This window comes from Mobula hypostoma, chromosome 3 (genome assembly GCF_963921235.1).
Source record: "Mobula hypostoma chromosome 3, sMobHyp1.1, whole genome shotgun sequence".
Classification (NCBI taxonomy): domain Eukaryota; kingdom Metazoa; phylum Chordata; class Chondrichthyes; order Myliobatiformes; family Myliobatidae; genus Mobula; species Mobula hypostoma.
Genome location: NC_086099.1, coordinates 19,029,370 through 19,143,730, shown reverse-complemented (window position 1 = coordinate 19,143,730; position 114,361 = coordinate 19,029,370). Strand labels below are relative to the sequence as shown.

The 114,361-nt window shown below is 42.0% G+C and overlaps 1 protein-coding gene across 2 annotated transcripts; it reads right to left on the bottom strand.

Annotated features, from left to right (window-relative positions):
* Positions 1–29,424: 29,424 nt before the first annotated feature.
* dcaf12 (DDB1 and CUL4 associated factor 12) lies at positions 29,425–111,624 on the bottom strand. Of its 2 annotated transcripts, XM_063042059.1 has the most exons (10): positions 111,493–111,617; positions 111,269–111,392; positions 80,614–80,868; positions 66,986–67,198; positions 66,032–66,092; positions 50,017–50,210; positions 48,596–48,661; positions 46,543–46,705; positions 43,609–43,793; positions 29,425–30,134 (listed from the first exon to the last, which is right to left on the bottom strand). In XM_063042059.1, the coding sequence occupies exons 2-10, from the start codon at positions 111,323–111,325 to the stop codon at positions 29,976–29,978; spliced, it is 1,353 nt and encodes a 450-aa protein (XP_062898129.1). In that variant the 5' UTR covers positions 111,326–111,392; positions 111,493–111,617; the 3' UTR covers positions 29,425–29,975. The 2 variants fall into 2 exon arrangements, with proteins under 2 accessions (XP_062898129.1, XP_062898128.1); XM_063042058.1 differs by having other exon boundaries at positions 111,269–111,624.
* Between the last annotated feature and the right edge of the window lie 2,737 nt (positions 111,625–114,361).

The window sequence follows — 114,361 nt, the reverse complement described above, 5'->3', positions numbered from 1 at the left end:
TGTTCCTGAATCACTGAGTGTGTGCCTTCAAGCCTCTGTACCTCCATCCCAATGGTAACAATGAGGAGGGCATGTCCTGGGTGACAGGGATCCTGTCTGAGGCACCACTCCTTGAAGATGTCTTGAATACTATGGCAGCATCTATAATCAACACAATATTTCAGTTCAGTAAATTTATTAACAAAATAGCTTTTGCATTTTTCAGTTTTGAGGAGGACTTCATAGAATGCATCTGGGATAGCTTTCTTCAACTATATATTAGTGAACCTACAAGGGAAAATGCTCTGTCAGATCTGGTGTTGTGCAATGGTGAGACAGGTGAAATTAACAATCTTGTAGTTGGGGATCTTCTTGGAAAGAATGATCACAGTATGACTGAATTTCTCGTACAAATAGGAGGCGGCTGCAATAGTTATAAAACCAAAGTCTTACATCTAAAACAACAGGAATTCTGCAGATGCTGGAAATTCAAGCAACACACATCAAAGTTGCTGGTGAACGCAGCAGGCCAGGCAGCATCTCTAGGAAGAGGTACAGTCGACGTTTCGGGCTGAGACCCTTCGAAGGGTCTCGGCCTGAAACGTCAACTGTACCTCTTCCTAGAGATGCTGACTGGCCTAATGTGTTCACCAGCAACTTTGATGTGTGTCTTACATCTAAAACGAGGAGATTACAACGGCATAAGGGAGGAGCTGGCTAATGTAGATTTTGAATACAGGCTATGTGGAGGGACAGTGAAGGACTTTCAAAGAGATTTTTCCTCGTGCTTAACAAATATGTATTCAATATAAAAAACAAAGTCAGTAGGGTGGGGAGAGCCAGCCTTAGATAACTAAGGAAACAAAAGAAGGCATACAAAGTTACCGAGTAGTGGGAAACTGGAAGATAGGGAAAACTTTAAAAAGAAAGGAAACACTAAGCAATTAATAAGGAAAGGCAAGATAGAATACGAGAGTAAACTAGCTCAAAATATAAAACCAATAAAAGGTTTTTGTAATTATATGAAGTGTAAAAGGGCGGCTAAAATGAACCCACATAGGGATCTTGAAAGATGAAAAGGGGACATTAATATTAGGTAACATAGCCTTGTGTCAGTCTTCACACAAGAGACACATCTAACATGCCAAAAAGAGATGTTATGAATGCAATGGGAGATGAAGACCTCAATACAGTCACTGACACTAAAGAGATAGTGCTGAGCATTCAGGTGGACAAGGCCCCCAGTCCTGATGGGATGCTTCCCAGGCTACTGAAAGAAATAGTGTAAGTAATCACTTATCAAAATTCTCTGGACTCTGGGCAGGTCCCGGCAGATTGGAAGACAGCAAATGTCACACCACAGTTTAAAAAAGGGATGTTGGCAAAAGGTGTGCAACTATAGGCCAGTTAGCTTAATGTCACCTACAATCACAACCTTATGTTTCTTGTAATAGTCTGTAATATCTCTACAAATTTGCTGCACTAAATCCTAGGGAGATTTGGGTAGCCTAACATAATCCCATTAACGTGGTCATACCTTTCTTACTTCTTAGTCGTTCTCATAAAACCTCACTAACGAGCTCTCCAGCCTGTGCAGTTTTCCCCGACTAGTAATGCCACTCCTCCCTATTTAATCCTTCCTGCTCTACCACGTCTAAATCACCAGAACTCCAGAAAACTGAGTTGCCGGTCCTGCCCCTCCTGCAATCAAGTCTCTATGGTTACAATATCATAATTCCATGTGCTGATCCATGCCCCAAGCTCATGCACCTTTTCAACAATACTCCTTTCATTGAAACATACGCTCAGAACATTAGTCCCACCACACCTAATCTTTTGATTCCTCTTTCTCCACAACCACTCCAGTATCTGTTCTAGTGCTCTGGTTCTCATCCCCCTGCAGCTCTAGTTTAAAACCTTGTTGTGCAGCACTAGCTCCCGATAGTGCATCTACATTTAGCTCAGGTGCAAACCATCCCTTCTGTACAGGGCTCACCTTCCTTGGAAGAATGCTAAGTTATCCAAAAATCTGAAGCCCTCTCTCCTGCACCAATTCCTTAGCCACATGTTAAACTGTATGATCTTTCTATTTCTGGTCTCACTAACACATGGCATGGGTAGAAATCCTGAGATCACAACCCTGGAGGTGCCATCTTTAACTTAGCACCAAACTCCCTAAACTCACACTGTAGGACCTTGTCATCGCTACTACTCATGTCATTGGTACTGACGTGGACCACTACCTCTGGCTGCTCACCTCCCACTTAACAATACTGTGGACTCGATCTGAGATGTTCCTGACCCTGGCACCTGGGAAGCAGCATACCTGGGAATATCATTCTCATCCACAGAATCTTCTTTCTGTTCTCCTAACCAATGAATCTTTTATCTTTACACTCACCTCCTCTCCCCCTCTTCCTTTCTGAGACACAGAGCCAGGCTCAGTGCCAGAGACCTGCCAGCTGTGACTTTCCTCTGGTTGGTCCTATTGTTGAGGGGAACAGCCACAGGGGTACTCTGTACTCACTGCCTATCTCCTTCCCCCTTCTGACAGTTGCCTGTGTCCTGCTCCTTGGTGTAACTACCTCTCTATATATCCTATCTATGAACCCCTCAGCCTCCAGAATGATCTGGAGTTCATCCAGTTCCAGCTCCAACTCCTGAACATGGTCTATTAGGAGCTGCAACTGGGTGAACTTCTTGCAGGTGTAGTCGTCAGAGACATTGGAGGTCTCCTTGCCTTCCCACAAGAGGAGTTTTCCACCATCCTGTCTGGCATCCCCACTGCTCTAACTGCAATAAGAAAGAAAGGAAGGATAAATAATAAAAAAAATCTACCAAAAGCCTATGCCTGAATGAGCCAAATCCTCAACTCCCCACTCTATCAACTATGCACAAAGCTACCAAAAAACAGAATTTGGGATACAATTGGATTAGTCAACTGTGCAAGACAACGAGGTATTGCTAATGGCATGTGTACGGTTTATCAAAAATGGAAAGATTATAAGGGATTCTCTTTAGTAAAAAGTTAAAAACAAATATCAACAGAATCATTTTACGGTGAGCTCAAAATGTATATTGAGGATAAAAGTATTCTGATTTCTTGTGCAACAGATGGAGCACTGTATATTCTGAGTCAGTGACCTTTTACAAGCATGACTTGTGAAATATCTGCTATCAACAAAATTAAAGCTCATCCATTAAATAGCAGAATATTTTGTCAGTTCTGCTAAGATAATGATGAAGACTTTGAATGCTTGCTTCTTCACATTGAAGTGTTATGGCTGTCAAAACACTGCTGCTTAAAACGTTTATTTGGTCTTTTTGACGCTAGCTGAATTTTTGCTCAAAGTTGACAAGAGCTTGGGAAACAAGATTGAACTTCTATGTGGAGATGTGGCATACCTAGCCGAACTGTATGACAAATGAAAATCCTAAATATGAACCGGCAGGGTGAGAATTTCAATTTAATCCAGGCAAAAAGTGCAGTGTCTACATTTGTCAGAAAATTAGAACTATACAAGCAAAATATTGAGAGAAGAACGTTCTCACAATTTCCCTACATGGAAAATATGGTACTCTCTTTCACAGACAGTGATTTGCATGAGTACTGCTTACACCTGCAGTCACTGAAGAAAGATTTAAAGAATCGAATCAAGGATTTGAACTATCGGGAAATTCAGGACTGAGTAACCCATTTCTTTTGAAGGTGGAAGAACAGGAAGAGAGGTTGCAAGAAGATATTATTAAAATTCAGAATGATAAAGAAGCAAAAAATTTTTACAAAATTGTTGGCTTTTGGGCTATGTGGCTACACTGTCATAAGTAGTTTCCTGGTCTTTGGAGAAGAGTCAAACTGCTCTTCATTGCATTTCCATCCTTGTTGAAAGAGGCTTCAGTACATTGAACCACATACTAACAAAAAGAGAAACTGCTTGGATATTATTACACATGGGGGACTTGAGGCTTTTGTTGTCACAACTTGAACCAGCTATTTCAACTCTTGCTAAAGATCATCAAGCTCAAGGATCACATTGATATCGAAGCTACTGTACAGCACACAGGTTCTGAGTAAGCTAGGTTTATGGACAAATAAAAATTTGAGGCAGAATAATTTTTCTCATATTAGCATATGGTAGACATGTTTTTATACTGGAAAGTATATTGTGCCTAAGAGGGCCATTGGTCCAAGAGCCCAATGGCTGCAGGGCACATCCAAGGAGCCATTTCAGCAATGAGATGGTTGTAGGCCATGGCTGCAGAGTCAGTTTAGCACTATGGCAAGGAAACCTCAGAGTAGTGAGCTGAATACGGGTGGTCCTTCGCCCTTGGCGCCTTGGTCTTTTTAATCTGCTTAATGCTCAAACCTGCCAAACGTTGGTTCGTTTTTCACTCTCAGGCCTGGGCCCCGCTGTTTCGATCTGGTCCCGGGTCTGCCCCAACAATGGCCACTGCAGCCATACCTGAACTCTTGACAGTCCAGTTTGCTGAATCGTTCAGGATACTGCAAAAACAACAGGTCATACAGATGGCTCAAAAGCACAACTCCCAAAGGAGATTACAGGCTGTGGATTGCAGTGATCATAGTCCACTGAAATCCGCAGCCTGTAATTTCCCTTTGGGAGTTGTCATTTCAACACTACTCCATTTGATATCAACCACAAAATAATAATTTTTATTGATAACAAAATCTTACTAATGTAAATTGTAAAATGGTGCAACCCACCCTTCCCATACTAATTGCTATTCCTTAAATCTCACCATTTTGACATTTGAAATCAGCCAGCAATCTTCTCCCTTGACTCTGCATTTTTGATTTTATTGGTCTATTATGAATTATATTATCACTTATGAAAATCTACTTCCATTACTGGTATTTACTCCCTTACCTTCTCAAAATAGTCAAATTAGGTGCTGCAAAATTTTCCTCCTTTTTGAAATGTATGCCAATTATTCATTATATTTCTTTGTACTAGGAGTATTTATGTGCTTAATTTTTAATTTTGAACAATTTTGAATGTTAATAACAGAAATTCATACATATTTGATACCTGATAAGGTTTGGGGGCATTATTTAACTCAATGTCGAAGCAGTCTTGTAGATGGATAGCCATTTATAATTGAAGAGGCCGACTGCTGCACAACACCTCAATCAATCTGAATTTTATTTTCTAAATCAGCAGTAAAGAATAAATTTGTGTATGGCATCTGTTCAGCCACACAAACAATCAGAGAATCATAGTAATTTACAGCACATTACAGGCCCTTCAGCCCACAATGTTGTGCTGACTATGCAACTTACTCCAGAAACTGCCTAGAATTACCCTACCGCTGAGCCCTCTATTTTTCTAAGCTCCATGTGCCCATCTAAGAGCATCTTAAAAGACCCTATTGTAGCTGCCTCTGCCACTGTTGCTGGCAGTGCATTCCACACACCCACCACTCTATGTAAAAGCTTACAGTGCCATGCAAAAGTTTGGGCACCCCGGTCAAAATTTCTGTTACTGTGAATAGTTAAGTGAGTTGAAGATGAACTGATCTCCAAAAGTGATAAAGTTAAAGATGAAACATTCTTTTCAACATTTTAAGCAACATTAGTGTATTATTTTTGTTTCGTACAATTTTAGAGTGAAAAAAAGGAAAGGAGTACCATGCAAAAGTTTGGACACCCCAAGAGATTTGAGCTCTCAGATAACTTTTACCAAGGTCTCAGACCTTAATTAGCTTGTTAGGGATATGGCATGTTCACAGTCATCATTAGGAAAGGCCAGGTGATGCAAATTTCAAAGCTTTATAAGTACCCTGACTCCTCAAACCTTGTCCCAACAATCAGCAGCCATGGGCTCCTCTAAGCAGCTGCCTAGCACTCTGAAAATTAATATAAATTATGCCCCCAAAGCAGCATAAGGCTATAAGAAGATAGCAAAGTGTTTTCAGGTAGCCGTTTCCTCAGTTCGTAATGTAATTAAGAAATGGCAGTTACAGGAATCGTGGAGGTCAAGTTGAGGCCTCGAAGACCAGGAAAACTTTGAGAGAACTGCTCATAAGATTGCTAGAAAGGCAAATCAAAACCCCCATTTGACTGCAAAAGACCTTCAGGAAGATTTAGCAGACTCTGGAGTGATGGTGCACTGTTCTACCGTGCAGCGACACCTGCACAAATATGGCCTTGGAAGAGTCATCAGAAGAAAATCCTTTCCTGCATCCTCACCACAAAATTCAGTGTCAGAAGTTTGCAAAGGAGCATCTAAACAAGCCTGATGCATTTTGGAAACAAGTCCTGTGGACTGATGAAGTTAAAATAGAACCTTTGGGCTGCAATGAGCAAAGGTATGTTTGGAGAAAAAAGGGTGCAGAATTTCATGAAAGGAACACCTCTCCAACTGTGAAGCACGGGGGTGGATCGATCATGCTTTGGGCTTGTGTTGCAGCCAGTGGCACGGGGAACATTTCACTGGTAGAGGGAAGAATGAATTCAATTAAATACCAGCAAATTCTGGAAACAAACATCACACCGTCTGTAAAAAAGCTGAAGATGAAAAGAGGATGGCTTCTACAACAGGATAATAATCCTAAACACACCTCCAAAATCCACAAGAGGGGCAAGCTGAAGGTTTTGCCATGGCCCTCACAGTCCCCCGACCTAAACGTCATCGAAAATCTGTGGATAGAACTCAAAATAGCAGTGCATGCAAGACAGCCCAAGAATCTCACAGAACTAGAAGCCTTTTGAAAGGAAGAATTGGTGAAAATCCCCCAAACAAGAATTGAAAGGCTCTTAGCTGGCTACAGAAAGCGTTTACAAGCTGTGATACTTGCCAAAGGGGGTGTTACTGAGTACTGACCATGCAGGGTGCCCAAACTTTTGCTTTGGGCCCTTTTCCTTTTTTGTTATTTTGAAACCATAATATGATAAGTTTTAATCTACAATTTGAGAGAGAGAAGGGAAAATTGGAAGTGCATTACAGTTGAACAAAGAGGACTATGGAGCCATGAGGGAGGAGCTGGCCAAGGTTGACTGGAAAGATACCCTAGCAGGGATGACAGTGGAACAACAATGGCAGGTATTTCTGGGATAATAAAGAAGGTGCAGGATCAGTTCATTCCAAAAAGGAAGAAATATTCTAAGGGGAGTAAGGGGCAACCGTGGCAGACAAGGAAAGTCAAGGACAGTATAAAAATAAAAGAGAAGTAGTATAACATAGCAAAAGTGAGCGGGAAGCCAGAGGATTGGGAAACTTTTAAAGAGCAGCAGAAGATAACTAAAAAGGCAATACAAGGAGAAAAGATGAGGTACGAAGGAAAGCTGGCCAAGAATATAAAGGAGGATAGTAAAAGCTTCTGTAGGTATGTGAAGAGGAAAAAAATAGTTAAGACCAAAGTTGGGCCCTTGAAGACAGAAACGGGTGAATTTATTACGGGGAACAAAGAAATGGCAGATGAGTTGAACAGGTACTTTGGATCTGTCTTCACTAGGGAAGACACAAAAAATCTCCCAGATGTAATAGTGGCCAGAGGACCTAGGGTAATGGAGGAACTGAAGGAAATTCACATTAGGCAGAAATTGGTGTTGAATAGACTGATGGGACTGAAGGCTGATAAATCCCCAGGGCCTGATGGTCTGCATCCCAGGGTACTTAAGGAGGTGGCTCTAGAAATCGTGGACGCATTGGTAATCATTTTCCAATGTTCTATAGATTCAGGATCAGTTCCTGTGGATTGGAGGTAGCTAATGTTATCCCACTTTTTAAGAAAGGAGAGAGAGAGAGAAAACAGGGAATTATAGACCAGTTAGCCTGACATCAGTGGTGGGGAAGATGCTGGAGTCAATTATAAAAGATGAAATAGCAGCACATTTGGATAGCAGTAACAGGATCGGTCCAAGTCAGCATGGATTTACGAAGGGGAAATCATGCTTGACTAATCTTCTGGAATTTTTTTGAGGATGTAACTATGAAAATGGACAAGGGACAGCCAGTGAATGTAGTGTACCTGGACTTTCAGAAAGCCTTTGATAAGGTCCCACATAGGAGATTAGTGGGCAAAATTGGAGCACATGGTATTAGGGAAGTGGATAGAAAATTGGTTGGCAGACAGGAAACAAAGTGTAGGGGTTAATGGGTCCCTTTCAGAATGGCAGGCAGTGACTAGTGGGGTACCACAAGGCTCGGTGCTGGGACCGCAGCTATTTACAATATACATTAATGATTTAAATTAAGGGACGAAAAGTAACATCAGCAAATTTGCGGATGACACAAAGCTGCGTGGCAGTGTGAAATGTGAGGAGGATGTTATGAGAATGCAGGGTGACTTGGACAGGTTGGGTGAGTGGGCAGATACATGGCAGATGCAGTTTAATGTGGATAAATGTGAGGTTATCCACTTTGGTGGCAAGAACAGGAAGGCAGATTACTATCTGAATGGTGTCAAGTTAGGAAGAGGGGAAGTACAATGAGATCTAGGTGTCCCTGTTCATCAGTCATTGAAAGTAAGCATGCAGGTACAGCAGGCAGTGAAGAAAGCTAATGGCATTTTGGCCTTCATAACAAGGGGGGTTGAGTATAGGAGCAAAGAGGTCCTTCTGCAGCTGTACAGGGTCCTGGTGAGACCACGCCTGGAGTATTGTGTGCAGTTTTGGTCTCCAAATTCTTGCTATTGGGGGAGTGCAGCATAGGTTCACGAGGTTAATTCCCGGGATGGCGGGACTGTCATATGTTGAAAGATTGGAGCGACTGGGCTTGTATACACTGGTATTTAGAAGGATGAGAGGGGATCTGATTGAAACATATAAGATTATTAAGGGATTGGACACGCTAGAGGCAGGAAAAATGTTCCCGATGTTGGGAGAGTCCAGAACCAGAGGCCACAGTTTAAGAATAAGAGGTAGGCCATTTGGAATGGAGTTGAGGAAAAACTTTTTCACCCAGAGAGTTGTGGATCTGTGGAATGCTCTGCCTCAGATGGCAGTGGAGGGAGAGGCCAATTCTCTGGATGCTTTCAAGAAAGAGTTAGATAGAGCTCTTAAAGATAGTGGAGTCAAGGGATATGGGGAGAAGGCAGGAACAGGGTACTGATTGTGTATGATTAGCCGTAATCACAGTGAATGGTGGTGCTAGCTCGAAGGGCCGAATAGCCTACTCCTGCGTCTGTTGTCTATTGAAACTGTAAAAGCTGGAAATAAAAAAGTAATCTTGCTTAAAATATTAAAGAAATGTGTCATCTTTAACTTCATGCCTTTTGGAAATCAGGTCATCTTTTACTCGCTTAGCTATTCACAGTAACAGAAATTTTGACCAGATGTGTCCAAACTTTTGCATGCCACTGTACCTCTGACATCCCCTTAGTACCTACTTCCAAGCACCTTAGAACTACAGTATTCCCACTTATGTTAGCCACTTCAGCCCTGGGGAAAAGCCTCTGGCTATCCACATGATCAACGCCTCTCATCATCTTATACACCTCTATCAGTTCACCCCTCATCCTCTGTTGCTCCAAGGAGAAAAGGCCAAGTTTACTCGACCTATTTTCATAAGGCATGCGCTCCAATCCAGGCAACATTCTTTTAAATCTCCTCTGCACTCTCTCTATTGTATCCACTTCCTTCCCGTAGTGAGGTGACCAGAACTGAACACGGTACTCCAAGAGGGGTCTAACTAAGGTCTTATATAGCTTTAACATTATCTCACGGCTCTTGAATTCAATCCCACGGTTGATGAAGGCCATCACACCACATGCCTTCTTAACAACACTGTCAACCTGCACAGGAGCTTTGAGTGTCCTATGGACACAGACCTCAATATCTCACTAATCCTTCACACGGCCAATAATCTTACCATTAATATATACTGTCTTCAAATTTGACCTACCAAATGAACCTCTTCAGACTTACAGTATCTGGGTTGAACTCATCTGCCACTTCTCAGCCCGGTTCTGCAACCTATCAATATCCTGCTGTAACCTCTGACAACCCTCCAGACAATCCACAACACCACCAACTTACTAACCCACCCTTCTACTTCCTCATCCAGGTCATTTATATATTTTTTTAAAAATCACTAAGAGCAGGGATCCCAGAACAGATTCCTGTGGAACATCACTGGTCACCGACCTCCATGCAGAATACAAACCACCTACAACCACCCTTTGCCTTATAGATCCAGAAAGCAAGGTCTCCTTGGATCCCATGCCTCATTACTTTCTGAATGACCCTCACATGGGGAACCTTATCAAATGCCTTACTGAAATCCATAGACACTACATCCACTGTCTACCTTCATCAATGTGTTCTGTTACATTGTCAAAGAATTCAATCAGACTCATAAGGCACGACCTGCCCTTTACAAAGCTGTGCTGACTACCTCTATTCAGATTGTGTCTCTCCAAATGCTCATATATCCTGCCTCTCAGGATCTTCAACAACTTGCTCACCACTGGTCTATAATTTCCTGGGTTTTCTCTACTCACTTTCTTGAACAAGGGAATGACATTTGCAACCTTCCAATCTTCTGGTACTTCTCGCATCCCTACTGATGATGCTAGAAGCTCGGCAATCTCCTCCCACACTTCCCACAATAGCCTTGGGTATATCTCTTTCGATCCCGGTGACCTACCTAACTTAATACCTGCAAGTCATCCCCACAATTGTCAAGGTCATTTTCACTGGTGAATACTGAAGCAAAGTATTCATTAAGTATCTCCACTATCCCCTCCAGTTCCATATACATGTTTCCGCTATTGCACCTGATTGGTCCTATTCCCACAAGGCTCATCCTCGTGATCTTCACATACTTATAGAATGCCTTGGAGTTTTCCTTAATCCTGCTTGTTAAGGCCTTCTCATGGCCCCTTCTAACTCTCTGAATTTCACTCGAGCTCCTTCCTGGCACCCTTGTAATTTCTAGAACTCTAACAGTATCTAGTTTCTCGAACCTTTAGTAAGCTTTTGTTTCCTTCTTAACTAGATTTTCTACGTCCTTCGTACACCATGGCTCTTTTACCCTACCATCCTTTCCCTGCCTCAATAGAACATACCTACGCAGAAGGCCCTGCAAATGTTTCCTGAACATTTGCCACATTTCTGCTGTGCATTTTCCTGAGAACATCTCCCAATTTATCTTCCCAAGTTCCTGCCTAATAACAAATTTCCCCCTACCGTAATTAAATGTTTTACCAAATTGTCTGCTCCTATCCCTCTCCAGCGCTAATGGTAAAGGAGATAGAGTTCTGATCACTACCTCCAAAATACTCTCCAACCGAGAGGCCCACCACCTGACCTGGTTCATTTCCCAATACCAGATCAAGTACAGCCTCTACTCTAGTTGGCTTATCTACATATTGCATCAGGAAACCTTCATGAACACACCTAACAAACTCCACCCCATCTAAAACCCTTGCTCTAAGGAGAAGCCAGTCAATATACAGCTTGGATACATACATGGAATTATGATGTAGTGGCCATCACAGAGACCTGGCTGGCACCAGGGCAGGAATGGATTCTCAATATTCCTGGATTTCAGTGCTTTAAAAGGGATAGAGAGAGGGAAAAAGGGGAGGAGGGGTGGCATTACTGGTCAGGGATACTATTACAGCTACAGAAAGGGTGGGTACTGTAGCAGGATCCTCTTTATAGTCAGTATGGGTGGAAGTCAGGAACAGGAAGGGAGCAGTTATTCTATTGGGGGTATTCTATAGGCCCCCTAGTAGCAGCAGAGATACCAAGGAGCAGATTGGGAGGCAGATTTTGGAAAGGTGCAAAAATAACAGGATTGTTATCATGGGTGACTTTAACTTCCCTAATATTGATTGGCACCTGATTAGTTCCAAGGGTTTAGATGGGGCAGAGTTTGTTAAGTGTGTCCAGGACGGATTCCTGTCACAGTATGTTGACAGGCCGACTGGGAGAATGCCATACTAGATCTAGAACTAGGTAACGAACCGGGTCAGGTCACAGATCTCTCAGTGGGTGAGCATCTGGGGGACAGTGACCACCACTCCCTGGCCTTTAGCATTATCATGGAAAAGGATAGAATCAGAGAGGACAGGAACATTTTTAATTGGGGAAGGGCAAATTATGAGGCTATAAGGCTAGAACTTGCGGGTGTGAATTGGGATGATGTTTTTGCAGGGAAATGTACTATGGACATGTGGTCAATGTTTAGAGATCTCTTGCAGGATGTTAGGGATAAATTTGTCCCGGTGAGGTGGAAAATCTAGTCAGGTGGAAGGCGGCAGAATACATGAGGTTTAGGAAGCAAGGATCAGATGCGTCTATTGAGGAATATAGGGAAGCAAGGGGCTGAGAAGAGCAAGAAGGGGGCATGAGAAGGCCTTGGCGAGTAGGGTAAAGGAAAACCCCAAGGCATTCTTCAATTATGTGAAGAAAAAAAGGATGACCGTAGCGAAGGTAGGACCGATTAAAGATAAAGGTGGGAAGATGTGCCTGGAGGCTGTGGAAGTGAGTGAGGTCCTCAATGAATACTTCTCTTCGGTATTCATCAATGAGAGGGAACTTGATGACGGTGAGGACAACATGAGTGAAGTTGATATCTGGAGCACGTTGATATTAAGGGAGAGGAGGTTTTGGAGTTGTTAAAATACATTACGACGGATAAGTCCCCGGGGTCTGACGGAATATTCCCCAGGCTGCTCCACAAGGCGAGGGAAGAGATTGCTGAGGCTCTGGCTAGGATCTTTATGTCCTCATTGTCCACAGGAATGATACCGGAGGATTGGAGGGAGGCGAATGTTGGCCCCTTGTTCAAAAAAGGTAGTAGGGATAGTCCGGGTAATTATAGACCAGTGAGCCTTACGTCCGTGGTGGGAAAGCTGTTGGAAAAGATTCTTAGAGATAGGATCTATCGGCATTTAGAGAATCATGGTCTGATCAGGGACAGTCAGCATAGCTTTGTGAAGGGCAGATCGTGTCTAACAAGCCTGATAGACTTCTTTGAGGAGGTGACCAGGCATATAGATGAGGGTAGTGCGGTGGATGTGATCTATATGGATTTTAGTAAGGCATTTGACAAGGTTCCACACGGTAGGCGTATTCAGAAAGTTAGAAGGCATGGGATCCAGGGAAGTTTGGCCAGGTGGATTCAGAATTGGCTTGCCTGCAGAAGGCAGAGGGTCGTGGTGGAGGGAGTACATTCAGATTGAAGGATTGTGACTAGTGGTGTCCCACAAGGATCTGTTCTGGGACCTCTCCTTTTCTTGATTTTTATTAACGACCTGGATGTGGGGGTAAAAGGGTGGGTTGGCAAGTTTGCAGATGACACAAAGGTTGGTGGTGTTGTAGATAGTGTAAAGGATTGTCGAAGATTGCAGAGAGACATTGATAAGATGCAGAAGTGGGCTGAGAAGTGGCAGATGGAGTTCAACCCGGAAAAGTGTGAAGTGGTACACTTTGGAAGGACAAACTCCAAGGCAGAGTACAAAGTAAATGGCAGGATACTTGGTAGCGTGGAGGAGCAAAGGGATCTGGGGGTAGATGTCCACAGATCCCTGAAAGTTGCCTCACAGGTAGATGGGGTAGTTAAGAAAGCTTATGGGGTGTTAGCTTTCATAAGTCGAGGGATAGAGTTTAAGAGTCGCGATGTAATGATGCAGCTCTATAAAACTCTGGTTAGGCCACACTGGAGTACTGTGTCTAGTTCTGGTCGCCTCACTATAGGAAGGATGTGGAAGCATTGGAGAGGATACAGAGGAGATTTACCAGGATGCTGCCTGGTTCAGAGAGTATGCATTATGATCAGAGATTAAGGGAGCTAGGGCTTTACTCTTTGGAGAGGAGGAGGATGAGAGGAGACATGATAGAGGTGTACAAGATATTAAGAGAAATAGATGGAGTGGACAGCCAGCACCTCTTCCCCAGGGCACCACTGCTCAATACAAAAGGACATGGCTTTAAGGTAAGGGGTGGGAAGTTCAAGGGGGATATTAGAGGAAGGTTTTTTTTTTACTCAGAGAGTGGTTGGTGCGTGGAATGCCTGAGTCAGTGGTGGAGGCAGATACACTGGTGAAGTTTAAGAGACGACTAGACAAGTACATGGAGGAATTTAAGGTGGGGGGTTATATGGGAGGCAGGGTTTGAGGGTCGGCACAACATTGTGGGCTGAAGGGCCTGTAATGTGCTGTACTATTCTATGCTCTGTAATATTAGGAAAGTTAAAATCACCCATCATGACAACCATATTATTATTGCACCATTCCAGAATCTGCCTCCCTATTTGTTCTTCGATGTCTGTTACTATGGGGGGGGGGAATTATTGCCCCCTTACTGTTTCTGACTTCCACTCACAATGACGCAGTACACAATCCCTCCATGACTTCCTCCTTTTCTGAAGCTATGATAGTATCCCTGATTAGCAATGCCGCTCCCAGCCTCTTTTGCCTCCCTGTACCTTTTGAAACATCTAATAGGGAGGCAGATTCTGGAATGGTGCGATAATAATATGGTTGTTGTGATGGGTGATTTTAACTTTCCTGGTATTATAGAACATAGAATAGTAAAGCACATTCAGCAGCCATTCTTGCCCCTGAGATGTTGTAATGGTCACAATGTCATAGTACCACATATTGATCCATGCTCCAAGCTCATTCCCCTTGTTTATGGTACTGCTTGCATTAAAATAGACACATCTCAAACTGTGTCCGGCTGAGTGCATCTTTGTTCTATCATCTGCTTATTCTTCCTCACAAACTCCCTACAAGCTGTCCCTACTTGTGCGCCAACCGCCCCACCTTCACTTTGGTTTGCACCCCGCTGCATTATCTAGTTTAATCCCTCCCCAACAGCATCAGCAAAACTCCCTACCAGGATATTGTTTCCCTCTCCAGTTCGGGTGCAACCTGTCCCACTCGTACAGGTCACTCCTTCCCCAGAAAATATTCCAATGATTCAAGAACGTGAAACCCTGCTCCCTGCAGCATCTTCTCAGCCACTCATTCATCTGGGCTGTCTTTCTGTTATTGGTCTAGCTGCTGCTGCCCTGCCTGGAAAGGTCATCCCCCTGAGCAGTATCCAAAAGAGTATACCTGTTGCTGAGGGGAATGGCCACAGGGGAACTTTGCACTGACTTCTTTCTCCCTTTACCTCTCTCAGTGTTCACCCATCTACTCCTCAAATTCTGCCCTCTGGGTGTAACCACCTGCTCAAAAGTCTTATCTGTCAAATGCTCTGCCTCCCAGATGATCCTAAATTCATCCAACTCCAGCTCCTTAATGCAGTCTTTTATGAGCTGGAGTTGGTTGCACTTCCAACAGGTGTAGTCATCAGGGAGACTATCAGGTTCCATGAATTCCCACTTTCTACAGAAGTTGCATTCCACTGCCATATCTGCCATCCTGCCTGCACTGTACAATGGGCAACCAAGCCTAATTTTTCTAGCCTGTGTCTTTGGCCTCAGCCTCTTCTCGTAGAAGCCTCTTGAGTCAAAGTCTGACGCTCCCACTCTCACCACTGGCCCACTTCCAACAATGGCTGCCCTGCTTCTCCCTTCTGTATTTTTACTTCAAAGTGCTTTGTCCCACTGCTGATTGGTTCCCTGGAATGTCCAAACACCCACAAAGCTCTCCTTTCACTCAAGCTTCGCCGACCTGCAAGTAACCTCCTCAAAGTGCTCTGTTCCCGCTGCTGATTGGGCCTCCGGAATGTGCAAAAACAAGTCAGGGGTTGTTTAAATTCTTGGCCAAGCTTTTACCTGATAAGGTCCAACTGAGGATAGGTGAGGGAGGAATTATTTTAAATAATAATCTTATGGTATAAAATAGATAAAAGATAAATAAACAGTTATGTAAAATATAATTTGGAGCCTCCATTGCAAAGATAATCAATCTACTTTAAGAAAAATAGTAATAAGAACATATTAAGATTAACTATAATAAACTAATTGCTATTTGGAGTAGGTTCCTAAACGCATTTGTATTTGGAATGTCTCCTATATATTCCATTAAATTAATTCTAGGAAAATATAATATTGTGTTTAATTTGCGATGGTGCTCTATTTAATGCATCAATCTATTTGTGAAGGGATGGTGGACAAAGACATAGTGAAAGTCATATTTTCCACTTCAATCTTAATAAAGGTGTATTTTACATAATTTAAAAAAATCTTCTCAAATCTACAAGTTAATCACAGTGCAGCAATAATTTGAAAAGCACGTTTTCCCCTTAGCCAACTGAAGTATTATTGGACTAAAGAAACATATTTTAGTGATGAAAATGAAACAGTTAATAATTTCACTCTGGTGTGCTGACTAGTTTAAATCTGTATAAATCTGAGTTATATATACAGTTTAAATAGTTTGACATGGACAAGTGGGCTGAAGGACCATTTTCCGTGCTGTACTTTTCTATGACTATGACTAATTCTGAAAGTCCCCAGCAATTATTCAATTACTTTCCAAAACGGCAGTGGTTTGTAATTTATATTTTATGGCATATACACAATCTTTATTTTAACCAGGATGATTGTTTACCATCTCACAATTCTTTCTAAGTGCCAAGAAGTATTGATTTTCAAGAATTCTCTGGCAACTTTGAAAGATCAGAGTGGGAGTAGAAAATTACATCAGGACAAAAGCATTAAAAACAGAAAACTGGGAGAACATTACAGTGTCTTATTTAATCACGTGAAAGAGCAGTGGAAGTAAACTATCACCAGAAACAGATGGTGGCAGTGTTGGTTTACAAAAGCAGAGCAACCTTGCTGAGGATGAATGAAAATAGTGATGCCTAGGACTTGCGTGCCCGGATGATAACCAAGTATCATTTGCTGGACTTTCATAAGCCTCATTTCCTCTGGAGATCTTTCCTACACTTTGTGCTTCCAGCTTTCAACCTCACAGAGATCCATCATTTCAGCCTTTCTTTCCACTTGACAGGTGGTCTTTTTTCCTTTTTATTCATTTCACACTTATATTTACAACTCCTAAAGCACCTTCCACAAAATTAATACATTACTACCCTGTAAATGCACTTTTCCTCTAGAATGCACTCGTCTGTACTCGCTGGAATTTAGAAGGATGGGGGGGGGGGGAATCTCATTGAAGCATTTTCAATGCTGGAAGGCCTAGACAGTAGATGTGGAAAGGATGTTTTCCATGGTGGGGGAGTCTAGGACAAGAGGGAACAGCCTCAGGATAGAGGGGCGTCCATTTAAACAGATGCAGAGAAATTTCTTTAGCCAGAGGGTGGTGAATTTGTGGAATTTGTTAACACAGACAGCTGTGGAGGCCAGGTCATTGGGGGTATTTAAAAACAGAGATCGATAGGTTCTTGATTGGACATGGCATCAATGGTTACAGGGAGAAGGCCGGGGGAATGGGGTTGAGGAAGGGAATAAAAGAATCAGCCATGATTAAATGGCGGAGCAGACTCAATGGGCTAAATAGCCTAATTCTGCTCCTATGTCTCATGGTCTTATATAATGGCCAGTACTTCTCTCCCTCCATTGGTATGTCTGACAGCCCTCAACACCTTCCTTACACAGAGATTCAACCAATAGAACACTGTCCTCCACCCAAATATAATTTTCTCTCGACTCCACTCACTTCCTTCATATAAAAGCTGCTGCAATGGGAGCCTCTACAGGTCTGAAATTTCCCAAATTTTTCTGTGGGCTATCTGGATAATTCTTTACTCCAGTTCAATGCAATTCTCCAATATTGTACAAGATGATAAGTCATAGAGAGGACAGCCAGAGCAGCAATGGCTAATATGAGAGTGCATAATTTTATAGTGATTGGAAGAAAGTATGGAGGGGGCTGGTGATGTCAGAGGCAGGTTCCCCCCCCCCCCCCACATGTGATGAGTGCATTCCATGCACTGCTGGGGTGGTGCTAAAGATAAATGTTTTAGGGACATTTAACAGACTTATAGATATGTACATGGATGAATGAAAAAAATGGAGAGCTACATGAGAGAGGTGGGTTAGACTGATCTTGGAATAGGTTAAAAGGTTGGCAAAATATTATGTGTTGAAAGGCCTGTACCATGCTGTACTGTTCTATGTTCTATTTCATTTCAGTATATTCATGTTTTTATTGGTGCCACCTCCACCTTGCATGCTAAACCAGAAAAAATCAACAATATTACCTTCAATTTCCAATCACCTTTTCTTGTAATCAGAATCAGGTTTAACATCACTGGCATATGTCGTGAAACTTTGCGGCAGCAGTACAATGCAATACATGATAAATACAAACATGAAAAAATTGAATTAAAAGTATACATGTATATTAAATTGTTAAGTTAAAATAAATCATGCAAAAAAAAAAGAAAAAAAAGTAATCAGGTACTGTTCACGGGTTCAATGTCCATTTAGAAATCAGATGGTAGAGGGGAAGAAGCTGTTCCTGAATCTCTGACTATAAAATGGTATATGGCCAATTATTCCTTTCAAATCTACTGTCGTTTTGTAAATATATTGTAAAGCAATTTAGCTACTTGTTTTGTTAAACACCATATTATATTTCCCTTTCAATAAGGACTCGAGGATTCTTCGAGTTTACTACACTAACGTAGTCATCATCACTTTCTTCACAGTGCAATTCTATTCCTCACATTGAGATACCTTTGCACCACGATCAGCAGAGTCATCATTAGTGTTTGCTCTCCACATTATACACTTTTGCCTTCAAACCTCATTTCCAAAAACTTATCCAACAGCACTGGAGAAGAGAAATTCTATTTAGTGGCTCAGTCTCTAGCATTTTTAGAACAATTCATCACAAAATATATCTTTCCCTTTCACTATTCTGCACAGCTTCCCATCATGGTAACCTAGCACACACTTCAATTACACCAGAATCTACCTCTTTTCACAGTGGCTTCCAAAGCAAGGATAAATCACCTTCCTTCCTACTGATATAGACCCCAAGCATTCTTTCCAGGGGAAACGGCAGTTTACTTGTACTTTATTAACTAAAATAATGCTACTGAAGCAGAAAGAATTGTACTGTGGATAAAGCTGATGCAAAATATTTAAAACCAATACAGATTGTGATCATTTCCCCATCCGTTTCAAGTTAAACAATATGTCAGTAAGCTGGCATGTTTCCCTAAGATATTAATAATTGCCTCAACACAATGTGTCTTGGTGGGAAGTATCCCCACAACTTCTTCAGTTCCAAGATTTTTACAACGACCTAGAGCACGCAGTCTGGTTTGTCAATTGTGATTTCAAGGCAGAAACTGGCAGGCTGAATAAACTAACAGGGTTTAGTAAATGCAACAGTAACAGTCTAATTCTAGGAAATTACACAATTTTACTAGCAACATAGCATTGTTTGCTAAATAAAAACAGACTTCCTGAAGCTGTCCCATTCCGAACACCGGCATCTGATTAACTAACTATCCACTGAGCTGGTTGCAGCACAGATTCTCGTCAAATTCCGTTCACATGTCAAGCCAATCTGAAGTCCACAGAGAGAAAAAAATCAAATTGGTTAATTGTTACCAAAATTCTGGACAATAATATTACTTTTGGCTAATTACTAAATCCAATTGGCTGGAAGCCAGCACATCTGATTGATGTTATGCACGCAAGACTATGATGCTTAAATAACTTAGCTGGCCCGGAATCCTGACCTGACCTGTCAACCCAGAGACACATTTGAATTCTATCCTGGCAGATAAAGAATTGGCCTTCAAGTAATTAAATAAACCTGGAATAAAAAAGCTAGTGTCAGTCAGAGACATCAGGAAACCACCATACAAGTCCATTCAAAAATGTCCTTCAGGGAAAGGATGTGGCTCTCCAGACACATCAGTATGGTAGACTCAAGTGCCCTCTAGAATGGAATGGTAAACAGTTCAAAAGCAAATTAAAGATGGGCAATAAAGGCCAGCCAAGTCCAAACTCACATGAATAAATATTAAGTAAAGTAATGTAGCAATTTATAGCATATCAATGTAATTAACAAAGCACAGAAATTGGTCTAAGGGCAAAACACCATTTTAATGCAATCTCACCAAGGTTATATACAAGATTGGTGGTACGTGATGCTTGACAGACCTGTGCAATTATGTGAACTAAAGGAAAAACTCCTTCAAGAATTCATCAGTACAAGAGGGACGGAAACTGGACCATACAGATTCTGCAGGTGCTGGAAATCCAGAGGAATGCACACAAAATGCTGGAGGAATGCCAGTCTGGCAGCATCTATGGAAATGAATAAATAGTCAATATTTCAGATCCAGACCCTTCATCAGGACAAGAAAGGAAAGGGAAATGCGCCAGAAGAAAAAGGTGGGAGGAGGAGAAGAAGGACTAGCTAGTAGATAATAGGTGAAGCCAGGTGGGTGGGAAAGGTCAAGGGCTGGAGAAGGAGCAATCTGATAGGAAAGGAGAGTGGACCATGGCTGAAAGGGAAGAAGAAGGGGCACCAGAGGGAGATGAAAAGCAGGTGAGAGGAGGCAAGAGGTCAGAGTGGAGAATAGGAGAGTGAAGGGAGATGGGAAAAATAAATTATTGGAATGAGAAATCAATGTTCATGCCATCAGGTTGGAGGCTACATGGAGAGAATATGAGGTGTTGCTCCTCCACTCCGAGGGTGGCCTCATAATGGCAAAAGAGGGAGCCATGGACTGACATGTCGGAAAGGGGATGGGGATAGGAATCAAAATGGTTAGCCATTGGGAAATTCCACTTTTGGTGGATGGAGCAGAGGTACACGACAAAGCAGTCCCCCAACTTACATCAGGTCTCACCAATGTAGAGGCGGCTGCATTGAGAGTACCAGATACAGTAGACAACCCCAACAGATTCACAGGTGAAGTTTTGCTTCATCATCTGCAACAGTTTTGTTAAGTCCTTATTGATAACTGATGGAAAGATGTCTAACAAAATACTAACAGTTCTGCATAACACAAAGTAGAATAGTTCTATTCAAAGTCAAGATAGCTTCAAACTGAGCAGGAAGAACAGGACCTTAAAACGATCCAAGGGATTTAGAAGAACATTTTGCAAGTACAAAAGCACCAAGAAAGCAACAACAGGTTTCAATTATCTTTAACATTTACTGTTTCCACCCGAATCACCTGATGATTCCAGGAACATCACTGAAGATATGTCCAGAAGCATCAATAGTACACAGCTTTTGGTCAGTTTAAAAGGCACAGAATTCCAAAATTACATTGAGAACTTCTTTAGTTAGTACGTAGTAATCACAAAAAGAGGGAGTGCAATTTGAGGGACTTTGTTGGGCAGATAAAAGGAATTAACAGTGAAAAAGTATCTGATCTTAATACCATATTTAACACTGATGGAGAATGTCTGAATAAATGCTCAAAAGTGGGATAGGCTGATTTTAAGAACATAGCAGTAATTTACTTATGGCTACTTAAAGGTATATCAATCTCAAAGCAATGCAAGCTACTTAATAATCAATGGATTCAGAGTAAAGATACTCCCACAAAATTGATAGGACTGACAAATCTAGAACATCTGAATGCCAAAGCACATATAGGTTAAGATATAGAAAAACAAAAGCTTATACCTGATAGAGAATTTAAGGCAACACATTGCCAAGCAGTAACTAGTCAGTTTAAATTATGTATAATAGTGTGAGACTACGCTATATTGCTATAAATCAGGGTGGGGCAGCCTCAGCACACAAAATACCAAGTCAACACTGAAGTACAGCAGAAAATATGAAGGCAAATGAAATATTTGTCTTTGTTCTATAAAAGTCAGTTTTAATGAAACCTTACACAGTACTATTGAGGTTGTAGTTGGTCGCTGTATCTGGGGAGGAATGTGCTTGCATTGGAAGCAGTGCAGAGAAGTTTCACTCGGTTGATCTCCTCGAGGAAGAGGTTGACACATGAGCAAAGGGTGAGAGAACTGGTCCTGAATTCACTGGATTATGGAAGAAATGAAACAACCAAGATTCTAATAGGGTTCAGCAGGGTGGGATGCCAATATATTTCCATTCATGGAGACGTCTAAAAGTTCCAGAATAAGGCACCACCCAATTTATCTTTAAAATTCTCCACTTGAGTGAAGGCAGAGTCATTGAGTGTCTTCAAGGCAGTTAATTCTGTTGCTTTTCCCAGTGACATGGTCAGATCAGTAAACACTTCACTTTTATTATAGAAGATAATTGTTGACTGATGCTTCTGTATAACATCAAGCAAAAGGTTGTTATCAGTGATGTTCCACAAGGCTCAAAGACTTGCTTCTTATAACATATTGATCAAATAAACCTAAAATGCAGGGAACATAATCAAAGAGGTTTGTATGTAGAGTAACATTGCTGCAACATTAATAAACAAAGCTTTTGTTGGTACAAAGACATATATAGACTAAGTTGGGCAGAAAAATGGCAAGTGGAATTTAAATGCAAGGCAAGGCATTTTAAAAAGAAGTAGATGGATACTGAGTGATAGGGAACCATGTTAACGGATGCTTAAATACAGAAAACCTACAGCACAATACAGGCCCTTCAGCCCATGAAGTTATGCCGAACATGTCCCCACCTGAGAAATTACTCGGCTTACCTATAGCCCTCTATTTTTCTAAGCTCCATGTACCTATCCAAAAGTCTCTTAAAAGGCCCTATCGTATCTGCCTCCACCACCGTTGCCAGTAGCCCATTCCATGCACTCACCACTCTCAGAGTAAAAAAAAAACTTACCCCTGACATCTCCTCTGTACCTACTCCCCAGCACCTTAAACCTGTGTCCTCTTGTGGCAACCATTTCAGCCCTGGAAAAAAGCTTCTGACTATCCACACAATCAATGCCTCATCATCTTATACACCTCTATCAGGTCACCTCTCATCCTCCATCACTCCAAAGAGAAAAGGCCGTGTTCACTCAACCTGTTTTCATAAGGCATGCTCCCCAATCCAGGCAACATACTTGTAAATCTCCTCTGCACCCTTTCTATGGCTTCCACATCCTTCCTATAGTGAGGCGACAGAACTGAGCACAGTACTCCAAGTGGGGTCTGACCAGGGTCCTATATAGCTGCAACATCACCTCTCGGATCTTAAATTCAATTCCATGATTAATGAAGGCCAATACACCGTATGACTTCTTAACCACAGAGTCAACCTGTGCAGCTGCTTTGAGTGTCTTATGGACTTGAACCCCAAGATCCCTCTGACCTTACACAACCAAGAGTCTTACCATTAATACTATATTCTGCCATCATATTTGACCTACCAAAATGAACCACCTCACACTTATCTGGGTTGAACTCCATCTGCCACTTCTCAGCCCAGTTTTGCATTCTATCAATGTCCCGCTATAACCTCTGACAGCCCTCCACACTATCCAGAACATCTACATCCTTTGTGTCATCTGCAAACTTACTGACCCATCCCTTCACTTTCTCATCCAGGTCATTTATAAAAATCACAAAGAGTAAGGGTCCCAGAACAGATCCCTGAGGCACACCACTAGTCACTGACCTCCATGCAGAATATGACCCGTCTACAACCACTCTTTGCCTTCTGTGGGCAAGCCAGTTCTGGATCCACAAAGCAATGTCCCCTTGGATCCCATGCCTCCTTACTTTCTCAATAAGCCTTGCATGGGGTACCTTGTCAAATGCCTTGCTGAAATCCATATACACTACATCTACTGCTCTACCTTCATCAATGTGTTTAGTCACATCCTCAAAAAATTCAATCAGGCTCGTAAGGCACGAGCTGTCCTTGACAAAGCCATGCTGACTATTCCTAATCATATTACACTTCTCCAAATGTTCATATATCCTGCCCCTCAGGATCTTCTCCATCAACTTACCAACCACTGAAGTAAGACTCACTGGTCTATAATTTCCTGGGCTATCTCTACTCCCTTTCTTGAATAAAGGAACAACATCTGCAACCCTCAATCCTCTGGAACCTCTCCCATCCCCATTGATGATTCAAAGATCATCACCAGAGGCTCAGCAATCTCCTCCCTCGCCTTCCACAGTAGCCTGGGGTACATCTCATCCGGTCCCAGCGACTTATCCAACTTGATGCTTTTCAAAAGCTCCAGCACATCCTCTTTCTTAATATCTACATGCTCAAGCTTTTCAGTCTGCTGCAAGTCTGCACTACAATCACCAAGATCCTTTTCCATAGTGAATACTGAAGTATTCATTAAGTACCTCCGCTATTTCCTCCAGTTCCATACACACTTTCCCACTGTCACACTTGATAGGTCCTATTCTTTCACATCTTATCCTCTTGCTCTTCACATACTTGTAGAATGCCTTGGGGTTTTCCTTAATCCTGCCCGCCAAGGCCGTATCATGGACCTTCTGGCTCTCCTAATTTCCTTTTTAAGCTCCTTCCCGTTAGCCTTATAATCTTCTAGATCTCTAACATTACCGAGCTCTCTGAACCTTTTGTAAGCATTTCTTTTCTTCTTGACTAGATTTATTACAGCCTTTGTACACCATGGTTCCTGTACCCTACCATAACTTCCCTGTCTCATTGGAACGTACCTATGCAGAACTCCACACAAATATCCCCTGAACATTTGCCACATTTCTTCCGTACTTTTCCCTGAGAACATCTGTTCCCAATTTAAATTTCCAATTTCCTAACTGGTAGCCTCATAATTCCCCTTACTCCAATTACACGCTTTTCTAACTTGTCTGTTCCTATCTCCAATGCTATTGTAAAGGAGATAGAACTATGATCACTATCTCCAAAATGCTGTCCCACTGAGATCTGACACCTGACCAGGTTCATTTCCCAACACCAAATCAAGTACAGTCTCTTCTCATGTAGGCTTATCTACATATTGTGTCAAGAAACCTGGACACACCTAACAAACTCCACCCCATCTAAACCCCTTGCTCTAGGGAGATGCCAAATGATATTTGGGAAATTAAAATCTCCCATCACGACATCTGTTATTATTACACCTTTCCAGGATCTATTTCCCTATCTGCTTCTCGATATCCCTGTTACTATCGGGCGGCCTATAAAAAACTCCAAGTTATTGACTCCTTCCTGTTCCTAACCTCCACCCACAGAGACTCCGTAGACAATCCCTCCATGGCGTCCACCTTTTCTGCAGCCATGACACTATCTCTGATCAACAGTGCCACACCCCACCTCTTTTGCCTCCCTCCCCCTCCTTTCTGAAACATCTAAAACCCAGCACTTGAAGTAACCATTCCTGTCCCTGAGCCATCCAAGTCTCTGTAATGGCCGCTACATCATAGCTCCAAGTACTGATCTACACCCTAAGCTCATCCACTTTGTTCACAATACTCCTTGCGTTAAAATAGACACACTTCAAACTGTCCATCTGAGCGCATCCCTTCTCTATCACCTGTCTATCCTCCCTCACACACCGTCTCCAAGCTTTCTCTATTTGTGAGCCAACTGCCTCTTCCCCAGTCTCTGCAGTTCAGTTCCTACCCAACAATTCTACAAACGTTTGTAGTTTAAACTCTCCCCAGTAGCCTTAGCAAACCTCCCCGCCAGGATATTGGTCCCTCTGGGACTCAAGTGCAACCCGTCCTCTCTGTACAGGTCACACCTGCCCCAAAAGAGGTCCCAATGATCCAGAAATCTGAATTCCTGCCCCCTGCTCCAAACCCTCAGCCACGCATTTATCCTCCACCTAATTCTATTCCTATACTCACTGTTGCATGGCACAGGCAGTAATCCCGAGATTACTACCTTTGCGGTCCTGCTTCTCAACTTCCTTCCTAACTCCCTGTAGTCTTTTTTCAGGATCTCTTCCCTTTTCCTACCTATGTCATTGGTACCAATATGTACCACAAGCTCTGGCTGTTCTCCCTCCCACTGCAGGATATCTTGGACGTGATCTGAAACATCCCAGGCCTTAGCACCTGAGAGGCAAACTACCATCCAGTTTCTTTCCTGCGTCCACAGAATCGCCTGTCTGACCCCCTAACTAAAAAGTCCCCTACCACTACCGCCTTCCTCTTCCTTACCATACGGCATTTTCTCCTTTATCAGCTGAAGCAAAGAATATAATAAATAACAATGATATTAAGTTTGAATAGCAAATGATTAGGCTATAGCTTAAGCAGATTTATGGTCAATGTTATAGGAAAGACACGATTGCACTACTGAAAAAAAAATGACAACCATGTTGCCAGAATTGGAAAATAGTAGCCAAGGTAAGAACGCACATGCTAGGAACACACACAAACTGCTAGAGGCCAGGCAGCACCTATTGAAAAGTGTACAGTTGACATTTCATGGCCAAGACCCTTCAGCAGGACTGGAGAAAAAAGATGGATTAGATTTAAAAGGTGGGGGAAGGGAGAGAGAAACAAGGTGATAGGTGAAAGCGGGTGGGGGGATGAAGTGAAGAGCTGGGAAGTTGATTGCTGAAAGCAATACAGGGCTGGAGAAGGAGGAATCTGATGGGAGAGGACAGAAGGCCAAGGAGGAAAGTAAAGTGGGGAGGAGCACCACAGAGTGGCAATGGCAGGCAAGGAGTTATGGTGAGATAGGGAAAAGGGGATGGGGAATGAAGGGGGGAGGGGAGCATTACTGAAGTTTGAGAGATCAATATTCATGTTATCAGGTCAGAGGCTACCCAGATGGAATATATGGTAGTGTTCCTCCAACCTGAGTGTGACCTTATCACAACAGTAGAGGAGGCCATGGACTGACATATCAGAATGGGAATAGAAAGTTGAATTAAAATGGGTGGCCACTGGAGGATCCTGTTTCTTCCAGCGGCTGTTCTGATTTAAGAGAGCAAATAATGGAATATAATTGAGAATAAAATTGCAAAAGGGTTGAAATAATGGGGAAAAATCCTTTGGTACATGGGCTTAAAAACCAAGAGCATTGATTTAAAATAATTGACAGTATTGAAAGGAGAGGCAAGGGAAGATTTTTTTATTCCACCCAAAGGAGAGAAGGGGTCTGGGTCCCACTACCTGAAAATGCAGTAGAGACAGAAGATCTTCATACATGTAGAAAAGTAGAAAACATTTCACATATAATTAAGTCGATCAGCTCTTTTTAAAATGTCACATACCCAATGGGCTAAGCAATTTCCTTGTCTCATCTCCTTGTCCTGTGATCCTCTAATAAGGAGCCAGGATCTTTGCAGCCAGACAACAGCAGACCCGGTGAATCTTTGTCTTTGGATTCCTTAATTTAGGAATGACCTCAAGACTATCTCAACAAACTTTTCACCAAATCTCCAACCAGAGCGAATGAAAGATGATGACACAAGTGCTTTCTTCCAGTCAAATACTGTTTAAAAACTGTTTACAATATCCTATGTTTCAGTGCCTTCTAATATTTAACACTACTGAGCTTTAAAAGTCAGAGCAAACTATACAGTCTTAAAGTTTGGATGAATCAGTCCACGTTTGCACACGATTGTGTCAGATTAGTTCTCCCCCAAGAAGACATGCAACTGAACATAAATAATATTTCTTGAGCTTGACTTAGACATGTTAGAACGTGGTTGAGGCAAGAAAAAAAAAAGGTGAAAAATCAGCCCGAATGAATAGCAGAGTGGACTGGTCTTACTCTGCTCCTGTATTTTATGGCCTTTATATTTATTTAATGATATAGCAAGGAGTAAAAAGATGTGACATAGGGTTAAAAGATGTGACATAGGGTTGAAAGATGTTGAATCCTTGTGGGTTAAATTAAGAAAATGACCCTGGGTTAAGTAAAAGGACCCCAATAGCAGTTATATACAGGCCCCCAACCAGTAGCTGGGATGTGGAATACAGATTATAATGGCAAATAGAAAAGGTGTGTCAAAAAGTATGAGTCATAGATTTCAACATGCAGGTCGATTGGGAAGAATCAGGTTGGTAATAGATCGCAAGAGAGTTAGTTTGTTGAATGCCTATGAGATGGCAGTTTAGAGCAGCTTATCACTGAGCCTACTAGGGGATCAGCTATACTGGATCGGAAGTGGTTAGGGAGCTTAAGGTAAAGGAGCCCTTAGGAGGCAGTGATCACAATATGATTGAGTTCAACTTGAAATTTGATAGGGAGAAAGTAAAGTCTGAGGAGGCAGTATTTCAGTGGAGTAAAGGAAGTTACAGAGGTACGAGAGAGAGGAGTTGGCCAAAGTAAATTGGAAGGAGCTCTTGGCAGGGATGACAGCAGAGTAGCAATGACTTGAGTTTTGGTGGAAAATGAGCAAGGAGCAGGATAGATGTATAAAAAAACCGAATAAATATTCAAATGGCAAAATGGTACAACCTTGACTGACAAGGGAAGCCAAAGCTAATGCAAAAACTAAAGAAAGGGCATACAACAAAGCAAAAATTAGTGGGAAGAGAGCATTGGGAAGCTTTTAAAAATGTACAGAAAACAACCAATAGAATCATCCAAAGGGAATAGATGAAATATGAAAGCAAGCTAGCAAATATCAAGGTGGATAGAAAAAGCTTTTTCCAAATATATATAACAAAATGAGATAAGAGTGGATATAGGACCGTTAGAAAATGAGGCCAAAGAAATAATAATGGGGGACAATGAGATAGCAGATAATCTAAAAGAGCATTTTGCATCAGTCTTCACTGTGAAAGACACTAGCCATGTGACAGATGTTGAAAGGTGTGAGGGAAGAGAAGTGAATGCAGTTGCTATGTCAAGGGAGGTGGTGCTCAAAAAGCTGAAAGACCAAAAGGTGCATGAATCACCCAGATCAGATGCTTTGGGTTCTGAAAGAGGTAGTGGCAGAGATTCTGGAGGCATTAATAATGATCTTTCAAGAATCATTGGACTCTAGGAAAATTACAAATGTCACTCCACTCTTTAAGAAAGAAGGGAGACGACATAAAGGAAATAATAGACCAGTTAGCCCGACCTCAGTGGTTGGGAAGATGTTGGAATCAATTGTTAAGGATGAGAGGTTATGGAGTACTTGGTCATACAGGAGAAGATTATACGAGATTAAGCATGGTTTCCTTAAGGGAATATCTTGCCTGACGAACCCATTGGATTTCTTTGAAGAAATTACATGTAGGATAAATAAAGGGGATGCAATGGATGTTGTATATTTGGATTTTCAGAAGGCCTTTGACAAGGTGCTACACATGAGGCTGCTTACCATGTTAAGAGCCCATGATATTACAGGAAAGTTACTAACACGACTCCTGTTATTTATTTATCAAGAATACTTTCAAATAAACTACTTCAGTGAAAAAAAAAGGCTTAATACATCTTATGATTCCATTATGAAATACGTAGTAGTGGTTTTATAAAACGACTGCTCGTTGTAAGCAAAATAGTCCAGATATTTTCTTGCAGATGTTAAACTTCTATCAAAGCATACTGTTCTCTCAAATTAAGAGAAAAGTTATTGAAATAGCTGTATTAACCAGCAGTAACGTGACATGGCCATTTTAATAGTTTCCTGGTTAGTGAAAATACCCTCGTCCCCAAGAGACCAAGTCATTTTTAACCATATGCTGTGCATTCAAAATACAGATGCAAAGCCCTGAATGCCTGATAGCTTGAAGTTACAATTTAAAAATGTACAAATTCCATTCATACAGCTTTATTAATAATTTATGAATCTTTGGGTATCATTAGACCTATACTTCAAAACATTCAACATTTTGTTACAAGTAGAATTACAAGTCCATCTGAAACATGGACTAAAAGTGTTAACATATTTTGATATATGTGAAGGTAATGCATCACTCCCGCACAGAATCAATTAAGTTTTTTTGTATTTAATTGACACAAAGTACCTTTACACACATTACACCCCTCCAAACTTTCACAGAAAATCTGGTAGTGGTCAAGCTTTAATTAATGGATCCTATCTCACTATCAGTAGTGAACCAGTTTAAATCTACATACATTTTCAGTAAGAAACTTGTATCAGGAAGGAAAGGGGAAAAACTGAAGCACCGACACAAATTAAAAAGAAATAAAAGACAGTCATATAGTTGAACAGAAAATATTGTGTATTTCACACAATATTTAAAACATTGGAAGGATTACTGAAATGTGAAAACCCAAGAAATAAAAAGTACAATTGATCAGCAAATACAGTACATGGCAAGAGGTTGTTAGCTCCATAGTCCTGCATAATTTCCATGAAGACCTGAAGGCAGGGGACCCCCTGCAACAAAAAGCTTTGTTCCAGAGGAGTCGTAACAATGTGTGTAGACCGCATTCGGGAAGTGGTCGATATCTGAAAAGTAATTCCTCCATGTATCATCGTGATTCTGTAATAATATAAAATAAATCCATTAGAAAAGCAAAATTAAAAGAGTAAAAATTTATCAGTCATTTACATTTACTGTCATTTACATCTTAACTAATGAAACAAAGGGCAAATTGAAAAGCAACACACATCAAAGTTGCTGGTGAACGCAGCAGGCCAGGCAGCATCTCTAGGAAGAGGTACAGTCGACGTTTTGGGCTGAGACCCTTCGTCAGGACTAACTGAAGGAAGAGCTAGTAAGAGATTTGAAAGTGGGAGGGGGAGGGGGAGATCCAAAATGATAGGAGAAGACAGGAGGGGGAGGGATGGAGCCAAGCGCTGGGCAGGTGATTGGCAAAAGGGATATGAGAGGATCATGGGACAGGAGGCCCAGGGAGAAAGACCGGGGGGGGGGGGGGAGAAACCCAGAGGATGGGCAAGGGGTATAGTCAGAGGGACAGAGGGAGAAAAAGGAGAGTGAGAGAAAGAATGTGTATATAAATAAATAACGGATGGGGTACAAGGGGGAGGTGGGGCATTAGCAGAAGTTAGAGAAGTCAATGTTCATGCCATCAGGTTGGAGGCTACCCAGACGGAATATAAGGTGTTGTTCCTCCAACCTGAATGTGGCTTCATCTTTACAGTAGAGGAGGCAGTGGATAGACATGTCAGAATGGGAATGGGATGTGGAATTAAAATGTGTGGCCACTGGGAGATCCTGCTTCCTCTGGCGGACGGAGCGTAGGTGTTCAGCAAAACCATCTCCCAGTCTGCGTCGGGTCTCGCCAATACATAGAAGGCCACATTGGGAGCACCGGACACAGTATATCACCCCAGCCAACTCACAGGTGAAGTGTCGCCTCACCTGGAAGGACCGTCTGGGACCCTGAATGGTGGTAAGGGAGGAAGTGTAAGGGCGTGTGCAGCACTTGTTCCGCTTATAAGGATAAGTGCCAGGAGGGAGATCAGTGGGGAGGGATGGGGGGTGGGGGGGGGAACGAATGGACAAGGGGTCGTGTAGGGAGCGATTCCTGCGGAAAGTGGGGGGGGGGGAGGGAAAGATGTGCTTAGTGGTGGGATCCCGTTGGAGGTGGCGGAAGTTACGGAGAATAATATGTTGGACCCAGAGGCTGGTGGGGTGGTAGGTGAGGACCAGGGGAACCCTATTCCAAGTGGGGTGACGGGAGGATGGAGTGAGAGCAGATGTGCGTGAAATGGGGGAGATGCGTTTGACAGCAGAGTTGATGGTGGAGGAAGGGAAGCCCATTGAAAAGGAAATGTTACTTTTATCCCTCTGGTTTTGCAAACCATCCCTGAACAAGGAAAACCCAGTTCAAATATGATCCCTGCTGAGTTTTGTGACTTTACCCAGCAAAAACAATACGACAAAAATGGCCACAGTGTTCCTCATTTTACAGGAGCAAACCATATTTAGCAAGAGTTCCCCTTGCTGATCATTGTTCAAAGTATGGATAGTATCGGACTGCAGTGATCCCATGCACATACAGAATCAGATTCATCACTGACGTATATTAGACTATAAGATGTAGGAACAGAATTTGGCCAATCAGCAAGTCAAGGTAAGATGTGGAATGTGGTGTTCTGCAGCAGCTGAAACTCACAAATGTACTATGTACCACGGTGACCACAAAAAAAATTAATGAGAGGTAACCCTTGCTAACAAAAGACACAGGGTGAAAGTTTAACAGAATATATCAAATGAAATTAACTTCAATAAAATGCATGCCCAGAACTCCTCATTAATGTGATGTACAAGAGGCCACACCAGGAGCACCGGGTACAATACATGACCCCAACAGACTCACAGGTGAAGTGTCGCCTCACCCAGAAGGACTGTTTGGGGCCCTGAATGGCAGTGAGTGAGGTGTAGCACTTGTTCTGCTTGCAAGGATAAGTGCCAGGAGGGAAATCAGTGGGGAGGAACACATGGACAAGGGAGTCGCATAGGGAGCAATCTCTGATGAAAGTGAAGGGAGGGAATGATGTGCTTGGTGGTGGGATCCTGTTGGAGATGGCAGAAGTTAAGGAGAATAATGTTCTGGATGCAGAGTCTTGTGGGTTGGTGGATGAGGACAAGAGAAACCCTATCCCTGGTGTGGTGGCGGGGGGATGGAGTGAGGGTAGATGTGTGTGAAATGGAAGATGCAGCTGAGAGAAAGCATTGGTGATGGAGTAAGGGAAGCCCCTTTTTTTGAAAAAGGAAGGTACTTAGTTGTTCTGGAATAAAACGCCTCATCTTAAGAACAGATGCAGAAAACTGAGAAAAGGGCATGGCATTTTCACAAGTGACAGAGTGGAAAGAGGTATAGTATAGCTGTGAGCATCTATGGTTTTCTAAAAGATATCAGTAGATAGACTGTCTCCAGAGATAGAGACAAAGACTGAGAAAGGGGAGAGGGGTGGACCAAGTAAATGAGGGCAGGGTGCAAGTTGGAGGCAGAGTTGACGAAATTGACAAGCTCCACATGGGTGCAGGAAGCAACATCAATACAGTCATTAATGTGGCATAGGAAGAGTTGGAGAGCAAAACCAGAGTATGCTTGGAACACAGACTAGCCAACAAAAAAGCAGGCATAGCTGGGACCTATGTGAGTGCTCAAAGCTACACCTTGGGCTTGAAGAAAGTGGGAGGAGCCAGAAGGGAAATTGTTGAGGGCAAGGACCAGTTCCACAAGATGGAAGAGAGTGGTAGTGGAGGGCAACTGGTTGGGTCTGTTATCCGGAAAGAAGCAGAGTTTTAAGGCCTTCCTGATGGGGGATAGAAATGTAAAGCAACTTGACATCCATAGTGAAAATGAAAATGAGACAATCAGGGCCAGAGAACTTAGTAATTGAAGAGATCAAGAGTGTGTGAAGTGTCACGGATGTAGGTAGGAAGGGACTCCGAGAACTATTGACAGGATAGGATATTATCTCCACAATATCTTTTAAAACTATTGACAGGATAAGTAAACAGTGGTTTTAATGAGACAAAAATTTCAATGAGACAAAAACAGCAATGCTTTGATTATGCTTGAATAACTCCTGTGAGCAATGACATCAACCTCCTCCAAAATGTCATCGAACAAATCATTTCAGAGAGCAAAGACGACACTAGTGCTTTATCCTTGGACAAAGTGCAACATTCTAAATGCTCAAAATAGAGCAGAAACATCTAAGTCATTGTGCACCTTGAATCTTTACAATGAGTATGTGGAGGCCAAATGAGAACAGGAGAGCACAACTATCCAACTCCCCTCCACAAACACCACCTGTAGTTGTCTCAATAACTCTTTATCCTCCCGAGAGCCCCCAAAAATTGAAGTGCCAATGATTGTACCCTAAGAGTTTAAACCCAGTTCTGCAGGAGAAAGTTTCTGGAAGAAAAGCAGATCAGTGGAGTTTAATGATCTTTTTAGTTCTAGATTGCTGAAATAAAAAGTAGGCATTCTCCTTACATGAACAGCTTGTGTTTTTTTAAAAAAAGAAACTTCTTTGCTCATTACCAATTTTTGAGCCTGCTTACCTGTTTATGAATTGTCTTTGACAAATACTAGTTTTTATGCTAAATTTTTTAAAAATAAATTTCAAGATTCCAGTACTTTTCTCCATTCCCTCCTTCCCATGGGCAGGGGATTTCATAATTCTGTTGCAAGATGGCACCACAGCAAAACGACTCTCTGCTGTCCCAGATTTCATCCAGCACATAGACAACTCTGGTGAACTTCATTGAACAGCAATTGTAATCACTTTCTCTCTTATTCCAAGCACTGTAATATCTTTTACAGCAGCCCCTTGCTCATTAGATAATTTATCACATCCCTGCAACTGAATGCAAGACATTTCCCTTCACAAAATGGCTACACAGATTGCTAATGGTTCAAAGTTTCATTTTATTACCAAAGCAGAATACAACTGAGATTTGTGTTCCCCAGAGAGCCATACTATACAGAAAACCACAGTAGTTGAAAGACAGACACCAACCCACTTTCGCCCGCTAGCTGTAATCCCCCAGACATGAAAAGAAAAACGAAAAACAAAAACTCAAACTCCAAACCCCTCAACCCCTCCCTCACACAAAAACTAACTGATTAGAATATCAAGCCCCCAGCCTGACAATCAGCAACAAGAATGAATGGGCGAGAATACAAAAAACTAAACTGAAAAAGGCAATATGAACTACAGTCCAATCCATAAATCTCAGAAGTTTGATAACATCTCCAAGAGCAATGGCGTTCAGCAGCCTCTCTGAGGGAAGCGGCGCAGCACGGCCCAGCAGCCACAGAGTGCTAGCTCACTCGATCAAACTACAGACCAAGTCACAAGCTCCAACAGTTTCAAAAACAAAATTAAAATAGAAGTTGGTGGAGACATAGAAAAATTGAAATGATTGACTATCTGGAAGCTGTCGCCTGAGGAACCATTAAGGAGCTAGTAGAAGGATGCTACTAGTTTAGCTGCCAGCAAATTAGAGTGAAAAGCTTAATGATTACATTCCATATCATATATTTGCAATGGATTGGATGCAGAAACATTTGCCCACTGCTATAATCCTCACTTCTCATTGCTTTCAGCTTCTCACTCATGCTCTCAGCTACAGTTTGCTCTTAGTTCCACAAAAAACTTTTCCTGTTAATTTGAAACTCTCTTCTTCTACTACTACTACAACATCTACATCGACTCAGGCCTAAGGGGCCGGCATCAGGCATGATGACGGACTCTCCACTTCTCCTCCTCCCCCAGTGTGTTCAGTTCATCTACATTTGCCGTGCCTCTGTTTTCTAGGAGTGTGTCCTCCCATGCTTGGGCTCCCATATGATGACTAGACTGGCAGGTAGCTCGGGGTGGCATAGAGAGTGCCCTGCTAGGTGCAGTCTTCTCACCTCAGTTTTAGTGGTGAGCATCAGTAGGTCGTCATAGAGCTTGACGTTTCTCATGTGCTGTTGCCAACTCATGTCAAGAGCCATCCAGAGCATTCTTGTATAGCAACCATCTAGAGACTTTCACACAGTCTTGGTGAGTGCCCACATCTCGCATCCGTACGTGAGAATGGACTATATGATGATCCTCTTTTTAAGCCCTCTGGTCAGGTTCGACTTCCAGATTTCCTCCATGTCGTTCATAGCCCTCCACGCCAGGGCCTTCCGTGTCTTTACGTCCTTCTCCGAACTCATCATTCTTGATCCGAGGTACTTGAAGTCAAACACTTTCTTAATGGTATCATTCTTTACGGTCTTGAGAGTACCTTCGTCGCAGTTAAATGCCATATACTCTTGTCTTTTTAGCGTTTTGGTGAAGACCAACTTTATTGCACTCAATTTCCACTTTTGTCAATAGCTGCTGTGCTTCCTCCATCTGAGGAAACTCTCTTCAACAGACTTAAATTTCAGCTTTTCACTGTTACAGGTTTCTTTACAAAACCTTTCCATAAGATTATGAGCTCTGATGTCACACTAAAGTGGATATAATTATCCAATTCCTATTCTGATCTATTCATCATAGCTTGCAGGAGTCATCACTAAAAGCCACGTGTCTCACACTGAAGACAGACTATTGATCCTGACCAAACCATATGGAAGTTTGCCATAGAGCACAGAAACAATCTAATCATACTTATCCATCCTGTCCATGATCCTATTATACTTCATTTTCCCAGACAACTGATGTACAGGAGGCTTCACCAGGGCCACTGGACACAGCAGATGATGTTTTGATGTAAATTTTACAAATAAAGCTCAGAGTCATAGAACACTACAACATAGAAGCAGGCCCTTCAGCCCATTTGGTCTGTGTCAACCCATTAATATGCCTTGTCCCATTGAGCTGTACCTCCATACTAATCCCATCCATGTACCTATCAAAATTTCTCTTAAATGTTGGAATTGACCCTCAATTTCCACAGGTGTTGGGGTGTATTGTTGAAACTGTACAATATGTTGGTGTGGCCTAATTTTGAGTATTGTGTCCACTTTTGGCCACCTACCTATTGGAAAGATGTAAATTAAGAGTGCTGAGCGAATTTACAAGGATGTTGCTGGGACTTGAGGACCTGAGTTTATAGAGAAAGGTTGAATAGGTAAGGACTTTCTTTCCTAGAATGAAGATTGAGGGGAAATTTGATAGAGGTGTATAAAATGGAGTGGAATAGATACAGTAAATACAAGCAGAATTGTTTCCACTGAGTTTGGATGAGTCTAGAACTAGAGATCATGGGTTAAGGGTGAAAGGTAAAATGTTTAAGGGAACATAAGAGGGAACTTCATTTAGAGGATGGTGAGTGTAGAGCAAGCTGTCAGCACAAGTGGTGGATGCAGGGTCAATTTCCACCAATGATGTCAGGCTCACTGGCCTATAATTTCCTGGCTTATTCTTGAAGACTTTCTTAAACAACAGAATACATTTAGGTATTCTCCAATCCTCTGGCACCTCACCTGCAGCTAAGGTGGTTTTAAATATCTGTTAGGGCCCCTGAAATTTCTGATTAGCCTCACACAGGGTACGAGGGAACATCTTGTCAGGCTCTGGGGATTTATCCACCTTAAATTGCCTCGGGACAACAAACACCTCCATCTCTATTCTGTACAGGGTCCATGACCTCACTTGCTGCACTGTCCCATATCTATAGACTCTGCGTCTATAACCCGAGTAAATACACATGCAAAAATTCCATTTAAGATCTCCCCATCTCTTTTGGCTCCATGCATAGATTACCACTCTGCTCTTCCATCGGACCAATTTTGGACCTTGCCATCTTTTTGCTCCTAATACATCTGTAGAATCCCTCAGGATTCTCCTTTACCTTGTCTGTTAGTGTAACCTCATGTCTTGTTTTAGCCCTCCTGGTTTCCTTAAGTGCCTTCTTCCATTTCTTATTCTCCTCAAATACCTCATTTGTTCCTGCCTTCCTATACCTGCTATGCACCTTTTTCTTAAGTAAGGCCTCAGTATCTCAAAAACCAATATTGCTCAAACATGTTATCCTTGTCTTTCATTCTGACAGGAACATGCAAACTCTGTACTCTGAAAATTTCACTCCTGAAAGCCTCCCACTTACCAAGCACACCTTTGCCAGAAAACAACCTGTCCCAATTCGCACTTACCAGATCCTTTCCAGTAACATCAAAATTGGACTTTCTTCACTTTAGGATCTCAACCCGAGAACCAGACCTATCCTTTTCCATAATTACCTTGAAACTAACAGCATTACAATCACTGGATACAAAGTGTTCCCATGCACAAATTTCTGTCACCTGCCCTGCCTCATTCCCTAATAGGAAATCTAGCATTGCACTCTTTACTTGGGACTTCTATGTACTGATTAATGAAACTTTCCTGAACACATTTGACAAACTCTTTCCCAACTAGCCCTTTTACAGAATGCAGTTCCAGTCAATATGTAGAAAGTTAAAATCACCTATCACCTTATGTTTCTTGCAATAATCTGCAATCTCTCTACAAATTTGCTCCTCTAGATCCCATAGACTATTGGGTGGCCTATAATATAATCCCATTAACGTGGTCATAACATTCTTATTCCTCAGTACTACCCATAAAACCTCATTAGATGAACTCTCCAGTCTTTCCTGACTGGGCACTGCTGTGACCTTTCCCCCGACTAGTAATGCCATCTTTCTCCCTTTAATCCTTCCTAGTCTTTCAGGTCTAAAACAACAGAACCCCGGAACACTGAATTATCCGTCGTGCCCCTCCTGAAACCGCGTCACTAATACCTACAATGTCATAATTCCATGTGCTGATCCCTGCCCTAAGCTCATCCTCCTCGCATTAAAATATATGCAGCTCAGAACATTAGTGCTCACCATGCTCACTTTGTGATTCTTAACTTTGTATGTAGGCTTAATAACATCGTTCTCCACAACTGACTCAGAGGGTGGAGCAAAGCCAAAATGGCGTTAAACAGTGACTCCTTCGCTTGCATCTTTGGAAACAGCTCTACTTCTATCTTTGATATCTCTTTTTTTTCCTTTTTAAGGTTCTTTGAAAACCCTGACTTGGAGTTACACTCTGATCGGTTCTTTGTAGGAATGAGATCCGCTGTCAGGGCCTCACGACCGGCTGCTTTTTGATATCCCAAGGACACAGCCTGGAAGACTAGCGCGCCTTCAGGGTGCCAGATTTTTGTGGTTTGGAGACGGGCTGATTCAAGGCTGGTGCCCTGACTGTGGCGTTGTGGGAGAACACGGAACATCAAGAGCAGCAGGTTAGCTGCCGTGGGCTGTGTGTTCAGAGACCTGAGCCCTGGGGCCGACTCTCTGGGTGCAGAGCTCAGAAAAAGTGACGCAACAGACTTTTAACATCATAAATCAGCCAGTTGTTTGTTACACCTCCCCTCTCGATGTGAAATGGGGACACCTCTTTCGCCCTCATTCGGGAGACAGAGAGCCTGTGGTATGTCGAATTACCAGATGAACAAGTAGTCTTTGGGGTACTGCAAGTCTGTCTTTATTGATGCTATGCTGCATGCTTGAGTGCTCGGTGGAGGGTGCTGATGCTTTTTTGCTGGTGTGGGGGAAGGTCATTGCCTTGCTGCTGCTTGAGTGTGGCGGCGGGGGGCTTTGGAGTTCTAACATTCATTCTTTGGGGCACTCTGTTTTCGTGGTTGTTTGCGGAAAAAAAAAGAATTTCAGGATGTATATGATATACATTTCTCTGACATTAAGTGTACCTATTGAACCACCTGTACTATCTGTTCTGGCACACTGGTCCCCAACCCCTGAAACTCTAATTTAAACTCCCCTACCCCACCCTTCTGTGCATCACTAGCAAACATTCTTGCTAGGAGATTAGTGCTCCCTCCAGTACAGGTACAAGCTGTGCCTCTGTACCAGTCCCACCTTCCCTGGGAGAGCTGAATGATTGAAAAACCTGAAGCTATCCCTCCTCTATCAACCCTTTAGCCACGAGTTAAACTGTATGATCTTCCTATTTCTGGCCTCACTAGCACATTGCATGGGTAGCATTCCTGAGATCACAACCCTGGAGGTCCTGTCCATTAACTTCGCACACAACCTCCGGAACTTACTTTGCTTGACCTCCTTACCCATCCTACCCATATCATTGGTACCAACGTGGACTACAACCTCTAGCTGCTCACCCTCCCACTTAAGAACGTTGGGGACTCTGTCTGAAATATCCCTGACTCTGACACTCAGGAGGGAAAATGCTATCCAGGAACCTCGTTCCAATCCACAGAACCTCATTTCTGTTCCCCTAACCAATGAATCCCCTATCACTGCAGCTCATCTCTTCTCCACCACCTACCCTTCTGAGCCACAGCCGGACTCAGTGCCAGGGACTGCGGCTTTCCTCTGCTAGGTCACCCCTCCCCCAAACAGTATCCAAAGCAGTATACCTATTGTTGAGGGGAACAGCCACATGGGTAGTCTGCACTGGCTTTCCTCATTTAGATTAGAAGAAACTAATCACAGTTTCCTATTTTGCTAATCAATTTCAAGACTACTTCCTCCAGATTTAGGTAATGATAATCATTAATATACACAGGGAGGAATGACCCTCAGCACTGAACTGAATCAATCCTGCTCACTACCAATTTAAAAAGTTGTCCTGTTTTCCCCCTTTAGAGTCATGGAATTTTACAACACAGAAAGTGGATATTCAAACCACTGCACCTATGCCAGTTTCCCAAAACAGCTACTCTATTAGTCCAGTATGACCGGACTTTACAGTTGTATTAATAATACTTTATCAATTTTCAATTTCACAGCTTGTGGTTTGCAGTCTTTTAAACTAAAGGAATACAACTAATTTAATGAGAACAGTAGATATGAATAGACATCTTGCCAAATTTCTCAATGTAACTGCAGCATAAGGATGTGAAGATCCTAGGCAATGTGACTGCAGTTTGCAGGATGTACCATCAATTTTTAAAAAAACATTACTTCAATTTATTCAAAAGTTTCTTCAATACATTTTCAAGTTTAATTAGAGCAACATTAAAAGTTTTAAAATAAATCATCAAGCTCTGTTACAATATCCTAATAACCAGCAGGCACACTGTTTTGTAGAGAAATGCCAACTTAGTCAAACCATTCTCACATGCAACTATGTACTGCATAGAAAATTTATCACCAGATCAAAGGTTTAACTGAAAAAGAGAGACTTTTTCATGTTTTAATTTTGTTTATGGTTATGCAAATACATAAGATGGGAATTTGCCTAATAAAATATTTTGTTTTATCGTGAAGATAATGTACACACCATACTATTGTTTACTAATGAATTATGTTGGTATTCTTATGTGTGTAACCTTCTCATTGGGCTCGTATACAGACTTGGCTGGTTAGCTAACTCTGCTAACAGCCATGTGACTCAGCGGTGACAAGGCCACCTTTCATGAACAATATATGTCTCGGGTCGGTATGATTTGGGCTTCAACCAAACAGGAACATCACGATGCCCCAATTAAAGGAACCTTGATTTGAGCTAATGCCATGCAAATACGGCCCATATTGGTAACCCAGAAATAACAGATCGCACACCAGCTTAAAGTTACAAAGAGTGTATTTACCAAATTTCCAGCTTTAACAGTTACAGAAAAAGAAAAAGGACCCATTACAGTTAAACTAGTCCACTGTGCACACAAACGGAGTTCATACTGGAGTAGTTGAGGGTGCATCTCTTTATTTACGCGCTAGACCCACTGTCTGTAAAAGCACACACATTTTGAACTCCCCTCGAAGACCATCTCAAACAACCTGACTCCCTCTCAGGAGTACTGGCTCTTCCCTCCTTGGAGCCATTCATCTACACAAAGCACTTCTTGCAACACGGACTCTCCTTCCAACAGTATTCTGCAGCATCTTCCCTTGTCCCCACTCCGCAACTCCTGCTAAAAGACCCCAAACCAGACTACTGTCCTTCAGAAAACTCTTTCCCACAGCTCTCATATCTCACAATCCTGATTTGCTGATGCATGTTCCTACGTTGGACAACATGGCCCCTTACATTTAGCCCAAGCCAAAACACTTTTCAGCAGGTCACACTGCTTTTACAGAAAACTGCTGGAATAGAATACCTCATGGCATAGCAGGAGAAATCTTAACCAGGGCATTACACGTGGAATAAAGAGTATGTGAAATGAAAACAAAGATTTCATGATCTTAACTTCAGAATTAAAACTCACAGTAAACTACCTTTCGTGTTGGAGCAAATTGCAAATCATTTGAATGAAGCGATATAAATTGAGGTGTGTAATTATTCAAGATTGTATTTGAAATTTAATTCAGCTAACTTTTCAAATAGATTTTGAAAGCTATTACTTTTAGATTATGAAGACACTCAGTCCTCATTTACTGTCATTTAGAAATGCATGCATTAAAAAAATGATACAATGTTCCTCCAGAATGATATCACAGAAACACAGGACAAACCAAGACTAAAACTGACAAAACCACAAAATTATAACATATAGTTACAACAGTGCAAAGCAATACCGTAATTTGATAAAGAGCAGACCATGGGCACGGTTAAAAAAAAAGTCTCAAAGTCCCGATAGCCTCATCATCTCACACAGATGGTAGATGGGAGAAACTCTCCCTGCCATGAACCTCCAAGCGCTGCCAACTTGCTGATGCAGCACCATTGGAAGCACCCAACCGCAGCAGACTCCTACTCTGTCCGAAAACTTCGAGCCTCTGACCAGCCCCTGACACAGCCTCTCCGGGCACCATCCTCTGCTGAGCACTTCGACCCCGCCCCAGCTGCCGAGCAACAAGCAAAGCTGAGGACTCGGGGCCTTCCCCTCTGGAGATTCTGGATCACACAGTAGCAGCAGCAGTGAAGCAGGTATTTCAGAAGTTTCACCAGATGTTCCTCCATGCTCTCACGTCTGTCTCCATCAAATCAGGATTGTGCACGGCACCCTACTTGACAAATAACAGAACACCACCACCGGAGTGGCCACTGCGAGCTGCGTCGCACCGCCATCTTCTCCTCCCTCAAGTTTTATAAGCAATGCCAACAAACAAACTCTTAACGGGAAATGCTCTAGTGTCAAGTCCAAATAACTGATTTTACACCAAATCCAAATGTTAATTCTTTTTACTGAAAGTTTGGCCTTCCAGTTTTAATTCTGTTCAGTTTATGAATATTCGTCATCTAATTTGAAAAATTATAATAACCTTTGCCTTAACTGTTTTGGCAGATTAAGTACTTATGAGGACTTTTAAAATTAATTATGTCTTCAAATCTGATATATAAGCTTGAAGTCTCTTCTCGCTGCTGCCATCAGAAAGAATATACAAGAGCCTCATGCTCCACACCACCAAGTTCAATATCAGTTACTACCCCTCAACCATCAAGCTCTTCAATAAAAGGGGATAACTACACTCAATTTCACTTGCCCCATCACTAAAATGTTCCCAGAACCAATGACCTCACTTTCTCTATCATATTATTTCATGTTCTCATTATTTATTACTATTTATTTATATTTGCATTAGCAGAGTTTGTCGTCTCTGCACTCTGGTTGATATTTCAATGCTCCTGTTATAGTATCTACTCTATAGATTCATTGAGTAAGAATACGAATCTCAGGGTTGTATACTGTGACGTATGTACTTTGCTAATGAAATTTACTTTGAACTTTGAAGTTGTAATCCGCATCTTTTATGTTAATACATAAAATCATCCTCCTTAACTTCCCCAATCTTCAATGATATGGCATCTATTACACCTCCTTGCCTCCTTTCAACATTCCAAAGGCACCACTTCCCTCTGCAGTTCCTTAGATTACATCAATCTGTATCTTTGGCCTCAATCACTGTCCAAAAAATGACCAAAACACAGCATTTCATTTTCTAACCAAACAGGTTATAAGCTCTTAGAACTCCACCCTTTCATCTGTAACTTCAGATGAGTCTTTTTAGTTTGTATCAATACTCCCCAATTCTGATGAAAACCAGCAAAATTAATTCAGTTTTCTTTATGTCCACGGATGATGCTTGGCCTGCTAGGCATTTCCACCATTTAGTTTTACTTCAAGGTTCTCAACTGCTGCAGGATTCTCTTTGCTCTTTCTCCTAGCACTCTTGTATTTTTCAATTCTCTTCCATCCTCATTTAATTTCTTTCTATTTACACCTCCAGATAGACAACTTGGAATCAACTTGTCTTCACTACCTTTTACAGCCAGTATGGCTATAATTTATATCATTCAATCTGTTGGTACCCCTCTCTAATTTTTTTCTAATTCTGCAAAAAGGTCATCTACCTGAAATGTTAATTTTGCTACTCTGGCTGATAATACTGCCCAACCCGCTGAGTATTTCCAGCATTTTCTATATTTCAGATTTCCAACATCAGCACTTTACAACTCTTTGCTAACTATCTTAAGTCTACTTCTTATCCCAATTCTTACCTGTAACCAAACTTTAAAATTTTCTGGAACAGCAGTTTTAGGAAAGTGTACATTTTGTGCTTTTTTTTTAGGAAAAGACAGAATTTCTCTAAACTTACCAACCAACCCTTCCCTGTTGTTAATTTTAAAATCTCATCGCACTTGGATTTCAACTTCTCAATGTTGTACTTTGCCGTGGAAGGCCCTTCCATAAATTTCTGCGCTCTGATGTCATAGAAAAGTAGTGAGCCTTGTCCAGTTCCTACTGTTATGATGTGTTCATAAAAGCTCACAGATCGAATACCTATTCAAAAAGAAATTTACAATTAAAAATCTTCTTTCAATACAAAGTTCCAAAACTACTTTACTCGTGTTCTATGGCAAATAGGAAGTGATAGCTTTCTTATTCTACACACAAGAACTAACACCTACTACTCTTATGGCTTATGTTCCCTCACACCATTTAAACTTGCTAATGCAAAACTAGACTGCGTATGCCACTCAGTTCTCAAGTGAAATTGAACTTCAATAACTAATACAAATGTTGGTCATCGTTGATGCAGTGTGTAATTTTAAAAATAAAGCTATTAACAAGATTCCAACATAAAAGCTTCAACATTAATTGAATTATGTAAAATATATACAAACTACCATATTTGTGGTGTTGTGCTTTAAATTCAGCTTCCAGACCATGAAAACAAGGTTAATTAACGACTTAATGACAAAGTTAAGTAGCCCAGTGGGACTCTATAGGCTTTGTGATGTGTGTTTATAAGGAGTCTCCAGAGAAAGGTAGCATATGACATTTATAATTTCAGTCTCTGTTTAGGACAGAAACTGGGTAGTACGACACTCACATCACGAAATTCTCAACTCGTAACTGATCAGATACTGTAATCCAGCAATAATCAAATGAATGTGAGAGCATTAAATATTAAGGGATCATTAAGACGATGACCAATATTTGCATACAAGTCCAAAAATACTTTAAGGTGGCCAAGCAGCTAGATAGGGTGAAAGTAAAGCTTGTAAGATGTTAGCCTTCATTAGCCAGGGCATAAAGTATCAGAGAAGCAACAGTATAGTGTTCTGTGGTGTTTTATTCACCTCAGTACTGAAAGGACACAATTCCCCTGGAGCAAGTGCAGAAGAGATTAACCAAGGTGCTGCCTGGGATAGAGAGTCTCATTTATGAGGAGAGACGGGGCTTGTCTTCCTTGAAAGACAAGTGGAGTTGTGGTGGTGGACAGGTAGAACATGACGGGTGTAAAAATTCTGAAAGAAAGGATACGCAATAATAAACTATTCTTTCCCAATCCACCCCCCCCAACAAAAAAAAAGCAAATGTCAAAAGCTAAGGCAAGGAATAATTTAAAGGGGATACAAGGAAAGCAATGTAGGCAATTTCAGTCTTTTTCTGTGCTGTGACCAATACAGGTTAACATTGGATCAATAGACATTAATGATCAATAAAAGCCAAAAGCAACCTTAATTTGAAAGGATGGTTTTTTTTCTGTTTCAGTATCACCAACAGATCAGGACTTTGTAATGTAACGACATGATTGTATGAATACACACTGACAATCAGTTCTAGGAATTGTATGAATGCATTATTCTATTTTACAAGAGAAACCTGTAACATGCAACTACAGTGGCCAATTCTGCTCTCCCTATTCTCACAACACATTAAAGTCTTTCATCTTACAGCAGCATGGTGGCAGAGCTGGTAGAATGGCTGACACACAGCTCCAAAAATCCAAGTTCAATTTTAACCTCTGGTACTTTGTGGAGTTTGCAGATTCTTCCCACAGCCCCGTGGGATTCCTCTGTTTTCAGCTCCCCTTCACATCTAAAAGATGAGGGCTGGTAGTTTAATTGGCCACTAAATTGTTCAGTTAAGTAGTAGAATCAGGAAAAGTTCATGAGAAGGTCAGGAGAAACTCAATTATTGGAACTTGAGGTTCGATGGTCTGCTTGGACCATAAGATAAAGGAGCAGAATTAGGCCCATTGAGTCTGCTCTGCAATTTCATCATGGCTGATCCAATTTTCCTCTCATCCCCAATCTGCTGCCTTCTCCCCATATTCCTTCATGCCCTGACCAATCGAGAATCCATCAACCTCTGCCTTAAATATACCGTACGTAAATACTTGGCCTCCACAGCTGCCTGTGGCAAAGGATTCCAGATTCATCACTGTTAGTGAGTTGAAGAGTTTGTTTCCATCCTATGTGATGGCAACTGTAGTTGCCAAGGTTAGCGCTTATTGCCAAAAGGCCATTTGCTTACAAAAAGATGGCTATTAGTTACCTTCTCAAATCACTGTAGTCTGTGCATTGAAAGAATGATTGTTTAATGCACAGATTCTGGATAATGATTCAGCAACAAAGGAGCAGTGAATTATTTCCAAGAGATCCCTATGGGTGACTTGAAGAACTTGAAGGTGCTTTTACGTGCCCTTGTCCTTCTAGTAGCACAGATCTTGTGTTGGAAAAGCCTTGGTAATTTACTATAACACATCTTGAAGATGGTATACAGTGATGGATGATTTTAATTTAAAGGCTGGTAGATTTGGTGTTAATAAAGCACCAATTGTAGGTGAAACACAGCAAGACAGCCTTATCCAGTCAGAAGAAAACTGCCATACTTCCAATTTGGATCATAGATTTGATGGAAAGTTACGAGGGAGTCAGGCAATGAGAATGATGAATATCAAGTCTCCACCAATTCTTGCAGTTCAGTATTGATTAGCTGATCTCATCTCATTCAGCCTTATTGTGAATGTCATACAGAGATATTTCATGTGGAGATTAAGAGTGGTAAATTTGGGGCTCACGAGTTTTTTTTTCCATGTTTATCCATAAAGAACTGTTTATACTAAGATCTTAATGTCAGTCTTCCAGTTTCAATTTTTTTGTTGTTTTAAACCCATTTGCTCTTGAAAAAAAACTGAATATACGGGAAAAGAAAAAGCACCATGATGTATTTATCAAACTAAGCCAACTAGAATTTGAGAACAGTTTCACAATTTCTTGCAATGAAAGTACAAACTTACCACTACCCCGTTCCCTCGAACTGACTGATTTTACATTGTTTTGTGGTTGTCTTGGATCAAGGAAAGAAACATGTGCTTGGGACCCCACAGCATATACAGACCACTCTTGTCCATATGCTAAGCAAACATTTTCTCGGCAATGAGGTAACTTGGTAGACAGCAACTGGAACAGAAAACAATTTAATTTCACTTGAACTATATAATAAGAAATTTGGCAGCTTCCTTTTACCTTCACCAATTCTTATCAATGCACTATATAAAACAGTCAACCAGATGTATGACAGCTCGGTGTGTCAACTGCTATGCCCTAGACTACAAGAAACTGTACAGAGTTGTGGCCACAGCTCAGCAATTCACTGAGACCAGCCTTTCCTTGTGGACTCTGTGTAGACTTCAGGCAGCAGAGCAAGGCAGTGAACATAATCAAAGACTGCACATGCCCCAAACATCCTTCTACTCCTTTCCATTGGACAAAAGATACAAAAGTCCAAAAGCATGCATCACCAGCCAAAAGGACAGTTTCTATTCCACTGTTATCAGACTATCAAACAGTCCCCTAGTACAATAAGATTGACTTAACCTCACAAATTACCTGTTTAGATTAGGGGATAAAATAATGTGACTGGCCTCTCTTTCAAATTAACTAAATTAATCTTCGTATCCTTTCACCAGTTTTATTAATCTAATTACCCTCTTGAATATACTAACCCTGCAAATATCAACCTACTTACGATCAATTCCTGATTAAGCCTGAATACATAGGGAAAATTTACTGTTTTTACTTCACTTGTAACAATATCCAAAATTCAATCTCTAAAGCAACCTGTAAGCTTTAATGTATTGCACATTCCAATATACAGAAAAACTCTTCAGCAATTTCTGCTACAAAAATATTCTGAGGAGTTTGCGAAGCTTCTGCGTGACAACTAAACTGCACGTGTAGTAGCAGGCAGCCACTGATCCCAGGGGATCATGGGTTTGCGCCTCTGGTGGACTGTGTCCTCTCCAGGGCCCAAGTCTGGGCAGGAGGATTTGAAGAACAGGCTGTTGCCCATGCAGTGGGTTCCCCCTCTCCACGTCACTGATGTAGTCCAAGGGAAGGGCAAGTGCCGATACAGCTTGGCACCAATGTCGTCGCAGAGATTGCCAGAGTGAAGTTGTAAACAACATCAAATTACCTTAGGGACCCTGGCTCCAGATTTTTTCCTCAGGGTTTACTCCCAAAGCCTTTCCCATGGGTGGGTACGGCCGCAAGGCAGCGGAGACTTAAAATCAGTAATTTCCTTCTCCTAGGTGAGCTGCCATCCAAGGCTGATGAGCCCCACCTGCCTGAAGGGTATGTAGTGGAGAGTATATTGACTGGCTACACCACAGCCTTGTATGGAAACACTAATACCCTTGAACAGAAAATCATACAAAAAGTATTGGATATGGTCCAGAGCATCATGGGTAAAGCTCTCCCCTCCACTGAGCACATCCACACAAAATATTGTCACAGGAAAGCAGCATTCATAATCAGGGTCTTGGTATCTTCTCACTGATGCTATCAGGAAAAACATACAGGAGCCTCAAGACTCACACCACCAGGTTCAGAAACAGTTATTACCCTTGAACCATTAGCTCTTGAACCAAAGGGGATATCTTCACTTGTGTCATCATTCAGATGTTCCCACAATCTATGGATTTACTTTCAAGGCCTGTTCATCTCACGTTCTCAATATTTATCATTTCTTTCTTTTTGTATTTGCCATGTTGTATTTTGCACACTGATCGAACGTCTAACATTCTATCATGGTTATTATTCTATTATGGATTTATTGAGTGCATCTGCAGGAAAACAAATCTCAGGGTCCTATATGGTGACATGTATACTTTGAAAATAAGTTTACTTTGAACTTTGGAAGAAAGTGGAAAAAGCAAATTACAATTGATCAGTTCACCATAATACTGTTTCAAGTAGCATAGCAGTTATTCATAGAAAGCTCATGTAACATTGAAATATCAATGCTTCATTCATTATTTTACAGCTTTAAGCTTTAACAAGAAATGTTACCTTTGTCAAGTTATCTTCTGCTTTCCATAAATGAAAGTAACCATCAAGAGACACTGCACCAAGCTCCTGAAAAATCAGTTTACAGTTGAGTGTTTAGTTAGTCACAAACATGAGAAAATATGCTAGAAGTCCAAAGCAACAAACAAAAGTTGTTGAAACTCAGGAGGTCAGGCTCCCTCTATGGAAAAGTGTAAACAGTTGATGTTTGGGGCCCGAAAAATCAATTGTTTACTCTTTAGTTAGGTTCACATTAAATTACACAGGATGCTGAATGTTATCTACAATTGACAGTTTTGAAAGATTGCTTAATTAACAAAAATACATCCATGCTACTGCTATTGAATTAGAAAGGTATCCCAGAACCTGCATGTGGAAACCAAAAGATTCACCACAGATGTAAAAAAAAGCACACACCTTTTTAAGTTCAGGCTGATGATGAGACAAGATTTTCTTTAAAAAAAATCTTTGAAGACCTCACCTACTGTGAGGTAAGCAACATATCCACGTCAAAAATATTTTCTGGTATTCATCAATATTCCCTCCCCATTCCACTAGATTTACCTCCTTGAGGCTGGATGTTCTTTTGTACAACTCATTTTAAGACTATAAAGAAGTTGTAAAAAGAATGCAGTAAATTGAACTGTCAATAAGCAGAACAGCAGGAAGAAGGCTGGCTCTTTGATGAATTTTCCTGTTATCTCAATGGCCACTTTATTAGGTAAACCTCTACACCTGCTTGTTAATCCAAATGTCTAATCAGCCAATTATGTAACAGCAACTCAAAGCATAAAAGCATGCAGATGAGGTTCATTTGCGGTTCAGACCAAACATCAGAATGGGGAAGAAATTTGATATGATTGACTTGGACTGTGGAATGATTGTTGGTGCCAGAAGAGATGGTTCGATTATCTCTTTAAATGCTGATCTCTGGGATGCTCATGCACAACAGCGAATGGCTTGAGAAACAAAGAACATTCAAAAAGTGACAGTTCAGTGGAGAAAAATGCCTTGTTAATGAGAGAAGTCAGCAGAAAATGCCAGACATGTTCAAGCTGACAGGAAGGCAACAGTAACTCAAGTATTCATGCATTACAACAGTGATGTGCAGAAAAGCATCTCTAGAGGCACAACATGTTGAACCTTGAACTGGATGAGCTTACAACAGCAGAAGACCATGAACATACAGAAATACACTCAGTGACCAGATTATTAGGCATCTCCTGTACCTAATAAAGTAGCCAATTAGTGTAGAAGTTTAGCAAGAAAGAGTGGTATTCTGGCAGAAAATATTGAGGTACTTCTGACTCAGAGAAGGATTGCTGCAAAAAGAGCAGTTCCTTCATAGAAATTGATTAAAAGAGGCAAACAAAAAAATGCCATCTACAAAGAAAAACAAGATTAAGGATATTGTTGAAAATTACCTTGCTGTTATTGTTAAAGGCCAAAGCTCTCACTTTGCAATTATAAGGATTTGTATATTCCTTGGGAATGTCCTTCAAAGCTTTGTGTGTTATGTGGGTGTAAGTTGGGACTCGTGTGGGATCCATACTTGTGTCGGACTGGTTTAGTACTTCTTCAGTTACTTCCCAAAGGCCCATGGAACCATCCCTGGAACCTGCAGCACAAAATTAAAGACTTGGGACACAGTCATTTTTGGATAGAGTATTTCAAGCAGAAATTGTTTTAAAACAAAATGAAGTTAAAAAAAAAGACATTAAAAGTTAGAGCAAAATTGCTAAGATTAGTGTAAACAACTGATCAACTTGTTTTTACATTAGTGGACAGATCCCACGCAATGTGTCAGGAGCCCTCTGCTGCTGAAAACTTTTGTCTAACTGTGAATGTAGAAATAAATGAGATGAAAACACAGGCTTGCAGTTGGTTTCTAAACATGGATGAAAACTAATTCTGCACCCCCCCCCCCCACCGACTGAGATCAGGAAAAAGGTGGCAAGGAATCAGGAGTTACTTTATTATAGTACATAACTATGTAGTTGTACTTCTTGGAGAAAGAACACTGAAGGATGTACTTTTCACCAAGATAATGAAACAATGTGATTTGAAAACTGCAAGACTATTTTGGTACACAAGCACGACATAAAAAGGAAGTATTGTGTTTGTAAATGGCATTAGTTAAGTCACAGTGCTACAGAGAGTTCTGGCATTCAAGAAAGAAAGGATATTAGATGACAGGAAAACTACAAAGATTTGTAAGTTGTAATTCAGTTGAGGGTATTTAGTATAAGGTTAAGCCACAAAGTGGAAGATATGCTAGAACTATACTAAAACTTACATTTGAGGCTGAGAAAATATAACAGTACCGTTACAGACATATAGATATGAAACTTCTTGGAACACATATTCAAGATTGTTCAATGTCATTTCTAGTACACAAGTGTAAAGGAGAACGAAATATTGTTACTCCAGATCTGATGCAGCACAAAAAAACACAATAAAAATAAACACATAAGATAGCTTATATGCATAGATTGAATGCATGTCCATAAAGTGACGCTAGGCACAGGAGTGTCATACATAAGGTGACTCTGACAGGAAATAAATTAGTAGTGGTGGGGGTGGGTGTGATGGGTTAGTGGATGAAGGTGTTGATCAGCCTCACTGCTTGGGGAAAATAACTTACTGAGTCTGGTGGTCCTGTTATGATACTACATAGACAAAGTCCCATGAGCAGGTTGGGTGGAATCTTTCATGTTACTGGCCCTTTTTTGACATTCAGTAAGATAGTGGCACACTTGTACACAGTAATCCCTCTGGATCCAAACAAAGATTAATTGTTCACCCTTTACATATTTTTTTAAATTGCAAGACATTGCTGGGTATCAAGCATTGCAGGTTTTCCCCAACAGTGAGTTGTTTGAAATCAGTGGAGCTGGACTTGCGTGCCATGTTGCCATCTGCTACGCCACCAAGGAGAAGGGCGTCAAAAGCAGTGGGCAAAGGCAGTGTGCTGTCCAATGAACAGCACAAATGAATGTCTTGAACGTTTTAATTGGGATTGGAAAACCCTGCTAGAGATTGGTAAATTAGATACTGCAAGTACTGTTCATTGACGAGATCAGTGGAGGGGGAGCAGTGTGGACTCTGTTGTTGCGTGGACCAGACCTTCATGCTGCGGGTTCACCTGCTTGAGCCATCCTGGGAGGAGATACCAAAGGCAGTGAGGAAGAAAGAACAGATGTGCTGCTGCAGTCATACTGGATTGGTGACTGGCCCCTCCCAATCGCTGGATTGCATTCATCTGTGGCTGACCCAGTGTGAGATGAAGAACTGTTTGTATACTTGTTCTTGCAGAAATGTGGCTCCAGGACAACATTCCATGCATAATCAAACTACAGGCCATGACACTCAGGGACTTTCCGTCTATATCTTTGTGACTATGTTTTTCTGCTGTCATAATTACATGTCATACATTGTGCTGTGTGAGACTGATGGTACTGTGTTTTACACCTTGGCCCCAGAGGAATACCATCTCATTGGGCTGTATTCATGTGTATGGTTGAATGACAATTAAACTTGAACCTTACTGTACAAGGCAGACAACAAATGAGCACAATTTATGAATGGAACAAAATATATATTAAAGGACATGGAGATACAATGATGATCATGCTCTCAGGAATAGTGTGTTATTTTGCAGTAATTTGAAATAAAATGATAGCTACAAGCTAAAGATTAGCCTGATGCAGGTGAGAGAGATCTATGTTCAATGCAGCATAATCAAAGGAAATAAATGCCCATGAGGGTCAGCTGAAATGCATTCATAACGTAAGAAATAGGAGTAGTAGGCCAGTTGACCTGTCTAGCCTGTTCCGCCTTTCAAAAAGATCATGGCTGATCTGGCCATGGACTCATCTCCACCAACCTGCCTTTTCCCCCCATAACCTTTAATACCCGTACTATGCAAGAATCTATCCAACCTTGTCTTAAATATATTTACTGAGGTAGCCTCCACTGCTTCATTGCACAGGAATTCCACAGATTCCCCACTCTCTGGGAAAAACAGTTCCTCCTCATCTCCGTTCTAAATCTACTCCCCAAATCTTGAGTTACTGTCTCCTAGTTCTAGTCTGACCTACCAGTGGTCTATTCCTTTTACAATTTTATATGTTTCTATAAGATCTCCTCTCATTCTTCTGAATTCCAGTGAGTGCAGTCCCAGGCAACTCAATCTCTCCTCACACTCTGACCCCATCATCTCTGGAATCAAAATGGTGAACCTCCTCTGCACTGCCTCCAAAGCCAGTATAAAGAGACCAGATCTGCACGCAGTACTCCAGGTGCAGACTCACCAGTAGCCTGTACAGTTGCAGCATAACCTCCTTCCTCTTAAATACAATCCCTCTAGTAATGAAGGCAAATGAAGGCCACTTGCCTTCTTGATAGCCTGCTGCACCTGCAAACCAACCTTTCATGATTCATGCACAAGCACTCCTAAGTCCCTCTGCACAACAGCATGCTGTAATTTTTTTTTACCATTTAAATAATAATCTGCTCTTTCATTCTTCCTTCCAAAGTGGATTACCTCACACTTACCAATACTGTACTCCAGCTGCCAGATCCTTGCCCACTCACTTAACCTAACTACTTCTATCTGCAGAACCTCAGCATCTTCAGCACAATTTGCTTTTCCACTCAATTTAATATCAGCAAATTTAGATACACTGCACTCAATTCCCTCGACCAGATTGTTAATGTATATGGTCAACAGTTGCGAGCCCAGCACCAACCCATGCAGCACACCGTTCACCACTGATTGCCAACCAGAGTAACACCCATGTATCCCAACTCTCTGCTTTCTATTAGTTAACCAATCTATCCATGCTAATACATCACCCCTAACTCTATGCATCCTTATCTTATGGACATGTCTTTTATGCGGCACCTTGTCCGGCACCTTGTCAAACACCTTCTGGAAATAATGTCCAGTTGTTCCCCTCTACCCACTGCGCTCATTATATCCTCAAAAAACACCAAGTTTGTCAAACAGGACCTGTCTTTGCTGAATCCACCCTGCTTCTGCCTGATGAATTCAGATGCCTCGCTGTTTCTTATGATGGCTAATAATAGCTTCAAGCATTTTCCCAACTACAGATGTTAAACTAACTGCCCTATAGTTACTTGCCTTTTACCTACATTTTTTTTTAGGAAAAAAAAAAGTGGTGTGACATTCAGTCTTCCGATCCGCTGGGACCTGCTCAGAGTTCAGAGAATTTTGGTGACTTATCACCAAAGGCTTGACTACAACTTCTGCCATTTCTTCCAGTATCCTGGGGTGCATTCTACCAGGACCAGGGGACTTGTCTATCTTCAGGCCCACAATTTTGCTCAGCACTACCTCTTCAGTGATAGCTACAATATCAAGATTCTCATCTCTTTAGCATGTTAGACATGTCATCCACAGTGAAGGCTGACACAAATAGTCAAGGCCTTTGCCATTTCCTCATTACCCAATATCAATTCCCCCTTCTCATCCCCCAAGGGATCTATGTTCACCTTAGCCACCCTTTTCTGCTTTATACAATTATGAAAACTTTTACTATCCGTTTTATATTTTGTGCTAGATTATCTTCATAATCTTGCTCCCCTTTCTTTATTGCTCGCTCAGTTGTTCTTTGTTGCTTTTTTAAAGTTTTCCCAATCTTTCAATTTCCCACTACTCCTGGTGACTACGTATGCACAAGCTTTTAGTTTGATTCCTTCTTTTATTTTTTTAGTTAAGCAAGGCTGGCTCTCCCCACCTTTACTATCTTTGCTTTTAACTGGAATATACTTTTGTTGAACACTGTGAAATATCTCTTTGAAAGTCTTCCAATGTTCCTCAACCTTCTCACCAAATAGCCTGTGTTCCCAGTCTATACCAACCAAATCCTCCCTCATCCCATTGTAGTCTCCATTGTTTAGTCAAGTTTATTGTCATTTCGACCATAACTGCTGGTATGGTACACAGTAAAAACGAAACAACGTTCCTTCAGGACCATGGTGCTACATGATACACTGGCAGGTAAAAGGCATAACACACTGGTTTTAGATCAAACTACTGCAGTCTCCATTTGTATAAAAAACTCGGTCATGCTGTGACCACTCTTTCCAAGAGGATCCAAACTACAAGATCACTAATTCTACCTGTCTCATTGCACAGGACCAGGTCGAAGACAGCACGTTCCCTTGTACATTAGAAACGTGCTGTTCAAAAAAGGCATCATGGATGCCTTCTATGAAGTCCTCCTCAAGACTGCCTCGATCAACTTGATTCATCCAATGTACAAATTAAAGTCCCCCATGATAATTGCTGTTCCATTGTTACATGCTTCAGATATTTCTGTTTATTGCCTGTGCTAATGTAATGTTATTATTTGGTGGCTGATAGACAACTCCCACCAGTGATTTTTTTCCCTTTATTATTCCTAATTTATACCCAGATGGATTCAACATTCTACTCCTTAGATCTTTTATCATCTTCACCTTCGCCCTGATCTCTTCTTTAATTAAGAACACTACCCAACCCCCCAACCCCACCCCCACCTTCCTGCCTATCCTTCCATATTACCTGATATCCTTGGATATTTAATTCTCAATCCTCTCCACCCTACAACCACATCTTTGTAATGGCCACTAAATCATACCCCTTTGAAATGATTTGTGCCACAAGTTCATTGACCTTGTTTTGAATACTACGGACATTCAGATAAAGTGCCCTTACACTCATTGTGCTTTTAAAATCTCGCAATCTTTTATTCCATTGCATTTGACTTTTCTTCACTCTACTCTTACTTTACTCTTTTATCTTTCGCTTTTCCTTTTATCCACACTTTTCTTTTTCATTTTACTTCTGCAATCTGTTGAACCCGCCCCCCCCCGCCCACTATTTAGTTTAAAGCCCTATCCGCAGCCCCAGTTATGCGATTCGCTGGGATCCAGGTCCGATGATGGTTCAGGTGGAGCCTGTCGCACTGCAACAGCTCCCTCCTTCCCCAATACTGGTGCCAATTTTCTATGAATTCCAACCCACTTCTCCCACACCAATCCTTGAGCCATGCATTTGACTCTCTAATCTTCTTGACACCATGCCAATTGCATATGGCTTAGGTAGGTAGCAATCCAGAGATTACCACCTTTTCAGTTCTGCTTTTTAATTTAGTCCCAAACTGCTCAAATTCCCTTAGCAGAATCTCTTTCCTCATTCTACCCATGTCGTTAGTACCCATATGGACCACGACAACTGGATCTTTACTCTCCCACTGCAAATTCCTCTGCAGGTCAGATAAGATGTCCCGAACCCAGGCACCAGGCAGGCAACAGGATGCTCTATCCTTGCGACAGAGAACTCTGGCTATTCTCATCTATACTATTCCCAATTACTACTACATTTCTCTTCTTCCCCCCCACCCCCCGAATGGTTCCTTCAATTACGGTGCCACAGTTAGGTTGCTCATCCTTCCTGCAGCCCCCACTCTCATCCACACAGGGAGCAAGAATCTCAGACCTGTTGGATAGGCTCAAGGGCCGAGGCTCCTCCAGCACTGCCTCTTGGATCCCACTACCTGCCTCACTCACAGTCACACTCTTTTGCCCTTGAGGCAGTTAATCTAATGGGTGTGACTGCCTCCTGAAACAGACAGCCCAGGTAACTCTCCCCCTCCCTGATGTGCCACAGTATTTGAAGCTCAGATTCTAGGTCATGAACTTTGAGCCCAAATTCTTCGAACAGCCAACACTTGCTACCAATGTGGTCACCAGGAATCACTATGGGGTCCACCAGCTCCTACATCATGCAGTTACAGCACATCACCTGATCCTTCATCATCCCTTCATTTAATTAGCTGTAATTTAGTGACTTTTTATTCAACTACTATAAAAGCCTTACCTGCTACTTATTTGTGCCTCCTCGCCCCCTCTTGAGCCAACGTCTCAAAATCCCACTCCTACACTGGTTCACTCACACAATGCCTGCCCTGCTTTGAACCTGCTTTACTTTTATTTGCTCCTGTTAATGAATCGTGAATCAGTTGGTCCGCTGCTAATGTGCTGGGCCCCACAAAATGCTTTTTTAAAAACTCCACTCCCCAACCTATACAAAGCTCTCTCTGAGAATCAAATTGTGACCAGTATTGTCTTGACAAACACCAATCACCATCCACCTAATACTGAGTTATTTAATTTATATACTTTTATGTATTAACTTCATGTTGCCAAAACTTCATCAGAAATATTTCAGAAAAAAAAGTAATTTTCTTCCATTGGAGCAGAAAAAAAAACTATGTTACTGCTAAAGGCAAATCTATCCAGCCAACTAACTTGTGGCCAAAAATTACTTTCCTTCAACTCATAGTCATACTTTATTGATCCCGGGGGAAATTGGTTTTCGTTACAATTGCACCTTAAATAATAAATAGTAATAAAACTATAAATAGTTAAATAGTAGTACGTAAATTATGCCAGGAAATAAGTCCAGGACCAGCCTATTGGCTCAGGGTGTCTGATCCTCCAAGGGAGGAGTTGTAAAGTTTGATGACCACAGGCAGGAATGACTTCCTATGACGCTCTGTGTTGCATCTCGGTGGAATGAGTCTCTGGCTGAATGTACTCCTGTTTCCAACCAGTACATTATGTAGTGGATGGGAGACATTGTCCAAGATGGCATGCAACTTGGACAGCATCCTCTTTTCAGACACCACCATCAGAGTCCAGTTCCATCCCCACAACATCACTGGCCTTACAAATGAGTTTGTTGATTCTGTTGGTGTCTGCCACCCTCAGCCTGCTGCCCCAGCACACAACAGCAAACATGATCGCACTGGCCACCACAGAACAACTGTAACATCAAACTTTTGGTCAGTTACTCTAATATGAAACAAATATTCTGGAAAACTCTAGAGTAAAGTTCTGTTCCTAGATTTAATCGCCTGGTCCCCATCTCTATTCAAGCAGAATCTGTATTCAGATCTCTGCAAAACAAAGTAGAATTCAAAGTAAATTCATTATTAAAGTACATAGATGTCACCATATACTACCCTGAGATTTATTTTCCTGTCGGCATTCAAAGTACGATACACATTCTCGTTTTTTTTTTGGTATACTTCTTAAAGTGAAACTACAGGCTGCAGATTGCTGTGATAGTAATTCAGAAGTATTATCTAGAGGTTCTTAGAGCTGCCTGCAAAATGTCGCTGTGTATCACCAGCGCCATCTCAGAAAACCTTTACATTTCATCCTCTCAGCCTCCAGGCTTATCTGGATAGACCCTGTACCATTAACTTTTCAGAAAATTGATTGTCATCCAATTGGAACCATTGCACTATTAATAAGGACTTTATTCTATCATAACACAGGACAAATTCTTCTATTTGCCCAAGGACCCGTCACTGCTTTTCAAGAGACAAAGTAACTTATGAAATTGCACAATATTGCAAAGGAACCATATACGCAAGCATCAAGGTCACATTTTAGGTTGAAAGGATATGTTTTTGGTGTATGAAACATTGGTCAAAACAGTGAAAACTTCAAAGTCAAGCAGAATTCATATCTGCTTACTAATAGATCATTTATTGGAAAAGATAAATTTCACCTTTTTAATTTACAGGCATTGAAAAACATTGCTGTGTATGCATCGGAATAGCCCATTAATTCTCTTCTAAAACATTGTAAACTGTCAACTAGAATGCACAAATAACTCAAATATTGTCTACTCAGAAGCATTTAGCATTTGCACCACTATATCTGAGTTCAAGGACTTATCAGAGACAGAAATTAATATCACTGTCCGGTCTGACTGGTATGAATTATGTTTAAGATAGATTGACAATAGATTTGTCAATTCATTATAAAAGGCACTAATGCCCTACATGCCACTGTAGTCTTCACTAGTTCAATGAGAGTATGCACATAATCCAACAATAAGGAGCATAAGAAATTGTTTGAAAGCACAATTACTATAGGACAGTAGCTGGAATTTAGGCAATAACAATCACTTAAGACCAATCATCAACAGTTCAGTCTACATACTGCTTTTCATTATGGAGTCATTCAGTTTTTAAATGCTTGGTTTATAAAACCATGCTACATGAGATCTCTCATCTCCTAACACTCCAGAGTCCTTGCATCATCTACAAGGCACAAGTTAGGAGGGTAATTAAGTTACTTTTTGTGGATGACTACTCCTCCAACTCCATTCAAGTACTACATAGAACAGAGCAGCCCACTTGACTGGCACGCCATTCATCACATTAAACGTATTCCTTCTGCCAGCATATACTGGTTACAAGTGTATCATCTACAAAATCAACTGCCTTTGATACTTCTCAGTCTGCAATTTTAACAATTGAGTATGGGGGCTTCAAGTGCAATAAAATTTCAACCTGCCTACCCCCCCAATATTCTCACCAAGTCATACACCATTCTGACTTGGAAATTTATTGTTTTTCCTTCAAAGTCACAAGGATGTACTGGAAACAACAGGAATTCTGCAGATGCTGGAAATTCAAGCAACATACATCAAAGTTGCTGGTGAACGCAGCAGGCCAGGCAGCATCTATAGGAAGAAGCGCAGTCGACGTTTCAGGCCGAGACCCTTCGTCTGGACTAACTGAAGGAAGAGTGAGTAAGGGATTTGAAAGCTGGAGGGGGAGGGGGAGATGCAAAATGATAGGAGAAGACAGGAGGGGGAGGGATGGAGCCGAGAGCTGGACAGGTGATAGGCAGAAGGGGATACGAGAGGATCATGGGACAGGAGGTCTGGGAAGAAAGACAAGGGGGGGGGGACCCAGAGGATGGGCAAGAGGTATATTCAGAGGGACAGAGGGAGAAAAAGGAGAGTGAGAGAAAGAATGTGTGCATAAAAATAAGTAACAGATGGGGTACGAGGGGGAGGTGGGGCCTTAGCGGAAGTTAGAGAAGTCGATGTTCATGCCATCAGGTTGGAGGCTACCCAGACGGAATATAAGGTGTTGTTCCTCCAACCTGAGTGTGGCTTCATCTTTACAGTAGAGGAGGCCGTGGATAGACATGTCAGAATGGGAATGGGATGTGGAATTAAAATGTGTGGCCACTGGGAGATCCTGCTTTCTCTGGCGGACAGAGCGTAGATGTTCAGCAAAGCGGTCTCCCAGTCTGCGTCGGGTCTCACCAATATATAAAAGGCCACATCGGGAGCACCGGACGCAGTATATCACCCCAGTCGACTCACAGGTGAAGTGATGCCTCACCTGGAAGGACTGTTTGGGGCCCTGAATGGTGGTAAGGGAGGAAGTGTAAGGGCATGTGTAGCAGGCTGGAGGAACAACACCTTATATTCGGTCTGGGTAGCCTCCAACCTGATGGCATGAACATTGACTTCTCTAACTTCCGCTAGGCCCCACCTCCCCCTCGTACCCCATCTGTTACTCTTTTTAATGCACACATTCTTTCTCTCACTCTCCTTTTTCTCCCTCTGTCCCTCTGAATATACCTCTTGCCCATCCTCTGGGTCACCCCCCCCCCGTCTTTCTTCCCGGACCTCCTGTCCCATGATCCTCTCATATCCCCTTCTGCCTATCACCTGTCCAGCTCTCGGCTCCATCCCTCCCCCTCCTGTCTTCTCCTATCATTTTGCATCTCCCCCTCCCCCTCCAGCTTTCAAATCCCTTACTCACTCTTCCTTCAGTTAGTCCTGACGAAGGGTCTCGGCCTGAAACGTCGACTGCGCTTCTTCCTATAGATGCTGCCTGGCCTGCTGCGTTCACCAGCAACTTTGAAGGATGTACTGGATCTCCTTCAGTGGAAACACCTTCACCAGAAGGACAGCAGCGGTTCAACAAGGCAACTCACCACGATCTTCGAAATACATTATCAATGTATAATTTATAAACCTTGAGATTTGTCTCCTTAAAGGGCAGCCACAAAACAAAAACCAGAAAGAGCCCAGTAAAGGGCGGGGGGGGGGGAGAAGAGAGAAATAAATCGTGCAAACAATAAAAGCAACAACATTCAGAATGAAAGTGAGTCCACAGACACAAAGCCCGGAGCAGCCAGAGTAGGCCCACAGCCTCAGTTCAGTGAAGAACAGAGAAAACATCGCAGAGTAGTGAGCAGAAATGGCCCGACCCTCGCCTCTGGTCCCAATACTCTGCCTTTTCAATCCATCTGGCTCGGCGTTTAAATTGTCCAAACATGGGTCATTCTTTGCTCTAAGACCTGGGCTCTGTCACATTGATGTGCTCTGGGCCTGGACCCAATGCCACAATTCCAGCTCATACCTGATCTTTCCAAATTGCTCGGCGCTTATATCAACCCAACCTCACTCTCTATTTAGATGGACGGACTCCGAAACTCTTCTGCTCTGAACTCTGTCTCACTCATGTCATGATCTCGCTCCCACTTTGCATCATGCTCACACCCCTTGACCCTCACATCAGCCTTGCCTCTTCTTTGTGGTGATCATTTACTACAATTTTCCACAGAAAACAGTGTTAATAATAAGTATTTAATCGTATTTCTTGCTTTAAGAACTGCCAGTCAGCTGTTGCCCGTCTTTAGTAGCACCATCTTAAACCAGAAGACAACTTTCAAGGGAAGTGAATGCTGGTGGTCAGTGAAGTCCAGATCCCGATAAGTTAAATAAGCTAAACAAGAGGTTAGGAGGTACTCATGGCAAGCAAAACAAGAGTTAAAATACCAGACTGTTAAGCTATCATCAGAACTCTCACCAAAACCCAGTTCCGACACAAGGTTATCAATTCAACATGTTAACTCTGATACTTATTCTGAAGTCATGGCTTGTTCTACATGTATTCCCAATATTCTGCGTTTTAATTAATCCAACATCTGCCATATTTTCATTTGGGATGCCAAAGGCTATAGGCAGTAAACAGAGAACACTTTCTCTGACAAGATTGGAGCCAGAAAGGGGAGGAAAATGAAAATCTACTCCTGGGGAAAGCATGGCCTAGGTACTCAATGACCATTCTAGAAACACAGAAAACTTACAACACAATACAGACCCTTCGGCCCACAATGCTATGCCGAACATGTACTTACTTAGAAATTACCTAAGGTTACCCACAGCCCTCTATTTTTCTCAGTTCCATGTACCTATCCAGGAGGTATCTTAAAAGACCCCATTGCATCACTGGCAGCCCATTCCATGCACTCACCACTCTCTGCGTAAAAAACTTACCCCTGACATCTCCTCTGTACCGACTTTCAAGCATCTTAAAACTGTGCCCTCTCGTGTTAGCCATTTCAGCCCTTGGAAAAAGCCTCTGACTATCCACACGATCAATACCTCTCATCATCTCATACACCTTTATCAGGTCACCTCTCATTCTCCGTCGCTCCAAAGAGAAAAGGCCAAGTTCACTCAACCTATTCTCATAAGGCATGTTCCCCAATCCAGGCGACATCCTTGTAAAATCTCCTCTGCACCCTTTCTATAGTTTCCACATCCTTCCTGTAGTGAGGTGACCAGAACTGAGCACAGTACTCCAAGTGGGGTCTGACCAGGGTCCTATATAGCTGCAACAATACCTCTCGGCTCTTCAACTCAATCCCACAATTGATGAAGACCAATGCATCATACGCCTTCTTAACCACACAGTCAACCTGCGCAGCAGCTTTGAGTGTCCTATGGACTCAGACCCCAAGATCCCTCTGATCCTCAACACTGCCAAGAGTCTTACAATTAACACTATATTCTGCCATAATATTTAACCTACCAAAATGAACCACCTCACACTTACCTGGGTTGAACTCCATCTGCCACTTCTCAGCCCAGTTTTGCATCCTATCAATGTCCCAGTGTAACCTCTGACAGCCCTCCACACTATCCACAACACCCCCAACCTTTATGTCATCAGCAAATTTACTAACCCATCCCTCCTCTTCCTCATCCAGGTCATTTATAAAAATTACGAAGTGAAAGGGTCCCAGATCCCTGAGGCACACCACTTCCATGCAGAATATGACCCGTCTACAACCACTCTTTGCCTTCTGTGAGCAAGCCGATTCTGGATCCACAAGGCAAGGTCCCTTTGGATCCCATGCCTCCTTACTTTCATAATAAGCCTGGGAAAACCTGAACAACAGCAAAACACATTTTAGAAAGTTGTCAGAAAACCCATTCTAATAACTTTATACAGGAGCACCCTCGAGAATGTCCTGTCTGAGTGCATCACTGTGTAGTACAGAAGCTGCAAGGCTTTGAACTTCAAAATCCTACAGAGGATAGTGAAAAACCACCAAGAGGATCATTGACATCTCCCTCATCCCTAATTGTGACATTACCCAGGAGTATTGCAGACAAAGGGCCTGAAGCAAAGTTGAGGATCCTACCACTCATTTCACAATCTCCTTGACCCACTGCCATCAGGAAGGAGGTACAGAAACATCAGGACTAGGACTGTCAGACTGGGTAACAGCTTCCTCCCTCAGGCTGTGAGATTATAAATACCCTACCATCACCAAGATCTTGTCACTTCGACAGTGAGCTGTTCACTGTACCATTTACCTGTGCTGCGCACTACATAAATTTGTGTTATATCTTATTAACTTAATCATGGTAATAAGTTTGTGTGCTTTGTGTGATATGTTTTGTGGGTGCACTGTGGTCTGGTGGAACGTAGTTTCACTTGGTTGTACAGACAGATGACAATAAACTTGGACTTAATTTGTCAAGCTGCAGTTTTCTGTTCAATATCATTGTTCCTTCAGTATTAAACCCGTGTGTATCTCTCTCCAACTGGATCTTGATTCCCACATCTGAACACAACAGTGAGTATGAATTGGTGATAGTTTCTCCTCTTTAATGACAATCAACAGAAGCTCATCTCAAGGATGTGTGCTTAGCTGACTGCTTCTCTCTCTCTCTCTCTCTCTCCACACTCAAGACTGTGTGGCTAAGTACAGCTCAAACACCATTTAAAACTTGCAGACAACACAAAGCCACTGGTGAATTCTCAAATGGCGACAGGTAGGTGTACAGGTAGATGGATTGGCTGGTTGAGTGGTGTCGCAACGACAATCTTACACTATTATCAGAAAGACCAAGGAATTGATTCTGGACTTCAGGGAAGGGGAAGAGAGGAGAACTCTGAGAGGTCACTGCTGGGAAGGGTGAGCAGCTTTGGGTTCCTGGATATCAACATCACAAGAGGATCAGTCTTAGACCCAACAGATTGATGCAATCATGAAGGTGGTACACCAGTGGCTCTACTTTAAGACTGTGAGGACATTTGGCATGTCACTAGACTCTTGCAAATCTCTATAAATGCCTGAGAGCATTCTGACCAGTAGAATCACAGCCTAGTATGGAGGCTCCAATACCAGGCTGCAGATTCAGTCGACACACATCAAAGTTGCTGGTGAACGCAGCAGACCAGGCAGCATCTCTAGGAAGAGATACAGTCAACGTTTCAGGCCGAGACCCTTCGTCAGGACTAACTGAAGGAAGAGTGAGTAAGGGATTTGAAAGTTGGAGGGGGAGGGGGAGATGCAAAATGGTAGGAGAAGACAGGAGGGGGAGGGATGGAGCCAAGAGCTGGACAGGTGATTGGCAAAGGGGATACGAGAGGATCATGGGACAGGAGGTCCGGGGAGCAATAAAATGTGAGTACCTGGGATCCTCAGAACGTCCAAGTTGAGAGGCTCGGAAACGAATCCTAAAGCCAACTGGAGTAAGTTGGCAACGGAGGCACATTCCAAGAAAGGATATATAGCTGTGATAGCGAGTCTGAGTCAAAATGTGGTCGAAAAGTTGAAGAGCCGAAGAAATTACAGATGGGGAGCAGTGAGAGATGGTTTTGCTGAACTCCCGAAGAGAGGATCTAAACTTCTTCGGTGTAGGCATCACCGGAAGAGGCTTCGCAGTAGTGAATTCCATCCCTCCCCTTCCTGTCTTCTCCTATCATTTTGGATCTCCCCCTCCCACTTTCAAATCTCTTACTAACTCTTCCTTCAGTTAGTCCTGATGAAAGGTCTCGGCCTGAAACTTCGACTGTACCTCTTCCTAGAGATGCTGCCTGGCCTGCTGTGTTCACCAGCAACTTTGATGTGTGTTGCTTGAATTTCCAGCATCTGCAGAATTCCTGTTGTTTGCAGATTCAGTCAGTTCACAGACACAACTCTCCTTCCATTGAAGTCTTCAAGAACTACTGCCTCATGAAGGCAGAATTCATTATTAAGGACTCCCACCATCTGGGGCATGCTCCCTTCTAATTACTACTGTCAGGAAGGAGGTACAGGCATTTGCAGACCCACACTTAGTGACTCAGGAACAGCTTCTTACTTATCATATTTCTGAATAGTCCATGAACCCATCAATACCACCTCATTTTTTGCACTATTTATCTACTTCTCAGTTTTTAGTATATTTGTGTCTTTGGGCTACCACAGAACAACAAATTTCTTGTTATACGACTGTGATAATAAACCTGATTCTATACGACTAAAAACAGATGGACGGAGTGTCTACAAAAACTGGTTTTACTTAAAGTTGATAAGTTTTGAGGTTTAAATTAAATGCAAACTAGGTAAACAAAAGTTGAAAATGTAGAGGTACAGCCTACTATCTTCAATACCCATAGGTATGAAATCACAGAAAACCACGTGAACAAAGGACAGGCAGCTAATGCCCATGAGTTAAGTCCGAACTTTTAGTTTTCTTTTAACAGGTGGCTCAAAGGGCTGAGACGCAGACCAACTAGGCAGGGGTTAAAAACCAATTAGGTTAGCGACAAACTGTTCAGAGTTCTGCTATGAAGGATACAAAACAGTGGATAATGTGAACGGTACATTTCCTCAACCTTTATGAGAGCCACAGTCTGGGGGGGAGGGGCGGGGGGAGTAGACTTGTTTGTGTTTATCTACCTTTCAAAACTTAAGGAAGCACCAAACACTTTACAAACAGAAGATGACAGCCAATTTATGCACAGCAAAATTCCATAAACATAGTAACTACATGATATATTTTAGAAATATAAAATGTGAGATCAACAATGGCCAGTCCTCCAGGTAGAACATCTCCACTGTTCTTCAAAGTAAAGATATGGGTCACAATATAATACTTGCTACAGAATCAAGGACACAAAGTCTCAGACTAACATGTCATCCAAAAAAAAGTGATACCTCAGACAGTGCAGCTCTCCATCAGTTGTGCTCAGTTAATTTCATTTGTGTGGAAATTCAGTTTATCATAAAATCATAGATGTCTGTTTTTTTAAGTCAAACTTGAGTCTCAGATGAATATTCTTTCACATAGCAGGAATTAGATATATAGACTAGATGCATTTTTAGAGTATAATATAGCTCTTCATACCAACTTACTTTAAGAAAAAATTACACACAGTACATTATAATCAATGCATAGTTCTTAAGTTTAACATTCCATTACACACAACTATTTAAACGAAATTGATACTCTGTGCAGTAAACCTACTTCAAACTCACCAGAAACAGCCATTGTATCACTAACCCAAGCAATCGAGAAAATCCAGTCTTTGTGTCCATCCTGGAAAAGATCACCACAAATCAGGTCTGAAGCTAAAGAAACAACTTACAAACGTGTTTGTAGTTTCACATTTTAGACAATGATCAACGTAAAATCAAATATTTGTTACTGTCACATAATTACACTTTATATTCAGAAGTTTCAAATTTAATTCATAATTCAAGCCTGGTAAAAAGCATATTTGCACAATTTTGTGGGTGCCAAGAGTTGGTTACCTGGCATTTACTACTACAAGGCTAGCTCAGGTATTTGGAATTTCAGTATGTAGGATCTTGTTGGATTAGACTGTATATTTATTTATTTTCTCCGCAGTTTAACAATTTATGCCAGCTTGCCTTTTATAAACCTATATACATGTAAATGTTTAGTCTGTTTCCAAGTGGTCACATTATATGTAATTCTTCAGTGTGACCCCAGTGGTTACATTCGTACAGATTCTGGATGTTCTATGGTATCTCGCATTATTTGAATAGGGGTTATCTGACTGGTTAACAAATACAAATGGAATATTTCTTATCTAGGACATGAGCACAGCTGAACACATTAGCCCGCCACCTTTACTACTGCTTTCCCTTCCCGCACTAGAGTCTTGATACTGTCCATTTCCAATTCTGCTCCATTACCACTCAATAAAACAATCGTGAAGCAACAAGCTTTACGCCTCTTTCTTGACTTCTGAAAGAACCTTAATCAAAAACGGAATCCAACAATCTTGTGCTTATAGAGTATTGATTGTTAAAGGCATCCGTTAGTCTTGCGAGACCATGGATTTGCGTCATGAATGCTGGAGCAGTCTCAATGAGCCACGTGGCTAATTCTGCACTTGCGTCTTATGGTCTTAATTGTTATGCTCATCTACCTCATTCACAAGTCCCTGGTGATACAGAACTTACATCTCCCACACAAACAGGATCCAGAGTTGGCAGTCGATAAACAGCAATGCTGTTTGGGTTGTCTCCTCCAGTTGCTAATAAGGTACGAGAAGGGTTCAGTTCAATGGCATGAATACCACAACTTTGTTGGTCCATGATGGCATTGGGCTGCTCTCGGTCCTTCAGCATGGGAATTTTTGTTATCTGCCCAGTCATAACATCCACCACCAACAGCTGAAATAATAACAGCGCAAATTGTGACACACTGCATTTTAAAGTATTTAAATAAAGTTCTAAATGAAATGAGCAGGTCAACTTGTTTTCAAGATTGTTTAATATTATTTGCATAGTACACAAGTGTAACAGAGAACAAAATAATTGTTACTCCAGATGCAGCACAAAAACCCAGTAAGATATAGAACACAGAAATAAAAACAATGCATATAAACACAGAATATTGCTTATATGGGGGCATTGTCTGTGCACCCAGTGTTTCGAGCTGCTTGTGAGGACGTGTGTAGCAGCCTTAGGCCGGTACTGAATTTAAATGAGAGCTGATTGTTGTGATTGTTGTACAGCCTGGGGGAAGTATCTGAGAGTAAGACCCTCTTAATAGACGCTCCGAAATACCATGAGGGAGGGGAGTTGACCACTGAAGACACCTCAGTGAAAGAGAGGTCACGGCGACTGGATCCTGTAACCGTGGAAGACGTAGGCAGTGTATGTGTGGATTATGGGACTCTGAATAGGCGCACTGTCATTGACCAGCATACGGCCCTGAGGGCCGAAGACGCTATGGTCTGTTTGTATGGTGTGATGTGGTTTAATGTGCTGGATCTGAGGAGTGGATGTTGCCACATCCTGATGAGTGAGGCTGACGAGGAGAAGACAGCCGTTATAGGTTCCCTAGGATTCTTTCCATCCAAAAAGATGCCCCAGGGCATATCCAGAGCCCCTGCAACCCTCCCGCGGGGCATGAGGAAGACCATGGGGGATGTGGAGGTGTTTGGAGTTTTGGCGTATGTGGATGATCGCCTAGGGTTTGGATTCACCTTGGGGGACGATGATGTGAGGCGAGTGCCGGAGCCCAGGACAACCAACTAAAGACTTGGAGTTCACGCTCATCAAAGTGGAGACAGAGAAATGGAATTCCGAGCCGAAACTGCGGTCATGTACTAATGAATTAATCCAGAGAGACGAAACAATGACTAATCTTCGAAAGGATCAGCAGAAACTCAAGAAATCGATCCAGAACAGGTTGGAAGAAGCTGGTGGTGTAATTGCATCCCAGATGGAGATGGGCATGAAGCGTGGGTCTGAACTGCTGAGACTGGGGCGAGAGTTGGAGGAGTCAGAGAAGAAGCTGACGCTTCGACTGCAGGAGGCTGAAGAGGCAGCCCAGGCTAAGTGCTTCAGTTTGGAGAAAATCAAACAGCAGCTACCGATCGAGGGAATGAGGAAGAATACGGATTCGAAGGATGATGTGCGGTACGTGCTGCCTTTCGCTAACTTCCCCTTGATTGAGGAAGAGACTTTTGGCCCTTCCCCCACTGAGTCAGGTGTAGTGGGGAGGGTTAGCTGTGGGCAGCCTGGGTTGCTGCAGGACCCGGAAGGAAAAGAAGCGGGGACCCGGACACAGGACAGGGGGCTCCGAGTTGCAGTGGGGTCATGAGTGAGAGATTGAGAGAGCAGCTGGCAAGCAGACCCAAGGTATCCCCAGTAGTGTCCGAGCCTTAAGGGTTTAGGTGAGGGGGTACGGCGGTCACGGAGGATTAGGAAATTCCCAGATAGGTTGGCCTATATAGCGCCTGTGGGACCGGGCTTAAGGTCCACTGTTTGGGGAGCAATATCACTGTTTGTACCTGGATTGGGTTTTTGTGTCTGCAGGAATGGTTGGCGAGTTATTTAGAAGTCATGAGGACATGACTCTATTTGGTGGGGGGAGAGTGTAAGAGGTTTCTTCTTTTATGTTACTGCATAGGCTAATTAAAATGGTTTCTTTGTTAAGTTAACTGCTGAGAAAGTTCTCTTGCTAGCAGCTTGTTTGGGTTATAGAGGGAGTTATATTTAGTTGCTAACCAATTGGGATAGATGTTATTCTTTCTTGTGTGTCCATAAGCTATTGTATGCGCAGGTTTTTGGGCAGAAGGCGCGATGGGGAAAGAAAGAATGAGCTGCTCTTCGGGGCGGACCCTGAGCCGGAGTCCAAGGTCCAGGGTCTTCGGCGAGGAGAGGAGACGAAGACAGACTTGTGTGGAGTGCAAACAACAGGAATTCTGCAGATGCTGGGAATTCAAGCAACACACATCAAAATTGCTGGTGAACGCAGCAGGCCAGGCAGCATCTCTAGGAAGAGGTCCTAGAGATGCTGCCTGGCTTGCTGCGTTCACCAGCAACTTTGATGTGTGTTGCTTGTGTGGAGCGTTTGGTTGACCACCGTGGTTGGTCCCAGGCGGCGAGTCGAGGTGGTCGGAGGGGATCGAATGGTGGAAAGCCGACCCCGTTACTAGAGCTCCAACTGTTGTGCACGAAGAGGTTGAACTTTGATAAGTTTGGCCTTTTACTTCCCTTTTATATTTTATCTCTATTTTATATTTTAATTACATAGTTCCAGTAATATCTATAAATTGTAATCATTTAGTCGTATATGGTGTATTGTCTGTTATTTGGCGGGGTGGGGTACATCACACAGCATCCACACAAACTTAATCACCCAGTTTGGTGGGGCCGAAGGCTGCTTCCCCTAGACGACAGCGAGTTGCACGAGCCTGAGGCTTACCAGGGGGCTACATATGCATAGACTGATTGCATGTCCATAAAGTGATACTAGGCACAGAAATGTCTGTACAAAAGGTGATGGACAGGAAATGATAAAGTAGTGGTGGTTGGGGGTATGGAGGGGTGAGGTAGTGGGTGAAGGAGTTGATCAGCCTTACTGCTTGCGGAAAGTAACTTCTTGAGTCTGGTGGTCTTGGAGTGGATGAAACGTAGCTTCCTCCCTAATAGGAGTGGTACAAACAGTTCATGAGCAGGGTAGGTAGGATCCTTGATGATGCTACTGGCCTCTTTGCAGCACCTTTCTGTATATACATCTTTGATGGCGGGTAGGCTGCTGCTGGTGATGCATTGGGCAGTTTTGACTATCTGCTGTAGAGTTTTCCTGCCCGCCGCAATGCAGTTTTCATAACATGCAGTGGCACAGGATGCTCTCTATTGTGCATCTGTAGAATAATGCAAGTATAGATCTGCATAGTCCAGTTCACTTCAGCCTTCTCAGAAAGTAGAGACATTGGTGAGCATTCCTGATTGCACAGAGACTATGTAGTATCTTTAGGAAAAATCTCAATTTTATGCACAACAGTGTATGATAAGCATAGTGGTTTTGTGGAAGTCGAATCCAGAAAAAGTCACTCAGAGAACATACAAGTACAAACTCTTCATTCAAAGCACCCGGGGCTTACTCAGTTAGTTGCTCAAACAGGAACAGTCTGTCTGTGACTATTCCTGCCCGATCCACCAACTAACAATTCCCCTTACAACACAGAAATATTTGTTCAGGTACCGCCCCCCCCTCCCCCCCACCCACACACAAAACAGGCTGTAGTCAAAGTTATCCACTACATGACAGCCCCAAAAGACAAATTACAGAATAAGCATAATGGACGGAACATACAGAAACAGGCTGGAGTGGTCCTATCTCTGCTCATGAGTGCACAAGGAGATAAGCATCCTGAAACCCTAGCTAGCTGCCTTCAAGAAGAAATATGGCTCTGCATGGCTTAGCACATCTGTTGATCATCAGCGGTTTCTTTCAGAAAAACAGGCTGCTATTGTTTAACGAAGTGTTAACCCTTTTACATACTTTGTCAGTTTGTTACTCAAATAACAGTCAAGAGTTCTAGATCATTGACCAGAAACATCAGCTTGAGCTCCAAGATAGGAAGAGAATTTAAATTCAAGTAAAAAAACAAAAAATCTGCAACGCTGGAAATCCTGATGAAGGGTGTCAGCCTGAAACACCAACTGTAGGTACTCAAGTTATTACCGAAGTATGAATACCATATACAACCTTGAAATTCATCTTCTTACAGGTAGCCACAGAACAAGAAACAATAGAAAGACACACGTAACAAAGACTGACAAACATTCAATATGCAAAAAAGAGGATAAATCATGCAAATCATAAAAAAGTTTTAAAAAATATATATAGAACATGAGCTGCAGAGTCCCTGAAAGTGAGTCCACAGTTGCAAACTCAGCTCAGCGTGGAGGTCAGTGAAGCCAGTCCAGGAACCCAATGACTACAGAGCAACAACTGCTCCTGATCCTGGCGATGTGGGACCCAAGAGTCCTGCACCTCCTGCCTGATGATAGTAGCAAGAAGACGGGGAGAAGGCTCAAGCACGTGTTGTGCCTGCATTCCAAAGAGTCAAGTTCGCCGAATCCTTCAGGAGATTATAAAATTGCTAGCTGGCAGTTCAAAAGCATATCTCTTAAAAGGAAATTACAGGTTGCAGATTGCAGTGATCATTGCTCAGAAGTATATCTAGTAGTTTTGTGAGCTGCCCACAAAACAATCGCCATATGCCACCAGCAGCATGTACACTAAATTAACATTAAATCTGTAGTAAAAGACAAACTCAGATACAGTGCCAACTTACTTAACTAAAGCTGGGAAACAATTTACCGTAAATGCCAGTGTATAAGCCAACCCAGAGAATAAACCAACGCCCCCCTCCCCCCCCCCATTTTCAAGGTTTAAAAAGGTGACTTTTTCATGTTACCTTTGTATAAGCCGACCCCTTTTGCAGAGGTTTTGGATCAGGGAGGGAAGTTTTGGATTAGGTTCCCAATGGTAAAGAATCCTCTGAAATGTAACCCCCGTGAAACCATTTAGCGCCCATCGTAATCTCATTAAAACATAACACAGGGTGGCGGGATCAGTACGTGTACTCAGTATTGAGTTTGCAACCACCATGAAGATATGATGCTGGCTTCAAGCTGAAGGTTGTTGACTTTGCTAAAGGGATGAATACTTCTGCAGCTGCTAAGTTTAGTGTAAACGAGAAACAAGTGAGAGAATGGAGAAAGGCAGAGGACATGCTGAGGGAAATGCCAAAGACGAAATGTGCAAACCGCGGGAAAACATGCCAGAGGCCAGAACTGGAAGAAAAAGTTTTAGAGTGGGTGAATCACCAGTGATCATCTGGATACATTGTTACAAGAGAAATGATTCAAGTTCAAGCGTTGGGACATGTTCAAAGAGCACTTGTCAGGTGAGACAAAAGCAGCATTGAAAGCTGAAAATACAGACATTGCAGTCATTCCCAGTGGTCTGACGTCCGTGCTCCAGCCACCAGAGTTTAAACAAACCATTTAAAGAATTCATGCATCGCCGAAGAATGGGACACGATTTTCGGAGTGACAGATAATGAAGAGGGTGAGAGTTTCAAGCTCTGAACATTTGATGACAACAGTATGTACAAGTAAATTGAGAAACAATGTATTTTGTAGACAACAGGAATTCTGCAGATGCTGGAAATTCAAGCAACACACATCAAAGTTGCTGGTGAACGCAGCAGGCCAGGCAGCATCTGTAGGAAGAGGTGCAGTCGACGTTTCAGGCCGAGACCCTTTGTCAGGACTAACTGACGGAAGAGTGAGTAAGGGATTTGAAAGCTGGAGGGGGAGGGGGAGATCCAAAATGATAGGAGAAGACAGGAGGGGGAGGGATAGAGCCAAGAGCTGGACAGGTGATAGGCAAAAGGGGATACGAGAGGATCATGGGACAGGAGGTCTGGGAAGAAAGACAAGGGGGGGGGGACCCAGAGGATGGGCAAGAGGTATATTCAGAGGGACAGAGGGAGAAAAAGGAGAGTGAGAGAAAGAATGTGTGCATAAAAATAAGTAACAGATGGGGTACGAGGGGGAGGTGGGGCCTTAGCGGAAGTTAGAGAAGTCGATGTTCATGCCATCAGGTTGGAGGCTACCCAGACGGAATATAAGGTGTTGTTCCTCCAACCTGAGTGTGGCTTCATCTTTACAGTAGAGGAGGCCGTGGATAGACATGTCAGAATGGGAATGGGATGTGGAATTAAAATGTGTGGCCACTGGGAGATCCTGCTTTCTCTGGCGGACAGAGTGTAGATGTTCAGCAAAGCGGTCTCCCAGTCTGCGTCGGGTCTCACCAATATATAAAAGGCCACATCGGGAGCGCCGCACGCAGTATATCACCCCAGTCGACTCACAGGTGAAGTGTTGCCTCACCTGGAAGGACTGTTTGGGACCCTGAATGGTGGTAAGGGAGGAAGTGTAAGGGCATGTGTAGCACTTGTTCCGCTTACACAGATAAGTGCCTCCCACTTCCTCCAAACTAAAGGTGTAGCTATGGGCACCCCTATGGGTCCTAGCTATGCCTGCCTTTTTGTTGGGTTTGTGGAACAATCTATGTTCTATGCCTATTCTGGTATCTGTCCCCCACTTTTCCTTCGCTACATCGACGACTGCATTGGCGCTGCTTCCTGCACGCATGCAGAACTCGTTGACTTTATTAACTTTGCCTCCAACTTTCACCCTGCCCTCAAGTTTACCTGAACCATTTCCGACACCTCCCTCCCCTTTCTAGATCTTTCTGTCTCTGGAGACAGCTTATCCACTAATGTCTACTATAAGCCTACTGACTCTCACAGCTATCTGGACTATTCCTCTTCTCACCCTGTCTCTTGCAAAAACGCCATCCCCTTCTCGCAATTCCTCCGCCGCATCTGCTCTCAGGATGAGGCTTTTCATTCCAGGACGAGGGAGATGTCTTCCTTTTTTAAAGAAAGGGGCTTCCCTTCCTCCACTATCAACTCTGCTCTTAAACGCATCTCCCCCATTTCACGTACATCTGCTCTCACTCCATCCTCCCATCACCCCACTAGGAATAGGGTTCCCCTGGTCCTCACCTACCACCCCACCAGCCTTCGGGTCCAACATATTATTCTCCGTAACTTCCGCCACCTCCAACAGGATCCCACCACTAAGCACATCTTTCCCTCCCCCCCTCTCTCTGCATTCCGCAGGGATCGCTCCCTACGCAACTCCCTTGTCCATTCGTTCCCCCTCCCCCCCATCCCTCCCCACTGATCTCCCTCCTGGCACTTATCTGTGTAAGCGGAACAAGTGCTACACATGTCCTTACACTTCCTCCCTTTCCACCATTCAGGGTCCCAAACAGTCCTTCCAGGTGAGGCAACACTTCACCTGTGAGTCGACTGGGGTGATATACTGCGTCTGGCACTCCCGATGTGGCCTTTTATATATTGGCGAGACCCGACGCAGACTGGGAGACCACTTTGCTGAACATCTACGCTCTGTCCGCCAGAGAAAGCAGGATCTCCCAGTGGCCACACATTTTAATTCCACATCCCATTCTGACATGTCTATCCACGGCCTCCTCTACTGTAAAGATGAAGCCACACTCAGGTTGGAGGAACAACACCTTATATTCCGTCTGGGTAGCCTCCAACCTGATGGCATGAACATCGACTTCTCTAACTTCCGCTAAGGCCCCACCTCCCCCTCGTACCCCATCTGTTACTCATTTATATACACATATCTTTCTCTCACTCTCCTTTTTCTCCCTCTGTCCCTCTGAATATACCCCTTGCCCATCCTCTGGGCTCCCCCCCCTTGTCTTTCTTCCCGGACCTCCTGTCCCATGATCCTCTCGTATCCCCTTTTGCCTATCACCTGTCCAGCTCTTGGCTCTATCCCTCCCCCTCCTGTCTTCTCCTGTCATTTTGGATCTCCCCCTCCCCCTCCAACTTTCAAATCTCTTACTCACTCTTCCTTCAGTTAGTCCTGACGAAGGGTCTCGGCCTGAAACGTCGACTGCACCTCTTCCTACAGATGCTGCCTGGCCTGCTGCGTTCACCTGCAACTTGGATGTATTTTGGAGATCTTTTCTTTTGTGTAGATTTCATAAGCGCTTGTATTTTCTTTTCTATTTGACTCAAAAACAGCCAATAAGTACAACCTGTCTTCCAAGTATTCATTTTTCCAAAGTTGGAACCCTCTGTATAAGCTGACCCCCTAATTTTAGGACCAAAATTTAGGGCCAAATTCTCTGCTTATACACCGGAATTTACGGAAGATGCCAATCTTATAAAGCATTCATAGGGCACAAAGAGAATAATGTTCCTCATAAGCTTCCTCCTACCCTTCAACTAATCTTATCACAATACCTATACCCTCTGGGAATTTTCTAACTTTTCCCTGAATACACTAACACTGGCCACCACTTCTCCACATGACTGTCAATTCCATATTCTAATCCTTTGAGTAAAGTAGTTCCTTCCAAATTGACGATTAAACTTAAATAACTACTCAACTAACTGAAAATTAACTACTTTACAGTTTAGGTCTCAACCAATTCAAACAATTTCCATGTGCACTGGTCTCTTCCAGGTGGAAAAGTTTCTGTGTGTACCACAAACCCTTAGATAATCTCAAAGATATCTGAGGTCATCTATCATCCCTGGGTAACAAGTACTTCTAAAATATATATATTTATTTATTTAGAAAATGGTGACTATAACTACTTTAAGTTTGACACAAGTACTCTACTTTCCAATACTAACTTCTAATTTGAAGCAACACACATAAAAGTTGCTGGTGAATGCAGCAGGCCAGGCAGCATCTATAGGAAGAGGTACAGTCGACGTTTCAGGCCGAGACCCTTCGTCAGGGCTAACTGAAAGAAGAGCTAGTAAGAGATTTGAAAGTGGGGGGGGAGGGGGGAGATCCAAAATGATAGGAGAAGACAGGAGGGGGAGGGATGAAGCCAAGAGCTGGACAGGTGATTGGCAAAAGGGATATGAGAGGATCATGGGACTGGAGGCCCAGGGAGAAGGAAAAGGGGGAGAGGGGGAAAAAACCCAGAGGATGGACAAGGGGTATAGTGAGAGGGACAGAGAGAGAAAAGGGGGGGAGAGAGGGGGAGGGGGGAGGGGAAAAATACACACACACACACACACACTTCCCCTGCCATCCGAAGGTAGAGCGTTCCTATGAAACGGTTCGTAAACTGGAATGTCGTAAAGCGAAGAAGCAATTACCGTTTATTTATATGGGAAAATATTGTGAGCATTTGCAGATCCAAAAATAACCTACCAAATCATGCCAAATAACACTTAAAACCTAATATAACAGTAACATACAGTAAAAGCAGGAATGATATGATAAATACACAGCCTATATGAAGTAGAAATACTTTTCCACAATCATTGCCAGCACTGTTCTCCGTAGCGAAAATCTCACGCAGGTTCTCTCGGCAGAAAATCTCACGCAAGCGCTGTTGGCAAAAACACTCTCTCCAGTAACCTTTAAGTTATGAAGCTACCAAATCATACCAAATAACACATAAAAATACACAGCCGATATAAAATAGAAATAATGTATGTACAGTGTAGTATCACTTACCGGAATCAGGAAGACAGCGCAGAGCACACTGATGGTGGTATGTTAGACTGAGTCGTCGCAGGTTTGGGTGGTGCAGTGGCCCCCACCGATACCGAACCGCGAAGCATGCAGGGGTACAGCGGTAGCCAGGAAGCACACAGCACATCTTTAAGAAAAAAGCCGAAATATACATGCTAATTAATTAGATGCTGCCCGGCACATAGATGTCGGCCCAGATCAGAGGCGACGCAATCGGCAATCGCCTCTGATCTGGGCCGACATTTATGTGCCGAGCGGCACCTAATTAATTAGCTTGTTTATTTCGTCGTTTTTCTTAAAGATGTGCTGTGTGCCTCCCGGCTACCGCTTCATTCTCCGCGAATCGGTATCTGTCCGCGGCCTGGGGGATGGGGTGGTGGGACACTGGGGTGTCATCTCATCATCAACTGTTTCCATTAGGGCAGGCAGCTCATCTTCTATGACTGCCCGCCTCGATGTTGAAGGTCGAGGTTCGTCGTCTGCTGTGGCTGATGTGGAAGGCTTGCTTGACTGCTGAGCCTCGCACATTTTTCTATCATACAGTTCTTTGTAAGGACTCAACCCATCTTGCAAATATCCCCTAAACCTACGTACCCTTTCAAAATTAAAGTTGTAGTTTATCATTACTCATTCGGTTTCGATTGTTATCCTTTCCTCTTCCAATTGCATCAGCTCTTCATCTATCAGTTCTTGGTCATGGGATGCCAAAACCTCTTCAACATCATCTTCGTCAGCTTCCACGAGCCAAACTCACTTTGTCCTTACTTCGTTCACCATGATCGAAACGCTTAATTATGTCTAGTTTTACGCTAAGTGTAACACCCTTACGAGCTCTTTTAGGCTTTTCCGATACCTTAGAGCTCATCTTGCTAATGGCTGCTCACAGTCACGTGTTTAAGCAATGCTAGCGAGAATGCCGTTCCGAATCCGGGGGGAGAGCGGCTGCTCGGGGTGCGCGCTGCCTTTCTTCGTAACAGTGAAAACACCTTCAGTTAGCGAAAACAGGTAACTAATGTAGGTCTTTCGTAACAGTGAGGTTTCGTAAAGCGAACGTTCGAAAAGCAGGGGACACCTGTATATAATAAATAATGGATGGGGAATGGGAGGAGGAGGGGCATTACAGAAGTTAGAGAAGTCAATGTTCATGCCATCAGGTTGGAGGCTACCCAGACAGAATACAAGGTGTTGTTCCTCCAATCTGAGTGTGGCTTCATCCCTCGTTTCAAATTACATCATGGGGTGCTTAACTAAATCAAGCATTTAAGGAACAGTTTAGCCTGTCTCCAACTGCACTAACTTCCTTACAATACTATTGAATTCATGTTATTTAACTATTTTTTGAAACACTTAAATAGGAACAAAAAGCTACTAGTACCCTTTGAATTACTCCTTGGAAAATGCATTCGTCAAATCCACAGAATATCTAGCTGGTCTTCAGTTGCTGTAAGTGCTTATGAACAGAACGATGGAAATGAAAAAAATAAATGCTTAAAGAAATTCTTAGCGATCTGCACTAATTGTAGTTTTAGCCACTGATGAGGATGAATTGAAAGACTAAAGTTCAAAGCAAATTTATTATCAAAGTACATATATGTCACCATATACAATCCTGAGTTTCACTTTCTTGCAGCCATTCTCAGAAAACCCAATAACCACAATAGAATCAGTGAGCACAACACAACTGTCCAAATACAAAAAAATTAATAAATGAATATCGAAAACATGAGATGAACTGTCATTAAAAGCAAATCCATAGGTTACAGGAACAGTTCAGTGATAGGGCAAATGAGGTTGAGTGTTGTTATCCCCTCTGGTTCAAGATCCTGATAGTTGAGGGATAATGACTGTTCCAAAAGGGACATCCTTCAGCATAAAGGATGCAACGACAAATGTAGTCTGGTTGGCCTGGAGTTTCGATGATAATTTTGATAGCTCTCGGAGCTACAGGAGATTAGTAATCAAGTGCAATAAACACGTGAGCATTTGCTAAAGTACATCCTATAAACTTGTAAAACAAAGGCATTCAAATGGTGGTAACTCGGCTGAAAAATTTGTTAAGGGACAGGAGACAGCAATATTTTTTAATAATCTCGGATCTCCCAGGGTAGTTATGAGTGAAAAAAACATTTTATTTTTTAATTTACATGAGGATCGTACAAGATTTTGAACAGTGAACAAGCAAACCAAAGATAAATCACATTTATAAACAGAATAATTCATATTACAATCCGTAATAAAATGCAGAGTACATAGTATTATTCTATAGCACAGGTGTCCCCTGCTTTTCAAACATTAGCTTTACGAAACCTCGCTGTTACGAAAGACCTACATTAGTTACCTGTTTTAGCTAACAGAAGGTGTTTTCACTGTTAAGAAGAAAGGCAGCGTGCGCCCCGAGCAACCAAGCTCCTCCCCCGGAACTGCATTCTAGCTGGCATTGCTTAATCACGTGGCTGTGAGCAGCTATGAGCAAGATGAGTTCTAAGGTATTGGAAAAGCCTAAAAGAGCTCGTAAGGGTGTTACACTTAGCGTAAAACTAGACATAATTAAGCGTTTCGATCATGGTGAACAAAGTAAGGACAAAGTGAGTTTGGCTTGTGGAAGTTGACGAAGATGATGTTGAAGAGGTTTTGGCATCCCATGACCAAGAACTGATAAATGAAGAACTGATGCAATTGGAAGAGGAAAGGATAACAATTGAAACTGAATGCCGCGCGAATGGACCGAAAGTGAAGTCGTCCAGGAACTGAACATGAAGCAACTGCATGAGATTTTCACTGCAATGATTGCAGAAAAGTACGACTTTAATTTTGAAAGGGAACGTAGGTTCAGTGCATATTTGCAGGATGGTTTGAGTGCTTACAAAGAACTGTATGATAGAAAAACGCGCAACGCTAAACAGTCAAGCATACTGTTGTTTTTCAAGCCTTCCACATCAACCACAGCAGACGACGAAACTTGACCTTCAACATCGAGGCAGGCAGACATAGAAGATGATGACCTGCCTGCCCTGATCAACGATGAGATGGCACCCCAGTGTCCCACCACCCCAACCCCCGGGCCACGGACCGATACATTGCCACGGAGAATGCAGCGGTAGCTGGGATGCACCCAACACATCTTTAAGAAAAAAGCCGAAATAAACAAGCTAATTATTTAGGTGCCACACGGCATGTAAATCTCGGCCCAGATCAGAGGCGATTGCTTCTTAAAGATGTGCTGGGTGCATCCCAACTACCGCTGGACCACTGCATGCTTCGCAGATCAGTATCGGTCGGCAGCCTGGAGGCTGGAGACCCACTGCACCACCCCAACCTCCGACGACTCAGCCTAATACACCATCATCGTGCTTGGCGCTGTTTTCCCAATTCCGGTAAGTGATACTACACCGTACATACATTATTTCTACTTTATATAGGCTGTGTATTTTTGTGTGTTATTTGGTATGATTTGGCAACTTCGTAGCTTAAAGGTTACTGGAGAGAGTGTTTCTGCTGAGAGCGCTTGCGGCGTGTTTCTGCCGATGGCGCTTGTGTGAGATTTTCACTACGAAGAACAGTGTAGTAATGATTGTGGAAAAGTATTTCTACTTTATATAGGCTGTATTTATCATATCATTCCTGCTTTTACTATATGTTACTGTTATTTTAGGTTTTGTGTTATTTGGCATGATTTGGTAGGTTTATTTTTTGGGTCTGCGAATGCTCACAAATTTTTCCCATATAAATAAATGGTAATTGCTTCTTCACTTTACGACATTCCGGTTTACGAACCGTTTCATAGGAACGCTCCACCTTCGGATGGCGGGGGAAACCTGTATATCCACACAGCAGATTATGAATGCATTTCATAAATCCAGCAAGCTGACACAAAGTGATGAAGGGTTTACTGTTCAATCCTGAAATGCTACACATTTACAGAGCTGGTTAAAGAATTCAGACAACAAAATTTCACTTAGAGCACCCAAAGACAAGTTCAAGGTGCACTTGATAGAGAAACCCCAATTTACTGTTAAGTTTTAATCTTTTTGAAAGTAAAAGGGGATTTAATATATTCCAATATTTCATCTCAAATTTTGAAGTCATAACCCAAATAATTATTGAAACATTTCCAAAAAGTTAACAGGCAAGGGCTTTGAGCAGTTATTTAAAAATATTCTACTCACCGTATTACATTTTGTCCCACACACCACTTGCCGATGGTTCAGCCACTGGGATGCAAACACCTTGTTCAGTGTTCCTAAATGGAACTCTTTCTCCTTCAGGAGGGCAGGTAGCCTGTGAGCCGCATAGCCACGCAGTGCTTGTTGGTAGCTCTGCTCATTCTGAAGCTTAATCTGCTGACCTGTGAGGTAACAGACAAAGGACTTCTTCACAAGCGGTAGCTTCTTTTTCTTACGGAGTGTTTGATCCTGGCTGCACTGTTGAAGGAATAGAGTAAAAAATTAGCTAACTTATTTACAGGGTCAATTTTTTGGTTAAAATAAGTTTTTCTTATAGAGATAACATTTTCCCCTACAGACAGAAAACAAAGTCATCACTACTCTTAAAGGACACTGTGATTGTAAGACTGCAAGGCATCAAAGTAGTGGTGCACATCAAATTTTAAAATATATACTTTCCCCCTTAAGTCTTAGAAATAATTTGAATAATTAGAATAAAAACATTAAGCTTCACTTCAAAAGGCACTGCAGAATCTGTGGAGGTGCAGACTCCACCAGTACTTGACAAGAGATAACTTTTCAAAAAGGATAATGCTCAACGATACACCTCTTTACTCCTTACGTCTGTCAAAATATTATACCTCAGTTCACAGTCAGGATTGTAAACGATAACAAAAAAATAATTCACGTCCATGATTTTCATCAGCATAAATATTGTAAGAATTAATCATACTAGCTTAATGGAAATGATCAGAGTAGCTTTCATTTCTTTAAAATTATGTTTAAGAGCAGTGTTTAAATGAAAGTTACAGGGTGTCCATAAAATTGCAGAATTGTCGTTTCATTTTTAACCTGTTTAAATGACATCACATCTGCAACATTTGAAAGAAAAACATAATTCTGCTTGACTTTCATCAGTTATTCAAAGACCTCAAATCACAATTTCTTCTAAATCTACCTACTCCATATCCTTTACAGTCTACCGTGTCCAAGATTACAAATTTCAAAACATAGAAAAACTACAGCACAATACAGGCCCCCTTGGCCCACAATGCTATGCTGAACATATACTTACTTTAGAAATTAGCTCAGTTACCCATAGCCCTCTATTTTTCTAAGCTCCATGTACCTATCCAGGAATCTCTTAAAAGACCCCAACACATCCGCCTCCACCACCATCACTGGCAGCCCATTCTACACACTCACCACTCTCTGCTTAAAAAAACTTACCCCTGACATCTCCTCTGTACCTACTTCCAAGCACCTTAAAACTATACTCTCTCATGTTAGCCATTTCAGCCCTGGGAAAAAGCTTCTGACTATCAACACAATCAATGCTCTTCATCTTCTACACCTCTATCAGGTCACCCTTCATCATCTGTTGCTCCAAGGAGAAAAGGCTGAGTTCACTTAACCCTATTCTCCTAAGGCATGCTTCCCAATCCAGGCAACATCCTTGTAAATCTCCTCTGCACCCTTTCTATAGTTTCCACATCCTTCCTGTAGTGAAATGACCAGAATTGAGCACAGTACTCCAAGCAGAGTCTGACCAGGGTCCTATACAGCTGTAACATTACCTCTGGGCTCTTAAACTCATTCCCACAGTTGATGAAGGCCAATGTGCCGTATGCCTTCTTAACCACAGAATCAACCTGCGCAGCAGCTTTGAGTATCCTATGGACTCGGACCCAAGATCCTTCTAATCCTCCACACTGCCAAGAGTCTTACCATTAATACTATATTCTGCCATCGTATTTGACCTACCAAAATAAACCACCTCACACTTATCTGGGTTGAACTCCATCTGTCACTTCTCAGGCCAGTTTTGCATCCTATCAATGTCCCGCTGTAACCTCTCACAGCCCTCCACACAATCCACAACACCCCTAACCTTTGTGTGATCAGCAAATTTACTAAGCCATCCCTCCACTTCCTCATCCAGGTCATTTATTAAAAATCATGAAGAGAAGGGGTCCCAGAACAGATCCCTGATGCACTCCACTGGTGACCAACTTCCATGCAGAATATGGCCCATCTATAACCACTCTTTGCCTTCTGTGGGCAAGCCAGTTCTGGATCCACAAAGCAATGTTCCCTTAGATCTCATGCCTCCTTACTTTCTCAACAAGCCTTGCTTGGGGTACCTTATCAAATGCCTTGCTGAAATCCGTATACATCTACTGCTCTATCTTCATCACCGTGTTTAGTCACATCCTCAAAAAATTCAATCAGGCTCATAAGGCACAGCTTGCCTTTAACAAAGCCATGCTTGACTATTCCTAATCATGTTAACGCCTCTCCAATGTTCATAAATCCTGCCTCTCAGGATCTTCTCCATCAACTTACCAACCACTGAAGCAAGACTCACTGGTCTACAATTTCCTGGGCTTTCTTGAATAAGGGAACAATATCTGCAACCCACCAATCCTCCGGAACTCCCCCCCCCCACCCCGTCCCCATTGATGAGGCAAAGATCATTGCCAGAGGCTCAGCAATCTCCTCCCTTACCTCCACAGTACCTTGGGGTACATCTCGCTTGGTCCCTGAGGCTTATCCAACTTGATGCTTTCCAAAAGCTCCAGCACATTCTCTTTCTTAATGTCTATATGCTCAAGCTTTTCAATCTGCTGTAAATCATCCCTACAATCGCCAAAATCCTTTTCCATAGTGAATACTGAAGGAAAGTATTCACTAAGTACCTCTGCTTTCTCCTTCGGTTCCATACCCACTCCCCCACTGTCAGACTTGATTGGTCCTGTTCTCTCACGTCTTATCCTCTTGCTCTTCACATACTTGGAGAATGCCTTGGGGTTTTCCTTAATCCTGCCCGCCAAGGCCTTCTCATGGCCCCTTCTGATCTTCCTTTTTTTTGGCATGTGTCTGCGCATCCGTGCGTGCGTCTGTCCGTGATGTCATTTTTCATGGTTTTTACAAGGCGTGGAGAGAGACAGAGACAGAGAGGCGCTCCACTCCTCACACAGACATTTTCGCAGTATTTTCCCTTTATTGTACGAGGTCGAGTTGCGATCTCGACACTCAACCCAGCACGGATGGAAAGCGTACTCGGGAGCAGACCCGATTAGTTTCGAACCCGGGAACTTCCACTCCCGGGTCCAGCGCCGATGTCGTTGCGCCACCAGCTGGCCCCCCTTCTGGCTTTCTTAATTTCATTCTTAAACTCCTTCCTGCTAGCCTTTTAATCTTCTAGATCTCAATCATTACCTAGTTTTTTGAAACTTTTGTAAGCTTTTCTTTTCTTTTTGACTAGATTTTCAACAGTCTTTGTACACCACAGTTCCTGTACCCTATTATCCTTGCCTTGTCTCAAAGGAACAGATCTATGCAGAACACTACGCAAATATCCCCAAACATTTGCCGCATTTCTGCTGTACATTTCCCTAAGAACATCTCTTCCCAATTTTTGCTTCCAAGTTCCTGCCTGATAGCTTCAAATTTCCCCTTACTCCAATTAAATGCTTTCCTAACTTCTCTGTTCCTATCCCTCTCCAATGCTATGGTAAAGGAAATAGAATTGTGATCACCATCTCCAAAATGCTCTCCCACTGAAAGACCTGACACCGGACCAGGTTCATTTCCAAATACCAGATCAAGTACAGCCTCTCCTCTTGTAGGCTCATCTATATATTATGTCAGGAAACCTTCCTGAACACACCTAACAAATACCACCCCATCTAAACCCCTTGCTCTAGGGAGATGCCAATCAATATATGGTGTGAAAACAATAACCTATCCCTCAACGCCAGCAAGACAAAGGAATTGGTTGTTGACTTCAGAAGGAGTAGCGGACCGCACGACCCCATTTACATTGGTGGTGCACAAGTGGAACAGGTCAAAAGCTTTAAGTTCCTCGGGTCAATATCACAAATGACTTGACTTGGTCCAACCAAGCAGAGTCCACTGCCAAGAAGGCCCACCAGCACCTTTACTTCTTGAGAAAGCTAAAGAAATTTGGCCTGTCCTCCAAAACCCTCACTAATTTTTATAGATGCACTGTAGAAAGCATTCTTCTGGGGTGCATCACAACCTGGTATGGAAGTTGTCCTGTCCAAGACCGGAAGAAGCTGCAGAAGATTGTAAACACAGCCCAGCACATCACACAAACCAATCTTCTGTCCTTGGACTCACTTTACACCGCACGCTGTCGGAGCAGTGCTGCCAGGATAATCAAGGACACGACCCACCCAGACAACACACTTTTCGTCCCTCTTCCCTCTGGGAGAATGCTCAGGAGCTTGAAGATCTCGTACGGCCAGATTTGGGAACAGCTTCTTTCCAACTGTGATAAGACTGCTGAACGGATCCTGAACCGGATCTGGGCCTTACCCTCCAAATATCCGGACCTGCCTCTCGGTTTTTTGCACTACCTTACTTTCCCTTTTCTATTTTCTATTTATTATTTATAATTTAAATTTTTACTATTTACTATCGATTTGTACTCCAGGGAGCGCGAAGCGCAGAATCAAATATTGCTGTAATGATTGTATGTTCTAATATCAATTGTTTGGCGACAATAAAGTAAACTAAAATTGCCCACACGACAACCCTGTTATTAGTACACTTTCCCAGAGTCTGTCTCCTTATCTGCTCCTCGATGTCCCTGTTACCATTGGCTGGCCAATAAAAAAAATACCCAGTAGAGTTACTGACCCCTTCCTGTTCCTAACTTCCACCCAGAGACTCAGTAGTCAATCCCTCCATGACTTCCTTCTTTTCTGCAGCCATGACACCATCTCTGATCAGCAGTGCCGCACCCCCACCTCTTTTACCTCTCTCCCTGTCCTTCTGAAACATCAAACGCCTGGGACTTGAAGTAACCACTCATGCCTGAGCCATCCAAGTCTCTGTAATGGCCACATCATTATAGTTCCAAGTACTGATCTATGCTCTAAGCTCATCTGCTTTGTTCATGATGCTTCTTGCATTAAAATACACATCTCAAACCACTGGCCTCAGCGTATCCCTTCTCTATCACCTGTCTATCCTCCCTCTCACACTGTCTCCAAGCTTTCTCTCTGTGAACCAACTGCCCCTTTCTCCGTGTTTTCAGTTCAGTTCCCACCCCCCAGCAATTCTAGTTTATTCTCTCCAATAGCCTTAGCAAACCTCCCTGCCAGGATATTGGTCCCCCCTTGGATTCAAGTGCAACCTGTCCTTTTTGTACAGGTCACGCCTGCCCCAGAAGAGGTCCCAATTGCACAGAAATCTGAATCCCTGCCCCCTGCTCCAATCCCTCAGCCACACATTTATCCTCCACCGCCCTCTATTCCTATACTCACTGTCGCGTGGCACAGGCAGGAATCCCGAGATTACTATCTTTGAGGTCCTTCTCCTCAAATTCCTTCCTAACTCCCTGTAGTCTGTTTTCAGGACCTCCTCCCTTTTCTTACCTATGTCGTTGGTACCAATATGTACCACGACCTCTGGCTGTTCTCCTTCCCACTTCAAGATATTGTTGTCACGATCAGAAGTATCCTGGACCCTGGCACTACCCATCGGCATTTCTTTCCTGTGTCCACAGAATCATCTGTCTGACCCCCTAACTATAGAGTCCCCTATTACTGCTGTCTTCTTCCTTTCCCCACCCTTCTGAGCCACTGTTGCTTTCCCCAGGTAGGCTGTCCCCCCCCAACAGTACTTGTTAAGGGCGACAGCCACAGGGGTAGTCCCTAGTATCTGACCCTTGCCCTTCCCTCACCTGACTGTTACCCACTTATCTGTCTCCCAAGCCCCCGGTGTGACTACTTGCCTATTGCTCCTCTCTATCACCTCCTCACCTCCCCTGACCAGATGAAGCTGCATCTCCAGTTCCCTAACCTGGTCCCTAAGTAGTGCAGCTTGATGCACCTGCTGTAGATGTGGCCGTCCAGGAGGCCTCACAGACATACTTCCTGTTTCTATTCCTCACCTCGCCTCGACCCGTTATCGTCGAAGCCCGAATGAGCCAAAGCCCTACCACTCTGCATCAGATCACTCCGTCAATGACTCCCTTTTATGCCTGAACCTTCCCTGCTATTTAACTCATGACTGGTGCTCCGGTTATAGCTGCTGATAGGCCATGTACAATGGACAAACACTCTCAAAGCTCCCTTTTTATATAACCGCTGCCGACCTGCAAGAAATCCCTCTTGGTAAAGCTCTGTCAACGCTGCTGATAGACCACGTACAAATGTGGAAAAAAAAATTAAAGTTCTTTCAAAAGAACACATTTGTTTACATAAAAAAAACACAAGAGACTACTGAAAAAAGAGCAATGGAATGTAGCATTGTGTCACAAGTTAGAGATACAGTTGGTAGATTGGTGTTTTATAAAGGTTTGTGTTAATATTCATATACAGTCAGTAAAGATGTCTACTTTTAAATTAGACAGATGGGTTGAAAGTACAGAGAATCATTGAGATTTGTATGAAGGGTAATAGCCAATAACTGAAGTTGACTCTCATTACTAGAATATGCCAGCAATGAACAGATGCAAAATGAACAGTTAAAATAACTTGGCAGATGGCAGTACACATAAAATGCTAGAAGAACTCAGCAGGCCAGGTAGCATTAATGGAAAACAGTACATTCAAAGTTTTGGGCTGAGATTCTTCAGCAGGATTGGAGAAAAAATGATGAGGTGTCAAGAGTCAGAAGGTGGGGGGAGGGGAAGAAGAAACACAAGGTGATAGGTGAAACCCGGAGGGGGAAGGGGTGAAGTAGAGAACTGAGAAGTTGATTGGTGAAAGAGATACAGGGCTGGAAAAGGGAGAGTCTACTGGATGACAAAAGGCCATAGAAGAAAGAAAAAAGGGGAGGAGCACCAGAGATGATGGGCAGGCAAGGAGATAAGGTGAGAGGAGGAAAAGGAGATAGAGAAGGGGTGGGGGTTGGAGTACCAGAAGTTTGGGAAATCAAAGTTCATTACATGAAATTGGAGGCCACCTAGATGGAATACAAGATGCTGTTCCTCTAACCTGAGTGTGGCTTCATTGCAACAGTAGAGGCAGCCACGGAGTGCCACGTCCAAATGGGAATGAGAAATGGAATTAAAATGGAAATCCCGCTTTTTTGGCAGATGGAGTGTAGCTGCTCGAAACAGTCTCCTAATCTACGCTGGGTCTCACCGATATACAAGAGGTCATATTGGGAGCACCAGATACAATAGATGACTCCAACAGATTCACAGGTGAAGTGTCACCTCACCTGTAAGGTCTGTTTGGAGCCCTGAATGGTAGTGAGGGAGGTGGTGGAGGGGCAGATGCAACACTTGTTATGCTTGCAAGGATAAGTGCCAGGAGGGAGATCAGTGGGGAAGGACAAATGGACAAGGAAGTTGCGTAGGGAGTGATCCCTGCATTCGTTCTGTAATGAAAAGCCTCCTCCTGAGAGTAGATGCAGTGGAGGAATTGACAGAAAGGGTTGGCATTTTTACAAGTAACAGTATGGGAAGAGGTATAGTCCAGGTAGCTGTGGGTTTGTAATAGACAGTGGGCAAGCTGTCTCCAGAGACAGAGATAGAGAAATTGAGAAAGGGGAGGGAGGTGTTGGAAATGGACCAGGTAAATTTGAGTGCAGGGTGGAAGTTGGAGGCAAAGATGAGGAAGCCGACAAGCTCAGCATGGGTGCAAGAAGCAGCAGCAATGCAGTTACTGATGTAGCGAAGGAAAAGTGGGGGAGTGACACTGGTGTAGGCTTGGAAAATAGACCAACCCCACGTAGCCGACAAAATGGCATGTATAGCTGGGGACCCATGCGAGTACCTGGTGGGGAATGGAGATGTGTAGGCGCTGGTTCTCTCTTTCCTCACATATTATTTTTATAGATACACACTATATATATATATATATATATATATATATACACACACACACACACGTTTCATTAAAGAATAAGGACACTTTAAAAATCAAATATTTTGTTCCTTTGATGTACAGAGGGATGGATATACATGCATACACATTTATCTCTACACACACCCTACCATTTCAGGTAGTTCTGTGTCCTTCTATACATCAAAGGAACAAAATATTTGATTTTTATGCAGCGTCCTTATTCTTTAATGTAACTTTACCAGCCTAGGTCTGTAGGGAACTCACATTAACTTTTGTTAATCTTACCCATTCTACATTTCTAGAGAAGCTCTTAAATGAGCTTCAAGCCAGCCTACTTGCACATTGTACTTTTACTTTCCTCACCAGCACCTTGATACTCTTATGTTAACATTTTATTTAGAGTAACAAGCCCTTCTAGCCCAATGAACCCATGCTGCGCGATTACATCCCTGTGACCAATTAAATACTAACCTGCATATCTTTGGAAAGTGAAAGGAACTATTCTATGTTCCACTTTTAGTAAGCTTCTCCTTCAAGAAGTCTAAAATGAATAACGATTTAGCCAAACAAAAAATATTGAAGATCTGAATAGCCGAGCACACATTGAGGGGAATATGAAACAAATCTGGTCAAAATGGAAGGCTGCTATAAGAAGCAGTGAGAGATTGAGGTGGTATGAAATATCTTGCTTCAACTGAGGAAGAAACATTTGCATGGAGTAAGGAAGAATTATCCTGTTGGAACTGAAGTAAATTATCTAAAGTGAAGAGGACCATTTCCTGGCAATCCTAATAGGCCTTATACTTTACTGTTTACCTGCGCAACACTTTCTTTCTCTGTAGCTTTTACACTTTATTCTGCATTGTTATTGTTTTACCTTGTCCTACTTCAGTGCACAGTGGAATGATTTGATTTGTATGAACTGTATGCAAAACTATCACGGTACATGTGACAATAATAAACCACTGTCACTAGATCTTGTTAAGTATGCTGGTGACAGTGATTTACTGAATTACATCAGCATTTCACCGGGCAACCACCGGAAGGAAAGGTGCCTTGGTTCTACAAGTTCCTCTGTAGTCATATCTGAACTGAACATTCCTAGACTGCATCCATGACTATGGTTTAATGTTTTTTATTCTGTGTTTTTCACTCATTTTTTACTATTTACGCCTTTTTTTCTTTTGCGCATTAGGTGTTTGACATTTTCTTTGAACGGGTTCCATTATATTTCTTTGTTTTGTGGCTGTCTATGGGAAGATGAAACTCAGAGTTGAATACTGCATACATACTTTAATAAATGTACTTTGAATCTTCAAAAAGACAAACTCACATAACCTTCAAAAACTCACTTTCAACTCACCTCATGAATATTGCACCTTCCTTAAAAATAGGCTGTCGGCTGTCAATAAGCAGCTATCATCTGGCTGCATTTCCTGCTCTTTCAATCACCAAAGACAGCAGCCCACCAATTTTAAATTAGCCAAGACTTTCACAAACCACATCAGGACCTCAATATGTTTCAGGACCTCAATATTTGAGGCATGTGCCTCAAAAATTACTCCAATAAATTTCTTGATTTTTGTTTCCTTTCTAACTTGTGGAAATATAACCTTACTCAATGACTATCAATGAAGAATTAAATGAGTTGGAAACAAATGAAAATTTTCAGCTGATAACTCAGGGTCAATTCTTTCACAACAGAATCAGGTTTAGTATCAATGGCAAAAGTCGTAAAATTTGTTGTTTTGGAGAAGCAGTAGTGCAATACATAATAAAAACATGAATTACAATCAATAAATATATTTAAAAATTAAATTAGTGCAAAATGAGAGAAAAAAGTAACGTAGCATACATGGGTTCATTCACCATGTCATCCACTAGAAAAACTAACTTGCATATTGAATTCTCATATGCAGTACTAGGATAATTTCAACCATACGTAGACACTTCTCCATTCCAGCAAAATAAATTGCCTCAGGAAGACACAAGAAATTGTAGATGCTGGAATCTGGAGCAAAAACAAACAAACCGTGGAGAAACTCAACAGGTCAAGCAAAAACTGTGGGATGAAAGGAAATATTGATGTTTCGAGTTGAGGTCTTATATCGGGGCAGAGCAGAGGGGGAAAACAGCCAGTATTAAGATGAGGGGGAGGGAGGGTGAAGTAGCAGGCTTTCTTTTGTCTTCTGTGCCTGACCTCTAACTTGAGCAGCATTACATCCTATTGCTCTGGATTCATTCACGTGAGTAAAGAATTTCATATGAAACCAGTACAGCAAAACTGATCAAAATGAAGATATGCAAATGTTTAAGCTACATGCTCAGTTCATGTGAACCCATGTTTGCCAACTAACTTACGCCAAATCAATTCAGAAACATTGAGTACCTTGTATCAAAGTGTAGACATTAGTGGAATATAAAAGCAAATTCATCTTATATACCCAAAATTCATTAATATGCTCCACCTCAAGTCCAGTGAATATTCATTAATATACGACAGTCTGATTATAACATTTAGTTTATGAAATAAAGAAAATAACGTGACTTTATGTAGTCCCTTGCATCTCCATACACAAAGTTATTTCTAGTGTAATGGCAAGTTTCATATGAAATTCTTTGCTCACGTTGGAAAATCCAGAACAAATGCACCTAATAGTAACATAAACAGTGTGCCAACGTGAATTTAGAAAATGTTATATCAGTAAGACAACCGAGAATAGTAGTTTGAAATGATAGAGGCAAAGTCAATTGCATTAAGTGAGAAAAATGGATACAAGTTTAGAATTTGAATAAATACAGGGAACCAATATCATTGAGTGGGATACCAGTCTATTACAACAGTATGCCTAGTTCCATGACTCATGCTGAAACAAGCTCATTTTGCTTTATAAATTTAAAAACACAAACAGCTCCAAGTAAATACTGTTCCTTCCACCAATCACTAAGGATTAGCACTCCAAAAAGTATTTCTGTTCCTGTAAGATGGAAGCGTAGCTTCACTGTTTAAAAATAGGGGAGCCGGCTGGCTGGATTTGAACCTGGGACCTTTCGTCCTGAAGTCTGATGCTGATGCCACTACACCACCAGTCGGGTCAAAATAATACTAAACTATAATGAAATTAGACATAAGCAAGATAACTTAGAATCGTTCCAAAATGTTAACACGATAATGGTTCCTCATGATGCCCACCCCCCCCTTGCCTGCCCTGAAACTTTGTGATTATCCAAAGTCCTGAGCTCAGTTCTAGTAAATTGCTGAAGCACTCTTAACACTTAAAAATACAACACAAATTTGTAACCAAGCTGGAGAAGCAAGGTCCAATTTCTCTTAATCCAAGGTCATGGAAAGTTTAGAATAAATAAGTTTTTAAAACATAGCTCCAACACAAACACACTTCTATATTACGATTGTGAACGTGCAAAGTTAGTCTAATTTATTCTTTTGGCCACCCTGGAATGAATTATATAAATGTGATTCAACATGTCATAGTCATGCTTTATTGATCCCGGGGGAAATTGGTTAATGATTTTCGTGAAAAGTTTTGTTAAAAGGCCTGTTGTATTAAACTATATTTTAGCCCAGATGCATAGAATTACAATTTAAATTAATTACTATAGCTCAATGACATCAACCCACAAGGAAACTAAATTTGTCACTACATACAGTACATGATATGGGGGGGGGGGGAGTTGAACAGATACATCACAAAGATGAATAACATCACAAAGATGAATAACATCACAAAGATGAATAACATCACAAGATGTAAGACAAGTTCCCCTATTCAGATAAATTTGTTGTCAAAGATGGTGCAATCACATCTCTCCATATACTGTGTAAACTAGATCAAATAATGTGATATCGACATCATTGTGGACAAATGCCATTTGCAAATTATGGTTTTAACCTCTTTCTACAAGAACCCAATGAACAAATGCAGATTTATCAAATGTACATTGAAACATACCAGTGAAATGCATCATTTGTGTTAACAACCAACATACCCAAATGTGCTGGGGGAAAACCCACAAATATCACCATACATTCCAGCACAAACGTAGCATGCCCAAACTTGAGCAAACATCCATATAATCTTTATTGCTTCAGTGCTCTTCAATTGCTTATCAACCAGTCATTCAACCACTGTCACACTGCCTTCATTAACTCAATTTTCCAATTCCAGGACCAAAGATGACAAATTTCCTCCTTCAAAGAGTAATACCACACATTATCCAACAATTTTATAGCATGTAACCAATTAGCTTATAACCAAATTATAACAGGTGAATATTACTCACTTTCACTGCGTATTTACTGATGCCAGATCTTTCAGTTTTAAACTTTTGTTGCAGTAATCCAATACCTTTGCTCCACATTTACATTTGTGCAGGATTATCAATGTACATTTCTAATGAAGGCTGCTGCACTAAGTTTGCTGAAAAATTGCTCTGCTATCCATCACAACTCAACAAACATTTCAATGCTGATAATTTTATAACTCTTCTCAAACCAGTGTTCAAGCAACTGAAATATTCCCACAAGTAGCCAGTATTACAACCATGTGAATGGACTATTGCTTATTGTCTGACCAAAATAAGTTGTGCAAGTTTAATTTACTAGCAAAATTTAAGCATAAATATTCAATTATGATGTTTACTACATTAAACAAGACAATCAAGTAATGAAAGAAAATTGGTTGCTGCTTCGTATAATTTTTCATAATTGGGTATTCTGAATTAAAAACTAAGAAAATTAAATACTTATTACCAATCTAATCTAATATGACTCCTTAGACTAACTCTTCCAGCTTTATTAACTGCTTTTTCCAAATCAGAGTCCTGACAAATTCTTTTGAAAAGAGTATGTAATTAATAATTGGAGAAATTATCAATAGCAGTTGAACAGCACTATAACACACAATCAGCTCCTGGAGCACCTCAAGGAAATCCACATTGTCACAGGGAAAACATACAAGCTCCTTACAGTCAGTGGCGGGAATTGACTCCTAGTTGTTGGTGCTGTAATAGCATTATGCTAACCACTATGCTACCGTGTCCTCAGGCTGACAGTTTTAAAGCTGAGTTAATAGTCTTTTTTTGATCTAGTACCAATTTCAACTTCTCTTGACTGCTTTGGTTAGAATGCTTTCCTGTTGAATACCTGTGCTTTATAATACTTGTAAATAATGTATGGAATCTGTAAATGTCAGCCATTGCAAGTTTACAGTCATATTTTAACGTATTCTCCATATCTATGATGAAGCCATGCTTCCATATTTTTTACTTGGATTTAACACCCTAATTTCAAACACAAACACGAGAAAATCTGCAGATGCTGGAAATTCAAGCAACACACACAAAATGCTGGTGGAACGCAGCAGGCCAGGCAGCACCTATAGGAAGTACAGTCGATGTTTCAGGTCAAAACCGTTCATCAGGACCCGAAACGTCAACTGTACTTCTTCCTATAGATGCTGCCTGGCCTGCTGTGTTCCACCAGCATTTTGTGTGTGTGTGTTACCCTAATTTCAGATCTAGTTCAATTAACTTTCCATCTTCAGGGAGCCAGAAATGTGTTTTGCAATTCTTTTTAAAAGAAAAACTAACTAATAGAGAAATTACCAATAGCAGATGAACAGCACTATAATACACAATCAGCTCCTGAAGAGAAACAGCAACCAAAGATGCTCTCAGTCAACCACGTTTGACATTCAGTATTCACAACTCCAAGGGTATGCACACATTTTCTCTAGCACAGATGCGAAAGGCAGTCTCACCATTGTATCTGATATTAAACCAGAGAGAGTTAGCAATTAACCATGACATAATTGTTTTTCTCCAGCTTTCGTTGTATTATAAACTGAAAATATGATTAAATACAGAGGAAAGGTTCCACTCATAATCATATGCTACAAAACATGTTTTACAAATTAAATGGTATATACTGGAATATTCATAGAACATTGCTGTTTAAAAACAGGCTATTAAGTCTAAGCACATGCCAGTTCTTTTTCTTTTCCCCTAGTGTACTTGGAAAATAATAAAACATGATGCATCCATCCATCAGCACCTTTTGCAACTTGTACCAAAAAATCTCCTTTGCACTTTACAGCAACACTGTACACTCTCAGTACACCACTAGACTTTTTGTTTTAAGTTCTACTCCAGAGACTTCACAACTTTCTGACCCAGTGTCTTTAATTACAAAGTCAGAATGGCACAGTCAGCTTTCAAAAGACAAGGACAACTCAACAGAGAGAGGAAGGCATCGTGCCTTACAAATCAGTGGTTGGAATGAAAACACGAAATGCTGAAACCCTCAAGATATGCAGCATTAAAAAAGGAGAAAAAAAATCAAAGACATGTAACATTAGCTGTTTTCTGCTTATAATCTCAGATTTCCAGCATGTGTACTTTTCTGATTTTCAGCTGGAGGTTGTAGTCTTTTGAAGGGTTATGCATGGATTTCATTCTTGAGAACTATTTGTTAGCCAATATCTCCACAAGTCTATAACTATCCAAATTATATCACTCTACATACAAGCTTTAATTCTTTCCCTTCATTTTAACAATATCCGTAATTAATGGAATATATACTGTATCCAGTCACCATGAAACATTTTATGACGAGCTTGAAAAATGCTTTAAAAAATTATTTAGAGATACAGCAGAGAACAGGCCCTTCCAGCCCAACAAGCCACTCCACCCAGCAACCCATCCATTTGATACCAGCCTAATCACAAGACAATTTACAATGAGCAATTAACCTACTAAACAGTAGGTTCCACAAGACATATGAGCAGAATTAGGCCATTTGGCCCATTGAGTCTGCTCCACCATTAAATCATGGCTGATCCTTTTTTCCCCTCCTAGCCCCACTCCCCAGCCTTCTCACTGTAACCTCCAATGCAGTTTCCAATCAAGAACCTATCAAGCTCTGCCTTAAATACACCCAACAACCTGGCCTCCACAGCTGCCTGTGGTAACTGTGACGAGAATACACATAGATAAGATGTTATCGGTCCTGTGTGATCAGCAGTTGGTCTGCCACCTGTCTTCAAGAGAGAGATAAGGAACACAATGAAACAGCATCTGGAGATGTGTAATGAAGGGACGGGAGAGAGAGCGCTGTCTGGAGCGGCTCCCCCTTTGAACCCTGAACTGTTTGAAGTGATGGACAGGCGATACCCCAGCAGGGGGATAAAAAGGGACCGGTTCGCTAAGGCAGGGACACACGACACCCGAGGTAACGAGACCCTGGAAGCGGTGCGCCTCTCACGAGTCGGTGGGAAGTACCGGACAAAGCACAGGGTGGAAAGGTACGATCAGCGGGAACCCGGTGTGTGTCCGTCCTTGCTTGGGTGCCAGGTTCACTGCAGAGGATCGACCGCATCTGGAGGAGGGGTCACAGTCGGTGACCTCAGGTGACATCACCAAGGACCTGCCCAAAAGCTGCTCGTGAGCAATTATCGCCGATCTGTGAGTGGAAGCCATTCCTGAATGATCAGTCGTTCCCGTTCTCTCTCCCCCCACATTGTCCATCGCCATGGCAACGATTACTGCGAACTGAACTACTAAATTGGACTGAACTTTGTGTCACTTTGAAATTGGTCATTTATCCCTAGACAACGATAGAGCTTGATTGATGCTGTTATCTTAATTCTGTGCACATGTGTGTTTATCATTGCTGAACTGTTGCATTTATTATCCTTTCGATTACTGTGTTGCTTGTTTCTTTAATAAAACTTTCTTAGTTCGAGTAATCCAGACTCCAACTGAGTGATCCATTTCTGCTGGTTTGGCAACCCAGTTACGGGGTACGTAACATAACAAATTCCACAAACTCACCACCCTCTGGCTAAAGAAATTTCTTCGCATCTCTGTTTTAAATGGATGCCCCCCCCCCCCATCCTGAGCTGTGTTCTGTTGTCCTGGACTCCTGCACCATGGGAAACATCCTTTCCACATCTACTCTGTCTTGGCCTTTCAACACTCAAAAGGTTTCAATTAAGTCCTCCCTCATCCTTCTAAATTCCAGCGAGTACTGGCCCAGAGCCATCAAACATTCCTCATATGATAACCCTTTCATTCCCAGAATCATCCTCGTGAACCTCCTCTGAACCCTCTCCAACGCCAGCACATCTTTTCTTGGATAAAGAGCCCAAAACTGTTCACAGCACTCTAAATGAGGCCTTTCCAGTCCCTTATAAAGCTTCAGCATCACATCCCTGCTCTTATATTCTAGACCTCCTGAAATGAATGCAAACATTGTATTTGCCTTCCTCACCAACGACTCTACCTGCAAGTCAACCTTTAGGGTGTTCTGCATAAGGTCTCCCAAGGACTCCTACCAAAGTGCATGACCATGAATTTTCCAATATTGTACTTCATTTGTCACTTTCTTGCCATTCTCCTAATCTAAGTCCTTCTGCAGCCTACCTATTTCCTCAACACTACCTGCCCTTCCACCAATCTGTGTATCATCTGCAAATCTTGACAACAAAGCCATCTATTCCATCAAAATCATTTATATAGAGCATAAAAAGAAGCAGTCCCAATACTAACTCCTGTGGGACACCAATAGTCACTGGACTGTGGGAGCAAATTGAAGCACCCAGAGGAAACCAATGTGATCATGAGGAGATCGTACAAACTTTTTACAGACAGCATCAAAATTGAACTTGGAACCCTGGGATGCCCCGAGCTATAATAGCATCACCGACACATCATGGAAGAATTTATGGGAGAATTTACATCAAGTCAGATTTCCACGAGTCAGGTCACCTGGGGAACTCCTGTAATTTAGGGAACCATCAGAGATAGGAGCCAGATTAGAGAAATTCAAACAGATGCCGGAAAGATGGCCACAAATTGAAGACAAAGGAGAAGACAGTGATAAAGATGGAACAGGTTTGCTAAGAGCTTTCTTCAGAAACAGGGTACAACGTCTTTAATGAAAGGAAGGATAGTATAGGAAAGCCAACCATTTAGCGGTTGGTTACATGAGACCAGGAACAGAAAATGAGCAAGCAGTAATTGAAGAGAAGCAAGATGAAGGGAGTGGAAGTTTGCCTCTTGGACGAAAGTTTAAAAGGTTATGCAGGGCTGTTTAACTTGTGTTGAAGAGACAGTAGTATGAAACTTCCTAATAAAAGCAACTCAATCAGCATGGATCCTAAATTACATTTGGACGTACACCCAAAATGCCTATACCATTTCCACAATTCAACAGTTTAATCATAGGTTCCATAAGCCGCATTGTCACTGACAATGTATTAGAGAAAATATCACAATTTCCATAAACTTCTCACAATTCATTCAGGAAGGCCAATATCAACATCTACTTCAGACCAATACCGAGGCTCTTGTTTTAGTGGGCCATTCTGGGCAGGCCAAGCCTCTTGTATATCTGATACAGACACTGAAATCAATTCACAGGAAGAGAACAGGTGGATTGAGAAGATTCAAGGATATGTTCAAAGGTTCTTGATGTAATGCAATATCACAAACTCTTTGGAACCTCTGATCAATGACCACTCAAAGTGAAGAAGGAACATTCAGAATGGCAAAGAACCTCAGGGGCATACACTGGGAGCACAAAGAGACCCTCTGCAATTGGTAGGGAGAGTCACCACCTCCTAAACTGCCTACACTTCCTTTCTGTCATCGACCACCTCGAGAAGAGTGTGGCTCCCAAAATGGCCTCAGGAGCCACCTGAAAAGTGACAAAACCAGGATGAAAGCAAATCATTCTCTATCCCAAGAGACTATCTAGTAAGATTAATGTAGCCCAGATTCCCTAAGTTATAAGATTTAAAGATAGGGTTGTAAAGAATGCTTTTGGCACATTGGCCTTCATAAATCAAAGTTTGAGTACAGGAGATGGGATGTTATGTTGAAGTTGTCCAAGACATTGGTGAGGCCTAATTTGGAGTATTGTGTGCAGTTTTGGTCACCTACCTGCAGGAAAGATGTAAACAAGTATGAAAGAGTGCAGAGAACATTTACAAGGATGTTGCCAGGTCTGAAGGACCCAAGTTATAAGGAAAGATTGAATAGGTTAGGACTTTATTCCTTGGAATGCAAAAGATCAATAGATTTGATAAGAGGTATCCAAAACTATGAGGGGTATAGATAGGGTAAATGCAAGCAGGCTTTTTCCACTGAGTGTCAGTCGGACTATAAACAGAAGTCATGAGTTAAAGGTGTTTAGGGAACATGGGGAGGGTACAAACTTCTTCACTCAAAGGGTTGTAAGAGTTGCCTGCACAAGTGGTGCATGTGTGCCCAATTTCAACGTTTAAGAGGAGTTTGGATATGCACATAGATGGTAGAGGTATGGAGGGCTACAGTCCCGATGCAGATTGATGGGAGTAGGCAGTTTAAATGGTTCAGCATGGAGCTGAAGGGCCTGTTTCTGTGTTGTACTCTTCTATGATTTTAATAATTAATCCTGATCCCAGTACATTCTTTATTAACGAACAGGGTGGCTACCATAATCTTTAGGTCAACAAAAAAATTTACACCTTTCAAGAGGCATACGTTTTCCTTCATTTATTGGTGTAAAATATACAGAGGGTACTGGAAAAAATCTACACAGTTAAAATCAGATTTATAACACATGCAGCTTAAACTCTGAAGTGCATGGTTCTTTAAAGATGCTTGTTATAACTAAAGTAGTACATTTCTGAATATAAAAATTGTAGAGTGTGTCTATTTTACAGCCAATCCACCCATACGCCTTTTCACAATAACAAACAGGATGATATCCAAAGAATTTTCCACCCGTTTAGCTTCCTCACACCTGTTTTAAAATCAAGCGGCTTAAATATTCAACAGCAAGAACTTAACTTTTTTGACTAAAATCAGATTTAACAACAAAATAGCTCATTTGTGGAAGACTACTACATGAAAACATGTACACAAAATACCATGGATGTAAAAATTTGAAATAGAATAGGCAATTCTGAAAATAATCAGACAACAGCTGTGGAGAAAAGATAAATTCACTTCTGAAATAATGAGAAGTCATTAATTGAAACATTACTTCCTTTCCACAAACACTACAAACTACTAACCAATTTCAGACCACCATCTCCTCTCTAAACTCTTTGTGGCCTCTGAAATACATGCCCATCCACGTTGTTACCACTGTAGTGGACTACATGGACTACATGTTAAATAATGATGTCAGAGTAATGAAGGAGATAAAGAGCTTAGTGACACAGTATCATGATGACAACATTTCCCTGAATGTCAACAAAACCAAACAGCTGATCCCTGTCTTCAGAAAGGGGGATGGTGCACATGCTCTTACCTACAAAAATGTTGAGGTTGAGAGAACTGAATCCTGTAAGCTTATGCAACACACATCAAAGTTGCTGGTGAACGCAGCAGGCCAGGCAGCATCTGTAGGAAGAGGTGCAGTCGACGTTTCAGGCCGAGATCCTTCGTCCTGAAGGGTCTCGGCCTGAAACATCGACTGCACCTCTTCCTACAGATGCTGCCTGGCCTGCTGCGTTCACCAGCAACTTTGACGTGTGTTGCTTGAATTTCCAGCATCTGCAGAATTCCTGTTGTTTCCTGTAAGCTTATCCAGGCTTTTACCTAGCTGGTGAATTATAACAGAAATCTGCAGCACATTACAGGCCATTCAGCCCACAATGCTGTGCTGACCATGGAACCTCCTCTCGAAACTGCCTAGAATTACCCTACTGCATAGCCTTCTTTTCCCAAGCCCCATGTATCTATCCAAATCTCTTAAACGACCCCATTGTATCTGCCTCCACCACCATCCAATACTTATTCATCAGAGTATCAGAACTTTATCATACATTTATTGTAAAATTTTAATGTTAAACAAATTACAGAAAGAGCTCAAATAAAATAGGTCACTGAGGATTAAGACTGTATAGATTTCATTCTATGTGGGTATAGTAATAATAATTAATTGGTCACTCATGCACAACCCAAAAAAACTTCAATGCCTCTTCCCTCAGTAGGCTAATGAATTTAGCATTTCCCTCAAATCTTACCAAGTTTTATCAATGCACCATAAAACCATTCGGACTGGGTGCATAACAGCTTGGTATGCTCTGCATGTGACCTTAAGAAAATGCAGAAAGTTGTGGCACAGCTCAGCACATCACAGGAACCAGCCTCCGCTCTATGGACTTCTCACTGCCTCCGTAAAGCAGCCAGCATAATCAAAGACCCAACCCAGATATATTCTCTCCTCTCCCCTCAAACAGAAAACACAGAAGCCTGAAATATGTACCAGGCTCAAGGACAGCTTCTATTCCACAGTTGTCAGATTCTTGCATGATAAGATGGACTCTTGGCCACACAACCCATCTCATTATGATCCTGCTCTTCGTTTACCTACACTGTACTTTTCTAAATGCAAATACGAGGAAATCTGCACATTCTGGAATTTCAAGCAACACACATAGAAATTGCTGGTGAATGCAGCAGGCCAGGCAGCATCTACAGGAAGAGGTACAGTCGACGTTTTGCCTCCTCTACTGTCAAGATGAAGCCACACTCAGGTTGGAGGAACAACACCTTATATTCTGTCTGGGTGGCCTCCAACCTGACGGCATGAACATTGACTTCTCTAACTTCTGTTAATGCCCCCTTCATACCCTATCCCTTATTAATTATTATATATTTTTCTCTCTCTCTTTCTCCCTCTGTCCCTCTCACTATACTCCTTGCCCATCCTCTGGGATTCCCCCCTCCCCCTTTCTTTCTCCCTAGGCCTCCCATCCCATGATCCTTTCATATCCCTTTTGCCAATCAACTTTCCAGCTTTTAGCTTCATCCCTCCCCTTCCTGTCTTCTCCTATCATTTCAGATCTCTCCCTCCCCCTCCCACTTTCAAATCTCTTAATATCTCTTCTTTCAGTTAGTCCTGACAAAGGGTCTCAGCCCGAAACATCGACTGTACCTCTTCCTATAGATGCTGCCTGGCCTGCTGCATTCACCAGCAATTTTTATGTGTGACTGTACTTTTCTGTAGCTTTTACAAATATTCTTCATTGTTTTATTATACCTTATTCGAGCTCAATGCACTGTGTAATAATTTGATCTGTATGAACTGTATTCAAGACCATGTTTTTCACTCTACCTTGGTACGTGACAATAATAAACCAAAACCACCTAAACTTGGGACTACTTACAGTATTTCAATCCCTCCAGTCAGGTTTCCTGACACAGTACCAAACCAATTCTTAACACTGATCTTCAGAGGATATCATTTAATTGATAAAGCTCATCATTCTCCCTTCTTTTTCCATACCTACAGCCTTTGATATGCCAGGCCACGTCATTTTTTTTACAAAAAGTTTTCATCTACCATCCAAGTCAAATTACACTTTGTTCACGTCCATTCAGGGTGGATGGAGTGTCTAGGGAGGGGTAGCACCTCTGGTACTCAGCTCTCACCTGTGGCTCCAAGTAGCTGCAGCACACGCAGCAGCCACACCCTGGTAAACCGTCTCGGCAGACGGGCCAAACCAGCTGAGGGTAGTCGATGGGTCATCGACTCTTGGTGAGGGGAGGATTTGCCTATCCCAGTGTGTGAAGTCTGGCCCTGGCGGAGGAGACTGATTAATGGTCCAACAGTCAAGGAGGCAGGCCAGCAGGTGTTGGTGAAGCCTTAAGAGCACAACATGGCACTTAGACATCCTGGTCATCCACTGCAAGAGGTGGTGATCTCTTTAAGCTCACCCGGCAGTAGGCAAAGGCAAACCACTGCTGTGACCTGCCGAGTACATGATTTCCCAATTCTGTATGTCAGAGCGGCATGGAGGGAAATCGTCCGCCAACTGGAATTTCCAGATGCAACCTAAAGCGAGCATGTCCATTCATACCAATCCATGTGTGTGCCAAAAAAATTTCCACAATGCTTCCTTTTACCCAAGTCTGCAGCATCACCCAATGTCCCCATGGGCAATTTGATGATACCCAGCTCCTTCACTAACTCTTTCAAATTGCCTAGTGAAAAGACACAGCAAGGAGAAATATCCAACTAAACGTCAGGAAGGTTGAAAACAGAGACTTTGAATCACATGACAAACTTGGTTCTCTGGACATAAACCCAAATCTTCTCCCAAAATACATCTCAAACTAAATCAAACTGTTCATAAATCTTGAGCTATTCTTGCAAACAAGACAGATTTTCCCCAATAGAAACTAAAGGCTTCTCAGCATGCCACTGCTATAATTTTCCTTTGCGTGTTTTTAAAACTTTAAATGCAATTATGAATAGGCACATTACCTTACTCTAACATGGAGATTTTTAAAATATATCGTATATATTCCTGCGCCAATATGCACCCTCCAGCACTTTAAAACCCAGACTTATTTTCCTTAATAGCAATTTGTCAGACTATCTTCAGCAAACTCCAGTCTTCTATTGCATCCCCAAGTATATTCATTTCTTCAATTTAAAAATCCATTAACAGCTCCAACAACTTGGTCAATTAAAATTTAATATCACAACGCAATTAAACTATTGCACGAGTATTTTAAGAACTAGCTCTTTGCTACAGTGTTTTAGGGAAACAAAGGATAAAGATTACTGAAAATAAAAACTTATTTCAAGCGTTACTAACATTAAAACTGAAGATTTACTTACATTATAATTGAGGCCTTAGAATTATCACTCAAAGCTCAATGGTCACATACATTTGGCTTCAAAAGTCCAAGTTAACTCTTCGGTAATTTATTTTTTCCCTTTTTAGATGTCACTTCAAATTTAAGTTTATAAAAGCAATTAGCTCCTCCCATAATATCAATTAGTGGAGTTGATTTATTCAATCAGTCTATAAAATAGCGTCTGTATCATTGTGTTGCCCTTTAAAAGTATACCAAACCTTGCCCGCTCCTGTGGCTTAATAAACCTTCAGGGACAAAGTTTGTGAGCAGCTCAGTTAAGTACATGGGAAATTGCCTGGTGGGGCTGAGCAGCTGCATTCCCATCCAGCCCGTCTCCCTTCCTTCTTCCCATCAAAATGTCCATCTTTCCCAGAAATAAAGGCCAATCTTGCTCAGAATATTCCATTATTATAGTATATTCTAATTACAAAGTACTTATTAAGTTTTTCACTCAAGTAGCATTTCCAAACACAGGCTTCATTGGACTTGAATGTTAACGTAACATTGGCAAGGGCACGTAAAGGCATTTACAGGCATTACAGTCCAATCTTAATAAAAACATATTTGAAGAACAGAAGACATGTATAACAGAAATCAGAACTCTTATTTCCTTTTCCAATGCATAGAAATAACCTTGACAACATATCAGTTAAGAAATTCTTGAACACTTATTTCTACGGTAATGTCATGTTTCTCAACTGATCAACTGTGTTTCGCACCCAATTATTTTGATGAATATCAAAAAACTGCAAATCCTGGAAATCTGAATAAATACAAAGGAGTTGAATAATTTAACAGATCAAAACGGTGGAATGAGAAAACACCTAATATTTCAGGCCAAAGACTCAACATGACAACTGGAAGACAGAACATAGGTTAATTTTAAGTTGCAGAGAAGGTGGTGAGGACATGGATGCGACCACGTTAAACTCTCTGATAGGATGAGGCCGGGAATAAAGTTGTAAATATCAAGCAGTCAATGGGTTGGGGGGGGGGGGGAGGGAGTTGAAAGGAGGCAAAATGAACAGGCTGCGAAATGAGGGTAGTTAGAGATTGCAATCAACAAGGAATGCAAAAGGATGTCAAATATAGGGCTGAAGTATATGCCCAGCAAGTCAGGCTAATGAAGAGAAAAACTAAATCAATATTCCAGATAGCTATAACAGAAATGGCCATTTATTGATTCAGAGAAAGCAAGTTACCTGAAGTTGTACAATTCAACATAGCCTAGAAAGTTCCAGTGCTTTCACACAGAAGACACGGTGTTGCTCCTCAGTATAATAATGCAGTAAGCCACAGACAGGTCAGAACAGCAGTAGATTGGGGAATTAAATTGACAGCGAAGAGAGAATACTCAGTCAATGCTGCAGACTGGCTCTCCAAAGTCCACTGTATTCTGTATTTCTAGTGCAGTCCCTCTACACTGGAGAAACCAAATACAGATTTGATAATTATTTTGTGGAATACCTGCATTCAGCTCACCAAGGTGACTCAAAGTTCCCTGTTGTATGCCAACTGATTCTCCATCCCAATCTGTTTGTGGCCTCCTGAACCAGTACAATAAGGCTCAAAGTAAGCTCAAACAACAGCATCCAGTCTTCTATATGGGCGGGCACACTGCAACCTTCTGGACTCAATAGTGAATCCCACAACTTCATGAAATTCACCTTCTCCCTCTGTACTCAGTAATGTAACTGGCCAGTTTTGCTGTAGGTCACATTTTGCATGCCATAGTCCCTGACGGTTTGCGTTCCACACTCCCAGTGAGCAGTTGGCATATTTGCATGCCACAGTCCCGAGGAGACACAGGATTGTACAGGGGGAGAGAGTAAAAGCAAGCGGGGCAGTCGGCACATTTTGTGTGCCACAGTTCGCAAAGAGACATTCAACTGTGCATAATTAGGAACTTGGAAAGGTCCAATAAAAAGTTACTTTTAAGCAGAACAGCCTTTGTCAGAGTAGGCCAGTGTTCAAGTGGGGAGTCTAGGCTTCACGTAGGAGAGGTATAGGCCACAGGTAAATTTTTGTTTTCTTAGGATAGTGGAATGTTCCTCTTGCAGGATGTGGGAAGGCAGGGAGACCTTCAGCGTCCCTGATGACTACACCTGCAAGGTGCATCCAGTTGCAGCTTCTAACACTCATTAAGGAGTTGGAGCTGGAACAGGCAGGCAGTTACATCCAAGGTGCAGGACACGGGAAACTGGGTGACTGTCAGGAGGGGGAAAGGGGATAGACAGCCAGTGCAGAGTACCCCTGTGGCTGTTCCATCAACAACAGGTAAACTGCTTTGGATACTGTTTGGGGGTGGGGGGGGGGGAATGGGGAATGTGACCTAGCACAGAAAAACCACAACAGTCAGGTCTCTGGCACACAGCCTGGCCCTGTGGCTCAGAAGAAGAGGGAAAGAAGAGGAAAGCTGTAATGATAGGGTATGAAACAGAAAGGAAGCTCTGTGGAGGAGATCCAAGATGGTTTGTTGCCTCCCAAGAGCCAGGGTCAAGGATACCTCAGCTCAAGTCCACAGTATTCTTAAGTGGGAAGGCAAACAACCAGAGGTCGTGGTCCACATGGATGGGTGACAAGGTCCTGCAAAGTGAGTTCAGGGAGTTAGGTGCTAAGTTAAAGGGCAGGACATCTATGGTTGTGACCTTAGGATTGCTACCCATGCCACATTCAAGTGAGGACAAAAATAGGAAGAACATACAATTTAACATGTGACTAAGGAGTTGGTGCAGGAGAGAGGGCTTCAGATTTTTGGATCATTGGTCTCTTACAGGGAAGGCGAGCCCTGTACAGAAGGATGGTTTGCACCTGAACTGGAGGGGGACTGATATCTTAGCGGGATGTTTTGCTGCATGAGGGTGGGGGTGTTAAATGAGAACTGCAGGGGGATGGGTGGAGTGGTTATGGAGAAAGATGTTGCTAAGCCTACATACAGTCAGGAATCAAAAGGTCAAGCATGGTAGGACTAATGTTCAAGTATTGTATAAAAGGAGGATGGGCTCAGGGTATGGATCAGCACATGGAATTATGACCTTGCAGCCATTAGTGAGACTTGGTTGCAGGAGGAGCAGGACTGGCAACTCGATGTTCCTGGATTCCATTGTTTTAGATGTGATAGAATGAGAAGGATCAAAGGGTGGCATTACCAGTCAGGGAAAATATCAAGGCAGTGCTCAGTCAGAATAGACTGGAGAGCTCATTCATTGTGGTTTTATGGGCAGAACTTAAAAATAAGAAAGATATGACCACATTAATGGGATAAATTATAGGCCACTAACAGTCCACAAAATTAAAAGCAGTGAATTTGTAGAGATCACAGACTGTTGCAAGAAACACAAGGTTGTTATGTTAAAATCACATAAAGTAGGTTATTTTAATTTACCACATATTTACTGGAATGCCCATATTGTAAAAGGGCTGGATGGGAATGAGTCTGTCAAATGCATCCAAGAAAGTTTCCTTAATCAGTACATAGAAGTTCCAACTAGAAACAGTGCGGTATTAGATCTGCTATTAGGAAATGAATTACAGCAGAGATAAGTTTGTGTAGGGGAACAGATTGCATCTAGTGATCATAATGCCATTAGTTTCAAAGTAATTATGGGAAAAAAAAATAGGTCTAGTCCTCGGGTTGAGATTCTAAATCGGAGAAAGGACCACTTTGATGGTATCAGAAAGGCACCGACAAATGTGGAATCGGGCAGGCTGTTTTCTGGCAAAGGTGTACTTGTGAAGTGAGAGGCTTTCAAAAGAGAAATTTTGAGATTACAGTTTTATGTTCCTGTCAGAATAAAAGGCAAGAATAGGCAATATTGGTTTTCAAGTTATTGAGGCCCTGCTTAAGAAAAAAGGAGGAGGTGCTTAGCAGGTATCGACAGATAGGTATTTGAATACACCTAGAGAGGAAATCAGGTGTGCTAAAACAAAACACAAGTTTGCTTTAACAGTCGAGGCGAAGGAGAATCCTGAAGGGCTCTACATACATATTAAGAGCAAAAAGATAGCAAGGGGCAAAATTGCTCATCTGGAAGATCAGAGTGGTAATCTATGCATGGAGTGGAAAGAGATAGGGGAGATCTTAAAATTGATTTTTTTCCAATCTCTATTTACTTTGGAGATGGTCACAGAGGCTATAGACGTGAGGCAACGCAGCAGTGAGTTCATGGAGCCTACGAAGATTACAGAGGTGGAGGTGTCTCGAGGCAAATTAGGGTGGATAAATCTCCAGACCATAACAATGTCCTGAGGGAGGCTAGTGCAGAAACTGCACTATTATCCTTAGCCAAAATATTCTTAGTCACTGGTGAGGTATCTGTGGGTTGGAGTACAGTTAAATTTGTTCTGTTGCTTCAGAAAGCCTCTAAGAATAAGCCAGGAAATTACAGGCCAGTGAGTCTGACATCAGTAGTGGGCAAGTTAATAGAAGGTATTCTAAGGGCCTGGCTATATGAATATTTGGATAGACATAGACTGATTAGGGATAGTCAACATAGCTTTGTATGTGGTAAGTCGTGTCTAACCAACCTTAAAGAGTTTTTTCCAGGAAAGCTGATGAAGGCAAATGGATATGGTCAACGTGGACTTTAGCAAGGACTTTGACAGGGCCCCGCTTGAGAGGCTGGTCAAGGAGGTTCAGTCACTTAGACATTGGCTCCACAAAAGCAGCCAGAAAGTTGTTGCAGATGCTTGCCTCTCAGGCTGGACACCTGTGACTTAGCAGTGTGCTGCAGGGATCAGTGCTGGGTTCTTTGTGCTTGTCATCTATATCAATCATCTGGATGATAACGTGGTTAACTGAATCAGCAAATTTGTGGATGACATGAAAATTGGGAGTGTAGCATACAGCAAGGATAACCATCAAAGCTTGCAGCTGGATCCGGACCAGCTGGAAAAACGGGTTCAGAAATGGCAGATGGAAATTCACAGACAAGTGTGAGATGTTGCACTTTTGGAGGGCATCACAGGTAGATAGGGTCAGAAAGCAAGCTTCTGGCACATAGGCATTTATTAATCAATGTATGAGTACTGGAGTTGGGATGTTATGTTGAAAATATATAAGACGTTGGTGACACCTAATTTGGAGTGTTGCATGTAGTTTTGGTCACCTATCTACAGGAAAGATGTAAATAAGATTGAAAGAGTGTAGAGAAATTTTATGAGAATGTTGCCGGGACTTCTGCACCTGAGTTATAGGGAAAAGTTGAAGAGATTACGACTTTACTCCCAGAAGGTGAAAGATTGGAGGAAGATTTGATACAGATATACAAAATTATGAAAGGTAAATGCAAGTAGACTTTTTCCATTGAGGCTGAGTCATGGGTTAAGGGTGAAAGGTGAAATGCTTAAGGGGAATTCTTCACTCAAAGGATAGGGAGTTTGAGGAATGAGCTGCCAGCGCAAGAGGTGGATGCAAGGTCAATTTCAACTTTTAAGAGAACTTTAGAAAGGTACACGGATGAGAGGGGGGGATTGAGGACTATGTGCAGGTGATGGAACTCGGCAGACTAATGACTCGGCCACGACCAGATGGGCCAAAAGGCCTGTTTCTGTAGTTTTCTATAACTATGTCATCTACTTGTAATATTACCATAGTTTTTCCTCTCTTTTTTGCTCCTTATTTTCTGTCTCATTAATTGCCCTAATCTCAATTTATATTCAGTTTCTCTTACCAGCCAGGAATTCTTGGAAATTTATCCCACAGCAAACCTCATCTTACATGCATATAACAAGATTTCCTTTGTGCAGCTCTCTGCTTTCATAGCAATTTAACACTTCTTTGTCTTCTCTCTCTTCCAGTTGTGATGGAACCCAGAATATAAACACAGGCTCTCTTCCAACAAATGCTGCTAGACCCGCTGTGTTTCAGCATCAGAATCAGGTTTATGGAAAGTTTGTTGTTCTGCAGCAGCAGTACAGTGCATTTCATTAAAATTTACTATAAATATACAATATAGCCAGCCAGTGGTGAAGTGGCACCCACACTGCACTTTGAGGTAAGTGGTCCCGGGTTCGAATCCAGCCAGCTCCTTGTACACTTTCCATCTGTGTGGGGTTGAGAGTCAAGCCCGCAACTCGGCTTCATAAAAGCAAAAAGACAGAAATGCTAAAGAAGCAGAAAGACTGCCTCCTAATGCGCCACGAGGCAGAGAAAGGAACAATAAGTTACAATAAATTTTTTAAAATTAGCGCAAAACAAGAACAAAAAGTGAGCGAGTGTTCTGTTCTTCCATTCTGTTACGATACCAAGTATGATTACAGGCTAGGGATAATATTTCAGGGTGCAGAATTAATCAGTCCCCATTTTAAAGTCACAAATTCTGTCCAAATCAATTGGCATCACAAATTCCTACAAAGCTATGTAATAGGTAGGTGCTGCATCTACTTGTCAAGTTGCAATTAAGCCTTCCTTCCAGCTAAGATGCTACTCATAGCTGACAGGGTGAGTAATTTCAAGCTCCTCTGTGTCAACATCTCTAAGTTCTATTCTGGGGCCAATACATTGAAGCAGTTGCAAAGAAGGCAGAACAGCGGCTACATTTCATAAGGAGTTTGAGGAGACTTGGTATGAAAAAAAAAGAATCACAAATGTACTGTGGGGAGCATTCTAAATAGTTGTATCACCATCTAGTATGTTGGGGCCATGACACAGGATCAGGAAAAGCAGCAGGAAGTTGTAAATTCAACCAGCTCCAACATGTCCTCCCCCGCATCGAAGGACACCTTCAAAAGGTGATACCCCAAAAAAGGGGGCATCCATCAGAGGACCCCCACCACCCAGGACATGCCCTCTTTTAAATTCCTACCCTCAAGGTGGTGGTACAGGAGCCTGAAGATACACACTCAATATTTTAGGTACAGCTTCTTCCCTTCCATCAGATTTCTGAATGGACATTGAACCCAGGAACACAACTTCTCTTTGCTCTCGTTTTTCACTAGTCATTTTATTTCTTATATGAATTTCTGATTGCATATGTATTGCAAAACCACAAATTTCACCATTGTGATTCTGAGTCAAATGTGAAATAGGAGATCTTCAACAAGTTTACATGAATTGGAATCCATGATCAATGGCAACATTGAAGTGTATAAGGGATAATCTTGATATGAATCAACCCAGCTGAAATAGTTTAAATGTGTTAATTTAAAATAGAGGTTAATCTGGAAAGTGAGAAGTCACTTTTGTCAGTATTAATCTCATTCTCACATAGATTAAAGAACAAAGATGCTAACACTGCAAGTTTCAATTTCTACAAAAGATACTTCCTTCTTAAAATAAGGATACAATTTTAATCCAGCTAACCCAAAACAGGAACTGACCCAAAAATGTTTCCATAAAGGAAGAATTTGAGATTAAAAAATGTTTCAAAAATCTATATAAATACCACATTCCCTGCAGTGTGACATCACAATGACATAATGACTTCACAAAGCACACAACTGATTTTCAAATTACAAACATGATTATCTTGCTCAAAATTAACTAATTCTTCAAGTATTATAACCAATAATATCTGGTATTATTGAGTACTGAGTTATACCCAATAATACCTTGAAGCACAAATCTATTCAAGACAAAATTTTACTTTAAACTAAGGTTATTAATATCAAAATACATCTAATCTGTTTTTTTAAAAAAGCTCCAACACCTGTATCTAAACTGTCAAATGACTGGATCTTTAGAAGTCTCAGCTACAACAATCATTAGCTGTTGGTTTTTGATACATAAAGACATAAAACATGGGAAGTTAAACAAAGTTACGTACTAAAAAAGGTTTAAATAAGTCACACGCTTGCATTAAGAAGCTAATTTTCATTATCACTCGAATACCATTTGTGCAAATGGAAATTGAAACTGGGAAATTTTATTCATAGAGAACTCCAACGCATCAGTAAAATCCAAACCCCATTTTATTAAACGTCTAATGTTAACTTATGCAAGGTTACCATGTATTAAAAAACTATAAAACACAAACCAGCCCTTACCTTAAACATTCATAGTAAACAAAATTTGTGTTTTTTTTTCTAGTTAATTTCGGTGTAACCGACACGCCTAAGCAAGAGTTAAACCGCAAGATACAATTGTCCAACCTACCCTGGCCAAAACAAATAGATCATTTAAGTAGATTTAAAAAAAGAGGAGTGGCTCTGCCATGTCCTACCTGCTCCGGCTCTAATTCGGCAGCCTTTCTCTTTCTGCTAACTATTTTTCTCGCCATGGTATGGGAGGGAAAGTCTTTGAATCCACATGGAGGTAGAGTTAATAAGCGGTTGAGTGGGCTAGGCCTTCGAGAGGGAGAGAGGTTGGTTATTACTGATTTGTTTTCCACATGTAAAGCCCACCTCTTGCAGGCAATTACTGCTGTGATTATTGTAAAGCACCGACCGTGTGTAGTCGGCGTTATTTTACAAAAAGCAGCCCGAGGCCGCGTGCGAATACTCCCACCGAGCGGGGTTTGGTGTCAAAAAGTCAGCGGGCGCACCGACCGATCGACGTACGCTGCCCTCCCCGTGCTCACTCTATAATCTTCCGGCCACATCTGTCGCGGTACGCACGCGATATTCTTCCGCCCAGTTAGTGCACTCTGCGTTCATCCATCACACAACATGATCAGTCTTAAACTTCGCCTCGAACTGAGAGGCAAACAATATAAATGGTGGAAATCTGAAATAAAGCGACGGAAATATTCGACAAAGGTGAAATCTGTGACTAGAAATATGGAGTTAACGGAATGGGTTGGTGTTCTCTGATCATAACAAATTAGAAAAGCTGTCTATTTAAAATCGTTCAATTTTGGGTCCTGTGGACGATAATGGGCTTAAGTTGTACGAAAATGTGTTGTTCCTTAAATCTTACATATGGTTATACTCAAAAGTTCGGAGTACATACATGTCACCACCACACAACCCTGTGATTCTTTTTCATGCGGGCATACTTAGTAACTGTAAACAGGATCAATGAACAACAACAGTGCAAATTCAAATATAAATAATTAGCAATAAGTAATGAGTATGAAATAACAAGTTAAAGAGTCCTTAAAGTGAGACCATCAGCTGTGGGAACACCAGAAACAGATTGAGTGTATTTATCCCCTTTTGTTCAAAAGCCTGATGGTTGAGGAGTAGTAACTGTTCTTGAACCTAGTGGTGTGAGTTCTGAGGCACCCGTATCTTCTAACTGATGGGAGCAGTGAGAGAAGAGCATGGCCAGGGTGGTGAGGATCTTTGATGATGGATGCTGCTTTTCTACAGGAACGTTTCATGTAGATGTTCTCAATGGTTGGGAGTGATTTACCCATGATGTATTGGGCTGAATCCACTACCTTTTGTCGGATTTTCCACTCAAAGGCATTTAAGTTGTCAGATATACTTTATTGTCGCCAAACAATTGATACTAGAACATACAATCATCACAAAGATATTTGATTCTGCGCTTCCCGCTCCCTGGATTGCAAATGTTAAATATTAAAAATAGTAAAAATTAGTAAATATAAAAATTTAAATTATAAATCATGAATAGAAAATAGAAAAATGGAAAGTAAGGTAGTGCAAAAAAAACCGGGAGGCAGGTTATGCTTATAAAAATATATAAAATGGGAAGGCCTAAACAGAGTAGATGTGGAAAGGATGTTTCCCATGGTGAGAGAGTCTAGGGCAAGAGGGCACAGCTTCAGGATAGAGGGGCGCCCTTTCAAAACAGAGATGCGGAGAAATTTCTTTAGCCAAAGGGTGGTAAATTTGTGGAATCTGTTGCCACATGCAGCTGTGGAGGTTAGGTCATTGGGTGTACTTAAGGCAGAGATTGATAGGTTATTGATTGAACATGGCATCAAAGGTTAAGGGGAGAAGGCCGGGAACTGGGGTTGAGAAGGAGATTAAAAAAAGGATCAGCCATGATTGAATGGCAGAGCAGGCTCGATGGGCCAGGTGGCCTAATTCTACTCCTATGTCTTATGGTCTTATGGAAATGAATTTCTGAATTTAAGGGGATTGCTCCACAGACCCTCCCAGTTGGTGCTGCTTCTTGTTCCTTACATTCCTCTTTGAGCTGTTGTATGTGAAGACCTTGACAACTGTATCTTAAAAGGGACCTGCTAAATGTTTCCAGCATCTTATGTTTTTGTTCAGATTTCCAACATGGGCAGGTTTTTTTTTGTTTTCCCTCTCTCTATTGGCTCTGTGTGACTTGCTGAATAATTACAACATTCACTGTTTAATTGGATGTTTTCTCTATTTTATATCTCCCAGTTCCACTGTTGTTCCCCCCCCATCTTCTCCGTACTCAGTAATTGCCCACTGTTTATATTTCCGTCAGCCAAATTATCTGTGGCAAACGTTTGTTATGCTCTTTCAGTGAGCTCCAATTCGGTCTCATTGAGACTCTCCGGGTCTCCACCTTATCACAGACACTGCCTTTGTTCTCTCTGTCCCTCCCTGTCCTCTGCAACATAAGATGTTTGATTTTTAACTTTTGTACTGTTCCCTGACCTGCTGAGTATTTCTGTTTTAATCCGTCATAATGAATCAAGCTCCTTACTGAGCAAAGATCTGAAACTCCCGATCTGAAACAAATACAACAATGAGAAATGGTCGAATCACAAACAAGGGATGTAGGGTCTTGGCCCGAAACATCAACTGTTTACTCTTTTCCATAGGTGCTGCCTGGCCTGTTGAGCTCCTCCAGTATTTTGTGTGTATTACATTATATCAATGAGAAATAGTCTCTATTGGCTTGGGAAAGTGATCCACCATTAAGCCCTAGCTGAGTGAAAACAAGAGACACATATCCTTTCCTGTTTCCCATCTTATCTCATCTTGCATAAGATCAGTTAACAACTTCCTCCAAGTTTCAGTTCCCATGAAGCTTTGGACTTCATCTAGGCTGACTTCAGTGAGCTGCCCTCTTCCAAAAGGAATCCTGCTGAAGGGTTTCGGCCTGAAATGCCGACTGTACTTTTTTTCCATAGCTGCTGTCTGGCCTCCAGGTTCCTCCAGCATTTTGGGTGTGATGCTCGGATTTCCAGCATCTGCAGATTTTCTCTTGTTTGCCCGTCTTCCATCTTCATTCAGAATCAGTTGGCAGTCATACTATCCAGCTGCACTGACAAGCATTCTTAGTCCCTCAGGATCAGGAATCAACTCCAGCTTGTGGGATCTGAAGTGAATGTGCCAGAAATGAATAGTTTCTTGTGTTTTATAGAATGAGCGGGTGGATTATTTGGGAAGTAGTGCACAACTAAAGCTGTTTTTACTTA

What these genes read in the sequence shown, in the direction of transcription:
- dcaf12 (XM_063042058.1), bottom strand. Translation starts at nt 111,325, where the DNA reads ATGGCGAGAAAAATAGTTAGCAGAAAGAGAAAGGCTGCCGAATTAGAG. An exon ending in GTGGGACAAAATGTAATACG is followed by an intron (nt 67,199 to 80,613) that starts GTGAGTAGAATA and finishes TTATTATTTCAG; the next exon opens with CTGTTGGTGGTGGATGTTAT. An exon ending in CCTTTAACAATAACAGCAAG is followed by an intron (nt 48,662 to 50,016) that starts GTAATTTTCAAC and finishes CTGATTTTTCAG; the next exon opens with GAGCTTGGTGCAGTGTCTCT.